Below are 143,505 nucleotides of genomic sequence, written 5' to 3'. Positions count from 1 at the left end.
CTCTCTCTCCTCGCTCTTTCTTTTTGTCTCTCTCTCTTTCATTCTTTGTCTGTCTGTCTCTTTTCCTCACTCCTTCTCTCTCTCTTTCTCTCTATCTTTCTGTCTGTCTGTCTTTTCCTCATTCTCTCTCTCTCTCTCTCTCTCTCTCTCTCTCTCTCTCTTTCTGTCTGTCTGTCTGTCTCTTTTCCTCACTCCCTCCTCTCTCTATCATTGTCTTTCTCTCTCCTCACCTCCTCTCTCTCTCTGTCTCCTGTCTTGCTCTTTCTTTCTGTCTGTCGGTCTGTCTGTCTGTCTGTCTGTTTCACTCTTTCCTTCCCTCCTCTCTCTGTCTGTCTGTCTGCACTTCTCTTTTCCTCCCTCCTGTCTCTTTCTGTCTTTCTTTCTCTCTGTCTTTCACTCCCTCCCTCTTCTATCATTCTCTCTCTCTTTCTGTCTGTCTGTCTTTTCCTCATTCTCTCTCTCTTTCTGTCTGTCTGTCTCTTTTCCTCACTCCCTCCTCTCTCTATCATTGTCTTTCTCTCTCCTCACCTCCTCTCTCTCTGTCTCCTGTCTTGCTCTTTCTTTCTTTCTTTCTTTCTTTCTTTCTTTCTTTCTTTCTTTCTTTCTCTTTTTCTCACTCCCTCCTCTCTCTATCATTGTCTTTCTCTCTCCTCACCTCCTCTCTCTCTCTGTCTCCTGTCTTGCTCTTTCTTTGTCTGTCTGTCTGTCTGTCTGTCTGTCTGTCTGTCTGTCTGTTTCACTCTTTCCTTCCCTCCTCTCTCTGTCTGTCTGTCTGCACTTCTCTTTTCCTCCCTCCTGTCTCTTTCTGTCTTTCTTTCTCTCTGTCTTTCACTCCCTCCCTCCTCTATCATTCTCTCTCTTTTTGTCTGTCTGTTTGTCTCACTCTTTCCCTCGCTCCTGTCTCTCTCTTTCTGTCTGTCTCTTTCTTCCATCCCTCCTGTGTCTGTCTCTCTCCTTTGCGCTCTTTCCCTCGCTCCCTCCTCTCGCTTTCTTTCTCTCTCTTTCTGTCTGACCCTCTTTATGCCTGTCTCTCTCTCTCTCTCTCTCTCTCTTTCCCTCCCTCCTGTCTCTCTCTCTCTTCTTTGCTCTCTTTCCCTCACTCCCTCCCCTCTCTCTCCCTCGTCTATCTTGTCTCTTCACTGTCATTTCGTCATTCATCCTCTTCTTCCCCCCTCTTTCCACTCTTCTCCCCATCTCTCTCATTTTTCACATCCCTCACTGATCCTAAGGGAGAACATGCTTCATATATTTCATATCTGTTTCAGATGAGCTGAGTGGAGCTCGCAGGCCGCAGTGGGAGAGCTGCTTCCACACACCCACTCCAAATCAATACATCTGTTCACTTCTCATTACACTCTCACCATTTCACACCCAGTGGCTTTCGACCTTGGTTCTTCCTTATATTTATTTACACACACACACACACACACACACACACACACACACACACACACACACACACACTTGAAGAAAAGTAAAAGTGTAAACTCTTCAGTGCTCTAAGCTGCACGGATGATGTTTGCATTATTGCATTAGTTACAGAGGTGCAACAGCAGGTCAGCTTTTGTCCAGAAGGTTTAAGTTCAAACCTCATGACTGCCACAGAGCCGCTGTGTGAACATGACGCTTAACTTTGTCCTGCTCAGATCTGGGCTTGGAGTCTGTCTGAAATAGAAATACACATTATGACCAGGTAATGTTAATCTGTTTAACAGATCATATATCATCTATTATTCTATCCACATTCACTGGATATGACCAATCGTAGACTCTGATTGGCTACTCTATTACTAGGCTATCAGCTCATATACCATGAGGAGAAGAAAACAAAATGGCGGAGCGTGTTGCTGAACCAACCAAGGACAAAATAAAAGCTACTCGAAAACAAAACCACAAAAAATAACAAAAAACAACAAAACATGGAATAAAAGTATTTGATGGTAAGAACGCATCTTTTTTATTTTACAACAATTATTATCATCACATTTTTCACAAATTGCTCCTGTCATTTTGCCGGTTTGTTTGCATTCTTCACCTTTAAGCATTAAAATTTGTTGAATTTTTTTTAGACTGGTTCAAAAGCTCAAAGAAGTTTGAAAATTACAGAACTGAAATGTCAAAGGAAGAATTAAATAAATGTCTGAAGCTATGCTATACCTCGGCACGACAGCAAGACGGCACTTTCTACAAAAAAACAACAACACTAAAGCTGACTTGTGCAGCCATCGATAGGCTTTTAAGAAGACCGCCTAAGCGGAAATGATTTCAGACGTTTTGTATAAGGTTTTTATTTATCGAATTTGCAAACAATAAAAATAAAAATGCTCTGTTTCTCGAAATCCAGTGAATGTGGATAGAATAAAACAGTTATTCCACTCAATCTGGTCGTACATGGCTTATAGCTACATGACTGGTCAGCTATCAGCTCATGTACGACTCAATTTCGTGGAAACAGGTTCCAAATAGTCACAAATGTGAATGTGTACGATAATATATTTAATTATTTCTTGGAGTCAGAGAGCTTTTAATTCAGGTCCAAATTAACATTATTTATAATCCTATGACTGGTTTCTGAGTTACTGAGGTTTGGATTAAGACGACGTAATTCAAGAGAAGATTCAAACCTAACAACAACAACAAGAACAACAAGAACTCAATATATAAAATATAATAATGCTGATAAGGAGCTACATGTTTTAAAACTACAGTTACTCTCTCAGAAACAGGGCTACAGTAGGAGTCCATTTCTGACCCTTAAGGTACAATCGACACTAATGTACCCTCTACAGCTCATTATTGGACCTCAAGGTGACTATGTGTAACTTTTTATGGCCAAAACGGTACATAAATGTTCCCAAGCAGTATATAAAGTGGACCTGAGAAGGTCCTGCCCCAGTGACAAGCCAGCTGTTGTAGACCTAAAGGTACAGTAATGTTCTTTATGCTCTGAGAGTGTACCTGACTTTCATTAAGGGACTTTTTGATTTAATCAATTTCAATCATTTTTCTTTCTTGGCAGTACGTCTCACCTCACAGACCCGTGAGAATCTCTGAACTCCACTGTGAGAACCGCTGAATTCAAGAAACACTCTTTCTGTGATTTCAACAGACAATAATTTCAACACATTCCCCTGTACTGAGAAAAGAACAGAAAACAACTACTTTGGTGAAACTCACTTGCAGTGAAAATCTAAGGGGAGATTTAGACGAAACACATTTTTAAAACGCTTTCACCAATGCTTCAAAGCTGCTCATATCACCATAAATCTTCTGGAAAGGATCCTTTCAAAAGAATAAATTGCTGTGTTTCAATTCCTACAGCGATTTGACAACACTAACTAACTAACTAACTAACTAACTAACTAACTAACTAACTAACTAACTAACTAACTAACTAACTAACTAACTAAACATCAATTTATTTATTAAAGAACATCATGGTATACTTTGGGTGGCATGGTGGTGTAGTGATTAGCACTGTCGCCTCACAGCAAGAAGGTTCTGGGTTCAAGCCCAGTGGAGTTTGCATGTTCTCCCTGTGTCTGTGTGGGTTTCCTCCAAAGACATGCAGGTTAGGTTAACTGGTGGCTCTAAATTGACTGTAGGTGTGAATGTGAATGGTTGTGTGTCTATGTGTCAGCCGACTTGTCCAGGGTGTACCCTGCCTCTCACCCATAGTCAGCTGGGATAGACTCCAGCTTGCCCGCGACCCTGCATAGGATAAGCGGCTACAGATAATGGATGGGCGTTATATTTTTGACCCCTTTATACAGTAGTTTGATTTCATGTTGTGGAGTTTTCACTTATGTTATAGCAGCGGTAAATGTTCTTTACTAATCTTAAAAAAGTTCTTATTATACACAACTGAAGAAATTTTCACTTACTCATGACATTTTGATGTCTTTCTTAGCTGACATCTTGATCACATCTAACGCTTGGTGTCTCTGGTCACCGCCGGATGGTGCACAAATCAACTGATCCCACGTATGGCTGAGTTGGTATGTCCCTACATCCCAATTCATGCAGCAGTCTGTCTTCCAGGTCCATACGGCCTCTTTTATCCATCTGGTATGCCTGTGTGCCTCCCTATTGATCACCTTAACCCTCTCCCGGGATATCAATGGTTGGTTGATGCGTCTAGTGTGTTGGTGAAGTATGCATGTGCTCATCACGTCTCACTTTCAGCCCTCACTGCTGACTAGCAACGCTGCTTGCAGCACCACGAAAAGGCAAGCAGAGTGCGTAAGTCTTGCCTTGTCAGTATATTAGCCTCTCACCAGCAATGTCCTATGTTAGTGGCTCCTCGTGCCAATACCTGGTAACAATGACCTATCGGACACTGGCTGTACTACAGGGATGAGGGGAGGAGGTCTGGCCCCCTTGATGTGAGGCATGCATGGCCCATCTCTATGGTGGAACATGCCCTGGCGCCCACAAACCAAACCCCCAGCTATGGGCAAATAGCATCACTGCCTTGTGCTTGTCACGGGAGTGAACAAGGCTAAGGGAGACAACCCTGACAGAAAAATTCAGAGTGGAGCCCCGAAGGCGGATGGTCATCGCACTGCATTACCATCTGGCAACTCCTGCAGCTGTGCTGGCACCAACTGAATCAGCTCGTCCTTTCCGTTGGAGACTGCCAGCAAAGCCAAGAGGGGGAACCTGACGACTGGGCATCCCAGGATCTCCATATCATCATCCAGGCCTGCGCCCTGGAGAGGTCACTCCAGTGTTGCTACCAGCAGCAGCAACAACACAGGAAGACAGCAGTTATGAGTTCAAAGCCTAGAGCAGATTGGCGTAGGCTCACGGTGCTATGGGTTGTATTCCGACGGTGGGAGGGATCATCGCGTCCCACTGGCCAGCTACCGCCAGCCTCAAGCTGGGCAGCCCCCAGCCAGTAAGGTGTTGGCCTGCCACAGTCTGCCCACTTCAATGGGTGCTTGGAGAGTAGGCCAAAAGCTGAAAGATGGACTGTAATCACTGCACCAAGCAAGCAAGAAAACAAGACAAAGATGCCAACCTTGAGGCTGGCAACCTGGAACGTCAGAACAATGTATCCTGGCCTCTCTGACGACCTCCAGCAAATTAACAATGCCAGGAAAACAGCAATCATCGATCAGGAGCTACAGAGACTCAACATCGACATTGCTGCACTGCAGGAGATGAGGCTCCCCTCCAATGGTAGCCTCAAGGAGAAGAATTACACATCCTTCTGGCAGGGGCCACACAAGCACCGACTCTACGGTGTAGGTTTCGCAGTGCAAAACTTGCTCCTGTTCTCAATCGAACCACCTTCTGCGGGATCAGCATGAATCCTCTCCCTCCGCCTTGCAACCTCCTCTGGACCAGCGAACATCCTTAGCGTTTACGCCCCCACACTCTGCTCTACAGCTGAGACTAAGGATGGATTCTACGAGGAGCTCGAGGCGAGGATTCAAAAGATTCCCACAAAGGAGCACCTGTTCCTGCTCGGCGACTTCAATTCCCGAGCGGGTGCAGACCACAGCTCCTGGCCCCGCTGCATTGGTCACCTTGGCATCGGCAAGCTCAACGAGAACGGCCAGTGATTGCTTGAGCTCTGCTCCTACCATGACCTCTGCCTCACCAACACCTTCTTCTCCACCAAGCCTTACCACAGGGTGTCCTGGAGGCACCCCAGGTCCCATCACTGACACCAGTTGGACTTCGTCATCACCAGAAGATCCCTACTGAATCAGGTGCTCGTCACACGCAGCTACCACAGTGTCGACTGCGACACTGACCACTCCCTGGTTATCAGGAAGGTACGTCTTCGCCCCAGACAAATCCACCACTCCGAGCAGAAGGGTCATCCCCGTATCAATACAGCCAAGACATCAATGCCTGAACTGTGTGAGTGCTTCGCCAGAGTCACCGACGGTGCCCTCGAGGATTGCCCCACCGACAGTGCCACATCACGGTGGAACTACATCCGCAACGCTGTGTACCGGTCTGCCACGGACACCTTCGGGAAGAGAGAGAGAAAGAATGAGCACTGGTTTGAGGCAGGGATTGTCGAGATGGAGCCTGCCATTGCCGCCAGGTGAGCCGCTCTCCTCACTTACAATAGAGAGCCCTCAGCAAAGACGCTTGCTGCTTTATGCACAGCCTGAAGCAATGCCCAGCGGACTTCCAGGAGATGCGCCAACCAGTACTGGCTGAAGTTGTGCCAGGACATCCAGGTATCAGCAGACCTTGGCAACATCCAAGCCATGTACGATGGCATGAAGAAAGCTTTTGGCCCAAGCATCATCAAGACTGCTCCCCTCAAACATACCTTTGGGCAAGTCATTACCGACTGCAGCAAACAGATGGAGAGGTGGGTGGAGCATTACCAGGAGCTCTACTCCAGGGAGAACACCATCACATGCACGGCCATCGAAGAGGAGCTGTCCATCATGGAGGAGCTGGACACCCCACCCGCCATTGAGGAGCTCAGCAAGGCCATCGACCCACTAGCCTGTGGTAAAGCTCCAGGTAGTGATGGCATCCCGCTTGAAGTCATCAAAGCCGGCAAGGAAAGCTCCCTCTTGGGCCACCTACATGAGCTTCTGCTACAGTGCTGGGAGGAAGGGACAGTACCCCAGGACATGCATGATGCCAAGATAATCAAACTGTACAAGAACAAAGGAGACTGCAGCGATTGCAACAACTATCGCAGTATCTCGCTCCTCAGCATTGTCGGCAAAGCCTTTGCCTGCATTGTCCTCAACAGACTGCAGCTCCTCGCCGAGTGGGTGTACCCAGAGGCACATTGTGGCTTTAGAGTGGCCAGATCGACCATTGACATGGTTTTCTCCCTGAGACAACTACAGGAGAAGTGCCGTGAGCAGAGACGACCCTTGCTCATTGTCTTCATCAACCTGACTAAGGCATTTGACTTGGTCAGCAGAGAAGGACTCTTCACCCTTCTACACCAGATTGGATGTCCCCCCAAGCTCCTGAGGATGATCACGTCCTTCCATGACAACATGAGTAGCACTGTTCAGTATGACAGATCATCCTTAGACCCCTTCCCGATCAAGAGCGGTGTCAAGCAGGGGTGCGTCCTTGCTCCGACTCTCTTCAGCGTGTTCTTCTCCCTGCTGTTGTGCCACGCCTTCCGACAGTCTGAAGATGGCATCTTCCTCCACACCAGGAGTGACGGGGGCCTGTTCAACCTGGCATGCCTCCGAGCAAAGACGATGGTGTGGAAGGTCCTCATCAGAGAGATGTTCTTCGCAGAATATGCTGCCCTCACCACCCACACCAAGGAAGCGCTACAGCGACTCATCACCCACTTTGCATCCGCCTGCAATGAGTTCGGGCTCACTATAAGCCTGAAGAAGACCAACGTCATGTGCCAGGACATCAGCAGAGCTCCCCACATCACCATCGGCAACCACACTCTCAAAGTGGTGGATAGGTTCACCTATCTGGGCTCCACCATCTCCAGCAACCTCTCTCCCGACACCGAGCTGAGCATGCGGATTGGCAAAGCAGTAACAGCAATGGCCCGTCTTGTGAAGAGAGTCTGGGACAACACCATGCTCATGACCAACACCAAAATGAGAATGTATCAGGCCTGTGTGCTGAGCACTCTCCTCTATGGAAGCAAAGCATGGACCCTCTACTCCCGCCAAGAACGCAGACTGAACGCCTTCCACATGCACTGTCTCAGAAGACTTCTGGGCATCACCTGGCAGGACTCTGTCACCAACACCGATGTCCTGGCCAAGGCAGGGATGCCCAGCATGTTTGCCATGCTGACCCAGAGACGCCTGCGCTGGCTAGGCCATGTCAACCGCATGGACGACGGCCGCATCCCAAAGGACGTGCTGTATGGTGAGCTGGCTACAGGCCCCAGACCCACAGGACGACCCGCACTATGTTACAAGGACGTGCGCAAGCGCGACCTGAGGGCAGGCGGCTTCAACCCCACAGACCTGGAGACGGCGGCCTCAGACCGTGCCAGCTGGCGGTCCACCACCAAGGCTGTCGTTGGGGAAGCCAAGGAAAGGAGAGAGACCTGGTGGGGGGAGAGGAGGCTCCAATGACAGTGGAGAATGCAGACAGCATCAACAGACACCCGACCAAACAACTTCACCTGCAGCAACTGTAGCAGACCGTGCGGCTCACGCATTGGCCTATACAGTCATACTAGGCGCTGCAACTTGACAACTTATAGATGACCCCTGGTACAGACCACCACAATCTTTTGAGATCGAAGGAGCCAACGAACCCTCTCCCAGTCAATCACATGGGATAGGGAGACACACAGGCAGACCAGATGGACAAAAGAGGCCGTATGAATCCGAAAGACAGACTGCTGCATGAATTGGGATGTAGGGACATACCAACTCAGCCATACATGGGATCAGCTGATTTCTAGGTCACGTGCACCATCCGGCGGTGGCCAGAGACGCCAAGCATTAGATGTGATCAAGATATCAGCTTAGAAAGACATCGAAACGTCATGAGTAAGTGAAAATTTCTTCAGTTGCATATAATAAGAACTTTTTTAAGATTAGTAATTAACCAACTGGATGAAACTTTTTGAGATTAGGGTAAATGTTCTTTCCTTCAGCAGGGTCACTTTTTCTCTTTCTTCAAATTAATAATAAGGAAAAAAAACAACAACCAAACAACCACAAGGAAACCTCAAAGCATAAAATTCCTGAATTCTTGTCATTGTGAAAGCACTGACACTGGAGACTCCTTACAAAATTGCAACTTAGTAAATAAATGTCTCCTCACAGAAAATTTAATACGGTATAAACCTGCGGTTTGCTTCTGTTACAGAAAATGAATCAACACTTTGTGACCAATCAGAATGGGCGGCACAGTGGTGTAGTGGTTAGCGCTGTCGCCTCACAGCAAGAAGGTCCAGGTTCGAGCCCCGTGGCCGGCGAGGGCCTTTCTGTGTGGAGTTTGCATGTTCTCCCTGTGTCTGTGTGGGTTTCTTCCAGGTGCTCTGGTTTCCCCCACAATTCAAAGACATGCAATTAGGTTAATATGGGACGGCCTTGGGTTGAGGTGCCCTTGAGCGAGGCACCTAACTCCCAACTGCTCCCCGGGCGCTGTAGCATGGCTGCCCACTGCTCTGGGTGTGTGTTTACTGCTTCAGATGGGTTAAATGCAGAGAGGAATTTCACAAGCGTGTGATGAATAAAGTTCTTCTTCTTCAGAATTTACAGTTCAACATCTGCACTTTTTAGACTTCCCTTACAAGAGAGTAAGCCAGGGCCTAAAGGTTAGAGAAGCAGCTTTGGGACCAAAAGGTTGCTGATTCAATTCCCTGGACCAGCAGGAATGCCTGAAGTGCCCTTGAGCAAGGTACCTACCCCCTAACTTCTCCCTGGGCTGCCTACTATTGTGAGTATATCAGGGTCCTGTAGTATTGCTCTGGATAAGAGTGTCTGATAAATGCCTGTAATGTAAACAAGGTGTTTTTTGTTCTTCTCTCAGTACAGGTGAACACACGTGCATGACAGGTACAGTACAGTCCAGGTAATGACTGGGGTGAGAAAATGCCGAGTTATTTGCTTAACACTAACTGGAAACTAAAAAGACAAGGCTTTAAGAAGTGTTCATGTAAATGTATGTGTAAATTTCTCTCCACATGGATCTCAGAGCTGCCCCTGACGTTAGGGTGGGTAATACTCCTGAAATCCTGATTCGAGCTTCAGCAGTATCACAGAGATCACAAATGATTCCTGTTGATTACATCATTTCTGATTATTTGTCATGGTTTTAAATCCACCCAGGAGTTAAGATATGTTAACTGATCATTTATAACAAACAAGGATCCAGCAGCTTCACTCCTTCAGCACACTTTAGTGTGGAACAGCATCACACTTCTGCCATCTTGTGGTGTGTTTTAGTTTTTTTTCCTCACCTGATTTTTCTGACGGAGCTAGTTTATGGATAAGATTAGACATGGTACAGATTTGATATCCAGGATGGCACAAAAATGTTGGATCAGATGTCAGAGAAAAGAAGAAAGAATTTAATCCGATCCCAAAACAAATGGAAAAGACTGGAACTGGATTTGAAAAAAAAAAAAAAAAAAAAAAAAATATATATATATATATATATATATATATATATATATATATATATATATATATATATATATATATATATATATATATTTGTTGTTGTTGTTGTGTGTGTGGTGTGTGACTGGAAGTGTTTGCATATAAAGAGACTTGGTTGTATTTTTTTTGTTAGGATAGACTTTCTTATTATTATTATATTTATCAGTGGGAGAGATTTGTAAGTCATGGTTTTAGCTGTGCACTTTTCCCCCTTGCATTTTTCAAGTCAAGTGCTTCCAAAAATATATATAAATAAATACATTGAAAAGTCATTTTAAAGCCATATATATATATATATATATATATATATATATATATATATATACACACACACACACACACTGTATATATATCTCCATCCATTATTTGTAGCCGCTTTATCCTGTTCTACAGGGTCACAGGCAAGCTGGAGCCTATCCCAGCTGACTACGGGCGAAAGGCGGGGTACACCCTGGACAAGTCACCAGGTCATCACAGGGCTCACACATAGAGACAAACAACCATTCACACTCACATTCACACCTACAGTCAATTTAGAGTCACCAGTTAACCTAACCTGCATGTCTTTGGACTGTGGGGGAAACCGGAGCACCCGGAGGAAACCCACGCGGACACGGGGAGAACATGCAAACTCCACACAGAAAGGCCCTCGCCAGCTGCTGGGCTCGAACCCAGGACCTTCTTGCTGTGAGGTGACAGTGCTAACCACTACACCACCGTGCCACCCTATATCTCATCTCATCTCATCATCTGTAGCCGCTTTATCCTGTTCTACAGGGTCGCAGGCAAGCTGGAGCCTATCCCAGCTGACTACGGGCGAAAGGCGGGGTACACCCTGGACAAGTCGCCAGGTCATCACAGGGCTGACACATAGACACAGACAACCATTCACACTCACATTCACACCTACGCTCAATTTAGAGTCACCAGTTAACCTAACCTGCATGTCTTTGGACTGTGGGGGAAACCGGAGCACCCGGAGGAAACCCACGCGGACACGGGGAGAACATGCAAACTCCGCACAGAAAGGCCCTCGCCAGCCACTGGGCTCGAACCCGGACCTTCTTGCTGTGAGGCGACAGCGCTAACCACTACACCACCGTGCCGCCCGCCACCCTATATATATCAGATTAATATTAATGTCAGTTGATAATCAAGTTATTATTATAAACTAAAAAAATGGCATTGTTCCATCTCTATGTAAGATACAAGACATAATATATTTCTGCATTATATATTATTAACTATATAAGCTTATTAACTAATTATCATTGCTGTAACAATTTAAATATGATACTTTAAGCATTGGAAATTAAAACCAGAACATCAAGGACGTAGTAGCTCATCTGGCCTGGCATCAAAACAACCATGATGACCAAAACATCAAACAGAACTGAAATGTGACAATGTGAGAGAGGACCAACCTCCATGATGAATTATTTACAACAGGAAAATCAACAACGGACTAAATTTTGTTCCCCGAGGGAAGATCGACCCAAAACATCGATTAGAACTGATATCAGATGAGAAATGAGAGAGGAGATCATATTCTAGTGAGAGGCCTGGAAAATTCGTTCATTTGCCATAATTACTAACTCATTAGCAAAAAATTTGACATAACAACAACCAAGTTTTATGTGGAGTGATGAGTTCTTTCAAACAAAACAATCAGAACGGAAATCCGTGGAGAATTGACGGAGGAGATACGATTTTTGTGAATAACCCTAACCCCTGACGATGTCATCATTTGTTTACCTACCACAATGCATTATGGGTGATACCCGGGGTCAGCTCCACCTTATTGTTTACTTTCGCCTTTGTTAAACACTGCATTGTTCTGTCTAAGCGGTTTTAACCACGCCTAACGTGAATTGCTGTGCGCCTTACTGTGTCTCCACAACAAAGAGAACCCCTAGTTTGAGCTTTGATCAGCTGCCAGTCGAGGAGAAGAAAGAAATGGATAAGTTTAATCCGCAACAAAAACCTTCAAACTGAATCGAAATGGACGAGTGGTTGTAGCTTACATTTCTCTGGTGGGAAAAAGACGGACTTAAAGGTCAACTAAACAATTACCCTACCTGTTTTTCTTATTTTAAACAAACAAATAGTGGTTTTCAACCACATAAGAGCCTATTTTCTGACCGCTTACAATAGTAAATGACTTTAGTTAGCCAATTACTCTTGTATATTTTACATGCTATCGCTGCTTGGTTGATGATCGGAAATGTTCGTAAGCTCCCAACAGGTGATGTCACTCACAGTACACACTGCCATATTTCAGAGAAGAGAGAACAGTGAGGATTGTTTGCGTCCGTATTTTTTAAGATTATTTGAGGTAATGGTTGATTCCAGGTGTTGTGTGGGAGTGTAGCGTAGAATATCCCAGCCAGGTTAAAGTTATTTAAGGTGTTTTTTTCTTTTACGTTCGTTAATCTAGGGGTGTCACCACTTCTTACCACTATGCTCTCGACGTATTCATAAAAATAAAACTTCCTCATCAAGACGTCACCAGGGTAGCCTACAGTAATTACAGTGGTAGACAGTCCAACCCCCGCAGCCATGGGGGTTGGACTGTCTACCATGGTAATTACGGCAGGCTAGCCTGGTGACGTCTTGATGAGGAAGTTTTTAATGAATGAGTCAAGAGCATAGTGGTAAGAAGTAGTGGCACCAGGGGTGCAGAGCCGATGTCAGGATTGGGGGGGGGGCACAAAAGTGATTTTTTTTTTTCCCGTATGCAACTCATACCATGCAACCATAAATCACAACTTCGTAGAGGCTTGCCACATCATTCAAAAAGTACTGCACAGGGAATCTCATCTCATCATCTCTAGCCGCTTTATCCTGTTCTACAGGGTCGCAGGCAAGCTGGAGCCTATCCCAGCTGACTATGGGCGAAAGGCGGGGTACACCCTGGACAAGTCGCCAGGTCATCACAGGGCTGACACATAGACACAGACAACCATTCACACTCACACCTACGGTCAATTTAGAGTCACCAGTTAACCTAACCTGCATGTCTTTGGACTGTGGGGGAAACCGGAGCACCTGGAGGAAACCCGCGCGGGCGCGAACACGGGGAGAACATGCAAACTCCACACAGAAAGGCCCTTGTCGGCCACGCGGCTCGAACCCGGACCTTCTTGCTGTGAGGCGACAGCGCTAACCACTACACCACCGTGCTGCCCTGCACAGGGAATCATTTGTTTGAAAATACATTTGTTTGTACAATTTTGAATAATTTAGGGGATTTTTATTGGGGGGGGACAATTCATGTTTTTCAGAAATTGGGGGGGGGGGGGGGGGGGGGGGGGGTCATGTCCCCCCCGTCACCCCCGGGATCTGCATCCATGAGTGGCCCTTCTGGATTAATGAACATAAAAGGAAAAAAAAAACACGTAACTTTAACCTGGCTAGGATATTCTACACTACACTCCCACACAACACCAGGAACCAACCAACTAGCGGCATTTATTGAAGAAAATGCATTTATACTGAACGTGACATGGCAGATCAGTGGGTTTCCAAAGATTTTTTTTTTTAATGTTTCCTGATATCAAGTTTTAACTAATCACTCATTTATAAATGTTTTGATCAGGGGTGGACAAAGTACCCAACTTCATAAAGTACAGATCCCACTGGTTAAATGTTACTCCGATACAAGTGAAAGTTGTCCAGTGAATTTTTTTACTTCAGTGAAAGTACTGAAGTACTTGCTTTTAAAAATACTTAAGTATTAAAAGTACATTTTCTGTCAATACATTGTTGTATTATTGCAACAATGCTTTCAAAACCTAACGCCTCTGAAGCAATCTACTGGATTTACAAAATGAACACATGCTGAGCCAACATGGTGGTTTAACGTTAAGCTAGCTAGTCAGTGAAGCTTCACCTGACATGTTAGCAAACTCTTTTCAGACTCGAAATCATATTGGGTAGCTAATGTTACTAGAAAAGAAAGATTTCTACATTCTGTTTATTTGGCAAGATTATGCTAAAACATTTCTGAAAGGACTTCAGATAAGTTAACATTAGTCATGTTAGTGTAACACTGTTTTTACATGCTAACTAACAGTATCCACATTAACTAGCTATGTGTAAATGTTAGCCATGGACAAGGCTGTGGCAACTTGGTGGGCAAATCCATAGAAAGTAATTTGACTAACCAGACTGCATAGCTATTGCAATGTTATCGCTAGTTTTAAAAGCACAGACAACTTCATTGCAAGCTTTCTCTTGGAATAAAATGTTTATATATACCTCAATATGCTTCCGCAGGTTGGACGGTGAGTTTTTGTAGGCCGTGATGTGGTTTGTTTTAAGCAAACAAAGCAACCATTTAAGATGAAATGAATCTTTAATCCTTTCAGAAAACTGAAACATGGGTTCATGGGCCATGGGTGTGTGCATTCCCCAGAAGAACCGCCTCCTTCCATTCAGCTATCAACTGACTGTATTAAATAATGTTGCTGAGAAATCATTGATCTTGATTTTATACAGTTTATGGACGTGACCCTAGTGATTACTGATAGGCTGTCTCAGGGTCACCTGCGAAAAAACCAATCACGTTTTAGAAAAGAAAAAAACATCCACTTTCAAAGCTGCTTCATAGTAACGAGGACGTTGCTAGAAATGTAGTGGAGTAAAAATTACGATATCTCATCTCATCTCATTATCTCTAGCCGCTTTATCCTGTTCTACAGGGTCGCAGGCAAGCTGGAGCCTATCCCAGCAGACTATGGGCGAGAGGAGGGGTACACCCTGGACAAGTCGCCAGGTCATCACAGGGCTGACACATAGACACAGACAACCATTCACACTCACATTCACACCTACGCTCAATTTAGAGTCACCAGTTAACCTAACCTGCATGTCTTTGGACTGTGGGGGAAACTGGAGCACCCAGAGGAAACCCACGCGGACACGGGGAGAACATGCAAACTCTGCACAGAAAGGCCCTCGCCGGCCATGGGGCTCGAACCCGGACCTTCTTGCTGTGAGGCGACAGTGCTAACCACTACACCACCGTGCCGCCCAAAAATTACGATATTTGTATTTCAAATGTAGTGAAGTTAAATTCATAAGTTTACAAAAAAAATACTCAAGTAAAGTACAGATACTCAAAAAGTGTACTTAAGTACAGTACTCAAGTAAATGAAGAGTTTGGTTCCAAAACGGGATAAACACCAAATTTAAAAAATTGAAACTCCCGCCACCAAACCATCAGCAATTATCATATCTTACTCGTACCATATTCAGTTTTTGCCAAAACACGATATCTGCCATTGATTTACACACTGTATTACGGCCTTTCATTCCAAAATGCAACAAGCACCATCACCGATTTTTCTCAAAACCAGACATATCCATTTGGCCAATCAGAGGCTGCCATTGGTACGAAGTCTTCTAAGATGGCTGCGCCCATGAAGTAGGAAATTGCTTCATCACTTCTCGCATTTATTGGACAATTTCACACTGAATTATGAATAATTTTGATAAAATAATCTAAAAAAATAAAAATATATAAAATAACATAATCTGCCATGAAAGAACACAGTTAAATGCACTTTAAATAGTAAGGGATATGTAGCATTTTGGGGGAAAATGCCGTGGTGTGGATATGTAGAGACTTGACAAAAAAATAATTACTTGGTTCAGTTAAAAGCTGTTAATTAGTTCTGGATTTCATTTTTGAAGTTTATTATCATTAAGGAATTAGTCAATAAATTTTAAAACAGGATACAGTGGTTTTCTTTTTATCACTTCCAATAATCAGAAAAAGTGATTTTTCTCGAAACAGTGGAATTGGATATACAGTGGGGCAAAAAAGTATTTAGTCAGTCACCAATTGTGCAAGTTCTCCCACTTGAAAAGATGAGAGAGGCCTGTAATTTTCATCATAGGTATACCTCAACTATGAGAGACAAAATGAGATGCTGATGGAGGGAGGTTTTCACTCAAAATCTCACGATACATGGCCCCATTCATTCTTTCCTTTACACGGATCAATCGTCCTGGTCCCTTTGCAGAAAAACAGCCCCAAAGCATGATGTTTCCACCCCCATGCTTCACAGTAGGTATGGTGTTCTTTGGGTGCAACTCAGCATTCTTTCTCCTCCAAACACGACAAGTTGAGTTTTTACCAAAAAGTTCTATTTTGGTTTCATCTGACCATTTGACATTCTCCCAATCCTCTTCTGGATCATCCAAATGCTCTCTAGCAAATTTCAGACGGGCCTGGACATGTACTGGCTTAAGCAGGGGGACACGTCTGGCATTGCAGGATTTGAGTCCCTGGCTGCGTAGTGTGTTACTGATGGTAGCCTTTGTTACTTTGGTCCCAGCTCTCTGCAGGTCATTCACTAGGTCCCCCCGTGTGGTTCTAGGATTTTTGCTCACCGTTCTTGTGATCATTTTGACCCCATGGGGTGAGATCTTGCGTGGAGCCCCAGATCGAGGGAGATTATCAGTGGTCTTGTATGTCTTCCATTTTCTAATAATTGCTCCCACAGTTGATTTCTTCACACCAAGCTGCTTACCTATTGCAGATTCAGTCTTCCCAGCCTGGTGCAGGTCTACAATTTTGTTTCTGGTGTCCTTTGACAGCTCTTTGGTCTTGGCCATAGTGGAGTTTGGAGTGTGACTGTTTGAGGTTGTGGACAGGTGTCTTTTATACTGATAACGAGTTCAAACAGGTGCCATTAATACAGGTAACGAGTGGAGGACAGAGCAGCCTCTTAAAGAAGTTGTTACAGGTCTGTGAGAGCCAGAAATCTTGCTTGTTTGTAGGTGACCAAATACTTATTTTACCGAGGAATTTACCAATTAATTCATTAAAAATCCTACAATTTGATTTCCTGGATTCTTTCCCTCCATTCTGTCTCTCATAGTTGAAGTATACCTATGATGAAAATTACAGGCCTCTCTCATCTTTTTAAGTGGGAGAACTTGCACAATTGGTGGCTGACTAAATACTTTTTTGCCCCACTGTATAGCGTTTTGGAACCAAACTCTTCAAATGTACTTCATTACTCTCCACCTCTGGTTTTGATAAGACATTCTGAGATTTGATGATGTTGTTGTACAGTGTAGTAGACTCAGTCTAGACTCTTACCTTCTCGTTAAGCTTGATTTGGATTCCCATTTTCTTGCTGTAAACCCTCGACATGTTCTCCACCTCTTTAAATCACCAATTTCATTGTCTTCGACGACAGAGCACGCCAAAATCGCTCCTCTCACATTGGTCTTACGTAAAATTAATCTAACATCCGCTGTATTGCACAGCTACCCCGGCGATCCCCCATAATGCATTGCGATAAACAAGTGATGACGTAGTTATGTTTAGGGACTATTGTGTACAATGGATCCCACGTCATGGCAATAGCTGATCGGTCTTATGGATAGATGAGCTAATAAAAAGGACACAACACTATATATACTGTGTTTCAGATTAAATTAAGGATGGCCTATAGGATAATAAGACACTTAATTACTCATTATCCATGAATGTGCTGACTGTTAGTAAATATTTAACATGTATTTACTTGATTGTTAATTCCAGTATCAAGTAACAAGCTCCATTTCAAATATTTTTTTTGTAATATATTAGAATAAAACAATCTTTGACCTGTGCTAACTGTGCCACAACTTTAATCTGAGCAAAACTAAACACCTTGTACAGAAGTGGACAGTAACAAAGTACATTTACTTGAGTACTGTACTTAAATACACTTTTTGAGTATCTGTACGTTACTTGAGTATTATTTTTTTTGGAAACTTATGACTTTAACTTCACTACATTTGAAAGACAAATATCGTACTTTTCACTCCACGACATTTCTATCAAGGTCCTCATTACTCGTTACTATGAAGCAACTTTGGAAGTGGATTTTTTTGTTTTCTTTTCTAAAACATGATTGGCAGTGGCGGAACAACTGCACACAAGGCCCCGGGGCAAAACACCAATCAGGCCCCCCATGGCGAAATTGCAAACAAACAAATTAGAAGGCTTGCTGCATATAGGCCTACTCAGGCTATATCTACCAAAAAGCAGTTTTTAAGAACGTAGCCTTTGGACCTAGCCATGGTGAAATTGCAAAAAAACAGAAGGCCTGCGGCATATAATCAGGCTATATTAGAACAGAACTTGCTCAAAGGTTTATTATTCATCTCATCTCATTATCTCTAGCCGCTTTATCCTGTTCTACAGGGTCGCAGGCAAGCTGGAGCCTATCCCAGCTGACTACGGGCGAAAGGCGGGGTACACCCTGGACAAGTCGCCAGGTCATCACAGGGCTGACACATAGACACAGACAACCATTCACACTCACATTCACACCTACGGTCAATTTAGAGTCACCAGTTAACCTAACCTGCATGTCTTTGGACTGTGGGGGAAACCGGAGCACCCGGAGGAAACCCACGCGGACACGGGGAGAACATGCAAACTCCGCACAGAAAGGCCCTCACCGGCCACGGGGCTCGAACCCGGACCTTCTTGCTGTGAGGCGACAGCGCTAACCACTACACCACCGTGCTGCCCCTATTATTATTATTATTATAGGCCTACATAGCCTGTATTTTCCATTCATTTTTTATTATGTTCCAAATAGACACTAAACAGCAACGAAAAAAAATCCAGCAATCATGAATGATCCACCCTCATTGTGTAAGCACGTCTTCAACTACAAAGCCGACACGGAAACCTGCGTTCGTCATTAAAAAGGCATTCGACGCGCCTTGCGCTCCGCAATGTCATCGACTATTTGAAGGATGTTAAGCGCTCTTGCTCGCTCATTCTCAATTGATAAAATGGCCAATCCACAGAGTCTCTCTTGACCTTTTGCGCTCCTGAGATAATTTTTTATCAATTTTAATTTGGAGAAAGAGCGCTCTGCTGTCGCAACTGAGACGGGGAGAGTGAGAAAAAGCAAGAAGGCCGTGCACACCTCACTAAATGTAGAAGTTACTGCTGGATGATCTACTACCAGCAACCTGGCCAGGCTAAGCACATATGTGTGTCTCGCTATCTGCTCCTTGAAACAAGCCCTAAATGACACTAGTTGACCAGGAAAGCTGGAGTCAATATCCCGACTATAGTGATCACAGTCGACGGACCACTTCGTATAGCTCCTCGTCCTTGGCATGCAGGAGCATATTTGGATGAATAGCCTCAAACAAATGAGCAGTCCGATTTAAACTGACAAACCTTTGTGACAGCTGCTGAATGATTACATCAAGGCATGCATAGAACACATTCACCCAAAAATAATGTTCTGCATCGGAAAGCCGACTGTCTTCGCTAAGGTGATCAAAGTGGCGCTTCACTTTTTTCAACCTGGTGGCTACAAATTGCGTTTGACTGCCCCATTTCACAGCCAATGCCAGAGTGGAAGCCTTTGCCTCGTCAAACTGCTCCCTGTGCTCCTGTAGAGTTCGTACAGCTTTCTGCAATAATGCAGACGCTTTGAGGAGATCAATGGTCTTCTCCTGCAGTAACTTTGAGATGGCATTAGTGCACTCCAAAATCTTTGTCTGAAGGCTGATTAAAAATATGAACTGAAATTTAGTAATGGCCTTTTTAAGTGCATCTGCCTCATCTCGTTCATTCGTTTTCTCGCTTGTAAGTGAGAGCTTTAATGATGTCTCCATATCTGTACTTTAACGCAACAAGTGCATCGTAGCGGGAGGACCAGTGGGTTGGGCAGAGGCATTTCAAGGTTATGTCCCTGCTCTCTGGGCTCAATAAGTCGCCAAGTAATACCCATGTCTTAACACTGTTGGCAACCACATCATAAAACTGTCTAATCTCTGGGATAGTTTTGACAGAATCATTCAGTACCAAATTCAGACAATGAGCCGCACAGTGCACAAGCAAGGAGCTCCCACTCCGCTATTCTCGCTTGAACACCAGAATAAATTCTGCTTATGTTCGCTGCACCATCATAACCCTGTCCACGGCATTTGGAGAGATCTAAGCCATTCCCTTCAATGCAGCTAATAATTCAGCCCTCCAGTTCAGAAGCGGATGCGTTCACAGTTATCTCGAATCCAAGAAAAGCCTTGACTATCCCGATTTCACAGGGTTTTTATTTTTTTTATTTTTTTTAACCATGATAAGAATGTGTAGCAAAAATGAGAGATAGGTCAACTAGTCTATAATCATGTGAAAACTTGTAGGTTTCAAGGAATTTCTAATGAAATCGCGTAAGGCACATTTATTGGGAGGGCCTGAATGTCAAACGGTGGGGCCCTGTACGGCTAGGGGAGGGCCCAAGGCCCTGGGGCAATGGCCCCGTCCACCCCCCATTAGCTCCGCCCCGATGATTTTTTTTTTTGTAGGCAACACTGGGGCAGCCGATCAGTAATCACTAGGGTCACGTCACGTCCATAGACTGTATAAAATCAAGTTCAATGATTCCGCAGCAGCGTTATTTAACATGATCAGTTGATGGCAGAATGGAAGGAGGTGTTTTTTCTGGGGAACGCATGCACTCATAGCCATACCTAGAACCCATGTTTCAGTTTTCAAAAAGGGTTAAAGATTCATTTCGTTTTAACTGTTTGTTTTATTTGCCTAAAACGAACCACATCACAGCCTACAAAAACTTGCCGTCCAACTTGCGGAAGCATATTGAGGGATGTAAACGTTTTATTCCAAGAGAAAGCTTGCAATGAAGTTGTCTGTGCTTTTAGAGCTAGTGATAATATTGCAAACATACTGTAGCTATGCAGTCTGGTTAGTCAAATGACTTTCTATAGATTTGCCCACCAAGTTGCCGTAGCCTTGTCCACGGCTAACATTAACACATAGCTAGATAACTTGGACACTGTTAGTTAGCATGTAAAAATGGAGTTACACTAACATTAGGGTGACCAGATTTCCCTAGTCTGAAACCGGGACACTTTTGCGCACAACCATGCTTGTGCACGCACACCTTTTTTTTTTTACGTAAATGTGACACTCAGAGAGGTGCTCTTATCATTTTGTTGAAGCTCACATTTATCAACATCTCACATGAAATAAAACAAACAGGCATTTTGTTATCTAGTAGCATAGTGGTATACAGATCAGTTAAATTATGGTCAGACAACAGATTTTGTAATGGCTGAGAATAGGCCAGGCTATGTCCATAGGCCACATTTAAACTGATTTATTTCACCTGTTTGTGAGAACACCAAGAAGAATGCATATGCACATGTAGGCTATAGCTCTAAAATTGTATGCACTATAGCATGAATTTAAAAAGTAGATATGTGACCTCAACATAGCCTAGGTCAGAATCAACCTTACTAACCATTCCCCACAACTGAATGAATAAAGCAAGAAGATGTGTACAAAAGTGAACACTTTAATGGAAGGTGCAACAAGCTGTTCAACACAGCAATAACTGTCAGAATGGTATGTTAAACAGAAACAAAAAAGAGACAAGTGATTTGAGAATATATACTATGGAAGCCGAGAGAGGCCCTTCATATAATCCTTTTTTTTTATTCACCTTGTTATCCTGAGATAACGACATAATTAATTCAGGATCTCGAGAAAACAACACAACTAATTCGAGATCTCAAGAAAACAAAACCGTTATTTCGAGATCTCGAGAAAACAAAACAATTATTCCGTGATCTCGAGAAAACAAAACCATTATTTCGAGATCTCGAGAAAACAAAATTATTTCATGATCTCGAGTAAACAGCTGAGAAATGGTTCATTCAGGTACGCCAAGAGACTTGTGATATGCTGACTTTGGGGCTATTTCTCATTCTGTATAGACGCAACTTTGGTCATTAGAATGTCTGGAATAATCGATCACCTAATGAGGCAATATTTTGATCAGGCATTGACACAGGGAGAGATTGCATTAAGTCTTTTAATAAGGGATAATTTCAAAATTACTCCGCGGCACCTCCGCAGAAGACTGGCCCGGCTTCGTCTCTACCGACGGAGATACAGTGATCCAGCTGAGATCATGAAATAATTGTTTTGTTTTCTCAAGATCACTGAATAATTGTTTTGTTTTCTCGAGATCTCGGAATAACGGTTTTGTTTTCTCGAGATCTCGAATTAGTTGTGTTGTTTTCTCGAGATCCTGAATTAATTATGTTGTTATCTCGGGATAACAAGGTGAATAAAAAAAGATTATATGAACGGCCTCTCGCGGCTTCCGTAAATATACACTCAAACAAAACAGCAGTAAAGGAGGAGAGGGGCGACAGCCCGAGGAAAGCCCCCACAGGAGCGCACATCATTTGCAGCATAGGCTACCCAACTCAGTACAAGAACAAAACACTTACAGTGTGTGCAGTAGGCTTCATGCGCATTGTTCTACACCTCTCGGAGGAAGGGGTAGGTGCCCTGTAAATCTTTGGAAAATTTTCTTTTTGGCATAATTGCTGCGGCATTACTGCTGCTAGACAAAGAACATTTGCACCAGTTAATGTTTATTTTATTGTTGCATGGCAACACGTTCTGTTGTCTGGAATAATGTGGCTAAATAAACACCCATGCCACAGGGCCAGGGGGCAGTAACCAGGAAAGTTTGCGATTCCTGTCAATTCATCAAAATAGTAAATGCAGACATTTCTCCGCTAATGATTCCCACGCTGCTCAGTCGCAAACGTCGCGAGTGGCGAAAACCGGGACATATCCGTGTCCTGACAGACTTTTGTCGGGACTTGGGACACACAACCCCAAATCGGGACTGTCCCGGTAAAACCGGGACGTCTGGTCACCCTAACATGAATAACGTTAAGTTTAGCATAATCTTGCCAAATAAACAGAATGTAGAAATCTTTCTTTTCTAGAAATGTTAGCTACCCAATATGATTTCAAGTTTGAAAAGAGTTTGCTAGCATGTTAGGTGGAGATTCAGCTCTACAGGCTCTACAAACTAGTCAGAAAATCCAGTAGATTGCTTCAGAGCCATTAGGTTTTGTAAGTGTTGAGGCAATAATACAACAATGCGTTGACAGAAAATATACTTTTAATACTTAAGTATTTTTAAAAGCAAGTACTTCAGTACTCAAGTAAAAATTTGACTGTAAAACTTTCACTTGTATTGGAGTAACATTTGACCAGTGGGATCTGTACTTTGACTTAAGTAATGAGGTTGGGTACTTTGTCCACCTCTAACCTTGTATCATGAAACCATTCTTCAATTATCATGATATTTCCTAATCCTCGTTCTGATCGTGAAGTAAGTGCTTTATCCTGAGCAGGGCTGCGCAGAATCCGGAGTCTTTCGCAGGAAAACTGGGCATAAATCAGGAATACTTATTAGATCGGGTGTCATATGGCACCATAGACACTTACACACTCATTCTGATTTATTGTTGGCGATCCACAGGCATGTCTCTGGATGCTGGAAGGAAACCAGAGATCCCAGAGGAAACCCAGACACACACAAAGACAACATGTGAAACTCGATTCGAATAGAAATACAACACAAAAGTAGAATTCTCTGGAATATCTGACAAATTAAATGATAGATTTCTTTTCTGCCACAAACTCAGTTTTTCTTTGTAAAAAAATATATTTAGGTTCCGCCGAGGAAAGTAATTGTTTTTGACAGTTCACACAAATCAAATATACAAAACAGAACAGTTATTATCCGTGAAATGTTGATGTTAGCCTAAAATATTCCTACAATTATTTCCTGTCATATATAGTATTACAGGATGAGAGAGAGAGAGAGTCAGTATTGAATCATGTCTCTGCAAAAGTTATATCAAGACGTGAATACTGCTCGGATAATCTTAGCACAGGGCTCGATATGAAATGAAAATGAACATGCACAATAATTAAATAAAACCATATTGTGTTAAAAATGATAGAATTATGCACGTATATATCTTAAACCATGTTAAATGGTTAAATGTAACCTTTCAGAGTTATTCAGTTATTCAGTGTTTCCCTGTAGAACCCATGATTGTCCAAGGAACCCTTGAGGAACCCTTACTTTCTAAGAAATGAACGTGTATCAGGACGTGGCTGCTTGTTTATTACAAAATGGATTTGTTGATGTTCCCTTGAGCTGCTTCATCTCAGGTTCAGGCCGATCCATCGGGTCACTTCCTGTGGGCCGGAGCGCTCTCATGACCCAAGTGGCCTCCATCATTTCTGTCTGAATGGCAAAGTTTGTTGGAGGCACCACTGCTAGAAGAGTTTATTTTTCTCTTGTCGTACACACATAACCTCCCAGAGAGCCCGCTGATTTGTAGCGCTACGTTCCTAGTTGATGTTCCTCTTGTTGGAGTACACTAACTCAGTGAGTTCACGTCTCACCCGGGTCCACAAGTGCCCCTTCAGAGTGACCCCATGCAGTGGCTGGGACGTCCCTCATAGCCACGACTGACACAAAGAGAGAAATAAATTTCAGACAATAATACAGTATGTGGAATGTTTACAGCTCCTTAGCTCAGGTCATTATTCTCAGAAACGAGAATTGTTAATTTTTTTTCCAAATCCCAAGCCAGTTACAGATTTATCACTTACCCTTACTTACTTATCACTTACACACTCACACACACCTACACTTACCATTTCTCTGTACAAACCACCAAAGATCTCTGACTAATTATTCATCAAAACCTTAGCTGTACAGTAAAGTGCAGTGGTTATTTGTGTGTACTGAGAAGCTCAGATACAGTTTGGTCATCGTAAAGGAAACACCTCTCTCTCTCTCTCTCTCTCTCTCTCTCTCTCCCCCTCCTCCATCTCTCCCTCCTTCCCCCTCGCTCTCCCTTATCTATCTATCTATCTATCTATCTATCTATCTATCTATCTATCTATCTATCTATCTATCTATCTCCCCCTCATCTCTCTCTCTCTCTCTATATATATATATATATCTCCCCCTCTCTCCCCTTCCTCGATCTCTCCATCTATCTTTCCCTCCCCGTCCTCTATCTATCTATCTATCTATCTATCTATCTATCTATCTATCTATCTATCTATCTATCTATCTATCTATCTATCTATCTATCTATCTCCCCCTCATCTCTCTCTCTCTCTCTCTCTATATATATATATATCTCCCCCTCTCTCCCCTTCCTCGATCTCTCCATCTATCTTTCCCTCCCCGTCCTCTATCTATCTATCTATCTATCTATCTATCTATCTATCTATCTATCTATCTATCTATCTATCTATCTATCTATCTATCTCCCCCTCATCTCTCTCTCTCTCTCTATATATATATATATCTCCCCCTCTCTCCCCTTCCTCGATCTCTCCATCTATCTTTCCCTCCCCGTCCTCTATCTATCTATCTATCTATCTATCTATCTATCTATCTATCTATCTATCTATCTATCTATCTATCTATCTCCCTCCCTCCCCCTCATCTATCTATCTATCTATCTATCTATCTATCTATCTATCTATCTATCTATCTATCTATCTATCTATCTATCTATCTCCCTCCCTCCCCCTCATCTATCTATCTATCTATCTATCTATCTATCTATCTATCTATCTATCTATCTATCTATCTATCTATCTATCACCCCTTCTCTCCTCTATCTATCTATCTATCTATCTATCTATCTATCTATCTATCTATCTATCTATCTATCTATGTCTTCCCCCTCTCTCTCTTTCTCCCCCCCCCCCATCTAACACACAGTACCACACATACTGTATATCTTGTGTTTGGTAAATAGCTTTGTTTCACTGTTTAAATTCTGTTCTACACGCAGTATAAAGATGATAAAAGCTACGCAAACAAAGTAAGATTTGACAATTATACTTTCCTGATTATATTTATAACCCTTTAGAGGAGCTTTTGTTCTTGGAAGTATCACAACACAGCTTTAGTTTAATGTCAAACAGTAAACCAACAATGTAAAATCAATAGAGTGAAGAATATACATTGCAATAAAATAAAATAAAATAAAATAAAAAAGCTAAACAGAACAGGAGATGTGATAAAATGAAGCTGAATAAAAATATATTGAGATTAAATCAAAGAGCAATTAATAAATGTAGCACATGAATAAAGATGTGTCTTAATGCAAAGAATTTATCAGTTACAGTATCCGAAATTTAGTAACCAGGCTGCTGTAAATTTTTGAGTTCAATGAAATTCATATACTACGTTAAATTGATTGCTTTATTGTGCTAATTTATTGTACTATATGAGCTTTAGTTCCTCAGCTAAAGAGAGAACACAAGCAGTTCCAAACCGAACCACAAGACAGACAACATCCCTGTTTTCATAACACACTCATGATGCTTTGCTAGAACTCAGCTCCAGCCTGTGACATTTCCTACCTCGAGAGACTGTGGCCGTTCTCTGGTCAAGGCTCCACGCTCGTCTGCTGTGTCAGGCTCTGTTCCCGGGGGTGGGTTGCTGGGTACGGGTGGAACAGATGTGCATGTCCTCGGAGCAGGGCCAAAGATTTGCTCTTGGTGTGAGATCATGAACTCCAGCAGCAGGGCCTGGTAACTGCTTTCCAGAAGGGCGACCATGGACACGTCGCCTGACACAAGAGGGCGCAGGAGAGTGGGACCGAACACGATGCCCAGGTTACCGGGAGACATCTTATTCTCTTCACACTCTGATATCCTGGGGAAGAAGGTTAAGCAAAAGGGTTGAGCTGCGATAGAGAACGGTATTGAACAGTAATATGACAGGAGCTTAGGTTAGGCTGTGAGATTTACTAAAACCTGCTCGCTGTCAGTATTTTATCAAATAAAAAACCATAAAGTTTTTTTTTTTTTTTAATTACACACTGAGGAAGCCATGGTCTAATGGTTAGAGAAGCAGATTTGGGACCAAAAGGTTGCCAGGTCGATTCCCTGGACCAGCAGGAATGACTGAAGTGCCCTTGGGCAAGGCACCTAACCTCCAACTGCTCCCCAGGCTGCTGTGGGTACATTGTGCATCGGTCGCGATAAGAACATCTGCTAATTACCGTAAATATACTGCCAAAGTACCACACGTACACCTTTTCCACCAACAAGGAACAGATTCCGTACTGGTTCACGTGCCAGATTTTGAACTGTTCAGAGACTGGTTTTCCAAAAACCTCAATTCTAAGAGCGACTTAATTAGGAGAGAGACAGAGAATTCATTGTGCTGCTCGCTCAACCATTTAATGGTGGCGGGAGTTTCAATTTTTCAAATTTGGCATTTATTGCATTTTGGAACCAAACTCTTCATATATTATCGTGAATAAAAACAGTTGTAACAAGGTGTAGCTCAATTAATTGATAAAAACAGTCTACATTCATCCATAATGAGCAGACCTTAAGAAGAAGAAACCTTTATTCATCACATGCACACTTCAAGCACAGTGAAATTCATCCTCTGCATTTAACCCATCTGAAGCAGTGAACACACGCGCACACACTCAGAACAGTGGGCAGCCACACCAGAGCACCTGGGGAGCAGTCAGGGGTTCAAAACCTTGCTCAAGGGCACCTCAGCCCAAGGCCGCCCCATGTCAAACTAACTGCATGTCTTTGAATTGTGGGGGAAACCGGAGCACCCGGAGGAAACCCACGCAGACACGGGGAGAACATTCAAACTCCACACAGAAAGGCCCTTGCCGGCCGCTGGGTTCAAACCCGGAACCTTCTTGCTGTGAGGCGACCGTGCTAACCACTACACCACCATGCCGCCCAATGAGCAGACCTTATGTTTAGAATCGTAGGAAAAAGTGTGCATATTATACGAGAGGCCGGTGTGGACGGTTAAAATATAGAGATTTAATGTATGCAAAACGGGCGGCACGGTGGTGTAGTGGTTAGCGCTGCCACCTCACAGCAAGAAGGTCCGGGTTCGAGCCCCGTGGCCGACGAGGGCCTTTCTGTGTGGAGTTTGCATGTTCTCCCCGTGTCCGCGTGGGTTTCCTCCGGGTGCTCCGATTTCCCCCACAGTCCAAAGACATGCAGGTTAGGTTAACTGGTGACTCTAAATTGACCGTAGGTGTGAATGTGAGTGTGAATGGTTGTCTGTGTCTATGTGTCAGCCCTGTGATGACCTGGCAACTTGTCCAGGGTGTACCCCGCCTTTCGCCTGTAGTCAGCTGGGATAGGCTCCAGCTTGCCTGCGACCCTGTAGAACAGGATAAAGCGGCTAGAGATAATGAGATGAGATGAGATGAATGTATGCAAAACATCTAACAAAAAAAAAAAATCAACCTGGTCCATGTATCAACAGCTGCTTAGAAGTACCTGGATAAAAATGGTCAAACTGGCAACCCTGGTGATTCGGAGGCCAGTTGATATTCGAGACGTGTCCGGATACATTTCCATTTATCTATTATGATTTGATAATGAACTATAAATATAGAGATTGCGAGTGTGTTAAGTGTGTTACCTGTACAGGTGAGCCATCATGTGCTGCAGCGTGCCGTAATTACAGGGAGGAAGTCGTCCTAGAACCTGCTTCAGATTGCTCACTATGCTGTCCACTATCTGAGCACTCTCAGCTGAGTGGTCTTTCTCAGTAAGCCGCTGAATGTCTTTTCCAGTGTTGATGAAATCATTGTACAACTCGAAGGTCAGTAACGGCTCAGGAAGCTATAAAAGAGATCAAGGCGATAAGCACATAGCAGATCTTACTCTTATTTCTTTTGATAACTGAAGTTTTATTCTTAGTGAATGATGCAAGGTTGGACAATTAAAAACCATGCAGGACGTACATCTTTGAAAAAGAGCTTGAGAACGGAAGTGATGTCGTGGGGTGAGAGGTCCGAAAGGTCAACCTGGTCTTTTTGGGTCTCAAAAGCGTGACACAACTTCAGGATTCTGGGTTTGGACCCACTAACCCGATAAACACCCTGATCGAGAGAGAGAGAGAGGTAAAAATATTGCAAGACATCACAAAACATCCTACAAGCATTTAACAAGACTGACACGTATCTATCCATGGATCACAGACCACAGAAAGAATGTGTTTGAGTTAAAATATTGAGATTAGAGCTGCTCTGAGGTGGCGTGACATGAAGCTTACGGTACAAGTAACTCTGAATTTCTAACCTTCGACTAGAAACAAAGTGAACACATCCTCAACTGAGAATTCCTTCTTGGAAGAACCTTGAGTCTCTGACCTCATATCAACACGGCTACTCGCACCATCAACAGTAAATAAAGCACCAGTTCTCTGCTTTAGAGCAGCATTAGTTGCATAAACCTACAGTCGTGTGAAAAAGAAAGTACACCCTCTTTCAAGTCTAAGTTTTAAGTATCAGGACATAATAAAAATTTCATCTGGTCCTGTCCAGGTCTTAAAATTAGGCAAATTCAACCTCAGATGACCAGTGACATATTCACCCTGTCATTATTTATTTAACACAAAGTAAGCCAAAAATGCAGTGGCTGTGTGTGAAAAATTAAGTACACCCTTACTGCTTCCATAAAAATTATGAAGGCAATTAGAAGCCAGGTGTTGCTGATCAAATTAATTTGATTAATTGATCATCAGCAAGTGTGGCCACCTCTTAAAAAGCAGAAGTTTTGGCAGTTTGCTGATCTGGAGCACTCAGGTGTATGTTAACACAATTAAGAGGAAAGACATCAACAATGATCTTATACCCTGTCCACACTAGGGATTTTGTACCGATACGATACTACTTTCGTACCGCAACACCTGTCCACACTAGCAACTATACCGGTACTGTAGCGGTATAACTGTATTGGTATGAAACCCACAAATGTATGGGTTTCGTACCGGTACAGTATCAGTACTGTAGCGCTTCGCTGTAGTGTGGACAGATGAAGCGGTTCTGTATCGATACAAGTATAATGCGCATGCGCAATGAACCATTCCTACTTCTTCTGGGTTATTCATACAAATCAATACGCCCGTGCTTTCCAGCTGTAAATAAAACGTCAAAATGGCTCAAAACGACCGTGGAGCTACATGGAGCAAAGAAAGGGGGAGAAAGGGAGAGGGGGGGAGGGAGGAAGAAAGGAAGAAGAGGGGAAAAGGGAGAGAAAGGGAGGGGAAGAGAAGGAAAGAGGGAGAAAGGGAGGGGAAGAGAAGGGAAGAGGCAGAAAGTGAGGGGAAGAGAAGGGAAGAGGGAGAAAGTGAGGGGGGAGAAAGGGAGATTCATTTTCTTTGTTTCTTTCTCAACTGCCTCGCGCGTTTTATACGATTTGACTGAATAAATGACCACCAGAAATACAGACTGTACATTGACAACAAAAAGCACACACACGATGTTTCATCCGCCATATTCTCGGAAGGAAGTTACTCGGTAACCACGGAAACATTTCGCGCACGCGCATTTCAACCACCGTGAAAGAAAACCGCAAACATTTCTCGCTAGTGTGGACAGATGCACTAAACTGTACCGGTATACTTTGTATCGATACAGTTATACCACTATCGTACCGGTATATATGTGAACACAGCTTTAGGCTACATCCACACGACAACGGCAACGAGATGTTATTTAAAAATATATCGCGTCCAAATGGGCAACGATCAGTAAAATATCAGGTCCATATGGCAATGCAACGCTTGCTGAAAACGATGCAATACACATGCCACACCTCTAGGGGCGCTGTAAGATGGTCCCTTCGGAGACACCAGAACAATAGAAGAAGTAAGGACGCATGCGCATAAACTATTATGCGCGAGACTTCATATTAGCCACAAAGTCAGGAAAATCTGTTCGTAAAATTACATTATAATGACCAAATACAATGAAAAGTATTTTTCCAGTCTCACCTGTGAAAGGTAATCCCATGTGATCTCGTTTGGACAGAAAACCTGTTGGTACAGTTAAACGCAGCTAATCTTTATTCTCCGCTTTGACCTATCCAATATGGCGGCGAGGATGACGTATGATTCTACGCGGAAGGCGGCGTCTTTAATGGTCCGGAATAAATTGAATGCTACACGTTGATGGATTAATTTGTTGTTTCTCACCTGTGAAAGGTAATCCCATGTGATCTCGTTTGGACGGTAAACCTGTTGGTACAGTTAAACGCAGCACATGAATCTTTATTCTCCGCTTTGACCTATCCAATATGGCGGCGAGGATGACGTATGATTCTACGCGGAAGGCGGCGTCTTTAATGGTCCGGAATAAATTGAATGCTACACGTTGATGGATTAATTTGCTCTTCTACGCCCTTTTTGAGGAATGTATTGTAGGACTTAAACCATCATCTGAAGAGGTGAGATCGCTCCTTTTTTTCCCTATTTTTGCTGGCGGGATTGACTCTGCCCTAAGGGCAGAGTCTCTCTCTCTCTCTCTCTCTCTCTCTCTCTCTCTTTGCACCATTACACAATAAATATTCACAGTGAAAATATTTTGTAAGCGCGTTTCATGAACCAAGTTATAGGATTTGTTGACAACTCGCATCGAGTTCGTTACACTTCTACCCGGCGTGAAGCACTCACAGTCATGTGGTTGTGACGTCATCGTAAACAAATCTGTTCTACTCATCCAGACGACTTCACAACGGCAACGTTGCCAGATCTTTCCACTCTGGAACCCGTTCTCAAAAAGATTGCGTTTTGGGCACCCAAAACGCCGGTGCCGTGTGGACGCCGGGCCTAAACGATAAGCAATTGTATCGGAGTCACCTGAATCCGTTGCCGTGTGGACAGGGCCTTAGAGAAGCAATTGTTGCTGCACATCAATCTGGGAAGGGTTATAAGGCCATTTCCAGACAATTTGAAATCCATCATTCTACTGTGAGAAAGATTATTCAGAAGTGGAAAACATTCAAGACAGTTGCCAATCTTCCCAGGAGTGGACGTCCCAGCAAATTTAAAACTCCAAGGTCAGACTGTGCAATGCTCAGAGAAATTCCAAAAAACCCAAGAACTACATCTAGGACTCTACAGGCCACAGTTATCATGTTAAATGTTAAAGTTCATGACAGTACAATTAGAAAAAGACTGTACAAGTATGGCTTGTTTGGAAGGGTTGCCAGAAGAAAGCCTCTTCTATCTAAAAAGAACATGGCAGCACGGCTTAGGTTTGCAAAGATGCATCTGAACAAGCCACAAGCCTTCTGGAACAATGTACTTTGGACAGATGAGACCAAGGTAGAAATGTTTGGTCATAATGCACAGCGCCATGTTTGGTGAAAACCAAACACAGCATATCAGCACAAACACCTCATACCAACCATCAAGCACGATGGTGGAGGGATGATGATTTGGGCTTGTTTTGCAGCCACAGGGCCTGGGCACCTTGCAGTTATTGAGTCAACCATGAACTCCTCAGTATACCAAAGTATTCTAGAGGCAAATGTGAGGCCATCTGTCCAACAGCTAAAGCTTGGCCGCAATTGGGTCATACAATGGGACAATAATCCCAAGCACACCAGCAAATCTACAGCAGAATGGCTGAAAAAGAAAAGAATCAAGGTGTTGGAATGGCCAAGTCAAAGTCCAGACCTCAGTCCAACTGAAATGCTGTATTGGGACCTTAAGAGAGCTGTGCATAAACAAATGCCCTCAAACAAGAATGAACTGAAGCAATGTTGTAAAGAAGAGTGGGCCAAAATTCCTCCACAACAATGTGAGAGACTAATAAAATGATACAGAAAACAATTGCTTCAAGTTATTGCTGCAAAAGGTGGTTCTACAAGCTATTGAATCATGGGGTGTACTTATTTTTTCATTTTCACTTAATTTTTGTTAAATAAATAATGACACGGTGGAATCTGTTGTGTGTTGCTTTACACCGGAGGTTAGATTTGCATAATTTTAGGACCTGGTGAGGATCAGATGATTTTTTTTATGTCTTGATTGGTAAAACCAAGTAACTGGAAGAGGATGTACTTTCTTTTTCACATGACTGTATGTGTCCCAAATAATGAGTTATTAACTCATACTGTACTGCCGGAACATTCTGCAATGGTATGATGAATAAGTAATGTTAGTCACATCAGTGGGCGGCACGGTGGTGTAGTGGTTAGCGCTGTCGCCCCACAGCAAGAAGGTTCTGGGTTCGAGCCCCGTGGCCGGCGAGGGCCTTTCTGTACGGAGTTTGTATGTTCTCCCCGTGTCCGCGTGGGTTTCCTCCGGGTGCTCCGGTTTCCCCCACAGTCCAAAGACATGCAGGTTAGGTTAACTGGTGACTCTAAATTGACCGTAGGTGTGAATGTGAGTGTGAATGGTTGTCTGTGTCTATGTGTCAGCCCTGTGATGACCTGGTGACTTGTCCAGGGTGTACCCCGCCTTTCGCCCGTAGTCAGCTGGGATAGGCTCCAGCTTGCCTGCGACCCTGTAGAACAGGATAAAGCGGCTAGAGATAATGAGATGAGATGAGTCACATCAGTGACACATCAGTGAATTTCCAGTTCATATGTACATGTGATAAATATCGTTGCATCTGTATTAATGAAATATCACCAGCTGAAACTATTTAAGCTTGGTGGATAGATGAAAGATTAATTGGCACAATAAAGATATTCTGCGATGTGATGTGCTGGACCTTGGTATGGGGAGGAGGGGGTGGGCCCAATGGGTGGCCATATAAATGAGTGGGTGGACCAGGTTCTGACTCTTGGCTCTACAGTGGAGGCTCTGGCTCCAAATTTGACAACATGGCAGAGGCTTCATTTCTATAAAATGGAAGGTAGTGGATGGAAGGCCACACCTTAGACTTTTATTTATTTATTTATTTTTACAGTCACTGGGTGAAACCTTTAACCCTTTGGTGACTGACCCCTTGAAAATCGTTCCTCCAGGAACGATGACGTTTCAGTTGTCAAGACAACGGAAAAACTAAAATACAAGAGCATTTTGTTTTGTGCACAAGAGCATTGTGACGTATCTTTCTGTTTAGTATTTTAGTTTTTCTGTTGTCTTGACAACTGAAACGTCATTGTTCCTGGAGGAACGATTTTCAAGGGGTCAGTCACCAAAGGGTTAAAAGATTTTCCAAAAGTTTTCTGCAAAGGTTCATGATCATAAGTTTAACAAAAAAACACCCAATGATTCATAGTAAAACATACTTCCTCTTCTTCTGCTTCTTCTTCTCCTAATGTTTTTTAGGACGCTATTTCTCTGTCAGTTTTCAACCAATCATCACCAAATTTCTCTTGAAGAATACCTCTGGGCTGAATTATGCTATAACTTTTGGTGCTGATCTGGATCACTGAACCAGAATGATCCATGAAAAACGGGCTTTTTTTCCTCACTAAGCATCATTCTCTATCTCTTACAGTTCCGGATCTATAGGGTACGGTGACCAGATGTCCCGGTTTGTAAGCGCTAACGCAAATCACTGTGACTTTAGTCACAGTCTCTATCTAGTTATTATTATTATCCATCCATCCATCCATCCATCCATCCATCCATCCATCCATCCATCCATCCATCCATCCATCCATTATCTGTAGCCGCTTATCCTGTTCTACAGGGTCGCAGGCAAGCTGGAGCCTATCCCAACTGACTATGGGTGAAATGCAGGGTACACCCTGGACAAGTCGCCAGGTTATCGCAGGGCTGATATTATTATTATTATTATTATCTCATCTCATCTCATTATCTCTAGCCGCTTTATCCTGTTCTACAGGGTCGCAGGCAAGCTGGAGCCTATCCCAGCTGACTACGGGTGAAAGGCGGGGTACACCCTGGACAAGTCGCCAGGTCATCACAGGGCCGACACATAGACACAGACAACCATTCACACTCACATTCACACCTACGGTCAATTTAGAGTCACCAGTTAACCTAACCTGCATGTCTTTGGACTGTGGGGGAAACCGGAGCACCCGGAGGAAACCCACGCGGACACGGGGAGAACATGCAAACTCCGCACAGAAAGGCCCTTGCCGGCCATGGGGCTCGAACCCGGACCTTCTTGCTGTGAGGCGACAGTGCTAACCACTACACCACCGTGCCGCCCTATTATTATTATTATTATTATCTTAATGCTTTTAGGATGCTATTTCTCCATCAGTTTTCAACCAATCATCACCAAATTTCACATGAAGAAGAGCTCTGGGCTGAATTACATTGCTATGACTTTTGGTACTGATCTAGATCACCAAACCAGAATGATCCATGAAAAACGGACTTTGTTCCTCACTAAGCGTCATTCTCTATCTCTTACTGTTCCGGATCTATAGGGTACAGTGACCAGACGTCCCAGTTTGTAAGAGCTAACGCAAATCACTATGACTTTAGTCACAGTCTCTATCTAGTTATTATTATTATTATTATTATTATTATTATTATTATTATTATTATCCTAATGTTTTTAGGACGCTATTTCTCCATCAATTTTCAACGAATCATCACCAAATTTCACATGATGAGTACCTTTGGGCTGAATTATGCTGTATGACTTTTGGTGCTGATCAGGATCACTGAACTGGAACGATCCATGAAAAACGGGCTTTTTTCCTCACTAAGTGTCATTCTCTATCTCTTACCATTCCGGATCTATATGGTATGGTAACCAGATGTCCCGGTTTGTAAGACTTTAGTCACAGTCTCTATCTAGTTGTTGTTGTTGTTGTTGTTATTATTATTCTCCTAATGTTTTTAGGATGCTATTTCCCCCTCAGTTTTCAACCAATCATCACCAAATTTTACATGAAGAATACGTCTGGGCTCAGTTACGTTGCTATGACTTTTGGTGCTGATCCGGATCACTGATCCGGAATGATCCATGAAAATGGGATTTTTTTCCATCAGTTATAACTCTGTCAATTTTCATGCTTTTTTTCAATCAGTTTATTTTTATTTTGTTCAGAGCGGTGGGGCGCAACTTTACCTCACTAAGTATCATTCTCTATCTCTTACCATTCTGGATCTAAAGGGTACGGTGACCAGACGTCCCGGTTTGTAATAGCTAGGGCAAATTACTGTGACTTTAGTCACAGTCGCTATCCAGTTATTATTATTATTATTATTATTATTATTATTATTATTATTATTATTATTATTTTAATGTCTAAAACACAGATATCTACAGAAACAGTGTAACCAGAAAGCTAAGAAAACATTTTATGCTACTGTCTATGAGAAACAGCTAAACATGTGCTCACATGCTTGTGTTGTTGGTATTTCTGTTGTTTTAATGTAAGGCGTTCTCAGTGTCATTAATGTGCGTACCTGCACTGTGAGCGCTCGGCTCTCGATCTCTTCAGTACAACGATGCACAATGAATGGAACGTCCTGCGGCTGCTCTCTGGGTAATGTGGAGAACTCAACCCCGAAGAGAACCCCCCTCTTGCGCTCACACTCGGTCTGGCATAGATCCAGACACTTTCTGTGCACTATTAAGCCACACTGAGGGCAGAGAGAGAGAGAGAGAGAGAGAGAGAGAGAGAGAGAGAGAGAGAGAGAGAGAGAGAGAGAGAGAGTTTCACATCATGATAATCTTTTATCACAGTTTATCATATTATTACTGTAGATAGATGTGTGTGTGTATGTGTGTGTGTAGATACACTGGTGTTCAAAAGACTGAGACCACAGTGAAAATCAGTTAAATCATTGGATTAAAACTCTAAATAAAAAAAGAAAGTTTAATCATTTTGAAAAATTTCAAAGAAAGAAAGAAAATCTTTGATATCTTGAAGATTTAATATTCAAGATTCTGCCTTATTTCTAATGTCACTATTTAAAAAGAAGTGACTGTTATATTGACCATGTTGACTCATAATTTGTATCATATTGTACAAAAAGTCTGGTTTTATCAAACCTTATCCCTTCTGTTGAAGTGTGGACATTCAAAGGATTTGCCATAACATGGATCATTCGATTTTACACAAACTACTCGTGTCATTGGAGGAAAAGGGGGACATACAAAATACCAAGAAAGGCTAAAATTCATGTTAATATATCCGAGATTTTACTTTTTCACTCAGGTTGTTGCTGATAATATAATTTGTAATAAATGTTTGTGTATTAAATTGGAAAAGACTGCAAACTAAATACATTTTCATTTGAGGTGTCAGACTTTTGGACCCCACAGTACACTGCAGTGGGAAAACTATTCCTCACATCTGTCCAACATGTTTTCAGCTTCTTTAAGAATAATAATAAAAAAACAAAAACAACGTGATATTGCCTATTAACACTCTTAGGGGGAAAAAGTGTTCAAGGGTTGTTTGAATGATTGAACTTATAAAGTTCTAGCTGGACGTGTATGGAAAGGGAAACTGTCATCTGTCGTATGTAAGATTCAGCACTGAACTGTTAAGCATTATTCACTTAAGAAAGTCAAATGAAATTGTAATTGTAATTGTAAAAAAAAAAAAACAGCCAAATGAAATTGCATTGCACTGTTATGGAAGCGTTGGCCGATTGCTGCCACACTAGGAAAAGAAAAATGGATCTGGATCACGTCTACACTACTAAAGGAAGGCTGTCTGTCTCTGTCTGTTCACCTATGCAAATCGACACAGCTGGATGCACATACTCCACATAGATTGGTGACAGGCCTATAGTACTCGAGTCTGACTTGTGCCCTAATTTTAAGGACTTGTGACTCAACTTGGACTTGAGCACTGATGACTCGGACTTGGACTCGTACATTAACTGCATTCGAACTCATGAACTGGAGACGAGGACTCTGATTTTTTCTTTATTTTTTGTAACGTGCCGTAATAATTTGGCATAAGATATTTATATCTACATAAATTTTTTGTACTAATTTCATGCAAGAGTGTCACACCTGCATGCCTTGACGCATGCATCAGATAGACTCTCGGGCGCGCTCAGGACAGTGCGCACGCCAAGCGGACTTGCGTACGCGCCATAAACAACTCGCACCTGCACAGGATTAAGCCGCAATCAGTGTGCTGATATAAAAACTGTGAAAACGCACTTAGTTTGCGAAGTATTGAGTTGTATTGCTGGCACATTACCGATCCTTATTTCCTTGTTTGGTTTCCTGATCCCTGACTTCCTATTTCTCGTCTTTGAGTCTCCTGAGTCTACGATAGCCTGTTTGTGCCTCACTCGACCTGTTGCCTGTTTCACTGTTTTATGATTTTGCCTGCCATTCTGGATTGCTTACCTGTTTACACTTGTATTAATAAACACACCTTCTGCACTTACATCCATCTCCCAACCGTCTCTGACAAAATACTTCACACTCCCTGATAAAGAGAAGCACATTCACCTAGTCATACATGATGTTCAGGAACAAACTAATGTTAATGGCGCTGAAACAGGCACCATCAAATGGTGCAGTTGGAGTGTTGGACTCGACTCGGATCAATAGTAGACTCAACTTGGACTTGACTCAATTTTCTTTAATGACTTGGACTTGACAGACTTGAACAGTGGGGGCTCGAGGCTGGACTCAGACTCAAGGTTTAGTGACTCAACTACAACACTGATTGGTTGTAGTCTTGGCCCCAGAGGGGCCCAAGACAACATTTTCGATTTTCCAAAACACGGGATTAATACTAATCTGACACATTATTCATTTCCCGTAGGCTACATGCTCACATCAACACCACCAACAAGGCTCAATGCAAACTCTAGCAGGTGAATCCATTAAACACGTCGAATCTTTCTGTTACCTTGGCAGTGAAATAACATACAGTAAAAAAGACCTCAGCATTTGTATTGCGAAAGCCTGGACTGCCCTCAACAAAATGAATACTGTGTGGAAATCCAATCTTCCCAGCCACCTAAAACATAGCTTCTTCAGAGCAACCGTTTAATCTGTATTGACGTATGGCTCCACAACCTGGACTCTGACAAAATTACTTGAGTCAAAGCTCGATGGGACATACAGTACATGCGCATGCTGCGAGCCATATTAAACATCTCATGGCGTGACCACCCCACCAATGCACAGCTATATGGAGATTTACACCCTATATCAGAGACTCTTGCTAAAGAGCTAAACAAGAACTTGCTATTGAATTGCTTTTTTGGACCCCCCAACGTGGCCATCTTCGTGCGGGTCGTCCTGCAACAACATATATTGATCAACTCTGTTCAAACACTGGGTGCCATCCAACCAATCTCCCAGCAGTGATGATGGATCGTGATGGATGGCTTTAGACGGGTCAAGTTTATCTGAGTTCGCTCGACCAATGATGATGATGACATGCTTGTGCTAAAACACTGCGCGTATCCATGGCGGGGAATCCCTTCCCCCATTCGCCTGAGAGTTTCGATTGTACAGGACCTCACAATCAGCGCTCCTTGCTGGAGACTTCCGCTAGGACCGAGTCTACGTCTCCTCCTCAGTGACGGGCAATAACTACAACGTCTCCTCTCTCCCATGGGCAATAACTGCTAGTTATATATAACTTGAAACATTTAATGTATTAACAAGAAGGTTTTCACGTTGTAACAATACATTTTCATGTTATTACGACATACAAACTTATCACATTATAACAAGAAACCCTTCCATTTATCTTGTTATAACATGATCAAATATTTCATATTATAATAAGATAATGTGTATTGTTTGGCTATGAGATGAAACTCGTGCGTGAAGAATGGAGAAACTGATGAACATGGCTCATTTACATGATTTGATTAAGTTCTACTTCATGCTTGGGTTGAGACACGAAAAGATTTTGCTGTTACTGAACATGGTGGACGACCTTGTAATAACATCTCCTTATAGCATGAAACGTTCATGTTATAACAATACACAGTACCGGTCAAAAGTTTGGATCCACCTTCTAATTCTAATTCAGTGTTTTTCTTTATTTTATTAATTAAAAGACTCTTCATGTCTTAAATAATGATGGATGTTGTTTCTCTTTACTTAGTCGAGCGGTTCTTGACATAATATGGATGGATTAATACAGTTGTAGTGTTGAATTGGGCTATTTACTGTGTGTTTTATTTACTATTTGATCTCATACACATTAACAAGGCAAGAAACTCGTCGACTAATGAACTTTTGACGAGACATCTGTTAATTGAAAAGCATTCCATGTGACCTCATGAAGCTGGTTAAGATAACGCCAATAGTATGCAAAGCGTCATCAAGGTAAATGTTAGCTACTTTGAAGTATCTAAAATATCAAACATTTTGTTTATTTAAGACTTTTTTTGTTTACCACGTGATTCCATATGTTCCAGATGTTATTTCATAATTTTGATGTCTTCAGTATTGTTCTACAATGTAGAAATTGCAAAATACAAAAAAAAAAACCCTCTGAATGAGTAGAGTAGGGGTGTACAAAATTTTGGCTGGTACTGTAAGTTATCACGTTTTAAGAAATAAATAGTATATTATTAGAACAAAAGAGTTTCTTGCTATAAGCTGATAGGTTTGTATGTCCTAATAACGTGAAAGTATCATCTTATAATGTGAAAATAGCTTGCCACAATAAACGTTTATACATCTTATGTGTTACTGATTGCTTTTTCTTTTCTCGATGTGCTTTCATTTAGTAAAATGAAATAAAATAATATGCTAATTTTAAACAATTTAAGAAAAAACACCCTACGAAATAAAAATAAAAAGACAAAAGTGAGGATTATTGCTTCAATTACAATGAAATCTGAAAATAAATTGTATAAAATCTGTATAAAAATATCGCACACAAAAAAATTGACCAAACTGCCACAACTATACTAAAAGTGAACAAAAATTAAGCTTAAAAGAAAACTAATAAATATTCGATAAATCATTATGATCTTTAAATCAAATCTAATCTAATATCCAATATCAATACTACTACTACTACTAATAGTAAAATATTATAATAAAATATTTATGATCATAATATAAATGTAAAATTATTTATTAAATGCTAGAAGTAACAATATTAAATAAAGTAATAATTCAATAATAAATAATAAGATTTTTAAAATATTTTCAAGAAATTTCTGAATTTTCAATCTTTTAAAAAACCCTCAGTCCTGCGTTGTCGCTCCTCCTGTCTCACCTCCTCACACTCGATGCTGCTGACCAGGATGAAGTTGTCGCACAGTTTGCACTTCAGCATTTTGCTCTTTGTTTTCTTGAAGCGGTGAGTGAGAGCAGCTCGGGATGTGATGCGCATTTTAGAGTAGGGGCCATTACTGTCGTTTAGAGGATCAGAACCATCTGTGTGGAGGAAAAAGAGGAAACACATCATCAGTCCTGCTCCAGCTGCAGTGTTTGTGTGTGTGTGTGTGTGTGTTCTCTCACCAGCTTCAGTGCTCAGTTCTCTCTCGTCCAGGTCATCAGAGGACACAGTTCCAGTAGACGGAGCTTTCAGCAGCTTATTCCCATGGGCTTTAGGACAAAGAAATAATAATAATAATAATAATAATAATAATAATAATAATAATAATAATAATAATAAATTTAGTAATTTCACAATATTATCTAGCATCCAAATAGGACTGAAAAGTCGGAGTTGTTTTTCATCAGTTTTAAAATGCTAAAAAAAAGGTTTTACTTTTTTACACTGTGATAATATTTTAAAATTATATATAAAACAGTGTAATAATTAAACTGATATATAATGCTAATCAGTAACCGATGAATAAAATAGATTAGAATAAACACGTATTATTATTTGAATTAAGTTTGTACTGTATGTCCAGGTGCATCACAACTATTTGGAAAAAAAACCTAAATGTTTTTAATAGAATATTAAAATATTTAAATTACATATAAAGTGAAACAGCGAAATTAGAATTTTTCCTTGTTTAAAATATATAAATGCATTCTTCAATAAATGTTGAATAAATTATTATTATTATTATTATTATTATTATTATTATTATTATTATTATTATTATGAACAGAAAACAATATATGAATGAATGTGTGAATAAAAATATAAAATTAATTGATTGTCATTTTAAAATTAATATTTACTCCAAAATTGTTTTATGAATATGACCATTGTTTTTGTTTTGTTCCTTATATTTATATATAAACAATAAAATAAAGTAAATCATCCTTTAAAAAATTACTTTTAAAACACTTTAATGTTTTTACATGACTTATTATTACTTATTAGTACTTTTAATATTATTTAATACTTTTACATTTAAATAGCATTTTTTAATTGCCTTGTTTATATTTGAACAAACAAACAAATTGTCGTTATTTTTAAAGAGTATTTTGTAAAACACTTAAAAGTTATTATTTAATATGTATTATTGTGTGTGTGTGTGTGTGTGTGTGTGTGTGTGTGTGTGTGTGTGTGTGTTTGCCTCAGCTAATGTGTGATAACTGCAAGACAAGGATTCCTCTGTAAAGGATTTATCATTTAAGATCTTGTTGGACGTAAAGTAAAGTTGAATGTGCTAAACGTCTCACCTGGACTGGAGAGGGACTCGAAGCTTCCTCCGATGCTGTCAGTGTCGCTGCATCCGATGCGTTCTGTTCATTAACAGTACAAATAAAAACATTTTACACAATCAGAGAGATTATAATCAATAACAAACGAAGGTATTATCAAATGCTATAATTATCTCATTAAAGCAGCAGTAAGCAGCTTGGACGTACTTCCATCACTGTAGCGCTTCATGTCCTCGGGTATCGGAGACGAGTCCTGCGGTGACATCAGGGCATTATTCAATTTACGATTTCTGTAGAAACAAACATCAACATCAGGTCTGGATCAGCGGTGCTGTAGTCACTCTGTCCTGTATACTCTGCTGTTTTCACAACCATGGGTACAGTTCAAAGGGTGGCCGGGGTGGCCAGTGCCACCCGAGCATGAAGCATAGGTTTATTATTGCTACACCACAGTGCAGGTGAATTCTCAAATCTGATTGGTCAGTAGATGTGCATTATTGTTTCTATAACTGCACAGTTCAGGCAGTGTTTCTGTCTGTAACATGAATATTAGGTTTATTTTTATTTTATTTTCTAAGTTTATTTGACATGGACAGTACACATTAATAAACATAAAATGTAAATGTGCCAGAATTAGCCAAAATGGCTATTTTACATCTGTTGTCCATGGTCTGGTGTTAAAAGGTCCATGGACAGTTATTATTATTATTATTATTATTATTATTAATAATAATAATAATAATAATAATAATAATAATAATAATAATAATAATAATAATAATAAAAGGTCAGATGCATATTAAAAGAATCAATATACATAAACTACACATACATTATAGTAAAAGTAATAGGTAAAAAGACACTTACCACATAAAACATACAATAACAGTAGGGACAGTAAAGATAGGGGAAGAAAGAGAAGGTAAAAAAATAAAAGCAGAAGAAAGAAAGAAAGAAAGAAAGAAAGAAAGAAAGAAAGAAAGAAAGAAAGAAAGAAAGAAGCAACGTCCAGATACAACTGATCAGTAGAGGTGCTAGTGGTGTAAAGCTGTTTAGTGTTGACATGTTTGGTGGCTAACTAACCACTTATGTTTATATTAATGAGCTCTTTCTAATATGTTATTGTTTCCATGGTAACAGCTCACACACAGGGACTTTGTACAAAACATGCTACACATAATCCATCCATCCATCCATCCATCCATCCATCCATCCATCCATCCATCCATCCATCCATCCATCCATCCATCTGTTTATCTGTCCAAACATCCATCCATCTATACATCCATCTGTCCACCCATCCATCTGTCCATCCACCCATCCATCTGCCCATCCACCCATCTATTCATCCATCTGTCCATCCACCCATCCATTCATCCATCCGTCCACCCATCCATCTGTCCCTCCTTCTGTCAATCCATCCATACATCTGTTCATCCACCCTTTCCACTAACACATCACTGAATATAAAGTACACCAGCTCCTGATCTTCTCATTTCTCCCTTTAAAATGCTAAAGTCTTTCCATACATGATTGAAACATAAAGTGAAGCAATTTTTTTTTCCTCACGACAGGACGTGTTTCAGAATGAAACATCAGGACTTTGGCTTTATCCATAGGTATTTCAGTGACTCAATAACAGTGGGCTTCTCTTCATGTCTTTTCTGAAATAATTTTTTATCCTACTCATGAATAACAGTGGTATACCTACAGTCTGAGTCTCCATTTAGCGGAAGATTATGGACAAAATAAATAAATAAAAGATAAATGGTAAACAATCTGACCAGTGATATGAGAATGACATGAAAAAATATGTCAAATTAAAGCAAATTCAACTAATATTTTTCTATTAGATTATTGTGAAGAAATATAAGATTATTAAGCCTATATTTTTTTTTACATATTTTTACAGATAATTTTACTTATTTCAATATTGCATTTATTCTCAGATAGAAGCAAAATTATCTGCTGATATAACAAGACAATTGTAAGCTTGAAATTAGTAAATATATCTCGAAATAGGCTTAACGATTTAATATTCTATAACAATTTTAAAACAAATAACATTAGATCACTTTTCCTTGATTTCATCACATCATTGCTTGCTAAATGCAACAATTAAAATGTCCAGTTTTGGATTTAAATTTTCTTTAAACATCATATTTCTAATACTGAATAACAAACTACTTGATAAAACACCTTCCTTCACCTCATGGCATTCAAATTTCCTCCAGATGAGAACTGTTGTAGAACTGATAAACACTGTCAAAAAGAGCTGAATTTTTGAAAGATATATAATAAAGCTTACTCATGTAGCGTAATGCCGTACTCACCTCTTGTTCAAAGGGATGAACTCCTGGAAGGTGAAGGTCTGAAGGGGTTGCTCAGGTCCACACTTCCTGGAGATGTAGAGCAGGTAGGGTTCTCCGGACTCATATGGCCTGCAGGTCAGCTCCAGGTTCTGGTACCCTAAAGGGATCGGCTCCATCTGCAGTCTCTGGTAGAAGAACATGTTCACCGTCACCTGTGTGGAGAGACCGTGGCCTTAAAATGGAGTTTCTTGAAATGAGAGACTCATTTCAAATGTTAATAATCCTCATTTCTCCTCATAGAAATCTTCATCTTCTCGATCAGCAATTATGTTTTTTCTTTGTTAAATAACAACACATTTTTAACCCATTTATTACTACACTTTCAGAAAATCAAGTACATTATTGTACCTTTAGGGGTACAATGGCTTGTCACTGGGGCAGTACCATCTAAAGTACTTATTTGTACCTGTTATATACTACTTGGGAACATATATGGATCTTTTTGGCCCTAAAAAGGTACACATAATTACCCCAAGGTCCAAAAATGAGCCCGAGGGGGTACGTTAGTGTAGATTGTAGCTTGGGGGACAGAAATTGACTCCTACTGTCCCCCTATTTCTCACAGTGTATTAACTTTTGGTGATGTCATACAAGACCCAGTGAATGAGCTGTTACTATGGAAACCATAATGTATTAGAAGTGCATTAATATGAATCTGTGAGTTGAATAATAATAATAATAATAATAATAATAATAATAATAATAATTAAAACCAAGCCTAAGGATCTGCTGCCACTTCTGTATGATGAGCTCGCAGATGACCATGATTGGCCAGCGTCGCCGTGATTGACAGGGGAGAGAGAATATGCCACCCCTCCCCCCCTCCCTGAGAACACAGGCAAATTTTGCTCTCTCGAGTTCACAACCACAGACGGCTGTGGCAAGGCAGGTGATTTTGATATTATGGCTGATTGTTGCATGCCGTGTTGTATACGCAGTTTGCTACTAGTAAGTAAGTCATTTTGAACAAATCGTCATCTAAACATCGTGTTCATTTCAGTAAACATGCAAAAATGTCTATCACTTAACAGCAAATATGGGTCACAAATGTAAAGACTATAAATAACGATTGGCGCGTATCACAGGCTCTCGAGTTTAGTTCCCCGGAAACCTGCTCCTACCTCTTTGAGCACGTCGTCTCCTTGGCAGATGAGCTTGCGGATGTGGACGATGATCCTCTCCTTCACTTTCTCCAGGTCGTCCTGATGAGTGTTGGCATCGTTCACACACTGCTTGTATAACAGCTCAGTCTCTGAAACCTACATCAGAAGATAAAGTTTAAAAAACAAAACCACACACACACACACACACACACACACACACACACACACACACACACACACACAGAATTATATAGATGATGATAAATCGGCTAGAGATAATGAGATGAGAGATGATCTCTACTCATGTTGAAAGAACAAAACAGTAATGTTTTATCAAAACGTTCAACTAAAATCATCCTGAAATCAGAAATCAGATTTTTAAGTGATTTTTAAAGGAGAACTGAAGGCAAATTTTTTATCAAAATTCTATTTCTCTCATTTTATTAAATATCGGAATGCATTTTTGATCGCTATTTTGTCGCTGCTATAGCAAGTTATGAGTGTTTGAAATACGCTCTGTAATATATCAGTCCATATGTCAAAGCAATGGCCATAAACGAGATTCGTTGAGACCTGTGCGAGACATCGTAGGACAGAAGTAAAACGTACAGCGGAAATCTGCCAATGTTGTCAAAAGACACGCGCGCCCTCTTTCGAATGCTGATGTAATCAAGCCGGAAGTTTTGTTTGTTTTGATAGCAATCAGGAAAGATTGAAAAAAGTAGGCAGTAATCATCATTTAAAATCGTTTTTGGGCAATATTTCGTTTGGGAAACAGTTTTCAAAATGGCGGCGCTGACACCTGGCTGATACTTCACGTTTCAAAGTCTCACACAAGTCTCGTGAAGATCGCACAGCTAAGCGACGCCTGCCGTGGACCAAATGAACTAAATTCAACACAGCTAAAAACCGAACAGGCCGAAAAGTATAATATTTAATTGCAATTAGTTGCCAATATGAGTCATGATATAAGGTTACTAAAACCAAAAACGTAATTGAATAACACGTTAATTAAGAAATAAAGCAAGTTTAAAAATGACTTCAGTTCTCCTTTAAGTGTTAGTGATTGAATGGATGACTCAAATTAATGTTTGTGGCAGGTTTGTTAACACAGCATACAGTTTTTCTTAGTTAAAAAAAAAAAAGTTTTAACCTCACAGCCTTCAGGACAGAGTTTCCGGTTTCATTGTAACATGAAAACATGCAATTTTTTATTTTATTTTATTTTTTTTTTAAATCTTATTAACTTCAAGTGAGAAAAAAGAGACAGTGGTGAGTGAACAATTGTGTTTCGGAGATGTTCAATTACATTAAAATGTAACTATAAGTGGATAAAAGGTATGATGTGTCATTCTTTAATAAATTAAAAATACAAATCGTCAATGAAGTGCTTTGGACATAAAAGAAAAAATGTAACTCAGGGTTCCTGCACCTTCTTAAACATCAATTTCAAGGACTTTCAAGGCCCAATTCCATCAAATTCAAGGACCCAACACAGCATAGTTTGAGACATGGATCAAGGTTAATTACTGTTACAAAACGAAGAATTTGCATAATGAGAACTAGCAGGCTTTACAAAACTTCACAGTCAGCAATTAAACCGAGACAGAGGCTTGAATATGTCAAGACTTCGCAATTGTACTGCAGACGATGTGGTCTCTTTCCTTCTCGAACACAGCACAGCAAAACAATGTGTAAGTTGAGCTACAGAGAAAGAGACTTACGAGTTGAAGAGCTAAGTAAGTGCTTGTTTATTTCATTAGCAGAAGCTTCACGACACAACACACATTTTTCATGAACATGACCATGACCATGGCCAAATGAAAAGACAAATAAACGTTGCCTGTCTCAAGAAAGTGCGACGGTCACTGTCACCGTCATGTTGGTGCAACAGTGACTGAAGTCAAATGATGAAGGTTAAACAGCGGCAAGAACGCTAACATTAAGCGAAGTTTGTGGATGTAACTCCATATTCTAGTGTTTAACAAAGGTTTGCCAAAGTTAATCCCGAGCCCATGTGGTTATATCAGCTAATGGTGAACGACGGTACTTGATGCAGTGCCGTCTGAGAGTCTTCAATTTCTATTTTTGCACAAAACATGAATATTTTCAAAAACTTTTAAGGTCTTCATTTTTTTTCTCTCAAATTCACAAACTTTCAAGGATTTTAAGGACCTGTGGGAACCACGTTAACGTTGTGGTGTGGCAGTAGCATCATACCACTCCATCATTGATTATTTATCTCCAACAGCACACCACCATCACCACCACCACCACCACGTGTTTATTCCTTACATATAGTCCTGAAAGTTGCTCTATTTTGGTCACATGATAACGAGGCTTTAAATCAGAATGAGCTCGACTTAATCAAGCCCTGTACTTGAGCTCAGCTTTATTAGCTCATCCGGACGACAGGTGATGAGTTTATGCCATCATGTGTTGTCTGTCGTCCATCCTACGTCGTCCACATTTCATGAAAATTGCTTCTTCTGTCTCAATTCTTCATTGATTTTTATTTTTTGTCAGGAAGGTAGGTTTTCTTGGGGTGCATATAGATAGATTCTACCCAAATTTGCATAATTGCAATTAATAATGAAGATATGGAGTAATTAATCAATCCCTAATGAGCAGTTTCCACACAAATCGCTTCTTCTTCCTCAATTCTTTCTAGTATGAAGGTAGGGGTACCTAGGGTGCATATAACTTCTACTCAGATTTGCTTCATTACAATTATTAATTAAGTTATGGATTAATTAAGCCTTAATGAGCAGTTCAACAAAAATCGCTTCTTCTCGGTCAATTCCTCGCCATTTTGGATTCTGTCTGGTAAATAGGTCGGTGTTCCTAGGGTGGATATCGCTTCTACGTATATGAAGAGTTTGGTTCCAAAACGCTCCAATTCCATTGTTTCGAGAAAAATCACTTTTTCTGATTACGGGACGTGATAAAAGGAAAACCACTGTATCCTGTTTTAAAATTTATTGACTAACTCATCTCTCATCTCATTATCTCTAGCCGCTTTATCCTGTTCTACAGGGTCGCAGGCAAGCTGCAGCCTATCCCAGCTGACTACGGGCGAAAGGCGGGGTACACCCTGGACAAGTCGCCAGGTCATCACAGGGCTTATTGACTAACTCCTTAATGATAATTAACTTTGAAAATGAAATCCAGAACTAATTGACAGCTTTTAACTGAACCATGTAATTTTTTTTGTCAAGTCGCTACATATCCACGCCACGGCATTTTCCCCCAAAATGCTACATATCCCTTTCTATTTAAAGTGCATGTAACCGTGTTCTTTCATGACAGATTATTTTATTTTATAGATTATTTTATTTTTTTTAGATTATTTTACTGAAATTATTCATAATTCAGCATGAAATTGTCCAATAAATGTGAGAAGTGACGAAGCGATTTTCTACTTCATGGGCGCAGCCATCTTAGAAGACTTCACACCAGTGGCAGCCTTGGATTGGCCAAATGGATGTGTCTGGTTTTGAGAAAAATCAGTGGTGGCGCTTGTTGCGTTTTGGAATGAAAGGCCGTAATACAGTGTGTAACTCAATGGCAGATATCGTGTTTTGGCGAAAACTGAATATGGTACGAGTTAGATTTGATAATTGCTGATGGTTTGGTGGTGGGAGTTTCAATTTTTAAAATTTGGTGTTTATCACATTTTGGAACCAAACTCTTCATATATAGCTTGTATATAGGCTTGCAACATTTATTGTGCAAGGTGGCCCACTTTAGATCGTTCCTTCTGGACTAGACAGGGCCAGAGTGAGCTACACCATCATTGACAGTCTCATCCAAGCTGTATGAAGGTCTTTTCTGGTCTAGTTATTACTGTAACCTTGTACGTGTAGACTGCATGAGTGTTTGATGCTTTGCCTTGGACTGAGCGTCATCTTGAGACTTCCTCCTCTTGTCCAGGGTCTTTGTGCCACTGAGTTCGTCGACTCCTTTGGCCGTCATGGCTTTGGCTTTCTCCAGCTCCTCACAGCGCTGCATGTACTGCTGTCGAGCTCGCTTCAGCGCTGCAACTGCATCGTTCTACATCACATCACATCACATCACACAGATTAAAATGAAGACCTGAGGAGTATGTTTGGATGTTTGGATGTAGTAAGTGCTTAATCATGCACTACAAACCATTCTCTTCTGCTCCCTGATCCACTGCTCTTTAAACTCCCGACGCCACTTGTCAATCTCATTCCGCTTGGCAGACAAAGCCTTTGGGAAAACATGAAATAAATGACTCTATCCTTTATATTACACAGTCTATATCATAGCTTTGAGTCAGGAATTAAAACAGAAGTTGTGTGACATCTGTATTTAGACCTCAGTACTGCATTCATGCTGCATTTGACTAAATGTACCAGGAAAAATCCTCCCTCAACTCGGAATTCCTACTCTGGAAGTCTCCTCAACTTCCGAGTTCAGCAAGTAGAATCAAATCAACATGGCTGCTCACAGCATGAACAGTAAACAGTAGAACTTCTAACATACAGACGCATTCATGTGTTAAATCTATAACGCTAATTATTCTATCCACATTCACTGGATATGAGCAATCGTGTGTTCTGATTGGCTACTCTACTACTAGGATATCAGCTCATATACCATGAGTAGAGAAAAACAAAATGGCAGCTTTGTTATCAAGTATTTAAAAGACAGAAATAGCTAAAAGAATATAGGTGTGTCCGCCCCCCATGTCTCCTGTTCCACACTCCAGCCCAGTTGGTGGCAGTATTGCCCCTTTAAGTTGGTTTGCCAACCACAAAAAACCCTAAAGAAGAGGAAGAAGAAGAACAACAACAAAATGGCAGAACAAGTTGCTGAACCAACTGGATGAAATGAAAACTCTACTCGAAAACAAAACCCCAAAAAAGACAAAAAAGCAATAAAATATGGAATAAAAGTATTTGATGGTAAGAATGTATCTCTGATTTATGAAATTTTTATTGATCAAATTTGCAAAAAATAAAAATAAAAATGCTCTGTTTCTCAAAATCCAGTGAATGTGGATAGAATAAAACAGTTATTCCACTCAATCTTGTCGTACACGGCTTATAGACAACTCAGTGCTACGCACCTCATCAGCTATCAGTTCATGTACGACTCGATTTCATGGAATAACTGTTAACTGTACAGTTCACTGATCTGAGGAGGTAAATATACATCACTCATCACAGTTAGCTGGCTAGCTTGTTGTTAACCAAAGACAAACGTGAAGACGTCCTTTCCGAGATTTTGCCCTAATTTCTAGCTCAAATGCACAGAGCTAGAAAAGTACAGGGTGTTTAAATTTTTTTTTATATTATTTGAGATGTAAATATCCCAGACACTACATAGTCTCGGCAAATGAAACTGAACAGGCTTAATGTTGAGCAATATAAGATTTATTCCTCAAAATTTGAATGAGAAATTCAAAAGTATGTGGATTCCATGAATGATTTCACAAATTTTCAATATGCGTGCCGCCTGAGACACGGTACACGTCAAGTCGGTAGTCCAGCCCCTGCCCAAACACGCTGCAGCATGTCTTTGGTAACAGTCTTTTCTGGTAACAGTGCATTTTTTAGAGAATTCTCTCATAAATGCACGCTGCAGTCTTGTTCGACTGTGTTCGAGCGTCCTCGAACACACACAACGCCTTTTCTTTTCCAGTGAATGGCATTTCTATACCGAAAAAGATCAAAACAAAAAACATAAAATTTTGACCTGTTTCCACACATGCTGTTAAAATTTGAGGTCAATTGAATGAGAATTGGCAAAGTTATTAGATTGTGAAATGATATAAAAATTTCTGAAACACCCTGTATTTCTGATCATTTTCACGAGCGCAGAAGTTTCTCCCGAAACAGATTCATGTCTCGATTAATCATGACTCAATCTTTAAACTTAAACATGTTTGATTAATCCTAGAGCAACTCTCTGATCAAAGGCAACTACAACTAGTGTTAGTGAGTTTGTTATTGTTACCGATAGTGTATTAATGCTGAAGTTCATCGTTTGTTCATTTATACAGACGTTAGTGAACGTAAAATATTACAAAACTGTATAAACTCATAACTCATGACACAATAATGAACGTGAAGGCAAAGCAATAAATATTTCTATGTCATCTCATGAATTTTGACTTAAATCCTGCTTTAATGTTTGAAATATTTATACACTGCTTATGAATGTGTTATAAAGGCCCCTTAAATACCCAGTATTTTTAATGTGCAGCTTAGAAAATCTGCTTAAAACATCACTTTTTCACAGACTTCTATTGTCAGTGTTTTAAATTTAAACAGCTGCATTCGGGGCATGCAGTTATAGGAAAATAATCAACTTTTTGGGTGGTAATTTATTATTTATTGGCTCGTTTGTCCAAAAGGTTGATGAGCTGTTGTCATGGCGTGGCGTCCATCATCCGTCGTCCACAATTCGGTTAAATCGTATCTCTGTCAATTCTGCACAGATTTCCATTTCGATTGTTTTGTTTGAAAGAACTCATCACTCCGCACAAAAACTTGGTTGTTGTTTTGTCAATTTTTCTTTGCTAATGAACTAGCAATTAGGCCAAATTAACAAATTTTCCAGGCCTCTCATTAGAATTGTATCTCCTCTCTCATTTCTCATCCGATTCCACTTCTGATCGATGTTTTGGGTCGATCTTTCCTTGAGGAACAAAACTTGGTCATTTGTTAGTTGATTTTCCTGTTGTAAACAATTTGTTTACAACTTTGTTTATTTTCAGTTAAATCATATCTCCTCCCTCAGTTCTCAATGGATTTCAGTTCTGATTGTTTTATTTGAAAGAACTAGTCCTTCTATACAACACTTGGTCATTGTATTGTCAGTTTTTTGCGAACAAATTAGTCATTAGGTCAACTTAAAGGGGAACTGAAGTTATTTTTCAACTTGCTTTATTTCTTAATTAACGTGTTATTCAATTTTTAGTAACCTTATATCGTGACTTGTATTGGCAATTAATTGCAATTAAATATTATACTTATTGGCCTATTCCGTTTTAAGCCGTGTTGAATTTAGTTGGTTTGGTCCACGGCAGGCATCGCTTATCTGCGCGATTTTCACGAGACTTGTGCAAGACTTCGAAACGTGAAGTGTCAGCCAGGTGTCAGTGCCGCCATTTTGAAAACTGTTTTCCAAACGAAATGTTGCACAAAAACGAGTTTAAATGACGATTACTGCCGACTTTTTTCAAACTTTCCTGATTGCTATCAAAACAACCAAAACTTCCAGCTTGATTACATCAGCATTCGAAAGAGGGCGCGCGTGTCTTTTGACAACGTTAGCAGATATTGGTCACTTTGATTTCCGCTGTACGTTTCACTTCTGTCGTACAATGTCTTGCACAGGTCTCAACGAATCTCGTTTACGGCCATTGCTTTGACATATGGACTGATATATTACAGAGTGTATTTCAAACACTCATAACTTGCTATAGCAGCGACAAAATAGCGATCAAAAATCCATTCCGATATTTAATAAAAAATCTGTGAGATTTTTGATAATAAAAAATTTGCCTTCGGTTCTCCTTTAACAAATTTTCTTCTGACTAGAATAGTATCATCTCTCTCATTTACATGCGAATTAAGTTCTGATCGATGTTTTGGGTCAGTCTTCCCTCAGGGAACAAAATTTAGTCCTTTGTTGAGTTTCCTGTTGTAAACAGTTTGTCGTGGACGTTGGTCCTCTCTCACATTGTCACATTTCAGTTCCGTTTGACGTTTTGGTCGTCATGGTTGTTTTGATGGCAGGCCAGATGAGCTACTATGTCCTTGATGTTCTGGTTATTATCTCATCCCCATTCTCATTATCTCTAGCCGCTTTATCCTCCTACAGGGTCGCAGGCAAGCTGGAGCCTATCCCAGCTGACTACGGGCGAAAGGCGGGGTACACCCTGGACAAGTCGCCAGGTCATCACAGGGCTGACACATAGACACAGACAACCATTCACACTCACATTCACACCTACGGTCAATTTAGAGTCACCAGTTAACCTAACCTGCATGTCTTTGGACTGTGGGGGAAACCGGAGCACCCGGAGGAAACCCATGCGGACACGGGGAGAACATGCAAACTCCGCACAGAAAGGCCCTCGCCGGCCCCGGGGCTCGAACCCAGGACCTTCTTGCTGTGAGGCGACAGCGCTAACCACTACACCACCGTGCCGCCCCTGGTTATTATCATATTATATTAATGCCAAAACACAAAATGTCATCTAACATTGTACGCCTTCATCTATTCCTGTCTAATAATGATGCACAAACTCTTGGTTCATGCTTTCATTATGTCCCGTGTTGATTACTGTAACTCTCTCTTCATTGGCCTCTCTGCAAAGTTCCTTCAAAAATTACAGTACATTCAAAACTTGGCTGCCAGACTTCTCACTCATACAAAACACACAGCCCATATCACCCCCATCCTCTCAGAGCTACACTAGTTTCCGGTCCTGTCCTGGATAAAATTCAAAATACTGCTTCTCACCTTTAAAGCTCTACATCAGGGGTCGGCAACCTTTTTGCCATGTAGTGCCAATTAGAAATTTTCTTGTTAGTTAGTGTGCCATTCAAATAGGTGTTGTTAACTATGTGTAATTAGACACCACACATTTTAGACGGATATGGATATTTAATGCATTGAGCAAATGTAAAACACCATTGCACTTGTTTTATGCCATTAACCTCACACACAAGGTTTAAGAAAACCCCCCCACACACACACACACACATTGGATAACAACATTGCAAGCAGCTTATACAAATTCACAAAATAACATCCAAAATCTTTCAGTAGGTAACAGGCCCAAGTTATTCACAATAAAGACGTAGCAGCCTAATGGAAATGGAACTGATGAATAATAAAACTACAGAAAAAAAATTAAATAATGAGTGTCAGAGAACATTGACAAGTAGCCTACATAAAGTGGCTTAACAATAAACTGCAAATTTGAAGTAGCCTTGTTACAAAATAAATGTTTTGCCTATCAGTCAGTGTGATCCCTGGCCCTGCTTCCCCTTACTTAGCTCCGAGATGTGGGGATGGTACAGTAATTGGTCACTTTGAGTTGGATGCATGCTTCCGAATGGCCCGTTGTCAGACGACTTCGGGAAGGGCAAAGTACATTCTTCATGTGCGAAAATATCTGTTCACATGGATATGTTGATCCGAACACTGACAATAAAGCCAGTGCAATATTGCGAAGACAGTTGAACTTTTCGGGTAAAGATGCCCAGCAGGATTCATTGGCTTTAAACAGCAGAGCTCCTCTCTCACAGTCACATCACAATATCTTGCTATCACTGCCAAACATGCCACATCATTCACATCTACGCTTTCGTCAAGCGCAATGATAAATACCGCTGCATCTTTTATGCCAGTTGTTTGCTGCACCCTTACGTTTTCTGCCATTTCACCAATTCGTCGCTCAACAGTTCTGGCTGATACGGGCATGTCTTTTATTCTTGATTTTATTGTCTCTTTATTTGGCAGCCCCTCAAAAAGACTATCCGAGCCGGAGAGAAAGGCCTCCTTAATGTATTCACCGTCTGTGAATGGCTTTCCATGTTTAGCTATGCAGTGAGAAATTATATAGCTAGCTTCAGTGGCATTGTTTTTAGCTGAGGCAAAGACTGTTAAAGTGTGGGCTTGCTTCCCATATCCGCACACTGCGCGTGAGATTGATTCATCCCTATCTGCCTGATCTTTGAAATTCTTTTCGTGCTTTGCCTCGAAATGACGTTTAACACTGGATGTTCGACACACAACACTTTCAAAACACAACGTGCACACAGCACGGTCCCTCTGAGAAACGAACCTATATTCTTTGGTCCACGAGGAGAGGAAAGCCCGAACTGTCGGCTTCTTTGCCATCTTAGTGCAACTGCTGCATCAAGTGGGCCCATCTCGTGAGAAATATGGGGAGGCTTGCCATGCAACAGCCAATGACAGTTCAAGATGACGTTTGAACATTTTTAATGTGTTGAATAATTAGGTTTGTGTATCATCGTCAGTGTGCCACTGGAAATTCCTCGGCGTGCCAGTTGTGGCACGCGTGCCTAGGGTTGCCGACCCCTGCTCTACATAATCTGGCTCCTCTCTACCTCAGTGAACTCCTGACTCCCTACTCTTCCTCTCATTCTCTCAGGTCCTCTTCCTGCAGCCTATTTACTGTCTCACACACCAGACTATCCACATCATCATCATCATCATCATCATCATCATCATCTTCCCCATTTGGGTTTAAAAAACCCTTAGGGTGCTCCTGTTAGCACTCTGTCCAACAGTCACAAGAAGTCTGTTTTATCCATCACTGTCCGTCTTATCTACTGGGCATCCATACCCAACAGATTCTCAGCCTTAGTCCATCTTGGTGATCTGACCTCAAAGAGAAGTTGTTTTTGTAAGCAGTCATTGCCCATCCTACAGATGTGTGCTATATATTTAAGTTGCTATTCATAATGTCAGCTTAATAGGTGGGGTGTTAGTCATCTCACGTAGGTCTACATTTGATAGTCTGAAGCTCCAGTCCGTCTCGTGAGTCAGGAATGTTATTTTGCTTGAAGCCACCCTTTACCATTCAACGCAGGAAGCCGTGCCATACAACCTCAATTTTTCCTGCCACATTGGGAGGCAGGTCCTTCAGTGCCATGGACCCCAAACTCTGGAATTCTCTCCTTCAATCTCTCCATGAGTGCTCTTCTTTCTCAACCTTCAAATCTGATTTAAAGACTTTTCCATGAATACTTCTCTTCCTCTGTTTAGTCAAGCAATTTTTTGGGGGATTGTAAAGTGACCTTGGGTCTGTGAAAGGTGCTGCATAAATTATTATTATTATTATTATTATTATTATTATTATTATTATTATTATTATTATTATTATTATTATTCCTTACAGAAATATACCACTGAATATATTCCAAAGAGCTTTGAGATTTATATATTTTGTACACTTTGGATGACTAGTTAGTGTTAGCTGATCAGATACTAGTTACCAGTACTAGTTAAAGGGCTCTGATGGGATGGAGTACCTGGTAGCAGCGCTGCTGTAGAAGCTCAGTGGTGTGTTTGGCTGATGAGCTGCTCCTCACATCCTGCTCCAGAACCATGCTGTAGATTGACTGCAGTGGCATCAGGTCCTAGACATAGAAATCATTTGAACTGTGTGTTTCTGTATACTATATTCAGTACATTAATGCCCACACACACCCCCACACACACACACCCACACACACACCCACACCTGCTGAGCAATACAAGACTTTGTTGTTTCCGCTGCCTTCATGATATTCTTGGCATATTCTTGCTCTATAAAGAAACCGAGATCAGACTATTAGTACATACATCACATGATGTGCAGAAAAAAAACAAAACTTCATTTCATCTTCGCATGATGTCAGCTTATCATGTCACATCATTTTCAGTGTTAAAGATGGAGTAAAGATGTGAAATGAGTTGATATGAATAAGCAGAATGTTTGTAGTGTTAGAGTTGTATTGATTAATCACATTAACTGTGAGTCAACTAGCTAGTTACACTCTCAGCACATAAATTATATTATTGTACTTTTAGGGGTACAACAGCTTGTCACTGCAGCAGTACCCTCTAAGGTATTTATTTGTATCTTTTATATACTGCTTGAGAACATACGGGTCATTCTAGAATTCGGGGTACATTTCACGTCTCTGAGATAAACCTTTTATTATTTTCCACGAAAGAAATCTTTACTGAATCAGTTTTGAACAGTAATGCAAATTATGACGAACTTTCACCAATAGCGATGCTTAATATACATTTTAGACCCAATTTATCCATAAACCATTAACTAAATGACTCCCACGCCTCCCTTCACACTATTGGCCGTCTTCGACTCCTGATTCATCCATTCAGCTCGGATAAACATGAAGTGATTCAGTCGAACAATCTGTTTTTTGGGGATTATTCTATTCACTGTTATAAAATCAATTGCATAGAAAGTCTATTTTCTGTATGATGTGAAATTTTTGTAATTAAAAATTTTTTTTTTATCTGTCCCAACGTTCTTGTCAACTCTGTTAACTCTGTTCTGAAACTGCATAAAATCCACAAAGACTTTTAATAATACGCATGACACCTCCACTGAATGATGTCACTTCCTCTGGTGGGAAACTTCAGAAAGGCAGTGAGGTACTGTATGTTCTGTTTCTTCTCTCATTAATTTGAATAAAACATTGAGGATTTTACACCAGCAGTAGATTAATTATTCATCCAATCTATTATTGTGATATCGGAGTGAATCTCTCACTCATTTTTTAAAAACAATAATATGATTAAAATCCATAAAATTCTGTTTTTATACGTGCCACGTGGTAGCTAGTTTGAGGTTAGCATGTGGACTTAAGACACAAAATGGTGGAAAATATGCAGTCCATTATCATCAATTCTGTTAATGGTTTGCCCAGTTTAATGATAACAGAGTTGACGATGACTAACAGAGTCATATATGTACCTTTCTGGCCTTAAAAAGGTACACACAGTCACCTTAAGGTCCAATAGTGAGCCCTAGAGAGTACATTAGTGTTGATTGTACCTTGGGGACAGAACCGAACTCCTACTGTACCCCTATCTCAGACAGTGTATGCTATATAATTAAAAAACGTATACATGTTAAGTGACCGGTTTATAGTCAATAATAGAAAAACTTGCATTTTGTTGGTTTAAAATCCTGGATGAAGTGATACAGTGTTCTCGAACTGGCTGTATAATTGTGATAAATAATTGTGATTCCAATATTAAGGGAAATCCTGATTATCGAGAAGCATTTATTCATTTATTCATTTATCTTCAGTAAGCGCTTTATCCTAATCAGTGGATCCTGAGCCTATTCTAGGAACTCTGGGCACGAGGTGGGAGAATTTGCTCTGGATGGTATATCAGGTTATGGTTTGAGGGCACTATTTACACATATTCACAACTGTGGGCAATTTAGCATATCCAATCTACCTACCTTTTATTTGACAGTAGGAAGAAACTGGAGAACAAGGAGGAATCTGACATGAACGTGAGGAGAACATGCAAAACTCTGCACAAGCTGGGATTCCATTGTGAGTTTGCGCTAAACAGAAGCAATATTTGAAATATTCCGACAAAACAATTGTGAATAGTTTGTGTTTCCTTTAAGTGATGTTATGCGATTAAAGCTAGGTTTTCTCCTCTCAGATAGTGCTTACAGATTACTCTTTTCCAGAAAGGTAGCATTAGTAGCATTAGCAAAGGTAGTATTAAGCAGGTTAATAATAACATGGCTGTGGACTGTAACCCGAGGTCAAGATCAAACCCTGGATCCACTAGCTGTGAGGCAGCAACACTACCCACGATGCAACCCAATAAATTACATTACATTATTACATGGCATTTAGCAGGCGCTCTTATCCAAGTGCAAAAGTCAGGTACAGGAAGTGCTGAAGTTCTAGACAAGAAGGTTCTACTGCCAACTGAACAAGTCACAGAATAACACTTAGTGTAATATTCTGTTTAAGTACCAATACTCAACAAACATTCAAGGAAGCAACTTAACCATACAAATGAACTGACAAAGAGAAAAAACTCCAATGGCTAACCCCAGGCTAGACTGTATACACCCTGGGTTGGTCTAGACCGATACACAGTGGGTAGGGAAGCAGGGGAGAGGTGCAGCCTGAAGAGGTGAGTCTTAGCGAGGATCAGAGGCATCATCCATGGTGGACCAAGGCCTGAAGGGAACCAATGCCCAAAACTGGGTCCAGAGCTACACCACAACCGGCGGACAAAACATTCAAAAGAAGAACAAACATCAAACTATACAAACACAAAAAGAAAAACAAAGAAGAGAAAAATAAAAAGCTCTGGTGGGAAGCGGCAGCCAAAGTGCGCACAGCGTACTCTCAAATGGAAATGGAAACGGAAATAGCGTCCAACATGCCCATATCATTGCAAATGTTTCATTGCCAGGTGAATTCAGATTGGCTTTTGACTGGTTCTCTGTAGCACTTCGATGTTGGTTACTCGATGGAAGAAATGAACTTTCAATATCCTCTGGAGACATGACTCATGGAAAATTTCAAGCTGCTGTTCTTGTTAACTTGTAATTTGCCAAGTTTCAGTGGAGTAGAGAAGAATGTTAAGGGCCACACGTTCATAAATCCTGATCTTAGTCTTTATTGTGATCTTGTTGTTGTACCAGATTTTGTTCAATGTCTTGAAGGCGACAGAGGCTTTGCTGATTCTGTATGACAGTTCCGGTTCAATGGAACCATTGCTAGCTATTGTTGAGCCAAAATAGACAAAACTGTTGACTTGCTCTAGGGATTTCCCATCAACGTTGATGTTGAGTTTTACGTCACGTGAGAATGGTTGTTGCCTCGTGTATTTGTCAATCCACATGACTTGACAGTCTGGTAACCTAGCACCAATAGCTTACCAAGCTGAAATGGGGTGTTCCTGTCTAAATATCCATCCCGTGCCCTTTTCCGCCCACCAGGTTTCCTGATATGACCTTATAATCTGTATTATAATTGCTCCTCAATGAAAAGCTGCTATATTTACTATTATCTTCATTATCTTTTCATCTGGCCTGAGTGCTCCAGCGTCCAATCAAAATGATCCAAAATCTGACTTGACCATTAATTGTTTTCTATCCTACAAGTAAATTTATAATTGTATGTAATCATAACTTGCTTGAAGACATGACTGAATTTTATATTTTATTTTCATCTTAGTTAGGTTAAGATAAGAATGTAGTTTGTATCATAATGCTGTGACTTCTCAAATCTGATTGGTCCGTTCATTTTGCTGTGTTGTTCTTTAACACACAAAAATGGTTAGTTTTGGCAAATTGCTGTGGTGCAGGAAGAATAGCATACAACCAGACAGTGCCAAGTTTCCCAAAATCATCGCAGCAAAAAGATAATCGTTAAATGGTAGAGCAAGTAGCCAGGCGTGGTTTTAAGGGGTGGCAAAAGGCGGCAGTTGCCACTGTAAAAATATGTCTTGCCACCACAGTTGCCCCCCTCTTTTAAAAATAATTATGTATTAAAACGCATTTTTGAAATTCAATTATCTATCTACAGAGATACTAAGCCCTCATCTCTACCTGCCGTTATTTACGTTATTTCACACCCCACCCCCGGAATTTTGAAATGGTTTCACCCAGAGAGAGATGTTCTTGCAGACAGTTTACAATCAGAGACGTTAGATTTTCTAAAACGTTAGTTTTTTGTTGGATACAGTAGGCTATACAGTCATTGGTTGGATGTATGGAGTGCTGTCTCGCTAGGTTCCGGTAGTAGCTATACCTGTAAGTTATGTTTTACTTTCTGTGTATGCTAGGCAACGAAATGAAAGCTAATAGTTTTGTAAAGTGATGGGCTTTAGAAAGTAAACAACTTGTGTGTTGTGTGTTAGCATTACTAGCAGGTCAGCCTAGCTCGCGTTTTCGCCTGTGTGCTATTCAGTTTAGTGATGTACTTAATTTGTTTCTTTTAGTTTTACAGAAATCGAGGATGAACACATCTGTATAAGTTTGAAGTCTTCAGTAAAGATCCACAATCTAAACTGTTCGCTATCTGTCTATTTTTTGATACATCGCTAGGGCAGAATAATTCCATTCATTGCTTGGGAATATACTTTCAGAAAAGATGGTTTAGATGGTTGAATCCGTTTTCCTTGATGGTACAATAGCTCAATACATATTTGACAAGATGACTTGATTGTGAGTCTTTCTTGAGCGTAAGTAAAAATGATTTCTATGATTTGTATAAACTGCTGCATCGACAACCTATGCCCCCCTCCCGGAACCTATGCCCCTCCTTTGCCACCCTAAGGAAAAATCTCTGGAGCTGTCACTGCAAGTAGCACAATAAATGTTCCCTCTCCTAGTTAAGACGCTCTTAGCTTTAAGAGGCTTTTGGAAAACCCACTGCAGGATGTTAAAGGAAAATTATCAATGACTGGTTGGTAACACAAGACATAGCATCGCACTGAGCATTTTGTTCTTTATGTAAAGTACAGTAAAGGTGTGTAGAGTAAGGTAAGCTTTAAAACTAAGGTAAGGTGAAGTGAGATGAAGGTTAAAGTAAATGAAAGTAAAAGTGTGCAGTGATGTCAGGTAAAGTTGATGGTTCCTGTCACCCAGGCTGAAAAGTTCACACTCACCCAGGCTGATTCTCTTGTCTATCCAGGTGAGGAGGTCCTTGGCGTAGCGGCACCACATCTTGGCGTACTGTAAGGCGAGCTCCACGCCACCCTCGCAGCGACACATGGCCACATCAGCATCCTGGGCTGAGAGCGAAAACATCAGCATCACCACGAGCTGTTTGTTACACCTGCTTCACGCTAACACACCTCAAACACACCTCCAACACACCACTCGTATGCTTCCTGCTGCCTACTGACTCAAAGATTCTGCCAGTATCCAGTATATAGTTCAGGTGCATCCTAAGTGGCATTAAATAATAAATTCTGAGAATTTGAAGCTTTAAGATCCTGGCAGAATTTGTCAGAATTTTTTTTCTCTCATGGTTCAAAGTTGTTGTCCATTTGTGATTGGTGTGTAGCTGAACCTGCTAATCCTTCTAAATTGGGCATCGGCTCAGTGGCTGTGGACTGGATAAAAGATAAATGATAGCCCCGCCCCCTTCCTTTCCTTTCTGTTTCCACCCATTTGATACTGTAATTAAAGATCTTCCACTTTTAGACCATGCCTTTCTCCCTTGAATTATGTAATTATGCCTTGTATTGCTGTTGTCTTTATCTAGCCAGCTGTAGTTTATCCTCTGATAAAGCTGATGTTTTTTATTTGGTCAGTTTTGTGTTTGTAACACTTCTAGTGCTGTATGTTTAAACATCCTTCCTTCCTTCCTTCCTTTCTCTCTCTCTCTCTCTCTCTCTCTCTCTCTCTCTCTCTCTCTCTCTCGTATCTGCCTGTGGTGCAGTCTGCATTTCTGCTTTAATCCTGTGCTAATCTTGTTAGTTAGCTCAAGCAGCTAATTGTGTGTAAGAAAGGTTGAAGAAGGGAATTAAAGTGCTGTGGTAATGTTGGTCCAGATCACAAAATAGGCATGATGATACACGCAGCAACAACAGCAGCAACTGCATCATCATGGCTTTGTGTGAATCCTGTTCATGACTGAAAATACATACACACATATATATATATATATATATATATATATATATATATATATATATATATATATATATATATATATGACCCCCACACACACTTTTCTTTCTCCTTCAAGCACTGAGCTAAAGATTTACCCGACTTGCCACCATCTTTTTCTTCTTCATCAGGACAGACCAGTGTGCTGTCTGCATATTCACTCTGCAAAGAACAAAAACAAAACTTTCGCAATCCAGACAAACTCATGATTCAGAAAAAAAAAACAAGTGTGAAGTTTATTTTTCTGTCTTACAGACGAATCATCCAGTGTTGTGTCTCCTGTTTCAGAGAGCGACTGGTTATCAGGGTTTCCGAGGAGCTCGTCGACAGACCTGAGGCACACAGTCACACATACAAAGGTGTTAGAGGACATCCAATTAGTAGTTCATTAACTACTATTTATAATGAAGTATAATCTAATACTTAAACAAATATACAGTATGACTTCCAATATGGGTGGCACGGTGGTGTAGTGGTTAGTGCTGTCGTCTTACAGTAAGAAGGTCCGGGTTCGAGCCCCGTGGCCGGCGAGGGCCTTTCTGTGCAGAGTTTGCATGTTGTCCGCGTGGGTTTCCTCCGGGTGCTCCGGTTTCCCCCACAGTCCAAAGACATGCAGGTTAGGTTAACTGGTGACTCTAAATTGAGCGTAGGTGTGAGTGTGAATGGTTGTCTGTGTCTATGTGTCAGCCCTGTGATGACCTGGCGACTTGTCCAAAGTGTACCCCGCCTTTCGCCCGTAGTCAGCTGGGATAGGCTCCAGCTTGCCTGCGACCCTGTAGAACAGGATAAAGCGGCTACAGATAATGAGATGAGAACTTCCAATGTGTTTCTTTCGATTACGTTCATTATGTCTTATATTAAATATAGTTAGTTTTTTTTTTTTTCTTCTTTTTTATCAGACATCTAATTTTTGGGTTTGTTTACCTGACATGTTTCGACGTACAACTTCCGTCTTCCTCAGAGTGTCACCGGATGTTAATTGGTGACGCATCTTTTATCAGCTGCTGTTTCTGAAGGCGTGGCCTTCCTGTCTGGTTTGACAGGTCGGTCACGCCTTATACTGTCTGTTCGTCCCCTGCAAGATGTCACTCCAGGTATGGGAGAGCATGTATGCTCCCTCATCCCGGTTGATGAAACAGAAACAGCAGCTGATAAAAGATGCGTCACCAATTAACATCCGGTGACACTCTGAGGAAGACGGAAGTTGTACGTCGAAACATGTCAGGTAAACAAACCCAAAAATTAGATGTCTGATAAAAAAAAAAGAAAAAAAAAAAAACTAACTTCCAATGTGGAATGTTCCAATATATGGTTTGCACATGACAATAAACTTTCATTACAGTGTTGAATTTTATATTGCTACATGCTAACCTGCACATATCTTCCATAGAAGAAGAAGACCTATCAGCCTCTTTCACTCTTCTAGCACTTGCAAACTCTTACCAGCTCAGATACAAAACAACCAGGCTATTTAAAGGTTCTCTGACCATCCTGAGCAAGTCACACAAACCACCTTACATGTAGCAATTTCTCCTTTTCTGTCCCTCATTTTACCAAGAAACCTCAAAGTGAAACCTCTCTGTCCTCATGACTTTACCATGAGGGACAACCACCTCCTTCTATAAATATTAAGCAAACATTAACCATATCAATGATTACACGCTTTTAAAATCTGTTTTGGAGCTGATACAATCTCCATGTAAGAAATAAACTATAATGGAGTACTGGAGTCCAGGCCTCGGACTCGAGTCTGACTCGTGCCATAATTTTAAGGACTCTTGACTTGACTTGAACTTGAGCACTGATGACTTGGACTCGGACTCGTGCAAACTGCATTCAGACTTGTAAATTGGAGATGAGGACTTGGATTTTTTCTTTATTTTTTGTAACATGCCATAATAATTTGGCATAAGATATTTATATCTACATTAATGTTTATACTAATTTTGTGCAAGAGAATACACATTCACCTGTTCGTACGTCATGTTGAGGAACAAACTAACATTAATGGCGTTAAAATGCCTGGAGAGAAAGCCCCTAGGATTGTCCGCTTTGTTTATACAGACTTCTTGTGCAGTGGGAAGAAATACACTGCTATGTGTTCCATATGTAGAAGAACTATCGAGGAGACGACGGGGACAACCTCGAACTTCAACCGTCATTTGGCAAGACTCCACCCAGAGAGGGAAGTGACATGCTATGTTCATTGCTTTGTTGATAGTGGACGGGGCTTGCTGAGTGATGAACTAGCTAGTGTTAACCCTCTCTCATGTTATTTGCCTTGTTGATAGTGGGCGGGGCTTGCTGAGCTTTTTATCTGTAGCCTGTTAACTAAAATGAGGCAGTTGAGTAGTAACGCTAGTCCAACACAGTAGCAGAGATGGTTTCACATAAAGGCAGCAACAGATACCGTCAAATGGTGCGGATGGAGTCTTGTTCTCGGACTCGACTCGAAATTTTCTTTAATGACTCGGACTTGAACACTGGGGACTCGAGACTTGACTCGGACTCGAGGTTTAGTGACTCGACTACAACACTGCTATAATGTGCATTAATATAAACCTGTGATTTGTAGCTGAATTATTATCAGGGCTGCTGTTCTAGAAAATTATTCAACACCATCTGACCAATCAGATTTGAGAATTCAACACTTGCCAGCTATGTTTACTGGTTAATCAATATTACAATTGACATTACGCAGTAATAATATTTGTGCACATATGATCATATAAACAGAAGGTTAATGTCTGGCTAAAGTTGGCAGTGAAAGAACATGAACTTATAGACTTACACACTGTACACACTGATAGATGTAATGCAGATTACAAATTAGAGACACACAAATAATAATAATAATAATAATAATAATAATAAAAAGGGGGCCTTTGTGAATGATATTATGGCCTACATACAGGAAGCTTTGCTTACAATGGAGGTAGAAAGGAGGTGGGTTTGTGTTAACTAGACTGATGTACAATACTCACAAACTATGCAGGTGACACAAATATATAGATATAGATTTATGAAGTGGATTATAAAGTGGCCAAGGGGAACTGAACTGATTCCAGAAATTCAATAAGAGGGTTCTGTATCCTGTAAAATTTTGTGTTGGAGCCATGCAACGTAGCCTAGAATTCAACACTGCTGTGGGACAAGTACATTTATACCACAGTTTTATTGAAGGTTATTTTTTTTGGACAAAAAGTGTTTTGTTGGCAGTATTTTGTAACCGAGGCAAAGAATTTCTCAACATGGGAAAGTCTGCAGGACAGAGGGGTTTGTACCGGTAGTTTCTCTGTAAAACATGACTATCATTTTTTAAGTCTTAACTTTCAGATAAACAAAAAAAAAGTGATGCTGTTGAGGGGAATGCCATTATGTAACTGAGAACAGGAACCAATCTGTTATGCAAATGTTCGACAATATTAAATGCTACTATAAACAAAAACAATAATCATTACCAAGTTGCTATGGTTAAAGACTTTAAGACATGCTGTTATTGGAAAACAATCAACTTTACTTCATGTCCAGCTACATCAGACCACTCAGAAGTTGATTATAACACAAAAAATTGCACAGCCCCAAGTGATTTATTATTATTATTATTATATACTTATTTCAGATATTTTTCCTTCAAATGAGAGTAATGATATGGAAAAGCCTATAGCACACACACAAAAAATCCAAAATCTTAGGAAAACTGTATCCAGTATGAGGGCTTCCAACTACAAACATCCATCCATTATCTGTAGCCACTTATCCCATGCAGGGTCATGGGCAAGTTGGAGCCTATCCCAGCTATGGGCGAGAGGCGGGGTACACCCTGGACAAGTTGCCAGATCATCGCAGGGCTGACACATAGAGACAAACAACCATTCACACTCACACCTACGGTCAATTTAGAGCCACCAATTAGCCTAACCTGCATGTCTTTGGACTGTGAGGAAACCGGAGCACCCAGAGGAAACCCACGCGGACACGGGGAGAACATGCAAACTCCACACAGAAAGGCCCTCATCGGCCGCTGGACTCAAACCCAGGACCTTCTTGCTGTGAGGCAACAGTGTTAACCACTACACCACCGTGCCACCCAACTACAAACATTTGAGAACCAATGATTCAAGAACAGCAGAGAACCTAATCCCCAGTCTATATAATCTCCTGGCCACCCAAAAAGAATTAGCGATCCATACTTTCTCCATTGGTTAGCCTTTAGCTTGAGAGGGTGTTAAAACTGTCTGCAATAATGATAACTTCCTGTTAGCCACATTAACAGGATGAGGTAAAAAGACATTAGGTTTACATACGTGCTGCTCATTAAGCTCAGCTCCAAGTTATCGAAGTCGCGTAAAATCTCGCTGTAGCGCTTCGTCGCTGGCTGTCTAGTTAGAGCACCACCTTCTGAGACACACACAGAGAGAGAGAGAGAGAGAGAGAGAGAGAGAGAAAATGGGAGTCATATAGTTGGATAAATATCAGGAGCATGGAGGCATTCTGATTATTAATAACAACATTATTGATCATTTGTCAGGTAGATCAGCATCAATCCAAACTCCATCACCTACTGTACTTACAGGATTATACCAAAATTCTCAACTCTGATTGGTTGGAACGCATTGTTATTTCTACAGTAACAGTTAATTCACAGAGACTCAGTAATCGACATAATCTAAGGCTAATAACAAAATGATAAAAAGCCATTATTATCTAACAAAGAAACATGTATAATTAATTACTTGCCGAAGGTGAAGTGAATATCAGTGAATAATAAGTGAGACGAGGTGGCACGGTGGTGTAGTGGTTAGCGCTGTCGCCTCACAGCAAGAAGGTCCGGGTTCGAGCCCCGTGGCCGGTGAGGGCCTTTCTGTGCGGAGTTTGCATGTTCTCCCGCGTGGGTTTCCTCTGGGTGCTCCGGTTTCCCCCACAGTCCAAAGACATGCAGGTTAGGTTAACTGGTGACTCTAAATTGACCGTAGGTGTGAGCGTGAATGGTTGTCTGTGTCTATGTGTCAGCCCTGTGATGACCTGGCGACTTGTCCAGGGTGTACCCCGCCTTTCGCCCGTAGTCAGCTGGGATAGGCTCCAACTTGCCTGTGACCCTGTAGAACAGGATAAAGTGGCTAGAGATAATGAGATGAGATAAGCGAGACGAAGTCAAGGTGATTATTCACCGATATTCACTGAGCCTGAGGTGGATGACTGTTTTAGTATAAATACACAGGTGATTATTTAAAAAAAATCATATTAGAAAAAGTTAATTTTTTCAATCTTCAAAAGTGGTATGCAAATGTAACAAGACCATCAATGACGGCGTAGCTCACTCCGGCCCCGTCTAGTCCAGAAGGAACGATCTAAAGTGGGCCACCTTGCGCAATAAATGTTGCAAGCTATATACACTATATACAAGCTATATATAGAAGCGATATCCACCCTAGGAATACCAATTATTTGCCAGAAAGAATCGAAAATGGCGAGGAATTGACTGAGAAGAAGCGGTTTTTGTTGAAGTACTCATTAAAGGTTAATTAGTCCATAACTTCATTAATAATTGTAATGAAGCAAATCTGGGTAGAAGTTATATGCACCCTAGGTACCCCTACCTTCATGCCAGAAAGAATCAAAATCGGTAAAGAATTGAGGGAGAAGTGATTTGTGTGGAAACTGCTTGTTAGGGCGTAATTACTCAATATCTTTGTTATTAATTGAAATTATTCAAATGTGGGTAGAAACTATATGCACCCCAGGCAGACCTACCTTCCTGCCAAAAAGAATAAAAATTGGTGAAGAATTGACAGAGAAGAAGCAATTTTCATGAAATACAGTGGGGCAAAAAAGTATTTAGTCAGTCACCAATTGTGCAAGTTCTCCCACTTAAAAAGATGAGAGAGGCCTGTAATTTTCATCATAGGTACACTTCAACTATGAGAGACAAAATGAGAAAAAAAATCCAGAAAATCACATTGTCTGATTTTTAAAGAATTTATTTGCAAATTATGGTGGAAAATAAGTATTTGATCAATAACAAAAGTTCATCTCAATACTTTGTTATATACCCTTTGTTGGCAATGACAGAGGTCAAACGTTTTCTGTAAGTCTTCACAAGGTTTTCACACACTGTTGCTGGTATTTTGGCCCATTCCTCCATGCAGATCTCCTCTAGAGCAGTGATGTTTTGGGGCTGTCGCTGGGCAACACGGACTTTCAACTCCCTCCAAAGATTTTCTATGGGGTTGAGATCTGGAGACTGGCTAGGCCACTCCAGGACCTTGAAATGCTTCTTACGAAGCCACTCCTTCGTTGCCCGGGCGGTGTGTTTGGGATCATTGTCATGCTGAAAGACCCAGCCACGTTTCATCTAAAATGCCCTTGCTGATGGAAGGAGGTTTTCACTCAAAAACTCACAATACATGGCCCCATTCATTCTTTCCTTTACACGGATCAGTCGTCCTGGTCCCTTTGCAGAAAAACAGCCCCAAAGCATGATGTTTCCACCCCCATGCTTCACAGTAGGTATGGTGTTATTTGGATGCAACTCAGCATTCTTTCTCCTCCCAACACGACAAGTTGAGTTTTTACCAAAAAGTTCTATTTTGGTTTCATCTGACTATATGACATTCTCCCAATCCTCTTCTGGATCATCCAAATGCTCTCTAGCAAACTTCAGACGGGCCTGGACATGTACTGGCTTAAGCAGGGGGGACACGTCTGGCACTGCAGGATTTGAGTCCCTGGCGGCGTAGTGTGTTACTGATGGTAGCCTTTGTCACTTTGGTCCCAGCTCTCTGCAGGTCATTCACTAGGTCCCCCGGTGTGGTTCTGGGATTTTTGCTCACTGTTCTTGTGATCATTTTAACCCCACAGAGTGAGATCTTGCGTGGAGCCCCAGATCGAGGGAGATTATCAGTGGTCTTGTATGTCTTCCTGTTAGGGTTTTGCTGGGATTCGAACCTGGTTCGTTGGTGTGATAATCCAGCAAACCCCCACTAGGCCACCAGGGGGATGACTCAAATGCAGAGGCGTGAGGCGGAAGTAGAAAAAGAATCAAAAGGTTTATTTAAACTATATACACTATATACAGGGCAAAACAAAAGACAACAAAAAAACCAAAGAGTATAATCCAAAAGAAAAGCAAAGTGCAAAAATACAAAAGCTAGGAAGATCAAAAAACACAGTACAAAGGAAACTGGAGATAAACATAACAGCACAAAGACTCCGTGACAAGAGGACTGAACTCAGGGGTATAAATAGACAAACTAATTAAGGACACAGGTGAAGATAATTAGGCAATTAACACAAACACAAAACACAGGAACAGTGGCGGCCTCTAGAGGCCAAAATAAACACGACATGAAAAGGAAATAACAGCGGCCTCTAGAGGCCAAAACAGTCCTAGTCCTAACAGGACCCCCCCCTCTAGGAGCGTCTCCTGACGTTCCCAGGGCGATCCGGATGGGCCGAATGGAAGTCCCGACATAGTTCTTTATCAAGGACATCCCGAGCAGGAACCCAGCAGCGCTCCTCAGGACCATAGCCCTCCCAGTCCACCAGATATTGCAACCCGCCGCGGACCCGGCGGGAGTCAAGCAGGCGATTCACAGTGAACACAGTCTGCCCCTGGAAGATGCGGGGGGGTGGGGGGTTCCTAGGGGCAGGGGCATACGTAGATGTCAGTACGGGCCGTAACAGGGAAACATGGAAAGTGGGGTTGATCCTCAGAGTCCGGGGCAACTGGAGCCGGTAGGAGACAGGGTTCACCCTGCGCACCACCTTGAAGGGGCCAATGTAGCGAGGAGCAAGCTTGCGGTTCTCCACCCGCAGTGGAAGGTCCTTAGTGGACAGCCAAACACGCTGCCCAGGGCGGAAAGCGTGTGCAGGTCTTCTATGGCGGTTGGCCTGAGTCTGGTTGGTTCTGGAGGTCTGTATGAGGGTCTTCCTGACCTTGCTCCAGGTCTTGCGACACCGTCTCACATATTGGTTGACCGAGGGCACCCCCGCGTCCTCCTCCTGGTCCGGGAACAGAGGTGGCTGGAACCCGAATTGGCACTGGAATGGCGACAGCTTGGTGGCCGATGACTGCAGGGTGTTGTGGGCGTACTCCGCCCATGGCAGCCAGGTGCTCCACGATGTCGGGTTATCCATAGCCAGGCCTCGCAGGGTGGTTTCCAGGTCCTGGTTGAGCCTCTCCGTCTGACCATTGGACTGTGGGTGAAACCCAGAGGAGAGGCTGGCAGTGGCTCCGATGACCTTGCAGAACCCGTGCCACACTCGGGAGGAGAACTGGGGCCCTCGGTCTGAGACGATGTCCTGTGGAAGACCAAAGACTCGGAAGACATGATTAAACAAAAGTTTCGCAGTTTCAAGAGCAGAGGGGAGTTTGCACAGTGGTATGAAGCGGCAGGCCTTGGAGAATCTGTCAACTAAGACCAAAATGACCGTGTTACCTTGTGACTCAGGGAGACCCGTGATAAAGTCGACTGCCACGTGGGACCAGGGACGCCGGGGAATGGTCAGAGGATGCAGGAGACCCTGGGGACGCTGTCGTGGGTTCTTGGTTCTGGTGCAAACCTCACAGGACAGGACAAATGACCTTACTTCCTTCTCCATGTTAGGCCACCAGAAGCGTCTTTTCAGGAAGTCCAGGGTCCTCCGAGCTCCCGGGTGGGCGGTGAGAGGGGAAGAGTGACCCCACTGGAGAACCTTGGCCCGGGCTTGATGTGGGACGTACAAGAGGCCTGGTGGCCCCGTCCCAGGACCGGGGTCCTGGCGTTGGGCTCGTCGGACAGCCTCCTCAATACCCCAGCGGACAGGGGCCACAATCCGGGACACAGGGATAATAGGCCCGACTTCATTCTCCCTGTTAGTGGCAGAGAACAGTCTGGACAGTGCGTCAGGTTTGGTGTTCTTGGAGCCGGGGCGGTATGAGAGGGTGAAGTCAAACCGACTGAAAAACAGGGCCCACCTAGCCTGTCGAGGGTTCAGTCTCTTGGCTTGCTGGAGGTACTCCAGGTTCTTGTGGTCAGTCCAAACCAGGAATGGATGTTGTGCTCCCTCCAGCCAGTGCCTCCACTCCTCAAGGGCCAGTTTGACCGCTAGCAGTTCTCGATCCCCCACATCGTACCGGGACTCAGCAGGACTCAGGCGGTGGGAGAAGTAAGCGCAGGGGTGCAGCTTTCCTTCCGAACGTTGAGAGAGCACCGCGCCGACACCACTGTCCGAGGCGTCCACCTCCACGATGAATGGTTGGGAGGTGTCCGGGAGAACCAGAATGGGTGCCGTGCAGAAGCGGTCCTTGAGGTCTTTGAACGCCTTTTCTGCCTGAGGAGACCAGCCATAAGATCCACCTGTCCCTTTGGTGAGGTCAGACATGGGTGCTGCCACAGAACTGAAGTTCCTGATGAACTTGCGGTAGAAGTTAGCGAATCCTAAGAACCGCTGAACCTCCTTAACGGACTTGGGAGTAGGCCAATCCCGGACGGCCAGGGTCTTGGCAGGGTCCATTTGGAGTTGGCCTGTCCGTACAATAAATCCCAGAAAGGAGACCTCGGGAACATGAAATTCGCATTTCTGGGCCTTGGCGAACAGATTGTTCTGTAGCAGCCTCTGGAGAACCTGGCGGACATGGTGGCGGTGCTCCTGCACGGTCTTGGAAAAGATAAGGATGTCGTCGAGGTAGACAAAAACGTATAGGTTAATCATGTCCCTTAAGACGTCGTTGATTAGGGCCTGAAAAACAGCTGGTGCGTTGGTGAGTCCGAAGGGCATCACCTGGTATTCGTAGTGCCCAGACGGGGTGTTAAAGGCAGTCTTCCACTCGTCTCCCTGTCGGATACGGATGAGGTGGTATGCGTTCCGTAGGTCCAACTTGGTGAAGACGGTGGCGCCTTGGAGCAGGTCGAAAGCTGTGGACATCAGCGGAAGGGGATATCGGTTGCGCACAGTGATCTTATTCAGGCCCCTGTAATCAATACATGGTCGGAGCCCCCCATCCTTCTTGCCGACAAAGAAGAAGCCGGCTCCAGCAGGTGAAGTGGAGGGTCGAATAAACCCAGAGACCAGGGCATCTTTGAGGTATTCCTCCATGGCCTTGCGTTCTGGCTGAGAGAGTGAAAACAGTCTGCCACGAGGAGGGGTAGTCCCAGGGAGCAAGTCGATGGCACAGTCGTAGGCCCGGTGCGGAGGAAGAACGGCGGCCCTGCTCTTGCTGAATACCTCCTTGAGATCCCAGTACTCTGTGGGAACTTGAGATAACTCGGTGAGATCAGGGGGCTCGGCAGGAGACACAGGAGAGCTAGAGAGCAGACAAGAGGCATGGCATGCAGGGCCCCATTCCACAACCTGGCTTGTTACCCAGTCTATGCGAGGGTTGTGGCGAGTAAGCCAAGGAAGGCCTAGAATAACTGGGAACTCAGGTGAAGGAATCAGGTGCAGGGATATTTCTTCCTTGTGACCTTGAGACTGGAGGAAAACAGGAGAAGTAACTTGGGTGACTCTTCCATCACCTAACGCTTGGCCATCGAGGGCAGACACAGACAGTGGGACTTCAAGAGGTGCAGTCGGAATATTGATGCTTTGGGCGAAGTGAATATCCATAAAGTTCCCAGCCGCCCCTGAGTCTATCAAAGCTTGACAAGAGTGGACAGACTCACCCCAGGAGATGGAGACCGGGATGTAGATTCCTTGGCCAGGGAGTCCGGGAGAGAGGGTAGGCCCCGTCACAACCCTCCCTCGGCTGGACGGGGCGGTCCTTTTCCCAAGAGTTCGGGACATGATGCTCGGAAGTGACCAGGCTTGCCACAGTAGATGCAGCACTTGTCCCTCCTTCTGCGCTCCCTCTCAGATGCGGAGAGGCGAGTACGACCCACTTGCATGGGTTCTGGACAGTCACTGAAGGAGGTAGACGGTCTCCAGGTAGAGGTAGGGAGGCTGGGGGGGCTCAAGGCTTGGTGGCGTTCTCTCATCCTGTTGTCCAGACGAATAGCATGTGAGATGAGGGTTTCGAGGTCACTTGGGCATCCAATAGAGGCCAGACCGTCCTTGATGGGGTCAGACAGACCATGGTGGAAGGCTGACACCAGGGCAGTCTCGTTCCATCCACTTACTGCTGCGAGTGTTCGGAACGAGATGGCGTAATCTGCGACGCTTCCTCCTTGCCGGATGGACATGAGCTTTCGGGCTGCGTCGGTACTGATGTCTGCCTGATCGAAGACCCGAAGCATCTCTTCAGAAAACAGCTGGAAATCAAAGCACTCAGGTCCCTGTCTTTGCCAGATAGCAGTAGCCCAGGCTCGCGCCTTACCAGCTAATAAGGTGATCACAAAGGCAATCTTGCGGCGATCCGTAGTGTAGGTGGTAGGCTGAAGCTCAAAGGTGAGTTGACACTGGGTAAGGAACTCTCGGCACTCACTGTGCTTGCCGTCATACCTCTGTGGTGCAGGAAGGCTGGGTTCGCGAGGTGAAGAAGGCAGCATTGCAGGAGGCACTGGAGCAGGAGTGGGAGCTGGATCAGGAGCAGGAACTGGATCAGGAGCAGGAACTGGATCAGGAGCAGGAGATGCAGGCAGAGATGTCAGCTGTGCCAGGGTTTTCCCAATTTGCTGAAGCAGTTCCTCGTGGCGAGCGAGGGCCTCACGTTGGCTGGTGAGCGTACGTCCATGAGCGTCCATGGTCGCTCCGAAGCGTGTCAAAGCTGCCATAATTCCCTGAAGGTTGGCCGGGTAGACAGTTGAAGCAGCCTCTGCTGAGTCGGTCATGACGGAGTCTTTCTGTTAGGGTTTTGCTGGGATTCGAACCTGGTTCGTTGGTGTGATAATCCAGCAAACCCCCACTAGGCCACCAGGGGGATGACTCAAATGCAGAGGCGTGAGGCGGAAGTAGAAAAAGAATCAAAAGGTTTATTTAAACTATATACACTATATACAGGGCAAAACAAAAGACAACAAAAAAACCAAAGAGTATAATCCAAAAGAAAAGCAAAGTGCAAAAATACAAAAGCTAGGAAGATCAAAAAACACAGTACAAAGGAAACTGGAGATAAACATAACAGCACAAAGACTCCGTGACAAGAGGACTGAACTCAGGGGTATAAATAGACAAACTAATTAAGGACACAGGTGAAGATAATTAGGCAATTAACACAAACACAAAACACAGGAACAGTGGCGGCCTCTAGAGGCCAAAATAAACACGACATGAAAAGGAAATAACAGCGGCCTCTAGAGGCCAAAACAGTCCTAGTCCTAACACTTCCATTTTCTAATAATTGCTCCCACAGTTGATTTCTTCACACCAAGCTGCTTACCTATTGCAGATTCAGTCTTCCCAGCATGGTGCAGGGCTACAATTTTGTTTCTGGTGTCCTTTGACAGCTCTTTGGTCTTGGCCATAGTGGAGTTTGGCGTGTGACTGTTTGAGGTTGTGGACAGGTGTCTTTTATACTGATAACGAGTTCAAACAGGTTCCATTAATACAGGTAACGAGTGGAGGACAGAGGAGCCTCTTAAAGAAGTTGTTACAGGTCTGTGAGAGCCAGAAATCTTGCTTGTTTGTAGGTGACCAAATACTTATTTTACCGAGGAATTTACCAATTAATTCATTAAAAATCCTACAATTTGATTTCCTGGATTCTTTCCCCCCATTCTGTCTCTCATAGTTGAAGTGTACCTATGATGAAAATTACAGGCCTCTCTCATCTTTCTAAGTGGGAGAACTTGCACAATTGGTGGCTGACTAAATACTTCTTTGCCCCACTGTATGGACGACGCCAGACAGATGACGGACAACACATGATGGCATAAACTCATCACCTGTCGGCTGGATGAGCTAATAAAGGTGCAGTGCAGATTTGTGTCACTTATCTATGCCGAGTCACATAAAATACTTTGTTTTGAAGTCCATAAAATAAATCACAAGTCCACCTTACCTTTGAATAGTTTTAGACCAAACTTCATAGCATCTTTAGTGCTTTTAGGAACAGCGTTTTCTTTCATCATTTGTAATTTGACTAAACGATTAGCTGCCATTTTGCCGAGTCACTCGAGGTGATTATCGAGAAACAGTCCGAATTTCTCGACCAATCAGCGCACACAATTTCCTATAATCACCTGCGTATTTATACTAATTGTTGATATGGTGTAAGTTAAAGTTAAGGTATAAGAAGTTTTTTGTGAGGACACATTTATCTAATAAGTATAGAAGGAGTCTCCAGTGCCAGTGATTTGTAAAAGTCTATAACTGTTTTCCAACATGGAAAGTCTTCAGGATAGCGGAGTTTGTGATTTTTCCGCGAACAAGAAGCAGTATTTTTTTTAGAACATGAAAATGTAGGCACAACTGTTTACAGCTGTTATAATAATGTAAGCTATAACAGGAACTAACCTGTTTACTGGATGTTTCAGAACATTAAAAGTAACTATAAATGGATAAAAAGTCGATACATCACTCTTTAATGAATATTAAACAATGCAATCACTAGAACATATTTCTGAAATAAGAGAATAAAACATCTCCAGATGTGCTGTTATATGAAGGAAGTAATCAACCTCATGGTGGTAAGAGTATCTCTGCTTCATGATGGGCTGCATCACAATATCCTGCTGTTGATTATTTTCTTTTTACAGCACAACCAGCTGTGCTTTATTCCTTACATAAAAAATAAGAAAGACTTCTCAAAAAATACAACCAAATGAACTTAGGCAGAAATAAATGCTTTATTACGAACAAACTAAGTATAAATACAGGAAGGGAGAGAGAGCAAAGGGGATGTGGGTTGACATGAGCTCATTGACAAATGTGGACTGAGTTTGCAGCAGCTGTAGTCTGTAGTCTGTGTAAACTGTGTTTAATCTACTATGCATGGTTAAATGTGAATTATGAATTAGCTAAAAACAAGATTTTCAATTTCAAAAGGATCTTTTAGAAAATGAAACTCCAATACAACTTGGAAAAATGCCTGTGGGATGTTTATGAATCTTACTCCTAGCCATAGGTGGAAAACGTATCTAAATTCTTTATGAATTAAATCCTCTGGTAACAGTTGAAGTACGGCCTAACAAGCTAATTCTTCATTCAAGTACAAAAGTATAAACGTACCAATGCTCAAGTTGAAGCTGAAAAAAATTTGCACTGTTTAAATGTCCACAAGCATTAAAAAGTAATTTTTATCTGATACAATTATTAATTATACATTCATATTAATTTATTGATTATTAGGAATTTAAAACAACTGCGCAATTCTTCAGCAGAGAGGCCAAAATTATGAAATGATCAAGTTTGCCATAACTTGTCAGCTCAGTGATATTGCTAAAGTACGGAATCCAAGGCAAAATGTACCGAAAACCGTATTTAAAAATCATCACCCCAATTATCGCATGGCGCTTCAGAGAAATCTTGGTTCGAATTTTAATATATGAAAGTTCAGTTTTTTCTGACGTAATTCCATTACTGACTTTTCTTTCCTCATAAAATATTTTGCATTCAGAGTTAAACAGCCAATTTTTCTATGTTTTTTTTAGGGTCAAAAGACCCCATACAGTGTGAAATTTTATTTAATACCATTATCTTGAGTACTGCAACTAAAAAAAAAAAGTTACCACATTTTGCTGTGACTGTAATTCCGTTACTGAAGAAGTTACCCATAGTTACCCAACTATGCTATTTTGACCGAAAACATTCAATCTCTGTATATTTGCTGTTCTTATGCATGACTACTGCTAGATAGTTTGCTAATACAGTAACTAGAACTAAAATATCATGAAAACAACCAATATATACCATTAGCTAGATATATTAGCTACTGGAATCGATGTTAGTCTAACCTGGCATTGTGAAAGACAACAGGCAGGTAAGTATATACTGAGTATAACAGTAGGTAAATATACTGAGTTAAATGTTAGCAAATTAGCGAAACCTTAACTCAACATACCTTTTTTTTAAAGTATCTTTATTATTAACTTTTGAGATAGAATTCATGCTTTCTAGAGAGACCAAGAAAGGAGACGTCTCATATTATATATGATTCTTTATTCACTCAAGAATATTGTAACATTTTATTGAGGTAGAACCAGGAACACACAGGTAGCTACAACGCTAACTACATCTTATAGTATGTGAAAGTCATGGCAGATGAAGAGTTGGCATAATTCTTGATAGTTGGTCTACATTTATGAACTTGATTAGATGCCTTAACATGACATCTCATCTCATTATCTGTAGCCGCTTTATCCTGTTCTACAGGGTCGCAGGCAAGCTGGAGCCTATCCCAGCTGACTACGGGCGAAAGGCGGGGTACACCCTGGACAAGTCGCCAGGTCATCACAGGGCTGACACATAGACACAGACAACCATTCACGCTCACATTCACACCTACGGTCAATTTAGAGTCACCAGTTAACCTAACCTGCATGTCTTTGGACTGTGGGGGAAACCGGAGCACCCGGAGGAAACCCACACGGACAACATGCAAACTCCACACAGAAAGGCCCTCACCGGCCACGGGACTCGAACCTGGACCTTCTTGCTGTGAGGCGACAGCGCTAACCACTACACCACCGTACCGCTCCCTTAACCTGACATGAAAAGTACAACCATTTTCTTGGAAATGTCAGTAGTGCTCAAGTAAGGTACGAATACTTAAAAAAAAGTATCTTATTGAAACACAATTAATCAAATATTTTCCATGTCTGTATACAGTCAAACCTCATGGTCCCTATGATGGATGTGGTAGGAGGGGCCAATACATTGTGCATAGCAACAAATCTAAAAGCTGATCAATAGTAATATATTTCCAGTGTGTAGATCCACTTCAGTATATCCACTTTACATTCACCTGCCACTTTAATAAGAACTGGTTCTTGATTCTAAGATTTCTGTTCTTGGTTGTAGGGGTGGAACCCAATATGATGCTTTTCTGCTCACCATGGTTGTAAAGAGTGATTACTATATCCTTCCTGGCAGCTCAAACCAATCTGGCTATTTTCCTCTGATCTCTCTTATCAACAAGACGTTTGTTTCCACCCACAGAACTGTCACCCACTCACTTGATGGTTCTTCCCCACACACACACACACACCATTCTGTGTAAACTCTAGAGACTGGTGTTTGTGTGTGAAAAACCCAGGAGATCAGCAGTTTCTGAAATACTCAAACCAGTCCATCTGGCTCAAACCAACACCCATCCCACAGTGAAAGAAAGTCACACTTTGAGATCACAATTTTTCTCATTCTGGTGTTTGAACATTGTGAACATTAACTGAAGCTCTTGATTTGTATCTGCATGATTTGATGCATCGTGCTGCTGTCAAGGGATCGGCTGATTAGAGAACGGCATCAAACAGCAGGTGGATGGCTGTGTGTTCCTAATAAAGTGGCCAGTGAGTGTATGTCTTTTGACATAAACGTTACATAAAAGTAATTCAAGTCTCATCTCATCATCTGTAGCCGCTTTATCCTGTTCTACAGGGTCGCAGGCAAGCTGGAGCCTATCCCAGCTGACTACGGGCGAAAGGCGGGGTACACCATGGACAAGTCACCAGGTCATCACAGGGCTGACACATAGACACAGGCAACCATTCACACTCACATTCACACCTACGGTCAATTTAGAGTCACCAGTTAACCTAACCTGCATGTCTTTGGACTGTGGGGGAAACCGGAGCACCCGGAGGAAACCCACGCGGACACGGGGAGAACATGCAAACTCCACACAGAAAGGCCCTCACCGGCCACAGAGCTCGAACCCGGACCTTCTTGCTGTGAGGCGACAGCGCTAACCACTACACCACTGTGCCGCCTGGTAATTCAAGTTCTAGAACTAAATGTTGATTTAAGATATAAAAATGTTCTTCGGCAAATTACAGCTGGTTTTTGATTATAAAAGAGGATTGGATGGGAAGATTTCAGGCCAAAAGGATCAATCGTGAAGGTGAAGGAGCTTCCTAAAGTTCTCAGGAACAACATTATTAAACAACACTTGAAGGGAAAAATCTAAAAGACTTTAAACATTCCACCACAATTCCTTTGATAATATGTAAGAGGAAGCACAACTCATTGTCTCTGGATAGGTACACCATGCAAGATTTTACAACACACTCTGTGACTAATCATAAGGAAGCCTCGAGAGAAGCCAGCAGTCACTCGAACAGAGTTGCAGGACGACCTGAAAGCAGCAGGAACAACAGCTACACAGCAGGGCTTTGAACCGGTTCAAGGAACGAAAACGAAAACCGGGAACTTTTTCTATTTCACATGGAACAGAAACGAAACCAGAAACTTTATTATTTTTTATGTTCCGGAACAGAAACGCTTATTAAAAATAATGGTAACCGGTTAATATCGGTTTTTATTTCGTTCCTCAAAGTTTCCGTAGCCTACAAATAAAAAAGCCATTCTTCTCCTGCGCAAGTTTCTATGACCCGCTGGGGTTCACTTCCTGTGTGACGTTCGCTGACTGAATGGAGAGCGCGGGAAGGTGGACTGCTATCATGTCTCCACGTGATAATAAGTGAATTACTGAGTGTCTGAGCAAAGAAGAGCCTGAACGTTGCAACCTCCCTATTGGCTGTTTGTAAAAATGTATCAGTTGTTGCCCTTCCCACGGGAATCATCGCGGGCTTGAGAGACGAGACCTGACGAGTTAGTTCGTTGGTAGCAGAACAAAATGTCTGGACACAAATCGGGTTTTCAGAAAAGGAAAGAAAATAAACGGAGGGTCGAAAATACAAAAAAGGAGGCAGAAAATGCAAAACGAGTTTTAAGGTAGGACAAATGGTTACTTTTCTGAGGCAGCCCGCCGTGGCTGCAGGCTTATTGATTATAGCCCATTTAGTTAAAATAGTTGATATAAAATGTTTATAGTTATAGTTATGTGATGGTTGTCCTGATTTAGACTGTTTTTTTTTGGGGGGGGGGGGGGGTTGCGCGATGTTGCACCCGGGTCCAGATTAGGGCAGAACCGGCCCTGGCTACATTTCAGGTGTAGTTTGTTTTATGTATGTATGTACTTGCATAGATGTGTACTTGGTCTTCCAATATGGCGACTACCGAAATCTCGCGGCGCGGTGACGTCATGCGGTAGCCCTCTATAGGGCCTGACTAGCCTTTGGTAACACACTAAACGAATTATCTTTCATTTTTGGCACTTTTTCTGTTTGTGTAGATGGGAAGACATACTGAGAATCCAAATCGCCAACATTTGAAATAATAATTGTTTTGAATTATTTCTTGTCTTATTTAATGAAGGTTGTAATAAAATTAGCCTACATTTGGCTTAAGCTGGATGAGACAGAGACATAATTTTATAGCCATTTGTTAAACAGCTGACAGGGAACGTAATTAACCATTCCAGGAACGAAATTTTTTTGTTCTAACCGGTTCGGGAACGTCTATTTAATGGTGGAACCCAAAACCGGAAACGTTAAAATTCCGTTTCTGTTTGGAACGAACCAATAGGAAAAAAATTCTGGTTCAAAGCCCTGCTACACAGAGATCAATAAGCAACAATCTGCACTGCAATCTCCATTTCTACACCTCACACAAAACTCCTGTGTTTAAAAATGAAGCACATAGATGCACATCTGAAAGCATTTAGACAAATGAGAATTATTTTGGAACAATATACTCTAGTTGACCGCGAGCTGGCCGAGTGGTTAGTGTGTCTGCCTCTCGACTGGGAGATCACGAGTTCTATTCACAGTTGGGTTGTACCAAAGACCATCATAAAAATGATGCCATCTGGTAAGGCAGGCTGCAATATAGATGCGAGTAGGGAGTCAAACTCTTGTGGTTACCAGAGGACCAGACCCCCACTGTAACCCTAGCTATGTCATAGGCAAGAGGCTGAGGGTTATAGAAACGGAGATCAGCACCACCCAATGGACCTCAAAAGTGGTTTATACTGGGACAGGAGACTGCCTGGGAAGACCAGGTCCTGGCGGAGAGGGACTCTGACTTGATACTCTGGTTAGATGAAACAAAAATAGAACTCTTTGGCAATAATTCAGCTTGTAATTGTAATTTTTGGAGAAAGAAGTCTCGTGCGTATGATTCCAAGAACACCATCTCTACAGTGAAGCATGGTGGTGAGAGCATCAGGACATGGAGCTGTTTCCTTTATATGTGGGGCATCCAAAGGAAAAGTGAATGGAGTGATGGACTTATTAGAGAAGAATTTAATCTCATTAGCCAAGAAACAGAATCTGAAAGAAACGGCTCCAAACATGCAACCAAAATAACTCAAGAAGGCCATGCATGGTGTCACTCATCTCCTGACCCACATTCCACTGAAAATTTATGAAAGATTTTGAAATTGCAAGTCTATCAAGGGGGTCCTTGTAACCTTGGGGCATTGAAGATGATCTGCCAAGCCCAAAATTGAACCACAGTGCTGGAAAAAGTCAAGAGTTTGGTTTCAAAACGCAATAAATGCCAAATTTGAAAAATTGAAACTCCTGCCACCAAACCATCAGCAATTATCATATCTTACTCATACCATATTCGTTTTTTGCCAAAACGCGATATCTGCCATTGATTTACGCACCGCATTACGGCCTTTCATTCCAAAACGTAATGAGTGCCATCACCGATTTTTCTCAAAACCAGACATATCCATTTGGCCAATCAGAGGCCTCCATTGGCATGAAGTCTTCTATGATGGCTGCACCCATGAAATCGTTTCGTCACTTCTAGCATTTATTGGACAGTTTCACGCTGAATTATGACTAATTTTGACGGAACGGAGGAGGCCATGATGGTTTCACCAGTTGGGAAGAAACGTAGGCTGTCAAAAGCAAATCATAATTGAGAACACGTTAAGAAAATGCGGCATTTGGGTGCCGGGAAAATACCAGATGTTGTGTGCATGCATAAAGCACGTACATGTGTGTTTTGCCATGCTGATAAACTCACACCAGCTGACACTGCCCATTTTTCAGGATACTAAAGCACATTATATATCCAATTTCAGCTATATCTGTCAGGAAAGAACACAGTTAAATGCACTTTAAATAGAAAGGGATATGTAGCATTTTGGGGGAAAATGCCGTGGCGTGGATATGTAGCAACGTGACAAAAAAATAATTACTTGGTTCAGTTAAAAAGCTGTTAATTAGTTCTGGATTTAATTTTTGAAGTTTATTATCATTAAGGAATTAGTCAATAAATTTTAAAACAGGATACAGTGGTTTTCCTTTTATCACTTCCCGTAATCAGAAAAAGTGATTTTTCTCGAAACAGTGGAATTGGATATATAGCGTTTTGGAACCAAACTCTTCAAATGTACAACCCTGATTCCAAAAAAGTTGGGACAAAGTACAATTTGTAAATAAAAACGGAATGCAATAATTTACAAATCTCAAAAACTGATATTGTATTCATAATAGAACATAGACAACATATCAAATGTCGAAAGTGAGATATTTTGAAATTTCATACCAAATATTGGCTCATTTGAAATTTCATGACAGCAACACATCTCAAAAAAGTTGGGACAGGGGCAATAAGAGGCTGGAAAAGTTAAAGGTACAAAAAAGGAACAGCTGGAGGACCAAATTGCAACTCATTAGGTCAATTGGCAATAGGTCATTAACATGACTGGGTATATAAAGAGCATCTTGGAGTGGCAGCGGCTCTCAGAAGTAAAGATGGGAAGAGGATCACCAATCCCCCTAATTCTGCACCGACAAATAGTGGAGCAATATCAGAAAGGAGTTCGACAGTGTAAAATTGCAAAGAGTTTGAACATATCATCATCTACAGTGCATAATATCATCAAAAGATTCAGAGAATCTGGAAGAATCTCTGTGCGTAAGGGTCAAGGCCGGAAAACCATACTAGGTGCCCGTGATCTTCGGGCCCTTAGACGGCACTGCATCACATACAGGCACGTTTCTGTATTGGAAATCACAAAATGGGCTCAGGAATATTTCCAGAGAACATTATCTGTGAACGCAATTCACCGTGCCATCCGCCATTGCCAACTAAAACTCTATAGTTCAAAGAAGAAGCCGTATCTAAACATGATCCAGAAGCGCAGACGTCTTCTCTGGGCCAAGGCTCATAATGGACTGTGGCAAAGTGGAAAACTGTTCTGTGGTCAGACGAATCAAAATTTGAAGTTCTTTATGGAAATCAAGGACGCCGTGTCATTCAGACTAAAGAGGAGAAGGACGACCCAAGTTGTTATCAGCGCTCAGTTCAGAAGCCTGCATCTCTGATGGTATGGGGTTGCATTAGTACATGTGGCATGGGCAGCTTACACATCTGGAAAGACACCATCAGTGCTGAAAGTATATCCAGGTTCTAGAGCAACATATGCTCCCATCCAGACGACGTCTCTTTCAGGGAAGACCTTGCATTTTCCAACATGACAATGCCAAACCACATACTGCATCAATTACAGCATCATGGCTGCATAGAAGAAGGGTCCGGGTACTGAACTGGCCAGCCTGCAGTCCAGATCTTTCACCCATAGAAAACATTTGGCGCATCATAAAACGGAAGATACGGCAAAAAAGACCTAAGACAGTTGAGCAACTAGAATCCTACATTAGACAAGAATGGGTTAACATTCCTATCCTTAAACTCGAGCAACTTGTCTCCTCAGTCCCCAGACGTTTACAGACTGTTGTAAAGAGAAAAGGGGATGTCTCACAGTGGGAAACATGGCCTTGTCCCAACTTTTTTGAGATGTGTTGTTGTCATGAAATTTAAAATCACCTAATTTTTCTCTTTAAATGATACATTTTCTCAGTTTAAACATTTGATATGTCATCTATGTTCTATTCTGAATAAAACATGGAATTTTGAAACTTCCACATCATTGCATTCCATTTTTATTTACAATTTGTACTTTGTCCCAACTTTTTTGGAATCGGGGTTGTACTTCATTACTGTCCACCTCTGGTTTTGATAAGACATTCTGAGATTTGATGATGTTGTTGTACAGTGTAGTAGACTTAGTCTAGACTCTTACCTTCTCACCAAGCTTGATTTGGATTCCGATTTTCCTGCTGTAAACCCTCGACATGTTCTCCACCTCTCAGAAAATCAAGTACATTATTGTACCTTTAGGGGTACAATGACTTGTCACTGGGGCAGTACCATCTAAAGTACTTATTTGTACCTGTTATACAGTGGTGCTTGAAAGTTTGTGAACCCTTTAGAATTTTTTATATTTCTGCATAAATATGATCTAAAACATCATCAGATTTTCACACAAGTCACTGTGTATGAAATGTGCTATATAAATAAACTTGCCTTGCATAAATTTGACCAAAAACATCATCAGATTTTCACATAAGTCCTAAAAGTAAATAAAGAGAACCCAGTTAAACAAATGAGACAAAAATATTATACTTGGTCATTTATGTATTGAGGAAAATGATCCAATATTACATATCTGTGAGTGGCAAAAGTATGTGAACCTTTGCTTTCAGTATCTGGTGTGACCCCCTTGTGCAGCAATAACTGCAACTAAACGTTTGCGGTAACTGTTGATCAGTCCTGCACACCGGCTTGGAGGAATTTTAGCCCATTCCTCCGTACAGAACAGCTTCAACTCTGGGATGTTGGTGGGTTTCCTCACATGAACTGCTCGCTTCAGGTCCTTCCACAACATTTCAATTGGATTAAGGTCAGGTCTTTGACTTGGCCATTCCAAAACATTAACTTTATTCTTCTTTAACCATTCTTTGGTAGAACGACTTGTGTGCTGAGGGTTGTTGTCTTGCTGCATGACCCAATGTCTCTTGAGATTCAGTTCATGGACAGATGTCCTGACATTTTCCTTTAGAATTTACTGGGATGATTCAAAATTCATTGTTCCATCAATGATGGCAAGCCGTCCTGGCCCAGATGCAGCAAAACAGGCCCAAACCGTGATACTACCGCCACCATGTTTCACAGATGGGATAAGGTTCTTATGCTGGAATGCAGTGTTTTCCTTTCTCCAAACATAACACTTCTCATTTAAACCAAAAAGTTCTATTTTGGTCTCATCCATCCACAAAACATTTTTCCAATAGCCTTCTGGCTTGTCCATGTGATCTTTAAAAACTGCAGATGAGCAGCAATGCTCTTTTTGGAGAGCAGTGGCTTTCTCCTTGCAACCCTGCCATGCACACCATTGTTGTTCAGTGTTCTTCTGATGGTGGACTCATGACCATTAACTTTAGCCAATATGAGAGAGGCCTTCAGTTGCTTAGAAGTTACCCTGGGGTCCTTTGTGACCTCACTGACTATTACACGCCTTGCTCTTGGAGTGATCTTTGTTGGTCGACCACTCCTGGGGAGGGTAACAATGGTCTTAAATTTCATCTACTTGTACACAATCTGTCTGACTGTGGATTGGTGGAGTCCAAACTCTTTAGAGATGGTTTTGTAACCTTTTCCAGCCTGATGAGCATCAACAACGCTTTTTCTGAGGTCCCCAGAAATCTCCTTTGTTCGTGCCATGATACACTTTCCACAAACACATGTTGTGAAGATCAGACTTTGATAGATCCCTGTTCTTTAAATAAAACAGGGTGCCCACTCACACATGATTGTCATCCCATTGATTGAAAACACCTGACTCTAATTTCACCTTCTAATTAACTGCTAATCCTAGTGGTTCACATACTTTTGCCACTCACAGATATGTAATATTGGATCATTTTCCTCAATAAATAAATGACCAAGTATAATATTTTTTGTCTCATTTGTTTAACTGGGTTCTTATCTACTTTTAGGACTTGTGTGAAAATCTGATGATGTTTTAGGTCATATTTATGCAGAAATATAAAAAATTCTAAAGGGTTCACAAACTTTCAAGCACCACTGTATACTACTTGGGAACATATATGGACCTTTTTGGTCCTAAAAAGGTATGCATAATTACCCCAAGGTCCAAAAATGAGCCCGAGGAGGCACATTAGTGTAGATTGTAGCTTGGGGGACAGAAATTGACTCCTACTCAATAAACTCCTAGTCAATAAATTTTAAAACAGGATACAGTGGTTTTCCTTTTATCACTTCCTGTAATCAGAAAAAGTGATTTTTCTCAAAACAATGGAATTGTGTTTTGGAATTAAACTCTTCAAGTGATGATTTCTTATGGTAGGTATCTTAAAACTGTAATTTCCAATAATGGCTTTGCAGCAATGTACTAATGTTGTTGTTGTTGTTGTGTTATGAATAGATCTTTCAAAAGTCTTAGGCACCCTATTTTTTTTCATACAAACTTTGTTATAGATTTATATTTTATTACTTCTATATTATCGAGTCAAAACATTACAAAAACATTTTAGAGTTCCAAACGTTTGGGTTTTTTTCCAGCACAAAATTAAATGTTACAGCAAGAAGGTCCAGGTTCGAGCCCCGTGGCCAGCAAGGGCCTTTCTGTGCGGAGTTTGCATGTTCTCCCCGTGTCCACGTGGGTTTCCTCCGGGTGCTCCGGTTTCCTCCACAGTCCAAAGACATGCAGGTTAGGTTAACTGGTGACTCTAAATTGAGCGTAGGTGTGAATGTGAGTGTGAATGGTTGTCTGTGTCTATGTGTCAGCCCTGTGATGACCTGCCGACTTGTCTAGGGTGTACCCCGCCTTTCGCCCATAGTCAGCTGGGATAGGCTCCAGCTTGCCTGCGACCCTGTAGAACAGGATAAAGCGGCTAGAGATAATGAGATGAGATGAGATGAAGAAGTGAGTGTGACAGTCAAAGTGTCCAGAAGAACTGCGGCTGGCTCTATAAGATGCTCAGTGAAACCTACAGCTCATTTCCGCATAAAACTGCACTCAATGCAGTCACTGAAACTACTATTGGGTTGTTGTTGTTTTTTTAACCAAAGTGTCATCTCACACCAAATATTGACTTTGTTTCATTTATTATGGCTTACTGCTTACTGTTTATAGTAATTTTTAATGTTGAAACATTTCGTTTCATCATTAATTAAGCCATTTTTGGTCGACAGCATTTCTTTATACGTGCCTAAGACTTGTGCACAATCATGGCTATGCACTGGAAGTATATTAAATAAGAAAAACAGCAGTGTTTGAATACTTAATTTCTTTCACTGTATATAGACGGCATAATATGTATATTGTAAACAGAGATAATAAAAATGTCCATGTATTGTGAAAAGTATTTTGGACAAGTCATCATTTTCACAAGTGATAGTGCTTCTTGGCAACTTTTTATACTTTACGGCAGCTTTTATTACCTTGACATCTAGTACTCAAGTACGGTACATGACATGAAGTGTCCTTAGATTCTTCTTCTTGACATGTATGCATGGTGGTACTTTTTTAAATAACCATACACTCATAAATCATACACATTCACACAGAAGGATCAAACCTCAACAGTAAACTCCTGTGATATAATGAACACCTGACAAACTGACAATTTCTTTCTGCCTTTCATTGCCGTGCTCCATTTTGGTGAACCACATCCGGTATGCAGGCAGAGACATGATCTACTGCAGGAGCACAGAACATTTGTTTTCCATTAAGAGCTGATTAAGAGAGCCACAGTATGGTGCAGGATTAAAAAAAAAAAAAAAAAGAATAAAAAAACAGCCAACGCCATTCATCTGCATTCTGTAATGTAGAGTGTTTCTTTATTCTTTTCCAAACACTGATGTGGTCAGTGTGTCAGTGTAAGTTCCCTGAGGAACTCAGTGTCACCAAGGACAAAGTGGAAATGACTGACACGTACACACACACACACACACACACACACACACACACACACAAAGCAAATAAAAGACTTGATATTCCGCATATCATAAATCAACTTCCACATTTTAAGTGATTTCCTCATTATGTTGTTGCATTGTCAATTGAGTGAATTCAATTCCACTTAATCTGCACTGCACTTTAAGTACTATCTTATGTTGTAATCCTGTTTCTGACTCCACTTTATGTTATTCATATACATGTATAGTTTTTTTTTTAATGATAGATACTTGATCAGTACCCAAGCTCCACTTCAGGATAACAGAATCACTGAGCTGCTCTTCATATTGATGAGCAAAATGTTACATATACAATAAATACTACATCCAGTATCTGATATTTTGACCTTACTAGGACTCCATATGTATTTTTTTAATTTTGAAAACCATATAGACTGTATTTACTGTATATATTTAACAGTTATTCCACAAAATCATGTCGTACACGAGCTGATAGCTGATGAGGCGCGTAGCACCAAGTTGGCTATAATCGATGTATGATGAGATTGAGTGGAATAACTGTTTTATTCTATCCACATTCACTGGATTTTGAGAAACGGAGCATTTTTATTTTTTTGCAAATTCGATAAATAAAAATTTCATAAATCATTTCCGCTTAGAATGTAAACAAACCGGCGAAATGACAGCAGCAATTTGTGAAAAATGCTATAATAATAATACTTGAAAATTAAATTTAAAAAAGGATACATTCTTACTATCAGATACTTTTATTCCATATTTTCTTGCTTTTTTTTTGGGGGGGGGGGTTGTTTTCAAGTAGTTTTTTATTTTGTCCTTGGTCTGGTTCACCAACACGCTCCACCATTTTGTTTTTCTCTACTCACGGTATATGAGCTTATATCCTAGGAGTAGAGTAGCCACTCAGAGCATGTGATTGCTTATATCCAGTGAATGTGGATAGAATAATTTCAAGCATAAGGTTTTCTGTAAATGCTTGGCATCCCAGAATTGCCATATTTTTTTAAACCTTCTGCTGGAGTGAAGAACAGCACTAAAACTTTCCTGTAGTGTCTAATAAGACTGGAGACACTTAGAGGCTTTTGGATCATTTTCTTTAAAATGTAGAGCATTTAAGCTTATTTATATTCGCATGTTTGCACGTACAGTCAGTCGTTTTCCATCCAAACCACGGTTTTCAAGAGGGATAAAATCAAGTGACTCAGATGGCCAGTAAAAGTTTTAACCTCTTGGTAGATGCAACCAGATTTCCGGCTTAAATATCTTGCCATTTATCAGAATTCATACCAACAGCAACCTTAAGATGAGCCGCAAAGTATCACTGATGCACTGATGATGATATTTTATAGTGAGTTTAGGATCTGACTCACTTTTCCACTGGACATTCCAAAAAGTATGATTTTGGTCGCATCTGATCACAATACACTTTTTTTTTTTTGTCGTTCCAATGACACTTGGCAAAGTCAGGAGTTACATTTTATAAACTTCCAGGACGCAACTTTTCTATCAAATTCTTATTCTGAAGGAGTTACTGACCAATCTCTAAAAAAAGAATCAACATAAATTTCAAAACAGTAATATTTTGGCACTGACTGTGCTTAAGAACTGTTTAAAGCTAGACGGCCTTTCGATTTCATAAAATTGGTGAAATTTAGTTCCCTCTGAAATGTGGTCATTGTGATATATGTTTATTTCTGTAATATCTCACAAAATATCAGGCCATTCTGTGGCTGGGAAGTTATCTAATTTGAGGGGATTAAAGCAAATAATGTGCATGAAATCGCTCGCTTCACGCAGTCAAGCAGACAGAGGAAGTCCGTGTGCGTGCGCATGCGCAGGTTTACTTTTGAGCGTGCACTGACAGTTCCATCATTCTGTCACTAAACGAACAGCTGATCACACCGAGGTGCTCGCTGACCGCCGATATTTATTAGTTTGGTCCTGCGTTTCCTTTCCTTCACATATAACATAATTTCTTTTCTTCTCGCTTGCTTTCCGCTACTGTAGTCGGTCTTTCACGTTTCATTCCCACACTCACATCCTCCATTTTTCTCTCCTGTTTCAAATTTGTATCCCACAATGCCTTGTGTGAACGGGGAAAGCCCACCACGTGATGCATGACGTAGTATCTTGAATTGGGTCATGGTGAAGCAGGAAAAAATAGCAGAGGGAGAATAGCCACGTGACCTTAACTTCATTAATTGTTCTATTTTAAAAGCGAATAAAATTGGAAGTCTGTGATTCGAATTCAGTAGCTTTTGGTCCACTAAACAAAAATAATTGGGTGTCGGGGAAAATTCTTTTTATGACCTACACTTGAAAAACCTGACCTTTAAATATATTCATGTCCATTACCTGAGTAGTGCAGGTCAATAACAATTTGCCTGTTCTGCAATGAAAGCTCCTTTTATCTCATTATGGTGATGAATAATAAAGAGGTTTCATATGCGTGCAAAATCATATTTATATCCCAAGTGTAAAACAGGAAATGGTCAAAGGCAGAAACAGTTCCCAGAAACACTTAAAAAAGTTTTATTTTCAATGGTTGTTTTTAATTTTTCTTTCAGCGTGTTAATTATGTGGTATGTGTTTTGAGAGAAAATACTATTTTTTAAATTAAATGCACAAAAATATCTCAAAATTTAAAATAGCTGTTTCATGGTCATTTTCTGTCATCCATTATGACAGTTGCTGTCTTTCTTTTGTGATTTAACACTCTCTGATAAACATATTAGTTTTAAATCAGACAGACATCATGCCAAATTATGTCCCTTTTAAGAAAATGTCATTTTCATAGCAGAAAAAAAAAACATCTTCGGTAGTAAAGTGAGCAGACACAGTATCGATTTTACATCATCAAGACTTTATGGGCTTCCTTTTACTGGAAGTGGTGAAAAAAAAGATGTTTTTGCTTTATCTTGTGTTATTTATGCAAATTTGAATATATATATATATTTTAAAACCAGAGCTTCCTTTTATTCAGCAATGAGAACAGTGCTAAATTAGTATACAGTATTAACATTCGAACAGTTGTTGCCTGTTAGAGCTATTCTTAGCTGCAGCTTGGATATAGAGTCAAAATGCAACTTTAGACAGGAAGCGCTCTTACTGATCATGCACTGGTTGAGAGGTAGTGTGCTTGCATTGCATGTAAGTACAACGCGCACACGCACACACACACACACACACAGTGCCACAAAGTATGAAAAGGAACAAAAACACTCAAAATATACAAACCGAAGACTATTAGTTAATTAATTTATTTATTTAAGAAAAATAGAGAAAGAAATATAACGTCTTGTCCGACTTGCCACTAAACTCACCCTTCGGTTGCCTTAACGGTGCGGCCCCTGTTGCCTCCTCCATCGAGTCATCCATCCTCAAACCACCAGTAGACATCAGAGTGGCTCTTCACTTTCTCATTACTCCATCAACATCACAGAAGATTTTTGGGACAGATCCAAAATCCAAACCCAACTTCACGGGGCCACTCGTCAGATTTATGCAACCATTTGAGCAGGCCCTGAAGCGGACATGTGACGCATTCTCTCCTCACACATTTGTTCTAAGTACACTTCTCTTCCTCTAAAGCAGGAGGTTGGCTAACACGCTTTCACCATCGCATGAAGAGGAAGTGTGTCTCACTGTCACTCATAGACACACCTATCACCCGAAGTTTGTGCTCAGGACAGAGCTGAGTGTGCAGCAGGCAACACCAGTGGCTTCAAATGTTATTAATACACTGTGCATAAGTATGTGGTTTGTGTGTGACTGTTAAAGTTAGAATTGGTATACAACCCCGATAAAGCATGATACTGCTTCCATCTTTGGTTCATTTACTCAGCCTTTCCATTCCTTGAGCATAATGAAATGCGATTTGATTTTTGGTGTTCTTGTTTATGCATCTGTGGTTTCCACCCTGATATTTCAGTAGGGGAGAGTGGAGTTGTAACAGATGTCAGTTTTATCAACACTATCATCAATTGCTTCAATCAACAACAAGCTCCAGTGGTGACACTCACTCTGTGCATGCTCAATAGCATCCTCTGCCTGCCTGCTAAGGGACAGCAACTTAGTCATAATCATAACTATTTGATGGCCATCAAACCTATATGTGGTTCTTCCCCAAACTTGTACCACAAAATTGTCTACAATGTATTTGCATGCTTTAGCATTAAGATTTCATCCATCTATCCATTATCCGTAACTGCTTATCCTAGGCAAGCTGAAGCCTATCCCAGCTGACTATGGGTGAGAGACGGGGTACACCCTGGACAAGTCGCCAGACCATCACAGGGCTGACACAGAGACACACAACCATTCACACCTATGGTCAATTTAGAGCCACCAATTAGCCTAACCTGCATGTCTTTGGACTGTGGGGGAAACCGGAGCACCCAGAGGAAACCCACACAGGCACGGGGAGAACATGCAAACTCCACACAGAAAGGCCCTTGTCGGCCACTGGGCTCGAACCCGGAACCTTCTTGCTGTGAGGCGACAATGTTAACCACTACACCACTTGAAAGCTCAGTATAATCTCATCTCATTATCTGTAGCCGCTTTATCCTGTTCTACAGGGTCGCAGGCAAGGTGGAGCCTATCCCAGCTGATTACGGGCGAAAGGCGGGGTACACCCTGGACAAGTCGCCAGGTCATCACAAGGCTGACACATAGACACAGACAACCATTCACACTCACATTCATACCTACGGTCAATTTAGAGTCGCCAGTTAACCTAACCTGCATGTCTTTGGACTGTGGGGGAAACCGGAGCACCCGGAGGAAACCCACGTGGACACGGGGAGAACATGCAAACTCTGCACAGAAAGGCCCTTGCTGGCCACGGGGCTCGAACCCGGACCTTCTTGCTGTGAGGCAACAGCGCTAACCACTACACCACCATGCCGCCCCAGCTCAGTATTATAATAATAATAATAATAATAATAAACTCAGCAGAAGTTGTCACAAGCCTGTCTCCTGGTTCTGCATTTTCACAAGACCCATGAGAGTGCGACAAATACCAATAACACAGTTCCATGAAAATAATTAGAGAGCAGCCTCGGATCACCTGATTGCAAAAAGCTTGAGTCCTTAAACATTTTGCAATCAGGTGATCTGAGGCTGCTCTCTAATTTGATGCCATCAAAAATCCCAGACACAGCAATCCGCACCCCAGACACTCACACTTTTATTGGCAGCCAGTTGGTATTTAATTTTTTATTTTTTATTTTGCTCTAACATGATTGGACAATTTTCAACACTGTCTTTACATAGTCTTGGGTTGGATAGTCTTTTTTTTTGCTGAGGAAGATTCCTAACTGAGTGAAATGACCTTGAAATATCTAAGTAGCAGCCATGATAAGAGCTGTTTGAATTCTCTAAATGCTGAGGAAAGTGGCTTCAGTGCTTCCTTTCTTATCTCCTTTAGAATAGTGTACACTGCACCATTCTCTACAGAGGAAAGGAGCTACTGACACAATTCCTTCAGCAACATTTAAAGGTCCAAGTCAATAACATCAGACATCACATAGCCTAATGTAAGTGCAGTTGGATTCCCTGAGCAGCATGACTTCTTCTTCCTTGTCCGGAACGGCTGCCAGGTCAGGGTCCACATGGACCCTACTGATCCACGTCATTAATTGGAGCATAGTTTTATGCCGGATGCCCTTCCTGCTACAGCCCTGCCATTTCTGGACTTGGAAAACAACCATTCACACCTATGGGCAATTTAGAGTAGCCAATTACCCTAACTGAATGTCTTTGGAAACCCACGCAGACATGGGGAGAACATGCAAAGTCCACACAGAAAGGCCCTCGTCGGCCACTGGGTTCAAACCCAGAACCTTCTTGCTGTGAGGTGATAGTGCTAACCACTGCACCAACCTGCCATCCTCTCTTAGCACTGTGACTAAGTCCATATGCATTCCCCTTCACACCTTTCCTTGACTTCATGACATTTTCCATCGAAGTCAAGGAAAAGTGGTTAGGAAAGGATTATTGGAACACAGCCCTACACTCTTATTTGGCTGGTGCCCCTAACCAGGAAGTATATGTATTCACACAGAAATTAAGCAAATATAATTTAGAACCAATTTTAATGAATGCTGACAGGGGCTGAGAGACGACCAGGCGCATTGTAGGAGTAAACAATTTTTATTTCATAGGTATTTCACATTATATGTTTATATTTAACACATTTAAGTAGACTTTCTTCTCCAGATATTTGAAGGGGGCACACCCCATAGTGACTAGCCAACACTGTGACTGCATGATTTAAAAAAAAAAAAAAAGTTCAAAATTATACTCATATCTCCAACACTATGAATGAACTGAGATGCTACATCTGATCCAACACTCCAACAGATCTCACCCTTGGTTTAGCAAAGGAGAAATGAATTATAGATATAATTACACCTGTACCTCAGAGAAGAAACTTCATAATGGCTTGAACATTATATTACCCTTTTCGCGCCCTCTAGTGGGTAAAACGGGTATTATACATTTACTGAACAAGCTAAAAGTAGTGTCAATTGTAAAGTCTCAAAATATACAAAAAGTTGTAATAGAGTATGTAAAAATATAAGATATATTGTTGGTATAAATCATTTGAATTAAAAAAGACCATACTACAAACTGACAACACTGACCTGATATACAGTCTGCTTACAGTTCTGGTTCTGGACTGTTTCCACTGTCTTACCTGAGTAGTGAACTCTACTACTGAGAATCTGTGCAAATGGGATTTCAAATCAAATCAAGTTTATTTGTATAGCGCTTTTAACAATAAACATTGTCGCAAAGCAGCTTTACAGAATTTGAACGACTTAAAACATGAGCTAATTTTATCCCTAATCTATCCCCAATGAGCAAGCCTGCGGCGACGGTGGCAAGGAAAAACTCCCTCAGACAACATGAGGAAGAAACCTTGAGAGGAACCAGACTCAAAAGGGAACCCATCCTCATTTGGGCAACAACAGACAGCCTGACTATAATATTAACAGTTTTAACAGGTATAACCCTCAACTGTCCTCATGGGGCCGTCCTTCACAGGAGCGGTGCGATAAAACTCCAACCAGACACAGGGCACCAGGATGGATCAAGCAGGTCCGAGGGGCAGAAGAGGCCAGCATCTCAATCCCAGGATCAACATGTAACTCAGAGGGACACATTGTGGGGGGAAGAGAGAGAGAAAGAAAACACAGGTTGTTAGGTATGCCCTAAAAATGACAAGTATTAAATCTGTGTGGTAGGCCCGCAGAGACAAGAGTCTTTACATTAGGCATAACACACAACAATGGCATGTTAATATGGTAAAAAATATCATGACCTGCTCTGGCTGGATGCTTGATTGGGTGATGGGAGCACACTCCTCAGCAATGATGAGATGCAGATGGGACCCTTAGGGCTGGCCAAAACAATTCAGTTACATTTCACCGGGTCTGGGACATGCAACAGAATGTCTGACAATTTGGGATTTGAATGTACTCTCTTGTTCCTGGCTTTTGTAAGCATTAAAATACATTCATGTACTCCGTTTCAGTTTAAAAAAAAAAAATGAGTTAAATTGCTTAGTTATTGTCATTCTTGGTTGTGATATGTGCACTTGGCATTATGTGTCTTGGTATGAAAATACAACTTTTCTTTCTGGCACCATGAGCCAGTTGTCGATATCAGTCGATTTGTACTCAATAGAAATTACGATCAGATTTGCTGTACAGGGCCTTGCGCTCTTTACAACTGGATGTCACAAAATTTTCTTCAGCTGAACACAGATAAAACAGAAGTAATTCTATTTGGAAAAAAAGATGAAAGACTCAGGATTACCACTATTCTTGACACAAAGGGGATTAAAACAAAAGAAATGGTTAAAAATCTTGGTGTTTTCATTGACAGCGAGCTAAATTTTGAGAGGCATATGAAAGCAATCACTAAAACGGCATTTTACCACCTAAAAAACATTTCCAAACTAAGAGGACTTATGTCAAAAAATGATCTGGAAAAACTTATACATGCCTTCATCTCTAGTAGGGTTGATTACTGCAATGGCCTTTTCACAGGCCTGCCAAAAAAGACCATCAAACGACTTCAGCTGGTTCAAAATGCAGCGGCTAGGGTTCTCACACGAACAAAAAGAACAGAACACATTACTCCAATTCTAAGGTCCCTTCACTGGCTCCCAGTAAGCTACAGAATTGACTTTAAAGCATTGCTGCTGGTGTACAAATCTCTAAATGGTACAGGGCCCAATTACCTCTCTGATATGTTGCAGCGGCCTAACCCAATCAGATCTACCAGATCAAAACAGAAAAATTTACTGTTAAAACCTGTTATTAAAATAAAGTGTGGTGAAGCAGCTTTTAGCTACTATGCAGTACAGCTATGGAACCAACTGCCAGAGGACATCAAAAATGCTCCTGCTGTTGGCAGCTTCAAATCTAGACTAAAGACCAAGCTGTTTTCAGATGCTTTCTGCTAAATTATTAATATTGCCATCTCTACATGTTTTAAACTCTTTACTTTTACAGTCTCTCCATGTTTTAAATTTTACTTAACTTTTATTCTATTTTATTCTGCTGTTTTTTTTAATTGAACTTTTATCTCATTTTATTATTTTATTTCTACTATTGTTTAATTCTTATTAATTTTCTTCCCCATTTATTTTATGTAATTTTATTTTCTATTGTTTACCGTTTTGCTTTTACTTCTGTAAAGCACATTGAACTGCCACTGTGTATGAAATGTGCTATATAAATAAACTTGCCTTGCCTTACTCTAAAAGTAACAACAAGGGTTAATTTTTATCCATAAAGTGGAAGCATGCCACGGATATTTATATTGTCTAAAGACGCACTCGAACATGAATTTAACAGTAATATTTGTTTGTTTGCTAAAACCTCTGCAAGTGATTTGGGCATGCTGTGTGGTGTAGCTGGGAAATGTTAAGAAATTGTACATAATAATTTAACCCTTTTTATAAGCAAGGACACAGCACAGAATTTAACCCCATTCCAGATAAGGGTCACCAGTTTGGTTTATGTGGTTAGAACATGTTAGAGATATGAATTAACTGATGTCAGGAGGCATTTCACAAGCTTCCTAAACAGTGAAGCTCTTTAAATTTGGGGTCTTCTGTTAATCTGGTGATGGAGGTGCGAGGGGCCTTCGTTTGGCCTGTAAGCACAATCTCTAAAAAGTGTGCATCGTGCTGATTATGTTTCCTGGCCTCCTGGGGAAAAAAACAAAACATATTTAAGGTGAGCACAGGATTTTCTGCTGGATTAAAACTATAGAGCCATATTTCTAATTCCATATCACACTGTAAAAATATCTTACATTCTCATTCCAGAAGACTTCTTGTTCTTTTTAGACTCTCTTCTTCTGAACCTGCAAATGATTCAAAGTTCAAATTTGGACTCAACATTAAAAATAAGCAGTTAATTAGATTTAAATGCTGTTGATTGATCAAAAGCTCACTTACTGTGCATGTTTTGTGTGATGGGTTTGAAGCCTGAAAGACAGATGATGGACAAAGAATTATTATAAAAACCTGTACTGCTTTTGACCTGCATAAGAATGAAACTAAAATTCTCGAGACAATCAGATTAGTGTATAGACTGAAGTCTAAACATTTCTAAATCTGTTCTCTGTAAACATCACTTCTGCCTTCTCTCACCAGATTTCTTCTTCTTCCAGATGAGAATTCCAACAACAGCAACAAGAACCACAGCTGCAGCAAATACGATACCAAACACTACATTCACTCTTCCACCTGTTAAATCACCACAGAATCTTTATTATTTGCTGCTCTGATAAATCAGCGTTCACACTATAAATCTATTTTATAGCAAAATGTTTCTCCGACCTCTCAGGATCTGGCTCACAGGCATCACTATCTCCTCCTCCAGGCTGCTGTGCTGAACCACACAGGTGTAGGTGTGTTTCTGCAGCGCCTCAGCTGGGACTTTCAGAACGCTTCTCTCCTGGAAACTTCCATCATGGTTGGGTAACGTCTCACTGAGCTCCACGTCCTCATACACATCCTCTCCATCCTTCTGCCAGGTGATATTCACACTTTTAGGGAAGAAACCTGTAGCGTGACACACCACCTCTGGAGACGAGTGTTTCTGGAAGACGGATACCTCAGGACGATCTGCAGAGACACACAGAGACATAAATACTAACAATGTGAAGTTTATTCATTTATGAGTGAGAAGGTTAGTGCTGTTACATGCTGAAACATGATTTTTGATGTGAGATTCAAAGTTATTTTCATGTCATCAATATTTTTGGCTACACAGATGTAAAACATGGTTTAATTTAGTACTGTGTGTGTTGTAGTGAAGGAGTGCTGTGTGTGTGTATACACTGAAGGACAGTAACACGCGCCTCCTCTCAGTTTGTTAGTGTGTGTGAGCAGCAGTTGCAGATACAGTACCAGAGCAGATCACACACTTTACCTTTCCTCTCCAGAATCTCTCTGCTGTAAGACACATACTTCAGTAACCACTCGATACAGATGTTCTCCAGATAGTATTTGTCAAAATCAGCAGTTCCTGTAGCATCCAGTTTGTATTTGTTGATAACAGCCTGAGGTTTAGCTGCAGTCCAGGTGACAGTTTTCAGATCCAGACTGATGAAATCTTCTCCATCATAACCTAATTGATCATATCCTCTAACAGTCCCATCATCATCAATCTCACAGCCGTACAGCCTCTGTAGTGTGTGAACTCCTACACACACACACACACACACACACACACACACACACACTGAGTTGAGCTGATCTATCTCCTTCTACACTTTCTTACTTTATTATTTCAACTAAATTAAGGAAACAAAACTTCACTAATCACTACCCCGCAACCTGCAGAGTACTCATGCTGATATATATGTGTGTGTGTGTGTGTGTGTGTGTGTGTGTGTGTGTGTGTGTGTGTGAGAGAGAGAGAGAGAGAGAGAGAGAGAGAGAGAGAGAGATAATGGACATCAGAGTGACTTTGCATTCCTAAGGTTTCAGTGTTTCCCTGATTCAGCTAACGAAGGCATGTTAACGATCCGATGTTCAGATGTTTGATCAGGAAGAATCCTGCAGTGATGTGAAACTCAGTGGTGACATTACTACTGTATGAAATGTTATGTGCTTTGATAACCTTATGAAAAGTTATTGAAATGTTAGCCTTGTTTCTGATGCTACATAGTGATCCCCCCCAATAAATTCATTTTATTATTTTTATTTTAATCTGATTTGCTCCCATTTGAGTCAAATCCCACTCACTACAGCCACCAACCAGTGAAGGTGGGGAAACAGCAAATGCTTCTTCTGTAGATCACAGATGCCCACAATTGGCACTGAGAGGGGGGAGCAGGGAGAGTTGGGACACGTTTTCAGCTTTTGTAGATTGTGTGAAATTCTCTGCAGGTAGCGTCACATTCATATTGCATTAGAGAGTGTTTACTATACCCTCTTACCACAACATGAGTTTCTCAGCTTGTGACATATACTGGCATTCAGGCTTCACTTTTTCTGTCATTATTTTTTGCAGGGAGACATGAGACATTATGCTGGGAGACTTGAGACATAGTGGGAAGAGATGGCACAAAAATAAAATACCTAGGCCTACATGTTTAATTTTTATTTATGATCAAAATTTGTACCATATGAACTGTATGAACACACAATGCTGGTACAGCGATAGAAAAATGTCAGTTTACCCAAAACCCGACTCAACAAAACAGTTCCATTCTCAAGACGGATTGAAATAAGATTAATCCTCATGCAGAGACACGCCCACATTTTTAACAAACATTTTTAAACAATTTTGTATTTGTAAACCACAAGAAAAAAACCTGTAACATGATGAACTGTCCCAACTCTCCCCATCTGGACCTTTTGGAAAAAAAAAAACCTTAAATCTCTTTTCCCCAGAACTTAAGTTTAACAAATATTACTATATATATATATATATATATATATATATATATATATATATATATATATATATATATATATATATATATGTTACCTCTAGGCTACATACTTTAATTCCTAAGAAATCCTGAATTCACCAGCATACATTACACCATAGGATGGAGGTGGAGGCAAAGTAGAAAATAAGTAGAAAAGTTTTGGTTGTCAAAAATATTGAATTGCACAGACCTTACTGCACTGTCCATCTTCATGGCTCCAAAGGTATGGAATCAATTTTGTGCCAAAATATTCATACAATACTTTTGAAATATCAAACAAAAACGATAAATCAAAAATTTTTTAAAAATTATAAAAAGTCAATTTTTTTTAGACTGGTAAACAAATTATTCGTGTAATCGTGCAAAATATCAGTCTATTACTCTTCAGAAACCTTTTATTTTTGTTCTGCGTCTTTCTCAGTTTTGTTTGACATAATTTATTTTGGTTGCGATTCCAGCTTTCTCGTTTGCGCTCCCTGACTTTTTGCTTGCAGTTTTGGCACAAACTTCACGTGTGGGTGGGCTGTCCAGGAATGCATTCCCATTGGCTAACTTGTGTTTGACTGACAGCTACGCTCTGCCATTCCCCCGGAGGCTGTTGCGGCCATTTCCTACTCGGATTCTGGCGGACTGTTTGGCGAGTGACCGATCCATTGACGGTAAACAAGGATCGAGTGGACTTCAGTGGCGACTATGATATTGAATTAATTCAACAAAGTGTAAGTGCGGGACAAATGTGTTGTATGTGTTGCAGTAGTGCACATTATGCAGGTGTTTCGTGGCAAGTCAAATGTTAGCCTTAGCTCTACTACCCAATATAATAGCTGTCTTGCTAATGTTAAACACACCTGCATAATGTGTACTACTGCAACACATACAACACATTTGTCCCGTACTTACACTTTGTTGAATTAATTCAATATCATAGTCGCCACTGAAGTCCATTCGATCCTTTTTTACCATCAATGGATCGGTCATTCGTCAAACAGTCCGCCAAAATCAGAATAGGAAATGGCCGCAACAGCCTCCGGAGGAATCACTGAGTGTAGCTGTCAGTCAAACACAAGTTAGCCAATGGGAATGCATTCCTGGACAGCCCACTCACACGTGAAGTTTGTGCCAAAGCTGCAAGCAAAAAGTCAGGGAGCGCAAACAACAAAGCTGGAATCGCAACCAAAATAAATTACGTCAAACAAAACTGAGAAAGACGCGGAACAAAAATAAAAGGTTTCTGAAGAGTAATAGACTGATACACGAATAATTTGTTTGCCAGTCTAAAAAAAATGGACTTTTTTTAAAATTTTGATTTATTGTTTTTGTTTGATATTTCAAAAGTATTGTATGAACATTTTGGCACAAAATTGATTCCATACAAAGGAAGTAGGTTACTCTAAGGGGCAACATCTAACTTCTGATATCATCTAAAACCTGATTGGTTGAAATTAATTTATGAGAATACAAACTGTCCCAAGTCTCCCCCATCCCAAGTCTCCCCGCTCTCCCCTACTCACCAATGACACTGATCAACAATAGGGTGAATTATGCGTTATTGAATTTACAGCTGTGGATAAACAGAGGTGTAATTGTAATGAGCTCCACAAGGGAGCAGGAGTTTCCAGGTTCCAGTTCAAATGAAGTGAGAAAGGACACTTCACCAGTTTGTGGTGGAAAAGGAAGATAATAGGGTGAACTCATGTGCAGGACCACTTTCTATATGTGTCTATGTTGAACAACTGTTGCAGGTTTTTTTTGTATTTCTGTAGAATCTATAAATCTCGAGAGGTTACTGTAAATACACATTAACGTGCTGTAAAGGAGATAAAAGCTGAGTGTGTTTCAGTCTCACCTTCAGTCTGATTAAAGCGCTTCATTAGTGTAACTACATCTTCTTTGTAGATCTCCTCTGCATCTTGCTGATCCTGTGTCCCGCTGTTCCAGTAGTCTGCATCAGAATCAGTGATCTTCTTTATCCACTCTGTTTTTGGGCTGTATTTCCTTATGTTGCTGTCATAGTACACAAATGGCTCTCCATCAACCAGACCAACATCAGTGTACTCTGGGAAATTCATTCCTGGTGTGACTGCAGTGTAGAAATACTGGAGCTTGTGTGTGACTGTAACAGAAAAAAAAATTAACCCAGTGACTGTATATACAGTACCAGTCAAATGTTTGGACACCTTTTAATTCAATTGTTATTCTTTGTTTTTATTAATTAAAAAGCACTTCATGTCTTAAAATAATGATGGATGTCGTTTCTTTTTACTTAGTTGATCAGTTCTTGACATAATATGGATTACTACAGTTGTGGAACAGGGCTATTTACTGTATTTTTTATTATTTACTATTTACTGTTTGATCTCAAACACATTAAGAAGGCAAGAAATTGCACTAAGTAACTTTTGACAAGGACACACCTGTTAATTGAAAAGCATTCCAGGTGACGACCTCATGAAGCTGGTTAAGATAATGCCAATACTGTGTGAAGTGTCATGAAGGTAAACGCTGGATACTTTGAAGAATCTAAAATATGAAACCTGCTTTGAACACTTTTTTGTTTACCACATAATTCCATATATGTTCCATGTATTATTTCATAGTTTTGATATCTTCAGTTCTGTTCTACAAAGTAGAAAATGCTGACAATACAGAAAAACCTATGCATGATTAGATGTGTCCAAACTTTTGACTGATACTGTATGAGTGGACAACATGATACCATTCACTCCTACTGTGTGTTTTTGAAGGTTTTTTTGGGGGGGAAATTTCCCCTTTTCAAAATGGGATCTATCAGCTTGTGGAAATAGAAGCCAGAGCCTGTGCAGTAGAGACCTCTGAGCCTCTCACCTCGCCCATATTAGCGATGCACACTCACATGATATTACCTGAAGTGCAACTTTAAATAGTACATTGGCTAAGTCAAAGTAGTAAGCATAGCTTTATTAATTAATTAATAGTATAACTATATAAATAAAATAATAAATTGTAGTTGTATAATTTCTGCAGGTATATTGATCAAAGTAATGTAAATACAGGGTGTCTCAAAAAAATGTACTCACACTTTAACTGTCCCTAACATGCTGCCTTTTTTGTGTTGCAGGTGTAATTAATTAATCACAGCATGGATTTCTTTTTGTGGGGATATCTCAAAGACAAAGTTTATCGCACCAAACCAAGAACAATTGATGCATTGAAATTGGAAATTGAAAGACAATGTCGCGATATTCCTAATGACCTGTTTCATGACATTTGTGAATCCCTTGGTGCACGTTATCAGTGTTGTCTGGACAATAATGGTCATCAATTTGAACATTTGCGAACATGATTCTTCAATTACATTTGTCTTCTGTATTCGAAGCTATTCCATTTCACTCTATGTTCATAAATAAAGGTTTTCTTGTCATTCAAAGTGTGAGTACATTTTTTTGAGACACCCTGTATGTAGCTAATGTAAGGCACCAACTAAAAATATATCTGCATGCAGCAATGAGGGGGCCAAGCCACCCAGCAGGGTATAGTTGCCACGGAAACTTAATGTTATTTTGTCAAGGGCATGTTTTATTCACGGCAAGTTTCATGTCGATTGTCCAAAGACTGGCCCAGATCTGAGCTGCCTTCCTGTTTGGCAGCTTTGCCGCTGAATTTGTACAGTTTTCTCATCTCCTCTCATTATCTCTAGCCGCTTTATCCTTCTACAGGGTCGCAGGCAAGCTGGAGCCTATCCCAGCTGACTACGGGCAAAAGGCGGGGTACACCCTGGACAAGTCGCCAGGTCATCACAGGGCTGACACATAGACACAGACAACCATTCACACTCACATTCACACCTACGGTCAATTTAGAGTCACCAGTTAACCTAACCTGCATGTCTTTGGACTGTGGGGGAAACCGGAGCACCCGGAGGAAACCCACGCGGACACAGGGAGAACATACAAACTCCACACAGAAAGGCCCTCACCGGCCACGGGGCTCGAACTCGGACCTTCTTGCTGTGAGGCGACAGCGCTAACCACTACACCACCGTGCCGCCCTGTACAGTTTTCAATATAAAAAAAAATCGGTCTGATAACTTTCATGAGGCTTTGTCTGCAGACCATCTGTGCCAAATTTGGTGAAGATTGGACAAAATTCGTGGCCTGTGAAAAATATTTAAACTTTTCAATAAAAAATCCAGTATAATGGTTGGCTCAATTAAGCTGACTTGAAAAGTTGGCATGTCTTGGCTTTGGGAACTCCCTTGGTATTAGCAGACAAAATAATTACTTTTTAAGGCTAACACATCAATAGTTATTAGCCAAAACACGTTTTTGCTTATTGCAGTGCTCCCAGTGGTCAAATAATGCAATGTTTTTGTGCTGCCTGAAAATGCGGTCCTGGATTCATGTACCAAATTTGTTATCCATACATCAAAGCTGAGATATGACCTCACTTCCTGTTTGGTGGCTTCACTGCCAATTTCAGTTGGCTGTGAAGGACAAACGCTTTCAGCCACATCAGTGCACTTCCCCTTGGGACCTCGCACAGTATCATGAGACCCACACAAAAAATGAAGGTAAATAAAGGAATAATTATTTGCCATAAGGCATTTTTGCTTACCGCACAACCCAAGTGATTAAATTACAGGGTTTTTTTGTTTTTTTTGTGTGTGTGTGTGCGCGCTTCCTCAAAATGTAGTCCCAAGTCAATTTGCCAAGTTTGGTTTTGATATATCAAAGCATTGCTAAGGTTGAACAAAATTTGTGACCTGTGAAAACTCTGAAGCATTCTTGATAAAATCTGAAATGGTGGAAAGTCCAATATCACATCAATGAGTTCAATGTGCATTGAACTTGGCTTGACCCAAGGAATCCAGTGGTACCTCAGTTTTGAAAATTTGAATACGGTTCAAAAGTTACATGTATAAATGCAACTCCAACTTTGACCTGTTGGTGGCACTCAAGTATCCATCCATCCATTATCTGTAGCCACTTATCCTGTCCTACAGGGTCGCAGGCAAGCTGGAGCCTATCCCAGCTAACTATGGGCGAGAGGCAGGGTACACCCTGGACAAGTCACCAGGTTATCACAGGGCTGACACATAGACACCCATTCATGCTCATATTCACACCTGTGATCAACTTAGAGCCACCAATTAGCCTAACCTGCATGCCTTTGGGGGAAACCAGAGCACCTGGAGGAAACCCATGCAGACAGCATGCAAACTCCACACAGAAAGGCCCTTGCCGGCCACTGGGCTCGAGCCCAGGACCTTCTTGCTGTGAGGCGACAGTGCTAACCACTACACCACCATGCCACCCCGGCACTCAAGTACTCAGGGTAAAAACAAGAACCTTGGGGAGGTCACGTGACCAACAACCGCAATGGACACTGAAGACTAGGGCTCCTCACAAACCTCCACTTATTTGCTAAATTATCAGGTCTTTTCGTTATATCAGCAGGTGAAATTGTTTTTAACTACCAACACAACCAGTAAAATGCAGCGATCAGCGAAAAAAGCAGCATCTTTATCCTCTAAGCTAGCAGCAGAGAAACAAAGATCAGCTAACACAGCTAACGACAACGTGGAGCTAAACATGGAAGGCATCATTGCTCAAGTCCTGCAGCAACAACAGAGTATGCTCGAATTTGTTGTCCAAAACGCAGTGAAGGGAGCATTACAAGAAATTAATACCTCCCTGCAACACATCAGAACTGAACTCGAGAGACAGGGCTCCACCGTGCAGGATCTTAAGCAACAAGTGGATGATACCACAAGGAAAAATCGGGAGATTATCAAAATGGTCAAAGCCTGTGTTAGCGACCAGAAAGAACTCGAGCAGACGCTAGCTGAGCTGGAAGACCGGTCTCATCGCAATAATATTCGCATCACTGGGCTCCAGGAGGGTCGCGAGGCAAATGATCCCATCGGATTCCTGCAACGACAGCTACCCGTGTGGATACCCACTCTACAGAACAGACCCATCATCGAACTGGAGAGGGCACATCAAATTTATGCGAAAGGGAAAAGTTCGGGGTCTCGCACCATGATTTTCAAATGCCTGAGATACCAAGATCGCCAAGCAATCCTCAATGGGGCAAGACAGACGCAGAAAACTGGGCCAATTAAGGACACTACAACAGCAACGCTTCGCTTTAAAGCAGACTACAGTGCGTACACCATGCAGAGACGCCAACAGTTTGTAGAGGCACAAAGTAAGCTGCATGCGAAAGGGATCTCAAACTTCCTCATCTATCCTGCTACATTAAAAGTGACCCACAGAGGAAAACAGCTATTATTCGACACGGCCAAAGAAGCTGACGACTTCTGTGAAGACTTGGGCGAGGAGGATAACAACATAATGCGACACAGACACGCAGGAACAACTTCGCCCGGATCATCAACCGAGTAGTGTGAGTGGACACCCGGAGGAAGAATTGACCGCATCAGAGATGCTGCAACAAGAGTCGGGTTCAGAACCATCTCGACCAGGCTCACCGAGTGTGGAATGAGAACTGAACTTTTTTGGTGAAGTGACTTGAGAGGAGGGCGGCACGGTGGTGTAGTGGTTAGCGCTGTCGCCTCACAGCAAGAAGGTCCTGGGTTCGAGCCCCGGGGCCGGCGAGGGCCTTTCTGTGTGGAGTTTGCAGGTTCTCCCCGTGTCCGTGTGGGTTTCCTCCGGGTGCTCCGGTTTCCCCCACAGTCCAAAGACATGCAGGTTAGGTTAACTGGTGACTCTAAATTGACCGTAGGTGTGAATGTGAGTGTGAATGGTTGTCTGTGTCTATGTGTCGGCCCTGTGATGAGCTGGCGACTTGTCCAGGGTGTGCCCCGCCTTTCGCCCGTAGTCAGCTGGGATGGGCTCCAGCTTGCCTGCGACCCTGTAGAAGGATAAAGCGGCTAGAGATAATGAGATGAGATGAGACTTGAGAGGATTATGTAAGTACAGACGCAATAATAACGTTCCGAGCTGAATGGACATAATTGCAAGTAAATGGCGATCAATAGGCTATGTTCTGCCACCAGACTTTTTTCACTTCAGTTACTCCTCATAGAGGGTTTAACACTGTCACTATTATTAGTAGTAGGTCTGCTTTTGAAATTTAAATAGCTGAGATTGTTACCTAACTGCTTGTTTAACATTTGGAAACCACAGGACCTGTGTTTTTTTTCCCCTGTTACGTGGTGGAGGGAGGGGCGGGCTGGGATTAGCGCAAACTGCGTTTGATGTGGCCACGTATCTTATACTTGTGTGAGGGGTTTTGCGGTCTCAGGAGGAAAGGGGGATTTTGTATTTTATGTTTTTATCACACCTTGCTTACTTTTACAGTTATACAGTCTGGCAAGAGAATCCTTTTAGTAGAGAAGTCAGGTGGAGAACATTTCAATCTACAGCAACATTTGGAAAATGGCTGAACTTTCTGTTATGTCGGTTAATATTAGAGGTCTCAATGGCCCAATCAAACGACACAAATTTTTGGATTTTCTAAAAAGAAAGCGCATAGACATAGCGCTTATACAAGAAACACATCTGCGCCAGAAAGATGTGAATCGCCTACAAAATAAACATTGCAAAGTGGCGGCTTCATTTAGCGACAATACTAAAACCAAGGGCTCCATTATACTGATATCACGGAAATGCGGTCTCACCATAGATAAGTGCAATAAAGACATAACTGGAATAATATCCTATATCTGCACCACCATAGGGGATAGGAAAATAGCTTTTGTGTCTGTGTATGCACCAGCCATGTTTGATGAAACTTTTTTTCCAAGGTTAACTCATGAATTGCTTGCACTCTCAGTTAGTGAATATTCTTTAATTGTTGGGGGAGATATGAATGCAGTGCTGGACTTAAAACAAGACAGATCAGGTGTTAACTACACAAAAGCTCAACAACAGGTGTCAGAGATGTTTAAAACAACATTGGAAAGTCTGCACTTAACAGACATTTGGAGACTCCATAACCCAACTAGCAGAGACTACACGTTCTTCTCCACTCGTCACCTAACTCATTCCCGCATTGATTACATGCTGTGCTCTAGTGAACTGAGACCAATGTTTCTGTCTATAGTTAGAGAACCAGCCATTTTATCTGATCACAATCCAATAATATCAACATTCCACTGTGAGACTTCAGGGGGAAAATCTAGAAGATGGCAATTTAACACGTCCCTTCTTCGGAATTCAGAATTTGACACAGAATTTAGAGCCAAAATGGCAGAATTTGTAGCAATTAATACAGATTCAACTACTGACCCAGCATATGTATGGCAAGCCACAAAAGGGTTTATTAGGGATTTTACATCTGTTAGGACTAGGACTGTTTTGGCCTCTAGAGGCCGCTGTTATTTCCTTTTCATGTCGTGTTTATTTTGGCCTCTAGAGGCCGCCACTGTTCCTGTGTTTTGTGTTTGTGTTAATTGCCTAATTATCTTCACCTGTGTCCTTAATTAGTTTGTCTATTTATACCCCTGAGTTCAGTCCTCTTGTCACGGAGTCTTTGTGCTGTTATGTTTATCTCCAATTTCCTTTGTACTGTGTTTTTTGATCTTCTTAGTTTTTTAATTTTTGCACTTTGCTTTTCTTTTGGATTATACTCTTTGGTTTTTTTTTTGTATTTTGTTTTGCCCTGTATATAGTGTATATAGTTTAAATAAACCTTTTGATTCTTTTTCTACTTCCGCCTCACGCCTCTGCATTTGAGTCATCCCCCTGGTGGCCTAGTGGGGGTTTGCTGGATTATCACACCAACGAACCAGGTTCGAATCCCAGCAAAACCCTAACAGAAAGACTCCGTCATGACCGACTCAGCAGAGGCTGCTTCAACTGTCTACCCGGCCAACCTTCAGGGAATTATGGCAGCTTTGACACGCTTCGGAGCGACCATGGACGCTCATGGACGTACGCTCACCAGCCAACGTGAGGCCCTCGCTCGCCACGAGGAACTGCTTCAGCAAATTGGGAAAACCCTGGCACAGCTGACATCTCTGCCTGCATCTCCTGCTCCTGATCCAGTTCCTGCTCCTGATCCAGCTCCCACTCCTGCTCCAGTGCCTCCTGCAATGCTGCCTTCTTCACCTCGCGAACCCAGCCTTCCTGCACCACAGAGGTATGACGGCAAGCACAGTGAGTGCCGAGAGTTCCTTACCCAGTGTCAACTCACCTTTGAGCTTCAGCCTACCACCTACACTACGGATCGCCGCAAGATTGCCTTTGTGATCACCTTATTAGCTGGTAAGGCGCGAGCCTGGGCTACTGCTATCTGGCAAAGACAGGGACCTGAGTGCTTTGATTTCCAGCTGTTTTCTGAAGAGATGCTTCGGGTCTTTGATCAGGCAGACATCAGTACCGACGCAACCCGAAAGCTCATGTCCATCCGGCAAGGAGGAAGCGTCGCAGATTACGCCATCTCGTTCCGAACACTCGCAGCAGTAAGTGGATGGAACGAGACTGCCCTGGTGTCAGCCTTCCACCATGGTCTGTCTGACCCCATCAAGGACGGTCTGGCCTCTATTGGATGCCCAAGTGACCTCGAAACCCTCATCTCACATGCTATTCGTCTGGACAACAGGATGAGAGAACGCCACCAAGCCTTGAGCCCCCCCAGCCTCCCTACCTCTACCTGGAGACCATCTACCTCCTTCAGTGACTGTCCAGAACCCATGCAAGTGGGTCGTACTCGCCTCTCCGCATCTGAGAGGGAGCGCAGAAGGAGGGACAAGTGCTGCATCTACTGTGGCAAGCCTGGTCACTTCCGAGCATCATGTCCCGAACTCTTGGGAAAAGGACCGCCCCGTCCAGCCGAGGGAGGGTTGTGACGGGGCCTACCCTCTCTCCCGGACTCCCTGGTCAAGGAATCTACATCCCGGTCTCCATCTCCTGGGGTGAGTCTGTCCACTCTTGTCAAGCTTTGATAGACTCAGGGGCGGCTGGGAACTTTATGGATATTCACTTCGCCCAAAGCATCAATATACCTACTGCACCTCTTGAAGTCCCTCTGTCTGTGTCTGCCCTCGATGGCCAAGCGTTAGGTGATGGAAGAGTCACCCAAGTTACTTCTCCAGTCTTCCTCCAGTCTCAAGGTCACAAGGAAGAAATATCCCTGCACCTGATTCCTTCACCTGAGTTCCCAGTTATTCTAGGCCTTCCTTGGCTTACTCGCCACAACCCTCGCATAGACTGGGTAACAAGCCAGGTTGTGGAATGGGGCCCTGCATGCCATGCCTCTTGTCTGCTCTCTAGCTCTCCTGTGTCTCCTGCCGAGCCCCCTGATCTCACCGAGTTATCTCAAGTTCCCACAGAGTACTGGGATCTCAAGGAGGTATTCAGCAAGAGCAGGGCCGCCGTTCTTCCTCCGCACCGGGCCTACGACTGTGCCATCGACTTGCTCCCTGGGACTACCCCTCCTCGTGGCAGACTGTTTTCCCTCTCTCAGCCAGAACGCAAGGCTATGGAGGAATACCTCAAAGACGCCCTGGTCTCTGGGTTCATTCGACCCTCCACCTCACCTGCTGGTGCCGGCTTCTTCTTTGTCGGCAAGAAGGATGGGGGGCTTCGACCATGTATTGACTACAGAGGCCTGAACAAGATTACTGTGCGCAACCGATATCCTCTTCCGCTGATGTCCACTGCTTTCGACCTGCTCCAAGGCGCCACCGTCTTCACCAAGTTGGACCTACGGAACGCATACCACCTCATCCGTATCCGACAGGGAGACGAGTGGAAGACTGCCTTTAACACCCCGTCTGGGCACTACGAATACCAGGTGATGCCCTTCGGACTCACCAACGCACCAGCTGTTTTTCAGGCCCTAATCAACGACGTCTTAAGGGACATGATTAACCTATACGTTTTTGTCTACCTCGACGACATCCTTATCTTTTCCAAGACCGTGCAGGAGCACCGCCACCATGTCCGCCAGGTTCTCCAGAGGCTGCTACAGAACAATCTGTTCGCCAAGGCCCAGAAATGCGAATTTCATGTTCCCGAGGTCTCCTTTCTGGGATTTATTGTACGGACAGGCCAACTCCAAATGGACCCTGCCAAGACCCTGGCCGTCCGGGATTGGCCTACTCCCAAGTCCGTTAAGGAGGTTCAGCGGTTCTTAGGATTCGCTAACTTCTACCGCAAGTTCATCAGGAACTTCAGTTCTGTGGCAGCACCCATGTCAGACCTCACCAAAGGGACAGGTGGATCTTATGGCTGGTCTCCTCAGGCAGAAAAGGCGTTCAAAGACCTCAAGGACCGCTTCTGCACGGCACCCATTCTGGTTCTCCCGGACACCTCCCAACCATTCATCGTGGAGGTGGACGCCTCGGACAGTGGTGTCGGCGCGGTGCTCTCTCAACGTTCGGAAGGAAAGCTGCACCCCTGCGCTTACTTCTCCCACCGCCTGAGTCCTGCTGAGTCCCGGTACGATGTGGGGGATCGAGAACTGCTAGCGGTCAAACTGGCCCTTGAGGAGTGGAGGCACTGGCTGGAGGGAGCACAACATCCATTCCTGGTTTGGACTGACCACAAGAACCTGGAGTACCTCCAGCAAGCCAAGAGACTGAACCCTCGACAGGCTAGGTGGGCCCTGTTTTTCAGTCGGTTTGACTTCACCCTCTCATACCGCCCCGGCTCCAAGAACACCAAACCTGATGCACTGTCCAGACTGTTCTCTGCCACTAACAGGGAGAATGAAGTCGGGCCTATTATCCCTGTGTCCCGGATTGTGGCCCCTGTCCGCTGGGGTATTGAGGAGGCTGTCCGACGAGCCCAACGCCAGGACCCCGGTCCTGGGACGGGGCCACCAGGCCTCTTGTACGTCCCACATCAAGCCCGGGCCAAGGTTCTCCAGTGGGGTCACTCTTCCCCTCTCACCGCCCACCCGGGAGCTCGGAGGACCCTGGACTTCCTGAAAAGACGCTTCTGGTGGCCTAACATGGAGAAGGAAGTAAGGTCATTTGTCCTGTCCTGTGAGGTTTGCACCAGAACCAAGAACCCACGACAGCGTCCCCAGGGTCTCCTGCATCCTCTGACCATTCCCCGGCGTCCCTGGTCCCACGTGGCAGTCGACTTTATCACGGGTCTCCCTGAGTCACAAGGTAACACGGTCATTTTGGTCTTAGTTGACAGATTCTCCAAGGCCTGCCGCTTCATACCACTGTGCAAACTCCCCTCTGCTCTTGAAACTGCGAAACTTTTGTTTAATCATGTCTTCCGAGTCTTTGGTCTTCCACAGGACATCGTCTCAGACCGAGGGCCCCAGTTCTCCTCCCGAGTGTGGCACGGGTTCTGCAAGGTCATCGGAGCCACTGCCAGCCTCTCCTCTGGGTTTCACCCACAGTCCAATGGTCAGACGGAGAGGCTCAACCAGGACCTGGAAACCACCCTGCGAGGCCTGGCTATGGATAACCCGACATCGTGGAGCACCTGGCTGCCATGGGCGGAGTACGCCCACAACACCCTGCAGTCATCGGCCACCAAGCTGTCGCCATTCCAGTGCCAATTCGGGTTCCAACCACCTCTGTTCCCGGACCAGGAGGAGGACGCGGGGGTGCCCTCAGTCAACCAATATGTGAGATGGTGTCGCAAGACCTGGAGCAAGGTCAGGAAGACCCTCATACAGACCTCCAGAACCAACCAGACTCAGGCCAACCGCCATAGAAGACCTGCACACGCTTTCCGCCCTGGGCAGCGTGTTTGGCTGTCCACTAAGGACCTTCCACTGCGGGTGGAGAACCGCAAGCTTGCTCCTCGCTACATTGGCCCCTTCAAGGTGGTGCGCAGGGTGAACCCTGTCTCCTACCGGCTCCAGTTGCCCCGGACTCTGAGGATCAACCCCACTTTCCATGTTTCCCTGTTACGGCCCGTACTGATGTCTACGTATGCCCCTGCCCCTAGGAACCCCCCACCCCCCCGCATCTTCCAGGGGCAGACTGTGTTCACTGTGAATCGCCTGCTTGACTCCCGCCGGGTCCGCGGCGGGTTGCAATATCTGGTGGACTGGGAGGGCTATGGTCCTGAGGAGCGCTGCTGGGTTCCTGCTCGGGATGTCCTTGATAAAGAACTATGTCGGGACTTCCATTCGGCCCATCCGGATCGCCCTGGGAACGTCAGGAGACGCTCCTAGAGGGGGGGGTCCTGTTAGGACTAGGACTGTTTTGGCCTCTAGAGGCCGCTGTTATTTCCTTTTCATGTCGTGTTTATTTTGGCCTCTAGAGGCCGCCACTGTTCCTGTGTTTTGTGTTTGTGTTAATTGCCTAATTATCTTCACCTGTGTCCTTAATTAGTTTGTCTATTTATACCCCTGAGTTCAGTCCTCTTGTCACGGAGTCTTTGTGCTGTTATTTTTATCTCCAATTTCCTTTGTACTGTGTTTTTTGATCTTCTTAGTTTTTTAATTTTTGCACTTTGCTTTTCTTTTGGATTATACTCTTTGGTTTTTTTTTTTGTCTTTTGTTTTGCCCTGTATATAGTGTATATAGTTTAAATAAACCTTTTGATTCTTTTTCTACTTCCGCCTCACGCCTCTGCATTTGAGTCATCCCCCTGGTGGCCTAGTGGGGGTTTGCTGGATTATCACACCAACGAACCAGGTTCGAATCCCAGCAAAACCCTAACAACATCCTCCTTTGCAGCTCATTTAAAGAAGAAAAGACAGGAGAGGATTAAAGATCTGGAGGAACAGTGTCAATCATTGGAGCACAAAAACAAATTCTCTAGAACAATGCATAATCTTCTTGTAACAAACTGAGCAGAACTAAATGATTTACTGAGAAGAAGAGCTGAATTTTTAATGCATAGAGTGAGACAAAACTATTATTCCAATGGCTGTAAACCAAGTAAACTACTTGCTCTTAAGCTAAAACAAAATGAGTCCAGAGCCACAATTAATAGCATATTCACAGAGAATGGCATTTCAACAAACTACCAGGATATTAACACCACCTTCAAGTCCTTCTATTCAGAATTGTACAGGTGCCCAACCAATCCCAACACAGCACAATGCCAAGAATTTCTTAAAAATTTGGAGCTACCTTGTCTAAGTCCAGATGAGGCAGAAGAACTGGGCCAACCAATCTCACTAGAGGAACTTAAAACTGCCTTGAAGGGTGTTAAAAAGGGCAAAACCCCAGGTTTAGACGGAATCCCATCAGAACTACTATTGCAGTACTTTGATATAAACGGACCTACAATTTTACAAGCTTTAATATCAGCTATGGAGAGAGGCACTTTTCTCCAGCAAACAAATACTGCACTAATATCTGTCATATCCCAAAAAAGCAAAGATCCGAAACATTGTGCCAATTACAGACCTATAAGCCTACTGGGGACTGATATTAAGCTGTTTTCCAAGGTGTTGGCACTGCACTTGGAACGTGTCATTGAAAAGTTTGTTCATCCCGACCAAACTGGCTTTATACCCAAACGCCATGCAGCAGACAATATACGCAGACTGGTACACATAATCCATGAAGCCAAAAACCTCACAACTCCTTCAGCAATTTTATCTCTAGACACGGAGAAAGCATTCGACCGTTTGTCGTGGAACTATTTGTGGCAAGTATTGGAGAAACTTGGTCTGGGGTCAAAATTTATTGACATGGTGCGTACCTTATATGCAAACCCAGCGGCTATTGTTTCAACAAATGGTCTACACTCACTGCCTTTCCCTATCGAACGTGGCTCCCGACAGGGATGCCCACTCTCACCCCTCCTATTTGCACTTTCTCTGGAACCATTGGCCCAAGCTATAAGGCAAAACAAAATCTGCAATTATCCACTCAAATCATGTGACAACTCAATATCCTTATTTGCTGACGACATCCTACTGTATATATCCGACCTCGAAGACTCCATACCCAAAATTCTTCATATCTTTAGTATGTTTGGGTTAATCTCTGGTTACAAAATCAATTGGGAGAAATCTAATATGCTGAAACTAAACAATAAACCAGTTAGTAGGCCAGTTAGTCATCAAATACCAATTCAAAGCAAAATCACTTACCTGGGTGTCACTATACATACATCGATGAAGCAAATTGTCCAAGACAACTATGAGACTGTGTTAACCAATGTGCAGAGAGATCTGAAAAATTGGGCTGCACTACCAGCATCATTCAGATTCAGGGTAGCGGTGGTTAAAATGAATATTCCGCCCCGTGTGAATTTTTTGAGTGAATTGTTTTGTTCATATCCTGTTCTATATGTATGTGATTAAGGAGAAAGTTAATACAAAAAGACATCAATACTCTACCTGTCCTTGAGGATCTTGGAAATGCAAATGTACTACAAGCAAAGATATGTATGTGTTGAATGCCATAATTGATGTCAATAAAAAAATTGATCACAAAAAAAGAACCTTGGTGAAAAGAATCAGAGGACTCTCCTGACTCCTCAATCAGTTTGGCAAATTTCAAACCCTTTTATCATTCGGTACTGTGGGCTACCATAGATGCCCTATCCAGAAGAAGAAGAAGAAGATGATGAATATAATAAAAAAAAAAGTAGAAACACAATGGGTGCCTTCAGAATTTCTTTACTTGACCTCCAAATATACTGATAACCAGCAGTCAACAGTTATACTCAATACAACCTATTTTTAAAAGGTTTTTTAAAGTGATTTAAAAAACAAATCACCGTTCTCCATTATTTTCATCGTTTTTTTTTTCTTCATTACATATTTAAAACTAGTTGGAGGTGGAAGTTTTGAAACAGAATTCAGTCTAATCAGAAATCAGGATTCAGGAGCATCGCCTTTTGCTGAAGTGTAAGGAGTGTCAGTACGTGTGCATATATTACCTTTAGAAGACATTATTGTCTGCCTGCCTTATTTGCCTTGCAAATGCATTTTTGCCTTTAGTAGCCTTGCAAACAGACCGACATTTTCTCTTGCCTTTTGTCTCTTTGTTGAGGTTGCTACTTTCAATTCTCTCTACTTAATTACTTTTCTCTCTGCTTAAAAAAAATTATATATACAGTGAGAGTAAAAAGTTGCTGATTTTGTTGGTTTGCCCACTAATAAAGACATGGTCATTCTATACTTTTAATGGTAGATGTATTCTAACATGGAGAGACAGAATATCAAAACGAAAATCCAGAAAATAACTTTAAAGAATATATTTTAATTGATTTGTATTTCATTGAGGGAAATAAGTATTTGATCCCTCTAGCCAAAAGCACTTAATACTTGGTGGCAAAGCCTTTGTTTGCAAGCACAGCGGACAGACGTTTGTTGTAGTTAACCACAAGGTTAGCGCACATATCAGGGGGAATTTTGGCCCACTCTTCTTTGCAGATCCTCTCTAAATCATTAAGGTTGGTGGGCTGTCGCTTGGCAACTCGGACCTTCAGCTCCCTCCATAGATTTTTGATTGGACTGAGGTCCGGAGACTGGCTGGGCCACTCCATGACCTTAATGTAGTTCTTCTTGAGCCACTCCTTTGTTGCCTTTGCTGCATGCTTCGGGTCGTTGTCATGTTGGAAGACCCAACCATGGCCCATTTTCAACTTCCTGGCAGAGGGGAGGAGGTTGTCCCTCAGGACTGCACGGTACATGGCTCCATCCATCTTCCCACTGATGCGGTGAAGTAGCCCTGTGCCCTTGGCAGAGAAACACCCCCAAAACATAATGCTTCCACCTCCATGCTTGACGGTGGGCACAGTGTTCCTGGGGTCATAGGCAGCATTTTTCTTCCTCCACACATGACGAGTAGAGTTTAGGCCAAATAGTTCAATTTTGGTCTCGTCTGACCACAGAACCTTCTCCCAATCACTTTGTACATCTTTGAGGTGATCATTGGCATACTTTAGGCGGGCCTCCACATGTGCCTTCTTAAGCACGGGTACCTTTCGGGCACTGCAGGATTTTAATCCATTGTGGCGCAAAGTGTTGCCAATTGTTTTCCTGGTGACTGTGGTCCCAGCTGCCTTGAGGTCATTCACTAACTCCCGCTGTGTGGTTGCAGGCCGATTTCTCACAGTTCTCATGATCATTGCCACCCCACGAGGTGAAATCTTCTGTGGAGCACCAGGCCGAGGTCTATTGATGGTCATGTTATACTTCTTAAATTTTCTCACAATTGCACCAATGGTTGTTACTTTAATACCCAGCATCTTGCTAATGTTTTTGTAGCCCGTTCCAGATTTGTGCAGGTCAACAATCCTGTCTCTGAGGTCCTGAGAGAGTTCTTTGGTCTTACCCATGTTGGAGAGTTTGGAATCTGTCTGATTGTCTGATTCTGTGAACAGGTGTCTTTCATACAGGTGATTAGTTAGAACAGGTGTCTTCAATTCAGGTAACAAGTTGATTGGGAGTGTCTAACTGCTCTGTGAAAGCCAGAACTCCTAATGCATACTAGGGGATCAAATACTTATTTCCCTCAATGAAATACAAATCAATTAATATATATTCTTTAAAGTTATTTTCTGGATTTTCTTTTTGATATTCTGTCTCTCCATGTTAGAATACATTTACCATTAAAAGTATAGAATGATCATGTCTTTATTAGTGGGCAAACCAACAAAATCAGCAAGGGATCAAATACTTTTTACTCTCAATATATATATATATATATATATATATATATATATATATATATATATATATATATATATATATATATATACTACTGTTCAAAAGTTTGGGGTCACTTTGAAGTTTCCTTACTTTTGAAAGAAAAGCACTGTCCTTTTCAATGAAGATCACTTTAAACTAATCAGAAATATACTCTATTGACCCATCCCACGTGACGTCATGACAAATGCGGCTGCCATTTTGGACATGAACTACCAGTAGTCTACCACAGCCAACAACGAGGAACGACGGTGAAGCATCGAAAGGAATATAGCTATCAAAGAAAGTTTTTACTTTCAGCAAGACTTCCATCATGCCATTATATTGTTGTGCACCTGGATGTAGTAACCATCAACACACAAGGCAAGATTTATCATTTTATCAGATCCCGACAGATGCTGACCGATGGAGAAGATGGATGGTCTCTAAAATATTGGTAAAATGATGTTTATTGACATAGCAATCATGTGTAACGGGAAGCATTTGCATATCCGAAGTGTTGTGTTTACATCAAAGATAAAATAAACTGATATGACAACGACTGCTGCTGCCAGGTTGGGGACACAAACTAGTAGAAAGGAAGTGTGCCAACAGTGCCAACAGACTTCCTTTGTGGTCGATTCTGCTTTAAGATAAGATGCATTTAATTATTCGTCTGCTGTGGGTTTGGAATCGGTAGCCTGACCGATTCGTTCATGTTTGTGGTGCCATTTGTTTGTTGACGCGTGTTGAAATGGAAGATTGGTTGTTGACATGATTTCCAGTGATGCTTTGGTGCTGCTGTGGATCAGATGTGTTGAGTAGCCTGACTGTTTTTTTTTTCTTGTGTGTGGTATCATTGTTGACGCGAGGTTGTTTTTTGAACATGCCAATGCGGACACGATTTCCCCTGATGAGTTATGACTTCAGACGCGATGCGTGTGTGGAGGTGTGGAGTCCGCGTGATATGTGCGTAAGATAGGCTTCTCATGTGTTTGGAGATCCGCGCTCTGAGACAAGCGCAAGCGCAAGCACCCCCCAAGGGAAAAAAAGGGACCCCCCCGAAAATATCGGCATAGTTCGAACACTGGGTTGGAGAAAGTAATGGCAAATAGTGAGGGCACAAACCATAGAAGGTAAACTGTACATAGCGCCAGGGCAGTGTGATGGTACGTCTACTTTTAGATTGTGTTAGCACACACTCGTCACTCGACGAGTTTCATGTCTTTACGATGGATACTTAAATGTGTGTTAGGTATTATTGTTGCAGTCTAAGCAGTCATTGTAGCAGCTAGATGAGCGAGAACTGAAAGGGTCTGTGCCATAAACCGTTATTTCTTCATGTCCAAAATGGCGGTCGCGTTTACGAAGGTCACGTGAGTGGGAAGGGTCAATACATTGCTAATGTGGTAAATGACTATTCTAGCTACAAATGTCTGGTTTTTGGTGCAATATCTCCATAGGTGTATAGAGGCCCATTTCCAGCAACTCTCACTCCAGTGTTCTAATGGTACAATGTGTTTGCTCATTGCCTCAGAAGGCTAATGGATGATTAGAAAACCCTTGTACAATCATGTTAGCACAGCTGAAAACAGTTTAGCTCTTTAGAGAAGCTATAAAACTGACCTTCCTGTGAGCAGATTGAGTTTCTGGAGCATCACATTTGCGGGGTCGATTAAATGCTCAAAATGGCCAGAAAAATGTCTTGACTATATTTTCTATTCATTTTACAACTTATGGTGGTAAATAAAAGTGTGACTTTTCGTGGAAAACACAAAATTGTCTGGGTGACCCCAAACTTTTGAACGGTTGTGTGTGTGTGTGTGTGTGTGTGTGTGTGTGTGTGTGTGTGTATATATATATATATATACACACACACACACAACTTTTAATTCTGTCTTTGAAGCATCTGCTTTACTGGTTTGTATTTCATCTCACATGCAATACAGTTTACCTGAAATCATATAGACTACAGTTCACTTGGTATCTGTTCAATATCAAATATAATTCAGTTCAATTTAGGTTTTTTTTATATTGTGCTGTTTACAGTGGACATTGCCACAAGGCAACTTTACAGAAATCTGGATATAGATACAGATTTAGATTTATCCCTAATGGGCAAGAAAAACTCCCTGATATGACATGAGAACAAAAAAAAATCAGAGCAACCAGACTCATAAAGGAACCTGTCCTCATTTGGCTGACACCGATAGTGTGATTATGAATTATTTATCTTCTACTACTGTATATTATAGTCCAGCAGTGCTGTGTGTGTGTGTGTGTGTGTGTGTGTGTGTGTGTGTGTGTGTGTGTGTGTGTGTGTGTTGGAAAAGCTTCAGGAGGTTATCAGAATCATGGTAATTTTTTTTTTTAAATTTAACTAATGTTTTCGCTTTAAGTTTATAATATCCAGGTGAAGTTATTCCTCACCCACATTCTCAACAGTTTTTTAAACATAAAATGCAGTGTAAAACCTGATTACAACATCTTATTTTCAAGTAAAATTGAACTCCGCCAACTTTGTTGGAGGAGATTATGTTCTCGCCAATCTGGATATGTATGGGGAGCCAGGATTTTTTTTTTTTTTTGCTTTTCCCAACATTACTCAAAAAGTAGTGAATGTATTTTGACGAAATTTGGTCTACTGCTTTAGTATTATCCTAGTATTTTGCTGGAAGCAACATCAGCAAAATGGAGAGACAAAATGGTCCACTTCTGAAACACTTCCGGTGGGGAATAAAACTGCGTCACAGACATGCTGGAAACCAGGGCTTGCGGGACGCCAGGAGTAGCATTGCCACCACAGTGAAAATGTTCTCTGGAGTGATGATCATGCTTCACTATCTGCTAGTCTGATGGACAAATCTGAGATTGTCTTTTTTGTATCAGTTGTTCTCAGTTGCACTTTTTGGCCATATAGGACACAATTATAGAAGCAAGTTATTTATAATCATACAATCTGTTATAACCCAAATGAGGATGGGTCCCCTTTTGAGTCTGGTTTAAAATATATGAAATGTTTATTTTTCTTGTAAAACACACACTTTTTTTTCTATTCTATGAAATAAACTGGGCATGTAAGCATTTCTACTGAACCAGTCAAGTGGAAGAAGTAAAGGGTGATTTAATAAAACTAAGCAAAAGCAAAATCTTTTGTGAGTATGTTTTTCTTTTCTCTAAATCCTTACACAGTGTTTAATGGTTAACTCACCTGCGAATGACGGATGACCAAAAAGGGAATGCCCGAGCAAAGCACTCATTAAAATGTACAAGCGAGCCATTGCAAAAAAGAGAGAAAAAGGTCACAAAATAAACCTAAATAATTTGTAATACTTCTACTCCTCTTTTTTTCTTTTTGCTGTTTTTCTCTTTTTCCCTTTTCTTTTTTCTTCATTCCCTTCTCAGTACTTCCCCATTCTGCTCTGGGGATAGTGACTCTGAGCAGTTCAAGGTGGATGTTTTGAAGCAGAAATCACCACTCAGGATCACAGACCTGCCTCCTACCTTTAGACATCCCGCCTTTGTGTAGGCATCAAGTACTTCAAAAGTGCTGGCAACAAGCCAAGGATCACTATAGTGACAGAAAAAAAGGGTTCAGTAGGGCTCTATATAAACATCAAGTTTCTATATAGAACCCTCAGGTTCTATATATTATCTACCAAAGAACCATCTGTTTAAAAAGGTTTTATAAAAGCTCTCAAATAATTTTTTTAAGTTGCTTAAATTCATGACCTTAATGAAAAATACCCACTGCATAAAAATTAGTCTTTAAAATAGGTTTGTTTATTGACAAACAAGATACTGGCAATGAAATACAACCCCATTTCCAAAACATTTGGCATGCTAAACTATGTAAACTATAAATAAAAACAGAATGTGATGATTTACAAATCATGGAACCCCTATACTTCAGTGAAAATACAAAACCCACTACCAGAAAAGTTGGGATATTTTCCAAAATGCAACAAAAACAAAAATCTGTGATTTGTTAATTCACATGAACCTTTATTTAACTGATAAAAATACAATAAAGATTTTCAATAGTTTAACTGACCAACTTAATTGTATTTTGTAAAGATAAATGAGGTTAGAATTTGATGCTTGCAACACACTCAAAAAAGTTGGGTTAGAGGCATTATTACCATTGTATTACATCACAGTTTCTTTAATAACACTTTTTAATCATATGGGAACTGCAGATACTAATTGTTGCAGTTTTGCAATTGGAATTTTTACCCATTCTCGTTCAGCAGTCTGTGGTCGCAGTTGTCTGATTCTCCTCTTCATGATGCACCATACATTCTCAATAGGTGACAGATCTGGACTGGCAGCAGGCCAGTCAAGCACATGCACTCTGTATCTACAAAACCATGCTGTTGTAGCCTGTGCAGATTGAGACCTGGGATTGTCCTGCTGAAATAAGCATGAGCTTCCTGGGAGGAGACGTCACCTTGATGGCAATATATGTCTCTCTAAAATCCCAATATATGCCTCCTCATCAATGGCACTTTCATATGCAACTTACCCATGCCGTGGGCACTGATGCCCCCCCTCCCCCCCCCCCCCCCCATCATCACAGATGTTGGCTTTTGCACCTTTCTCTGATAACAAATTGGATGGTTGTGTTCACTTTTGGCATGGAGAACTCGATGTGCTATTTCCCCAAAAACAAGCTGAAATGTGGACTCATCTGACCACAGCACATGTTTCCACCGTCTTTCAGTCCATCTGAGATGATTTCAGGCCCAGAGAAATCAGCAGTGTTTCTGCATAGAATTGATGAATGGCTAACTCCTTGTGTAATACAGTTTCATGTTGCATTTCTGGATGCGGTGGTGGACTGTGTTTAGTGACAATGGTTTTCTGAAGTCCTCCCGAGCCCATGTGGCTATATTTGTCACATTAGCATGATGGTTTCTCAGGCAGTGCCGCCTGAGGCCTCAAAGGTCACACACATTCAACAGCGGTTTCCAACCTCACATTTTAGGCACTGAGATGTCTCTGAATTCCCTGAAAATTTTCAGAATATTATGTACTGCAGATTTTGAAAGACCCAAGTTCACTGCAACCAAAAAAAAGAGAAATGTTCTTTTTGAATTGACTAACAATTTTCTCATAAATTTTGGCACAAAGGGGTGAGCCATGACCCATCCTTGCTTTCAAAGACTGAGCCTTTGGTGGTGCTCCTTTCATACCCAATAATGATACCAATTAACCTGCTTATTGTGGAATCTTCCAAAATGGTGTTACTTGAAGATTCTATAAATTTTTCGGTCTTATTTTGCCTCCGTCACAACTTTTTGAGTGTGTTGCAGGCATCAGATTCTAACTTCATTTATATTTACAAAATAAAGCTGGTCAGCAAAACTACTGAAAATCTTTTCTTTGTACATTTGTCAGTTAAATAAAGGTTCATGTGAATTAACAAATCACAGATTTTTGTTTTTGTTGCATTTTGGAAAATATCCCAACTGTTCTGGAAATGGGGTGAGTGGATAAATGGTACTTTTCTGTGGGCTCTGCTTTCTCCCACTTTGGGGTAAACAGCACTGAATCACCTACTTCACTTTGTGTTCCTGCTTGTTATGCCTAGTCCTTGTTACTCTTGTTCATGTGTTTAGTGTTTGTTTTTGTGTTGCACCTGTTAAAATATCTGCAATTACATTTGCCTTCACTCCCTTCCATGATACATTCATACATACAGCACCAGGCAAAAGTTTGGTTCTGATTCTATGTTCATTCTTTATTTTTATTAATTAAAAGACACTTCATGTCTTAAAGTAATGATAGATGTAATGATGGATTTGCTTTACTTAGCTGAGTGGTTCTTGACATGCTATAGATTACTACAGTTGCTGAATAGAGCTATTTACTGTATTTTTATTATCTACAGTTTACTGGTTGATATATTTGATAGTTTTGATGTTTTCAGTATTGTTCTGTAATGTAGAAAATAGTCCAAATACAGGAAAACCTAAGAATGACTAGGTGTGTCCAAACCTTTGACTGTTACCGTAAATACACAGGACTGTACACACCATCTATACTGGTATTACTTGTTCCTAGAATTCAGTGGTAAATACCTGGGCTACACACACACACCTCAGCAGTGTAGATGTGTATATGTTCACACTGTTACAAGTTGTGTTGGTATTAAATGTATTATAGCTTATGTTGTATTTATTGTGTTGTCCTCATTGTACAGATTCTTGCTGTACATCTTTTCATTGCCTTTTACTTTCTTGTCCATTTTTGGACTGTCACTTTTTCTAATTTCTTTTTCTACATGGTCTCTGGTGTGTTCACTGTTGTCATTTTCTGTAAAGTTGTACCAAGACCTGTATAATATTGTACATCTATAGCTAGAATGCTCCCTCATACAATACAATACAATACAATACAATACAATACCATACTCGTCTCATCTCGTTTCGTCTTCTTCCGCTTTATCTGGGGCCGGGTCGTGGAGGCAGCAGTCTAAGCATGGAAGCCCAAACTTCCCTTTCCCCAGACACCTCAGCCAGCTCCTCAAGAAGAACACCAAGGCGTTCCCAGGCCAGCCGAGAGACATAGTCCCTCCAGCGTGTCCTGGGTCTTCCCTGGGGCCTCCTCCCGGGGGGACATGCCTGGAACACCTCCCCAGGGAGGTGTCCAGGAGGCATCCGAAAAAGATGCCCGAGCCACCTCAGCTGATTCCTCTCGATGTGGAGGAGCAGCAGCTCTACTCCGAGCTCCTCCCGAGTGACTGTGCTTCTGACCCTATCTCTAAGGGAGCGCCCAGCCACCCAGCAAAGGAAACTCATTTTGGCCGCTTGTATCCACGATCTTGTTCTTTTGGTCATTACCCAAAGTTCATGACCATAGGTGAGAGTCGGAACGTAGATCGACCGGTAAATTGAGAGCTTCACCTTTTGGCTCAGCTCCTTCTTCACCACGACGGACCAGTAAAGCAACCGCATCACTGCGGAGGCTGCACCGATCCGCCTGTCGATCTCACGCTCCATCCTTCCCTCACTTGTGAACAAGATCCCGAGATACTTAAACTCCTCCACTTGAGGCAGGACTTCTCCACCAACCTGGAGAGGGCAAGCCACCAGGGGCGCAGATAGGATTTTTGAACTGGGGGGGACTGAGCTGTCAGTAAATGATTCCATGTATGTATGTACTGAAGCTTCAATATACATTAGAATTGTGAGTTTTCTAACTGAATGAACATTGATAGACAAAGGCCTACCTGGTCAACACAATGATCAAATTGTTATTTGTCTGGTATGTTAATCATGCTCCAAAACTTCATGTCTTCTGCATGTTTTATTTAAACATTTGCTGATCTCAGCAGGATGAAGAATCTCATCACAGAAACTTTAACTGTAACTTCTAACAAAAAGGGAATGTCCAAAAATTAATAACAAAATAAAATTGAAATGATTCACGCTCGTGCCTTCATGTAAATGATTAGAAACGTAAAATGTGTATGAAAACAGAAGTATAAACACTTGAACAACAGATTCACACAAATAAAAATAAAAAGTATTTTTTCCAATAAACAAAACAGATAGAAAAAAAAATTTCCCTCTGCAGCCAAACAAATTTACCGTCTAGAAGCAGACTCAATCAGACCCTCCAGGATTTCGCGATGTTGCGATTTGCAACTTCAACGCAAATTCAACCAATCCCCGCGAATTCAGGGCGGTGTTGCAATTATATCCAATCACTGCAACTTTCCCGCAAATTTGACCAATCGTTGGTGTCGTCTTGAGGTGACGTCGACAAACTAGCGAGCAGTGTTGCCAGATTGGGCGGTTTCCCTCCCAAATGGGCGGTTTTGAGTGCATTTTGGCGGGTTTTGAACATATTTTGGGCTGGAAAACGTCAGCAGTATCTGGCAACATTGTGTGCGAGTCAGTGTTTATGTAGGCTTAAATTCTGTTACTGAAAGTGTGTTATGTTTACAGTGAAGGACTGTGTGCACTTTACATTTTTTTTACTTAATACAAGAAATTAATGGATGCCAACATTTTTGCCAAAATGGTATTTTATTTTCCATTGTTTAGGCAGCTTCAGCATCATATTGTGAGATTCTGTTCCAATTGCTTTTTTTTTCTTCTATGAAGCCTGAGCCATTTATTTTATTAGTTTATAATTAGGGGCCAAGCAGCGAAGCTGGCGAAGGCCCCTAATGAGTTTGTCGGTTTTCTTCTTCTTCTTCTTCTTATTATAGACAATTCAACTTTCTCCTTAGGGATGTCTATGGCAACCCATAGAACCATACATAGGAAAATGCTCAAATTTGGCACACACATTCTGGACAGTCTCATGATTCTCCACAACAAATTCTAGGTCCCCAGCCCCAACCCTCTAGCGCCACCAGCAGGTCAAAGTTGCAGGTACATTTCTGCTTGTAACTTTTGAACCTTTGGTCCGATTTTCAAAAACTTGGTATCCCTGGAATCCTTGGGCCAAGACGAATCCAAAGCACCCCATGACGTCATTTTCCGCCCATATAGTTTTCCCGCCATTTTGAATTTTGTGAAAATCAATTAAAATGCTTCTCCTCCCACAATTTTGGACCAATTTCTCCCAAACTTGGTAAATGGCAACTTTGGACAAAGCTGCACTAGAAACTTACCCGGTTTTTAGAATTTCATAAGCGTTTGCCCGTGGCAGCCAATCAAATTTGGCTGCGCAGACGCCAAACAGGAAGTGTGCTCATATCTCGGCCGCCCTTTGGCGTATCTTAACGAAACTTGGTGGCATTATGCCCCACCCATCCAAAAAGGGCCACAAAAAATTTGGAACAAATTGGATGCTAGGGGGCGCTATAACTAGGAAAAATGACTTTTGGCTCATATCTCATGATGCTTTTGGGTAGAAACAAAATTCCACTGCCTCTGGAATCCTTGCGTCACGTCGAATCTATCGCACCCTATGACGTCATATTCTGCCTTGAGGATTTTCCGCCATTTTGAATTTTGTTAAAATCAATGAAATTCTATGGCAACCCATAGAACCGTCTGACTAGAGGTTTTCAAATTTGGCACACTGATTCTAGGCTTCATCAAGGTTCTTGTCAGCAAATTTCAGCTCACCACCTCAAACACTCTAGCGCCACCAACAGGTCAAACTTACAGGTACATTTCTGCTTGTTACTTTTGATCCGTACTTCTGATCGTCAAAAGCTAAGTATCCATGGGATCCGTGGGTCAACACGAATCCAACGCACCCTATGGTGTCATATTCCGCCTTGTATATTTTCCGCCATTTTGAATTTTGTGAAAATCAATTAAAATGCTTCTCCTCCTACAATTTTTGACCAATTCCTTCCAAACTTGGTTTATGGCAACTTTGGACTAAGCTGCACATAAATCTTACACAGTTTTTCGAATTTCGTAAGCGTTTGGCTGTGGCGGCCAATCAAATTTGGCCGTGCAGATGTGAAACAGGAAGTGTGCTCATATCTCGGCAGCCCTTTGACCTTTCTTAACCAAACTTGGTGGGATTATGCCCCACCCCTCCAAAAGGTCCCCTACCTCATTTGGTGCACATTGGCCATTAGGGGGCGCTATAACTTTCCAAAATGTATTTTGGCTCATATATCATTGAGCTCATATCTCAGCAGTCTTTTAGCACACACACACACACACACACACACACACACACACACACACACACACACACCTAGTACACTTGAAGTAATTTCAGCCATCACAGTCAATCGATTTTGACGGTGAAGCCGTGCATGCCTCTACCCATCTGGTTGGAGGTACATTTCTGCTTGTAAACACTTCCCGTGCGTGCCTCTGACCGTCTGCCTGGTCAGTTCTTTCTGTTGCCTTGGCAACTTAGGCTGGGTCACACTGCTTGGCCCCGCATTGCTGCTTGCAGCTATATTTATTGTTTAATTTAGTCTTCAGGAGAGACTGCCTGCACACAGTACTAGTTTTAATAGTTTTTTTTCTTACATGAAAGCTGAGGCATTTATATTATATTTTAAGGTAACTTCATTTTGTGCTGTGAGGTTCTATGCACTTTAACTTTTGAACCAACAGGAGCATTTGGATAAGTAAAGCCTATTTTTCTGCATTTTTGTAGTCCTGGTAATCTTTTATATTGGTAAAGTTGTTTATAGGACCATTTCTCAGTGTCTGTTTTTTTAATCAATAGTTTTTCAGTAATAACTTAATATTAAACATATCACTCAATTTTAATCAGAAAAAGAGAAAATCGCAACAATTTCTCAGAACTTTAACTTCCTCCTGCAATGTAATCGCAACAAAAACCTAAAAAACACCGCAACTTTCATTGCAATTTTTTGGAAACCCCCCGCAACATCAGACATTTTAGCCCGCAACAATCACAAAAAAGGCCCGCGGAATCCTGGGGGGACTGATAAACCTGTGATTTATGTTACAGAACTATTTTCAGAACTGCTGTTATAAGGAATAACACAGAATGGACCATGCTGTTAAATGAAGAATAATCCCCGGAGTGTACTGTTCAACTAATACCACAGAGATTTGCTGAAATAATTTTTATAATTAATGTACAATACATCATGTCTTAACTGTTGATGGTTCCATTTAATGTTAGTTTTTATTATTTGTCTTGTGACATGGTCAAAATCACTTATAAATGCAGATGTGCATTTTTATTCAGGACATTGGTAAGCAGATCAACATGAAGCAAAAACCATAAACAAGAACAGGCAGAGATTATAAACATGAAGCAACAGTATAACCAGCAATAACAAAAATCCAAAAACTTGCTTTTTTATACAGCAGCTATAAACAATTTCTTTCCCAGCCTCCCTGCATTGTCTCTCTTGAAGTTAATGAGCCTAGATAGATAGATAGATAGATAGATAGATAGATAGATAGATAGATAGATAGATAGATAGATAGATAGATAGATAGATAGATAGATAGATAGATAGATAAAACCTTTTAAAAATGTTCAGGTGACAGAGAAAACAGAAAGCGCTAACTCCTGTTCTAAAGATTCTCCAGAAACTTATTAACTGTTGCAAAGTGCTGATACTGGGGATTTCTTACAGAAATGTTACATCAAGGTTGCCTATAACAGAAAGTTTTACCATATCAAGTGTTACATTCCAACCTTTATTTAACCAGGAAAGACTCATTGAGATTAAAAGTCTCTTTTACAAAAGCGTCCTGGCCAAGACAGGCAGTAACACAGTCAACATTACATAGAGCCAATACAAACATCCATACACACAACAATAAAAAATTACAGAATAAATTATACAATAAAAGATCATTTAAAAGGAATAAACAATGTTAACATGTTTTTCTTTGTGAAACAACACTTTCTACATTCATCTATTATTAGAATTAGATTATTTGGCATACCCACCATGTAAGACCCTGTGAATGAGCTGCAATTTTAGAAACAATAATATTGTCAGGGTGCAGGCACTTACAGATGCAGGTGCAGGGGAGAACTAGTCTGGCTAACGCGACTTCAAAGCTCGCAACAGGCCCTCGTGTTGCGTCACGCTTAGGATGGGCGGGCCCAGGCTAGGGGAGAACAGGCATGTCGCAAACCAGCAGCCAAATGCAAATCATGATCTGGAAGACGAAGTCAGTGTCAGACAAGGGTCGGTCTATGTGCAAACAGAATATCAAAGAGTAAACTAAGGTCAAGGTTGGAAACAAACTGAAATGAGGTCAGAGTCACAGTAATACTATAAATGGAAACAATGGCTCAGTATGATCAGGTGGTAAATGCTGAGCAATACTTCGCGAGGTCTGTCTATTTGAGTCATGCTTAAGTAGAACGGCTGATTGGTGAGAAACACTGAGCTCTATATAAAAGCTGGAGAGCTCATAGCCCATTCCCTGCTGTAGAGATGAGCGAAGCCTTCTGGCCGCCATCTTACCACTCACATCGCGTGCATTTGGTTTGTGTTCAACTGTCGTTTCCGACCAAACTTGCCCCAAGAAAAGTATCTCCTGACTTTTTATTCCCTTTCTTTACATCCTCTTATTTTCTCAAATTTTCCCACATTCCTTACATATCTTTATATCACTCCCCTTCACTGTTATTGTTTTTTTTTTCTTTTCCAGTCCGGTCTCTGATCTTTTTTTTTTGAATGGCTCTTTTTTACTACTATAATTATTTTACAGAGAATATTTCATTTTTATCTTATACAGTGTATCTGTCTCTATCGTATATTTGTTCTTTTTTTCTATTTATTTTAAATTTTTTTATTTTTTATGATTATACCAACATAAAGGCTGCACAATACTTCCTTTCTATTTTGGGCAGTTGTTGAAACAGGATTATTTTCTCATGTTATTTACCATTTTCACTTCATTCTCACAGTCATGTCTTGACAGTATTTATTGGTCACATAATTCACTGTCATTTTAGACACAAGCGATTCAATTTTGATGCTTTTTCTTTTTAAGACCACGCAATGTTTAGCAAATGGGATAACCTGATACAATCACAGTGTTCATCCCAGATATCAATGTCAGATTTTCAACAAAAACAGACAAGACAATGAGACAGCTTTTCTGTTTTTTTCCCCTTTCACTTTTGCAAACCATCATAAAATGCTATTGGGGGTCCACACAAATGGCACTATGCACAGGTGTAAAAATGATCACACACCATTAATAATCACAGGTGAAATGTCCGTCCACAACCTTTGACTTGATGGTTTGTACAGTTCATTGCTGCACATGCAGGCATTTTTCTTGTAATTTTTCTCAACATCTAACTACATAAATAACTTTTGTGTAGCTTCCAGTAGTTTAAATGACTGTTCCACTCCACGGTGTGAATGGTAAGATGACAGACAGATGGCTTCACTCTGACAAGCCTATGACCTCTCCAGATTTTTATATGGTATAGAGCTTCAGTGGTGAGAAACTAGGAACAAGTCTGTCAATACTGGGGGGAAGAGGGGCTCTGTGGCACTTGGGAATTGTAGTCCATCGCGGTCATGTTTGGAGGACGCTCTGAACTGAGATTTTTGGAGCTATTACTGACAAATATATGAGAACGAGCACATTAATATACAAGTGGATCTCAAACAATTCTCAGACATTGTGGAAAAAGATTTTTGTAATTTAACTCAAAAAGGTAAATTTTCATATATTCTATATTCATTATACATAAAGTGAAATATTTCAAGCCATTTTTTTTTGCGCTGTAAGCCATAATTATCAAAATTAAAATAGAAAAATGCTTGGAACAGTTTAGTTTATATTACATTTTCACTTTCTTAAATAACTGATGGAAAAGATTGAACTTTTTCCACAATATTCTAATTGATATGCATGAGTAAACCTGTAATTTACATTATGCCATGATCTGTATATAAAATGATTAAAATATCCATACCTATATATTTACTCGGATTTACATCTTCTCACTATGCTCCCAGTAACACTGCATCCATCCACCCATTATCTGTAGCTGCTTATCCTGTACAGGGTCGCAAGCAAGCTGGAGCCTATCCCAGCTGACTATGAGCAAGAGGCGGGGTACACCCTGGACAAGTCGCCAGGTCATTGCAGGGCTGACACATAAAGACAAACAACCATTCACACTCACGGTCAATTTGGAGCCACCAATCAGCCTAACCTGCATGCCTTTGGACTGTGAGGGAAACCAGAGCACACCCATGCAGACACGGGAAGAACATGCAAACTCCACACAGAAAAGCCCTCATCGGCTGCTGGGCTTGAACCCAGAACCTTCTTGCTATAAGGCGACAGTGCTAACCATTACACCACCATGCCACTGTAAAACACTGGAATATTTTGAGTACTGTCTGCATGCTTTGTGAATCCTGCTACTATGCTACATATTTAATTGAAGTTCATATTTCACTGAAGAGCAAGACTGTGTGCATGAGTATTTTTAAAAAATCCCACTCAAAGTTATTACATCCACTAACTTTGTTGGAGGAGGTTATGTTTTTGCCGCCATTTATTTTTTCTTTTTGATTACATTTTGAGGAAAGGTGAGCCATGGGCCAAGAAACAATTTATTTAGTTTTGTCTGAAATTAGACATGTCTGGGTATGTGGATCCAGATATGTATGTGGATCCAGTATTTTTTTTTGTTTGTTCCCAATGGTAATACTCGTGCTGTGAGAAGGGGAGAGCACAGACACACAACCCAGGTCTCGGTGTACAATCCATCCATCCAGTCATCAATTTTCTTCCACTTATCCAAGGTTGGGTCATGGTGGCAGCAGGCTATGCAAGGTATTCCAGGTGTCCTTCACCCCAGCAATGCTTTCCAGTTCCTCCTGGGGGATCCCAAGGCACTCCCAGGCCAGATGAGATATATAATCTCTCCAGCATGTTCTGGGTCTACCCCAAGGTCTCCTCCCAGTTGGACGTGCCCAGAAAACCTCCAAAGGAAGCCACCCAGGAGGCATCCTCATCAGATGCCTGAATCACCTCAGCTGACTCCTTTCAACATGAATGAGCAGCAGCTCTACTCCAAGGTTCCTCCGAATGTCTGAGCTCCTCACCCTATCTCTAAGGGTGAGCCCAGCCACCCTATGGAGAAAGCTCATTTCAGCTGCTTGTATCCACGATCTCATCCTTTCGGTCACTACCCAAAGCTCATGGCCATAGGTGAGGGTTGGAACATAGAGCAACTGGTAAATCAAAAGCTTTGCCTTCCGGTTCAGCTCCCTCTTCACCACAACGGACTAGTACAATGCCTGCATTACTGCTGATGCCTCCCCAATCCACCTGTCCATCTCACACTCCATTTTACCATCACTTGTGAACAAGACCCCAAGATACTTGAACTCCCTCACTTGAGGCAGCAACTCACTCCCAACCCGGAGGGAGCACTCCGCCATTTTCCGGCAGAGAGCCATGGCCTCAGACTTGGAGGTGCTGACTCTCATCCCAGCCACTTCATTTCAAACCATCCCAGTGCTTGCTGAAGGTCACACTCTGAAGAATCTAATCTATCTGCATAGAGCAGAGATGCAATTCTGAGGTTCCCAAAATGGACACCCTCCACACAAACAGGATCAGCAACAAGGGGCAGCTTTGGCAGAGTCCAACACCCACTGGGAAAGTGTTTGACTTTGTGCTGAGAATTCGGACACAGCTCACACTTTGGTTGTACAAGGACTGGATGCTTCATAGCAATGGCTCCGATACCCCATACTCCCACAGTGCGCCCGGGGGACACAGTCACAAGCCTTTTCCAAATTTACAAAACACATGTAGACTGGCTGGTCATACTCCCATGAACCCCCCCAAACAACCCTGCTAGGGTAAAGAGCTGGTCCACCATTCCATGGCCAAGACAGAATCCACATTGCTGCTCCTGAATCTGAGGTTCAACAATCGGTCGGAGTCTCCTTTCCAGCACCCTGGAATAAACTTTACTCGGGGAGGCTGAGCAGTCTGATGCCTCTATAATTGGAGCACACTCTCCGGTCCCCATTTTTGAAAAAAGAGGAACCACCACCCCAGTCTGCCACTCCACAGGCACTGTACCTAACCTCCATGTGACATTGAAGAGGCATGTCAGCCAAGACAGCCCAACAATGTCCAGAGCCTTCAGCATCTCAGGGCGAATCTCATCCACCCCTGGCACCTTTCCACCAAGGAACTTCTTGACTGTCTCAGTGACCTCTATCAGAAACATGGGTGAAGCCTCCCCTGAGTTCTCAGACTCCACCTCCTCCATGGAGAACATGTAGGATGGGTTCAGGAGTTCCTCAAAGTGCTCTTTCCACTGCCCAACAATATCCCCAGTTTGGGTCAGCAGTTCTCCTCCCCAGCTGTACACAGCCTGAGGCAAGCCCTGCTTCCCTTTCCTGAGTCACCGAACGGTTTGCCAGAACTTCCTTGAAGCCAACCTAAAGTCCTTCTCCATGGCCTCCCCGAACTCCTCCCACACCTGGGTTTTTGCTTCAGCAACTGCCAAAGCCACAGCCCTTCTTGTCTCCCAGTACCTGACTGCTGCCTCAAGGGACCCCTGGGCCACCCAAGCCAGAAAGGCCTCTTTCTTCAGCTTAATGGCTTCCTTCACCACCAGTGTCCACCAGCAGGTTCTTTGGTTACCACCATGACAGGCAGCAATGACCTTTCAGCCACAGCTCCTACCAGCTGCCTCTACCATGTAGGCTTGAACACAGTCCATTCAGATTGCATGTCCCCAATCTCCCCTAGGATGCATGAAAAGCTCCTCTGGAGGTGGGAATTGAAGACCTCATGAACAGAGGACTCTGCCAGACATTCCCAGTTCACATTCACTACATGCTTGGGTTTGCAAGGTCTGTCCGGCAGCCTCCCCTGCCATCTGATCCAACTCACCACCAGGTGGTGATCAGTTGACAGCTCTGTTCCTCTCTTCACCTGAGTGTCCAAGACATACGGCTGCAGATCTGATGATATGACCACAAAGTGGATCATTAATCTTTGGCCTAAGGTGTTCTGGTACCAGGTACACTTATGAACCACTTATGCTTGAACATGGTGTTTGTTATGGCCAATCCATGACAAACACAGAAGTCCAACAACAAAACACCACTCAGATTTAGATCAGGCAGGTTGTTTCTCCCAATCAGCCCCTCCAGGTTTCTCCATCACTGCCCATGTGAGCGTTGAAGTCCCCCAGGAGTCCCCAGTTGGCACCCTTCCAGGACACCACCCAGTGACTCCAAGAAGGCAGAATACTCTGCACTGCTGTTTGGTGCATAAGCACAAGCAACAGTCACAGTTTTCCTCTCAGCAACTTACAGTCACATAGAGGTGACCCTCTTGTTCTTGGGGGAGAACTCTAACACAGCAGCGCTCAGCCAGGGGCTCCTGAGTATCTCCACACCTGCTCGGCACCTCTCACCCTGGGCAACACCGAGAAAGGAGAGAGCTCACCCCCTCTCCAGGAGTTTGGTTCCAGAACTGGTGCTGTGCATGGAGGCAAGCCAAACTATATCTAGTTGGTACTGCTCCACCTCCCACACCAGCTCCGGTTCCTTCCCCACCAGAGAGGTGATGTTCCATGTCCCGATCACTAGTCTGTGCTGCTGAGGATCAGTACACCCAGGCTCCTGCCTTTGTCTTCCACCTGGCTCACAATGCACCTGACCCCGGTGCCTGCCCTTGTGGGTGGTGAGCCCTCATGGTGGCAGCTCCATGTAATTTCTTTGGGCTGTGCCCAGCTGGGCCCCATTGGCCAAGGCCCGGCCACCACATGCTCACCAGCAAGCTCCCCTCCCAGGTCTGGCTCCAGGAGGAGGCCCCAGTTTCCTGCTCCCAGGCAAGGTGCTGCAGCTCCTTTTTTGCCATTTCATCGGGGTCTTGAATCGCTCCTTGTCTGGCTCCTACCCTGGAACCAATTTGCCTTGGGAGACCCTACCAAGGGCTAATGCCCCTGACAACACAGCTCCCAGGATCACCAGGACACCCAAACCCCTCCACCACATTAAGGTGGGGATTCTTTGGAGGGGTCGGTGTCAGACATTCCGTTGTCCGGTAATTACTGGACATTGGCCGGGAAAAAAAAAAATGTCCGAGAAAATGAAATCTCACTGGTCAAATTGTCCGATTGAAATTGACTAATAATCCCGTCTCTCTAACACAATTTGAATTTCAGAATAATACTACCATTTAGGTCTAATGTAGTAACACAATATTAAAATAAAATAATTTAACCTAATAAAAACACATCGGAAGGAACATGTGTGATTGGCTGACCAGCGTTTGTTTGCAGCAAAGATTCTACAGCGTAATCTGCATAAAAATAAACATGACAACCACTTTGTTTAGTGAACGCGGCTAACGTCTTCTGCTAACAAACAAATACCTAGGCTAAGTTAAAATATGGCCGGTCCCAGGCAGACTAGCCTTAAAAGTTTTTTTCAGAGGCCAGATGCAACTCACAAGAGAGGTGATGGTGAATCCCATGATCAACACTCTGTCCCAGATGTGCCGACAGTTCCACCTCCAGAGAAAAAGCAAAAGTGTCGGGCGTTTCGTTCGGAATGGAGTGAAAAGTTCCCATGGCTGAGATGTGAGGTAATTGGTGGTAACGAAACAATGTTCTGTTCGCACTGTGAAAAGGCCGGACGACACAATGGATTCACAAGAGGATCGAATAATTTGAGAATGTCTGCTCTAATTGAACATAGCCAAAGCAATGATCATGTGTCCGCGCTCCATTTAAAGCCACAGCAGGTTGCGATGAAAAGCCACTGTGACAAGGCCACGAAAAGTTCAAAGAAAAAGTTATCATCGCAGCTCAAAGTTGTATTCCACATGGCTAAACATGGTATTCCATCGAACCAATTCGTGGCACAGACAGAGCTTCTGCAAGCTCTCGAGGCTCCAGACTTTGTCACTGCCGATGGTATTTATCACCATAGTGACTCTGTTGATCACATGGAGAGGGCATTGGAAGATGTGGTGATGAAACAGATCCAGGAAAAACTGAAAAAGAGTGACTTTGTTGGGCTTATAATCGACGAAACAGTGAACATCACAGTGAATAAAAAGTTGATTGTATATCTAAAGCTGGAAATGGAAGGAAAGGTGGAGACTTGCTTTATTGGAAATTACGATGTGGACTGCGGGACCACAAGATGCATTTATGATCGCCTCGTTGCTGTGCTTCGGGAAATGGATATAGAACTGTCTCGTGTCATTGGCCTGGGTTCAGATGGCGCAAGCGTAATGATGGGGAGGCATGGTGGGGTTGGTGCTTTGCTTAAGCAGGCGAATCCATTCTCCATACAAGTGCACTGCATTGCCCACAGGGCTGCTCTTGCTGCGCTGGACGCAGAAAAAGCTGTCAACAACATCAAAGCTTACAAAAACACAATCTCATCAGTGTACTCCTTCTACAAGCACTCGGCAACTAGAACAAACCAACTCCGCCAATTTACAGCTGCACTCAATGATGAGGACATGGTCAGCCTCAAGCAACCTTGCGCAGTCCGCTGGCTATCCCTACACAGGGCGGTGGAGGCCATGAAACACAACTGGCCAGCTGTGGTCATGGAGCTTACTGAAGAGGCCTTGAGAGGAAATGCCCAAGCGCAAGGATTGCTAGGTCAAATCCAGAGCTACAGCTTCATAGCCCTGACTCACACACTGGCCGATCTGCTACCTGTGATGACCAAGCTGAATTTAGTTTTTCAGAAAGACGACGTCAATCTCTCCAGTATCCGACCAGTAGTGCAAGCATCTGTCACGGCATTCACACAGTTCCGAGATGCCCCGGGGCCAGAAGAGGAGACATTCCTGGCAGGCTATAAAGGACAACAAGTACATGGATGTCAAAGTGACCAATGCAAGCGACCGCTCCATCCAAGCTTTCAGAAAAGTCAGAGAACGTTATGTTCAACATCTGATAGATGCCTTACAAGATCGATTCCCTGAAGACTGCTTGGATCTACTTCACTGCTTCGACACCCTTCTGAATCCTCCTAGATATCCTCAAACACAGAGTGGTAAGAAGGAGCTATTCATTTATGTCCCTCTTATAGCCTACAGGCATACTAGACGCCTGATTAGGCCTATTTTATAGACATAGCCTACAATTCTAATAACTTATTATTCTCTCATATTTTGCATTTTTTTTTTAGCTCTTCAAGAATATGCCGAACCAGCAATCAGAATGGTTGTTTCCCATTTCACAAGCGTTGAGTCTGCAGACATCACTCCTCTTATCGATGCCATGGCCCTGCGACGAGATGCCCTCGCTGTGATGACAGCGCTCCGTGGCTATGGAGGATTGCAATTCGCCACAGCCTGTGAAGTCCTCATACGGGATTTCAACAAAATATTTCCAGAGTGGGCCAAGCTCGCCAAAATAGCCTGTGTGATCCCTGTCTCGAGTTTTCCTGCAGAGAGGGGGTTTTCGCTGCAGAATCGAATCAAGATGAAGCAGTGAAGTCGCCTCTCAGAGAACAAGGTTACGCGACTTATGCGCATCACCAGTTGTGGAGAGACACTGCAAAGTTTCGATTTCATGTCGGCAGCTGCCAACTTCAACACTGCCAAACAGCGTAAAAAGTAGGAGTTCAATTATACGAGGCAGTGTTATGAATAATTTGATAGTTAGCCTACTATTTGACAATTTAACCTGCACCATTCAGGTGCATGTCAAGACACTGTTATTATTAGGCTGTTATTTAGTCTTATTTGTTTGATGTGGGGAAGGGGGATTAGTTTATTAAACCACAAGGAAGAACCTGTATTTTTTTCTGATTTGTTTGATATGGGGAAGGATGATTGCTGGTTCATCATTAATGATACGTTTCTTAAAAATAATTCGGGCACCTCGTGCGAATAACGCATGGGGTCGTTTGCGCAACGAGTGTTCATGGAATTATTTGAAAGTAAGGCCAATAAACATGTTGCATTACTTTTATATGGTCTAATTGTCATTCTTTAAGCTACTGGTCTACTTCCAATTTTTCTGCACTAGGCTAATTAGGAACGATGGAATATTTGACCGGCATGTTATCAAAATGTCCGGAAGGTGAAACCTCTGCCGGTCACTTTGACCGGCAGAATTTTTTTCTAGCGGAAACGCTGGTCGGTGTACAATGTGCATGAAATTTTAATGAATGAACAGAGATGGTAAAGTGCAAGATAAGTGAGTGGTGAGTTGAGTGCAGTCAGAGCAGGCAGTGGAGAGCCCAAACTGGCCTAGGGCAAGGTCCCAGGCGGGGTCTGGCTGTGCCAAAGCCTTGCAGCTTTCCAGTGGTGGTGTGGGTCCTTGGGATAGAGTCCATGGAGCTCAAGCTTGTCATCCTCAGCATCTGCAAGGTTGCCTGAGCAGAGAGGGAGAGAGCATGTGAGTTTTCATACATGGATGTACTCTGACTAACCTCTGAGCATTGTGGTGCCTTTTAATACTCCCCTGGCTGCTCGAGAAGAGTGAATTAAGGTGCCAATTATTCCACTCATGCTGCATGTGATCATTGTGCTCTGCCCCATAGCCACACTCTTCTGGGCTGTCCAAAACAATGGTGCTGAAGCGCCACTGTTTCTTCAGCACCACGGGAACAGTTGTCCAAGGAGCAGCACACTGCTTTGGTGGTGATTTCCTGAGTCCGCTGTTGCATTTACCCCCTTAGTGCCCTGTCACACTACGACGTTCTCACCAGCGTTCGAGTAACGTGTTGCGAAACGCAGAGGAACGTCGAGAACGTTAGAAAAAAGTTACAAGAAAGTTAGACGAGCGTCGGCAAACGTTGGGGAATGTCGAGGGACGTCGGCGAACGCTGAGGGTGAAAAATAGTTTTGGGTGTGCACAAAAATTCAGGACGTTCTATCAAAACGCTACTTACACGTTAGAGGAACGTTACACGAAAGTTTGCGGGCGTTACTCGAACGTTACTCGAAAGTCAGGACGTTCCCTGGACGCTAGGCGGACGCCGGCCCATCAGGGTCGAGTGTCCAGCGCGTGCCTAGCGCTTGGGTAACGCTTGCCTAACGCCTGTGTAACGTCCATCGAACGTCTGTCCAGCGTGTCGCCAACGTTTTTCAGCGTTCATCAGCGTTCGCCGAGCGTTCTTAACGCTCATGTAACGCTCTTTCAACATCTTTCTAACGTCTGTCAGCGTTCTGAATTTTTCCAGCGTCTGTGTAACGTCCATGTAGCATCCTTGTAACGCGCCTGTAACCTACTGGTAGCGTTCAGGAGCATTTGGCAGGCACTTGCCAGAAATATATTTAAAAGGGGCTTGCAGAGGCCACCGACAGTCCTGTTGGAACTTTCACAGAGTGAAGACTTCCGAACAATGACAGACCAAGAGAAACACCAGTATGCTGTTGCTGCTCTCATGCATCACAACAACCTCCTGCAGTTGGCATTGCACCAGGTTAAGATGTCCAAGGCAGAGGCAAAGAAGAAAAGGAAGAGGAGAGGGAGAAAGAGCTGGGTGAGACCCTGGATAGGAAGGCGACCACAGTTTGGTGTTTATGACAAGCTGATGGCTGAACTCCGAGCTGAAGACCAAGCCTCCTTCCACAACTTCCTGCGCATGCCAGCAGTGATGTTTGATGAGCTGAGACAGAGAGTTGGTCCCAGGATCACCAAGAAGGACACTCGCTTTAGACCGGCCCTCGACCCTGGTATGAAGCTGGCCCTGACTTTGCGACACCTTGCCTCTGGTGACAGCTATGCTTCACAGAAGTTTGCCTGGAGAGTACCTCACAACACACAGTCACTGGTGGTCAGAGAGGTTTGCCATGCCATACTGGACGAGTACCTGGATGAGATGCTGACCTGCCCCAGTACGCCAGAAGAGTGGAAGGAAGTTGCTGACAGATTCTATCAGAGGTGGAACTTCCCCCATGTCCTGGGAGCACTAGATGGCAAGCATGTGGCCATTAGGTGTCCTGCAGAGAGTGGCTCCTTGTATTACAACTACAAGGGGTTCTATTCCATCGTGTTGCTGGCCCTTGTGGATTCTGACTACAAGTTCCTGTGGGCAGATCTTGGAGGCCTGGGATCAGCATCCGATGCCCAGATCTACAACTCCAATGAGCTGAAACATGGAGCTGAAGAAGACCTGCTTGGGTTTCCACAGCCTATACCTCTCCCACAAGACACTACAGATGTTCCATACTTCTTCATTGGAGATGACGCCTTTGCCCTGAGATCCTACATGATGAAGCCCTACAGTCTCCGTGGTCTATCACAGGAGGAGCGCATTTTCAACTACAGACTGTCGAGAGCCAGGAGGGTCGTGGAGAACGCCTTTGGGATCCTTGCCAACAGGTTCCAGGTGATTCTTGGCACTATGCAGCACAAGCCAGAGACTGTGAAGCTGATAGTGAAGACCTGCTTGGTCCTTCACAACTTGATGAGGGTCAGATATCCAACACTGCAGAACCAACAGCTGGACCAGCCAGAAGGTCCAGAAGAAGACTTTGTGCCTGGTGCCTGGAGAGATGGCTTCAATATGGAAGACACACAGGTTGTTGCAGGCCCCAACACTGCGACCAAAGAAGCCAAGAAGCAGAGGAACCTCATCAAGCACTGGGTCAACTCCTCAGCTGGGGCACTGGACTGGCAGGACAGGATGGTGTAGACCTGGACCCTAGTGTTGCAATGCAGAATGGACTTAATATAGACTATACTTTTTGGTAGAAACTGAAATATTGTATGTGTAACTTAATTACAATGACTTATTTGTCGATAACAGTAATAATAAAAGTAATTGTGTGTGTCATTTCGAAGTAATTATTTTTACTGATCGCCCTACTTTTTTAGCCAATCTGTTCTAGGCATGATCTCTTTACAATTATTTATTTTACTGAGTTCCCGGTCGACCCCTTTTCACGTAACCAAACGTATAAAACAGTATTAATAAATGTCATAGTTTTATTTTGTATTGTTTTATTCTTTTTAATTTTTTTAACTTTATTTTTTTTTGGGGGGATTTTGTATTTTTTTATTATATTTTTTATTTTATTTTAGATTTTACTTTTTTTTATTTTAAAATAAAAAGTAAACTCAAAAATAAAATAAAAAATAACATAAAATAAAATAAAACAGATAAACTAAACGAAAAATATAAAATAAAACAGATAAACTAAACGAACAATATAAAATAAAACAGATAAACTAAACGAAAAATATAAAATAAAACAGATAAACTAAACGAAAAATATAAAATAAAACAGATAAACTAAACGAAAAATATAAAATAAAACAGATACAATAAACGAAAAATATAAAATAAAACAGATACAATAAACGAAAAATATAAAATAAAACAGATACAATAAACGAAAAATATAAAACAAAACAGATAAACTAAACGAAAAATATAAAATAAAACAGATAAACTAAACGAAAAATATAAAATAAAACAGATACAATAAACGAAAAATATAAAATAAAACAGATAAACTAAACGAAAAATATAAAATAAAACAGATACAATAAACGAAAAATATAAAATAAAACAGATACAATAAACGAAAAATATAAAATAAAACAGATACAATAAACGAAAAATATAAAACAAAACAGATAAACTAAACGAAAAATATAAAATAAAACAGATACAATAAACGAAAAATATAAAACAAAACAGATAAACTAAACGAAAAATATAAAATAAAACATATATTTTACTTTTTATTTTATTTTTTATTTTATCTTTTATTTTATATTTTATTGTATATTTTTTATTTTACCTTTTATTTTTTATTTTATCTTTTATTTTATTTTATAATCTTTTTTTACTTATTTTATTTTTTATTTTTTTTCCATTATTTTTTTGGGGGGGAAAATATTAAAAACAAGAAATTGAAAGTTTCACGCAAGAACCAGGCAAAGTTCAAACTATGTACAACATTTATTTACAGATTCCTAAACAAAAAGTTCTACGAGTCAGTCTCTGGGTCCACTGGTGGCTGTGGAGTGTTGAGCGTGTCAGTCAGAGAGGTAGCCGTGGACGGGGTGGCAACTGGACCTGGACTGTCCAGGGTGCTGAATAAGTCGCTGACACTGGCTGCTGTAGACACTCCGGTGGGGAACACGGTAACGTCCGTGGCGGCACAAGTGACAACCAGGGCTGGAGAGCTGCTGCCTTGGTTGCTCTGGTCCATGGTGTGTCTGGCAGAGCTGATGGCCGTAGAGACGGAGGCATGGGTGGTGGCTGGTGCTGTCAGCGTGTGGAAGACGGGAGAGTTCCTACTCTGTGGCTGGAAGAACCTCTGTGGCTGGTAGTAGGAGTGAGGCTGCTGGAAGGACGAGTGAGGCTGCTGGAAGGACGAGTGAGGCTGCTGGAAGGACGAGTGAGGCTGCTGGAAGGACGAGTGAGGCTGCTGGAAGGACGAGTGAGGCTGCTGGAAGGACGAGTGAGGCTGCTGGAAGGACGAGTGAGGCTGCTGCTGGTGGTATCTGGCCATCCACTCCCTGGTCTGTGACTGCCAAGGAGTGCCAGTGGGCGGGTTGTCATGCCACTGGCTAGGGTCTGGCTGAAACATGTCGCTCTGGGCTTGCCTGGTGGTTGTGATGCCAGGAGGGGGGGCCGACCGACATGTAGCTGAGAAGGTCGGCAGGTCCTCCTCTTCCTCTTCACTGTCTTCATCCATCAGCCGCTTGAGGATCATGTTGATACTGGCCCTGGCCTTCTTGAACTTCCGGCTCGACATTGTGAGAAGGCTGTCCCTCACGTAGTTCGCAAAGGTTGACTCAGGGGTCACTGCTGGAGGCTGGAACAAACCCCTGAGTATAGCCTCTGACTCCTTGACCTTCTCCTGCAGGGTAGCCAACACGTCATCCTCAGTGGTGGTATCCTCATCCTGTCCAGATCGTCCGGGCCTCTTGGAACTGCTGCTGCTGGAGGCTGCTGTGGCAGGTGTGGAAGATCTGGAAGGTATGGCAGCACACTCCGTGATAGAAGGTCCAGAGACCGG

The 143,505-nt window shown here is 42.0% G+C and overlaps 2 protein-coding genes across 4 annotated transcripts; both read right to left on the bottom strand.

Moving 5' to 3' along the window:
- Positions 1 to 23,065: 23,065 nt before the first annotated feature.
- On the bottom strand, positions 23,066 to 92,188 carry gmip (GEM interacting protein). 2 transcript variants are annotated; one of them, XM_060942543.1, is made up of 20 exons: positions 91,936 to 92,188; positions 67,237 to 67,330; positions 63,183 to 63,261; positions 63,028 to 63,091; positions 61,921 to 62,046; positions 56,993 to 57,057; positions 56,781 to 56,888; positions 49,888 to 49,968; positions 49,627 to 49,788; positions 45,754 to 45,891; positions 44,594 to 44,784; positions 42,468 to 42,550; positions 42,279 to 42,341; positions 41,154 to 41,240; positions 40,909 to 41,069; positions 36,146 to 36,322; positions 28,752 to 28,889; positions 28,427 to 28,629; positions 26,374 to 26,668; positions 23,066 to 24,450 (listed from the first exon to the last, which is right to left on the bottom strand). In XM_060942543.1, exons 1-20 carry the CDS (start codon positions 92,009 to 92,011, stop codon positions 24,439 to 24,441), a joined length of 2,403 nt encoding a protein of 800 aa, XP_060798526.1. In that variant the 5' UTR covers positions 92,012 to 92,188; the 3' UTR covers positions 23,066 to 24,438. The 2 variants fall into 2 exon arrangements, with proteins under 2 accessions (XP_060798526.1, XP_060798527.1); XM_060942544.1 differs by having other exon boundaries at positions 67,237 to 67,327.
- Positions 92,189 to 96,530: 4,342 nt separating this feature from the next.
- Positions 96,531 to 121,513, bottom strand: LOC132900450 (BOLA class I histocompatibility antigen, alpha chain BL3-7-like). 2 transcript variants are annotated; one of them, XR_009656785.1, is made up of 9 exons: positions 121,314 to 121,513; positions 102,429 to 102,695; positions 99,073 to 99,345; positions 98,478 to 98,765; positions 98,289 to 98,384; positions 98,094 to 98,123; positions 97,949 to 97,999; positions 97,684 to 97,841; positions 96,531 to 96,903 (listed from the first exon to the last, which is right to left on the bottom strand). XR_009656785.1 is itself a non-coding variant. In XM_060942542.1 (8 exons), the coding sequence occupies exons 1-7, from the start codon at positions 121,381 to 121,383 to the stop codon at positions 97,953 to 97,955; spliced, it is 1,071 nt and encodes a 356-aa protein (XP_060798525.1). In that variant the 5' UTR covers positions 121,384 to 121,513; the 3' UTR covers positions 97,537 to 97,841; positions 97,949 to 97,952. The 2 variants fall into 2 exon arrangements, 1 of the variants encoding a protein (XP_060798525.1); XM_060942542.1 differs by lacking the exon at positions 96,531 to 96,903 and having other exon boundaries at positions 97,537 to 97,841.
- Between the last annotated feature and the right edge of the window lie 21,992 nt (positions 121,514 to 143,505).

Source organism: Neoarius graeffei, chromosome 16, assembly GCF_027579695.1.
Source record: "Neoarius graeffei isolate fNeoGra1 chromosome 16, fNeoGra1.pri, whole genome shotgun sequence".
NCBI classification, from domain to species: Eukaryota; Metazoa; Chordata; class Actinopteri; order Siluriformes; family Ariidae; genus Neoarius; species Neoarius graeffei.
This window is presented reverse-complemented; position numbering and strand designations above follow the sequence as displayed.

Coding starts and splice junctions, on each gene's coding strand:
- gmip (XM_060942543.1), bottom strand. CDS start 92,011: ATGTCTACTGGTGGTTTGAGGATGGATGACTCGATGGAGGAGGCAACA. Junction 62,047..63,027: donor AAAAGATGGTGGCAAGTCGG/GTAAATCTTTAG, acceptor TTTCGCTCTCAG/CCCAGGATGCTGATGTGGCC. Junction 49,969..56,780: donor TACAGCAGCGCTGCTACCAG/GTACTCCATCCC, acceptor GTTTTCCCAAAG/GCTTTGTCTGCCAAGCGGAA.
- LOC132900450 (XM_060942542.1), bottom strand. CDS start 121,383: ATGGCTCGCTTGTACATTTTAATGAGTGCTTTGCTCGGGCATTCCCTT. Junction 99,346..102,428: donor GCGCTTTAATCAGACTGAAG/GTGAGACTGAAA, acceptor GTGTGTGTGTAG/GAGTTCACACACTACAGAGG. Junction 98,124..98,288: donor CTGGAAGAAGAAGAAATCTG/GTGAGAGAAGGC, acceptor TCTGTCTTTCAG/GCTTCAAACCCATCACACAA.